Raw genomic sequence first — 144,179 nt, forward strand, 5'->3', positions numbered from 1 at the left:
CATTTCATACAACTCAATACCAGAAAAACGAACAAGCCAATCAAAAAGTGGGAAAAAGACCTAAACAGACATTTCTTTAAAGAAGACATACAGATGGCTAACAAACACATGAAAAGATGCTCAACATCGCTCATTATTAGAGAAATGCAAATCGAAACTACAATGATATATCACCATACACTGGTCAGAATGGCCATCATCAAAAAGTCTACAAAAAATAAATGCTGGAGAGGGTGTGAAGAAAAGGGAACACTTTTGCACTGTTGGTGGGAATGTAAATTGATACAGCCACTACGGAAGACAGTATGGTTATTCCTTATAAAATTAGGAATAAAACCACCATATGACCCAGCAATCCCACTCCTAGGCATATACCCTGAGGAAACCAAAATTGAAAAAGACACTTGTATCCAATTGATCATTTCAGCACTGTTTACAATGGCTAGAATATGGAAGCAACCTAGATGTCCATTGACAGATGAATGGATAAAGAATTTGTGTTACATATACAAGATGGTATATTACTCAGCCATAAAAAGGAACCCATTTGAGTCAGTTCTGATGAGGTGGATGAACCTACAACCTATATTATACAAAGTGAAGTAAATCAGAAAGAGAAAGATATATATTGTATATTATTGCATATATACAAAATCTAGAAAAATGGTAATAAAGAATCTTTACAGTGCAACAATAGAGAGAGAATAGACTTATGGACACAGGAAGAGGTGAGGAGAGGGTGAGATATATGGAAAGAGTAACATGGAAACTTACATTACCATATGTAAAATAGATAGCCAAAGGAATTTGCTGTATGGCTTAGGAAACTCAAACAGGGCTCTGTATGAACCCAGAGGAGTGGGATGGGGAGGGAGATGGGAGGGGATATACGTATACCTATGGCTGATTCATGTTGAGGTTTGACAGAAAGCAACAAAATTCTGTAAATCAGTTATCCTTCAATGAAAAATAAATTCAAAAAAATTTAAAAGACAATTTTATTTTTCCTATTTAAGTTGTTGTGCTCTAGATTAAGTACTTCTTATAGGAGTTGGAGAAACTAGAGGTATTTGAAATAGAGGACTGCAAGTTTGGAAAAAGATCATTTTGAAGTTATTCCAATAAATCAGAAGTGATGGAAGTGGAAAAGAAATTAAGGTCATTTGGATTTATGAGTTCAAAGAATTGAGGCTAGATGTGGATTATCCATTTGGATGTTGAAATTGACCAGAGTGAAATTAAGAGTCAGATAGAGAGGTCTATTTTGAGCAGATGGTTAGTACCTCAGCTAATGTGTTGGGGGGTGGTGTCCAGAGCCTAGAAGTTATTAAGAGGGATAACATGTAGCATAGCTAGAGGTATGAGCCTAAGTACTAAAAATATTAGTTTATATGTTTACGCTATTGTGCAACAGTAATTGTTGGATGAACACAAATATTTGGAAGCTTTTAATGGGGAGTTGGAAGAATATTGACTTAGTATGAGATCCAGAGAGAAAGTGGAATCACTTGAGAGGGTTACAGTGAAGACATATGTTAGAGACATCCAGACTGAAGTACGAGGATAAGGAAACATTCTGTGAAATGTTGAAGGTATAGGAAAATTTTTGATTAAAAAAAAAAGAAAGATTAAGCAGAATCAGCTGAGAAAAGGGGTAGTAATGAGGTGTTAAACCCATGAGGAAGACAAAGAACTGTATGAGAAGAAACCACAGGTCTTATGAGAAAGAAGCAATGTAGAGGGAAAGATAGGTGAGTATTAGGGGTCTTCCTTCATGAAGTACAAGAGGGTTCATGGAGTGAGGAAGGGGAGGATGCCATGCTTTATGACTCATGACTCTGACGTAAAATTTAGCTGATAGCAGACTAGCCTGATGTTCTGGGCAAGGTCCATGTGGTGTAAGGATCTATGTATCAACTCAAAGGTAGCCATTAAAAATGATGAGTATCCTAACATATGGTCATTGAAAAATATATAGTCTTAGATGGAGAAATAAATAATTTTAAAAATGCTACTTTGTCAATTTCATTAAATACATGTATGCATATATACAAAAATAGGAAAATAAAAATAGTTGTAAGTCGATATAATTTTGTGCCCTCATCCTCTCAAAAAGTATTAGTTATAATGTTCCTGTAGGTTTTCCTAAAGTGGAATAAATAAATCATTCATTTCCTGTAATGAAAAAAAAGAAAAGCTTTTATTCTGTGGCCTACTTTTTTTTTCTATGACAATTCTATAAAGTGGATTTCACTTAATGTATTTATCTTTCCAATGGTTTCCTTTTCACTTTCAGGTTCTATTTATTTCTCCTCTCCACTTTTAAATTCTTCTTTTCTTCATTGTGAATTTCAACCAAGCATTAATTTCCTAATCCTCTTTCCCTAAGGATTACTACTTATAGGACAAACACTAGAGGATTGTTAAAAATTTCCCAAGCATTTGCTAATCTCCACCTAGATCTAAGCAGGAAGGTATGCGTTTGAGGTTCATAAGAAGGCTCTTGTTTTGAATACAGATGAAGGGTAGCTGAAACCATTAGGAAAGTAATCCTATGTATTTCTGAAACTTGTCCTCCTGAAAATATTTAATAGGGGTATATCTGAACAACTTTTATGGAGAATACTGATGTTTGGGAATAGAAAGGGAAGAAAGATCTAACAATGCCCGCATCATCTCCAAAACTAAATTTTAAGTAAAAGTTGGGACATAGATTCTGACAATGGAACAAATGTATACAAATAGAACTTCGCAGGAAACCTTTAACATCTGGTTAGCATACTCACAATTACATAGCTCTGTGACTTAAGTTGAATCTTAAATGGTTCAGAATGCAGTACTAAGCAGAGTACTTGAAATATACTTTGTTAAATTATGACTTTGGAGTGATTTTGATATTTTCCACTGTCAGTTATAAGGTAGCTTTAACAATATTCCCAGTTGATTGATTATAGAGTTCTCCAATATGTTATGGTAAAATACGTTGTTTAGTTGCTAAGTCATGTCCAACTCTTTTGTGACCCTGTGGACTATAGCTCACCAGGCTTCTCTGTCCATGGGATTTCTCAGGCAAGAATACTGGAGTGGGTTGTCATTTCCTTCTCTGGGGGTTATTCCTGACCCAGGGATTAAACCTGTGTCTCCTGCATTAGCAGGCAGATTCTTTACTACTGAGCAACCAAGGAAGCCTAAAATATGCTGTAAATAAAATGAATTGGGACTGTATTCATTCTTAAAGCTATCAAGTGAACAACAATTTTATTTGCCTGGCACTTTTCAAGATAAATTAATATTACTCATACTAGCTGTGGAGTTAAAAGAGCCTCTTGATAAAGGTGAAAGAGAAGAGTGAAAAAGCTGGCTTAAAACTCAACATTCAAAATATGAAGACCATGGCATCTGGTCCCATCACTTCATGGCAAATAGTTCGGGAAACAATGGAACAGTGACAGTCTTGATTTTCTTGGAGTCCAAAATCACTGCGGATGGTGACTCTAGTCATGAAGTTAAAAGATGCTTACTCCTTGGAAGAAAAGCTATGACAAACCTAGACAGTGTATTAAAAAGCAGAGACATTACTTTGCTGACAAAGGACCATATAGTCAAAGCTATGGTTTTTCCAGTAGTCATGCACAGATGTGAGAGCTGGACAGTAAAAAAGAGCGATCCCCAGAGAACTGATGCCTTTGAACTGTGGTCTGGAAAAGACTCTTGAGAGTCCCTTGGATAGCAAGATCAAACCAGTCAATCCTAAAGGAAATCAAACCTGAATATTCATAAGAAGGACTGATGCTGAAGCTGAAGTTCTAATCCTTTGGCTATCTGATGGGAAGGGCCCACTCACTGGAAAATACCCTGATCTGGGAAAGATTGAGGGCAGGAGGAGAAGGGGATGACAGAGGATGAGATGGTTGGATGGCATCACAGACTCGATAGACATGAGTCTGAGCAAACTCCAGGAGATGGTGAAGGACAGGGAAGCTTGGCATGCTGCAGTCCACGGGGTCACAAAGAGTTGGACACAACTGAGTGACGGAACAACAAGTATGAGCTATATTATATATTATTTCTCTTCAAGAAAATAACTATAATTTCAACAAAACAGTGGTATTTGAAAAATACATAAAGCAATACTAATGATAAACACAAATGCTAAGACTGTATAAAAACTTAATGAAATCTTAGTGTGGGTGCAACATCAGCTGTGCTGTTACCAGTTTATAATAATATACCTGTCACTTTTCAAGCTGTTTGAAACATTCTCTGAATTTGGACTCTCTCATTCAAGAAGAAAATCTCACAACATTGTGAGGTAGATAGGTTAATATTCCATTTAAAAAGTTAAGGGCAGTTGGGAGCAAAGATATATTTCTCTTAATTGCCTGACATGATTACATTTCTCTCATTTCTTATTAGCCAGTTAAAACTTTCAGGCCAGAAAAATACTGAAACATGTAAAAGAATGTTCATTGTAAGCGTTCACAAAATCATCTTAATCAAAACTTCTAGTTTGCTGCATTTTAGTGCACTTCCTGTAGTTTTGTTTATAAAACAGATTTTCTAATGAGGCATTAAAAAGAGCAAAGTTCAAAGCAAACACTTTGTTTTAGCAAGATCTGAAATCTTTTGCTGCTCCTCTGCCGGGGTCCAGCCCCAGTGGATCCAGGGTGATTCGAAGGTGGGGACGGAGTCGGCGTCTTTGGAAAAATACATATTTAATCACAGATATAGAGAGATTAGAAATGGATAGTGTAGTACGAAGATTAGTGGAGAAAAAGAGGCTGAATAACTTGGATTACGTGGAATAGCATCCATGCTCCAGATGGGAATTCAGCCAGAAAAACGAGGGCAAGAAAGAAGCGACATGGGGGAATCAGTCTTTCTGGAAACTGATTCGATTTCTTTACTTTTGGGTTTGCTCATATACATTTTGTTACACATAGGGATGAATACAGAGGCACGTGGGAGTCAGCAGTCCTGACCTTTATCAAAATCAGGTGCTTCACATAAAAAGGTCTTAGGGATTTTATGATCCTTTCTTTCTGATAACCAAAAAACTTATTTTTTCCAAGGGTGTTTTTCCTTAAACCAGGCACAACCCTCCAAATAAAGTTACATTCCTATAGGGTGAGGGTGTAGTGAGTTACAATCAAGAAAGGAATTTATTTAACCCAAGGTTAACATGATTAGTCTTAAAGGTTAATACTTATTTCTCCTATATGCTTAAGGTTAATACTTATTTCTTCCTATACGCTGGTTATATTCATTATAAGGGTAGGGAACATGGAGATTTAGCAGTAAACATCAGCCCAACAAATGAAAATCCTTTCACCAATGCTCCCCTTAAGATCTATTTAGTCTTAAGATATGATAAAGTTACATTTTTACATAGCAAGGACACAGTGATTTATAACAAAGTACAGTGATCTATTACAAAAGAGAAAATCCATTAACTCAAAAAGTCTAGTATTGCTAACATCAAAAACTACCATATTTCCTTTTCTATAGTCCAAATATATTGATTAATATATTCCCAAATGCCTAAGGATATGGAGGCCTGGCGGCAATCATTGACTCAACAAGAAGAAAAAGCCCTATGCTAATTAAGACTCTCAAAATACTCCAAAACTCTCTGTGCTGTTTATGGTTAAGAGGTAGTAAACAATCATGTGGCAGGAGTATGGATAATCCTGTCACACAAGCTAGTCTGTCAGCAGAGAGGTTTGACCTGAGACACCCTTGTCCCACCCAGAGCAGGGAATTAGCAGCAATTATTGACACAACAAATGAAAAATCCTTCACCAATATAATTCCTAACCAACCCATTATACTAATAATTTCTAACTCCCCAAAATAATTTGCCTTTAGTAAGTCTAAAACATCTCGTGCCTCTCAGATTGGGAGGCTGTAAACAATCACATGTGGCCGGACGAACCTATACAGGCGGGCTAGATAACCTTCAGAGGAGTCTGTAAGCTGAAACACTCTTGTCACGCCCAAGAATTTTTATTGCCTTGGAGCTGCGCGTTTATTCCTTCTCCAAGAGAAACGGTTATGGGGGAGAGCCCCCCGTAAAGTCACAGGTGTAGGTGAGAGTATAAAACAGACTCTGGTTTTGGGGTAGATGCTCAGGAACAGGGGGTTTCCTGAGGCTTGATCACGCCTTTGCGTATGCCAAGCCTCCTTCCTCATGACCTTTGCCATGGGCGGAGTTCCTCACACTGGCTCCCGGCACTCATTTTAAAATATGGTATAGATTCTTAATTTACACCACATAAAGGCTTTAACTAGAAAGTTTAGTGTGGAGGGATGAGAAAGAGAAGGGATATTGTGTAGATTTGCAGGGGAAAGTTTCCATGGATTATTCTGACCTGCCAATTTAACTAGCTCTACAATTTCACCTACATTAAAATCATCCTTCATTTCCATAGTTATAGCTGGATATAATTTTAAGTGGTATTATTTATCTTAACCATAAAGCTGGTTTGATTAAATGGCATACTTTGCCAAACACAATGTGAGTTGAACTTTTTTCCTAGGAGAAACACTGGTCTAGCAATAATCATTTCATTCCAATGACTTCTAGAACCACAATATCCCTGTCTAGTGAACATGTGTAACTCATGACTGAACTGGATGAAAGAGTTCCTGCATTCTCCTCCTCTATTGATTATCACCTAATGTATTTCCTGGGGAAATTCTCTTGGCTTTGAATTCTTGAAAAAGAAGTTTCATATAGATAATCTCTTAGGTCCTGTCCAGCTCTAACAGCTATAACTCTAGCATTAATTTCAATAATTTGTAACAAGTTCATTTTTCACTTCCATGATGACATGAATGAATGCCTTGCACATATCCCATTTCTGTCAAATAAATACATGAGCAAAGCATCAAGTTCATTGTATGATTGCTATTAATGTGTTTTTGCTCTTAGTGTTATTGAATCATGAAGATTTTCCTGAGAGGTTGTTAGACATTGTAAAATTTTTGTTTCAATCTTGCTCTAGCATTAATAATTAACCTTTTTATCCACATGGCACCCCAAACTCTACCAAGATTCTATAGGAATTATGTGCTACATCATTTACTATCAACTGAAATGGCTTTGACCTGTCTTTTTAAAAACAATGAGTCAGACAAATTGTAGAGTTGTTGTTGTTATTTTTTTTTTCTATGAAAAGTTGTGTGTGTTATTATAGTATTCACAGCATACAAGACACAGCCCAAGCTTTTTTTTAACCACAAAATATCTGCAAAATTCACAAAGCAATACTATTGATAAATAAAAATAACACTGTAAAAAAAACCACTTCTGTATAATTTTAATGCATTTACAGCATCATCTGTACTAATATCAGTTTGCAGAAATATACTTTGCATTTTTTGAGCAAATTTTAAACATTCATTGATTTTTCAACTTTATTATTTTACAAGAAAGCTTTACAACAATGCCATGAGCTAGATCACCCAATGTCCCATATAGTAGGTGGAAAACATGAGGAAAAGCTATTGCATGATCCTCGTATCACCACACAACAGATCAGAATCAAACTAGAAACAGTATATATAAATCTATTTTTAAAATCTGCTTTTCCATTCCTTAGGTTTTCATAGTCTATTGCATTTATTCCTCTCATATGTGTCAAAATGTCATTGGGCTGAATTAAGTTAACCGTATTATAATTTAAATAAGTATATGTAGTTTCACAGATATTTATACGCAAAGAGAAGTCACAGTCTTCTGAAATAAAAATATAGGTACACAAAAGCACATATCCATCCAATCTAGACAGATTTGTTTTCTTTTGTCTACCAAAGGCTGTGTTAGGCTTTAATATAAAGAAGCTACATCATCAATCAAACAGATTTTGAACATGCTAAATATTTGCCAAAAAGTTTTGGCTGTATCTCTACATATAAAAGGAAGCATAAGGATTTAAATTTTTATTCTGCTTTTTCTGCTGATATTTAGTTGCTAGGAGTTATCAGATCAGAAATTTGGTGATTTTTTGTTTTCAAAAAGGAAGTATGTATGAATAACCATTTTGTGTCTATTATATCTTAACATTTATATTAAATGACTAGGAGTTGTTTAGTTACGTTTATCTTGTTTACATATACATTACATATAACACACATACATGCAAATTTAAAGTTTCGATCATTAAAGAAACTAAGAGGCTAGATTTTTCTTAGATAAATCAGAGCAACAAGTCTAGAATATGAGACCTCACGTTTGGAACCTGAGTGTGAATCCAGCTGCATCTCTGTGGCCATAGACCTGATGACAGATGACAAGCGTCTTATGATTACTTGTGTATAAACAGACTTGGTTAGACATACATTACTGAGGCATACAAAACTGATTTTGAAAACCTAGTAATTCACCTAATTTTTTACAATGTAATTTAAACTATTCTGAAATCAATTACATGATTTTAAAGAAGCAAGGTACAATTTTTAAAAAGTATATTGTTTTATTGAGTCCAAAGCACATTAATAATAATTCATAGCAGTTAATCTATATACGTGCTTCCCAGGTGGCTCAGTGGCAAAGAACCAACCTGTCAGTGCAGGAGACATGGGTTCGATCCCTGGGTCAGGAAGATCCCCCTGGAATAAGAAACAGCAACCCATTCCAGTATTCTTGCCTGGAAAATTCCATGGACAAAGGAGCCTGGCGGGCTTCAGTCCATGGGGTCACAGAGAAAGATACAACTGAGCATGCACACACAGCATGACACATAGTCCATATTGAGAGCCCGCTGTGTAAAGACACTGTTCCAAGTAATTTACCTGTATGAATGCATTTAATCCTCATAATGATATGAGGTAGGTACCATTTTTATTCTCACTGTAGAGATGAAAGTGCTAATGCAGAGATGTTAAGGACCCATAGTTTATACATGGCAGAGTCAACATTCAAGCTCAAGCAGTCTGATTCGAAGCCTGTGCTCTCTCCCACCAGACTGGTTTAAGCCCTATGTCATTCACTTATTAAACAAATTAAGTTAATTTACTTTAAAACTCATAAAGGCATTCCTTCCCATTATAATAAACCTTTATATAGTGTATAATATATGCCAGACACTGCGCCAAGTATTGCACAAATCAGATTTCCTAACCTGACATTCCAGTAGACATCTGACTTGTCAGAGAACTTAAGACTTATAAAAGCACTGTATATGATATAGATATATCTAAATGATAATTCTTGCCTGGAGAATCCCAGGGACGGGGGAGCTTGCTGGGGCTGCCTTCTATGGGGTCGCACAGAGTCAGACACGACTGAAGCGATTTAGCAGCAGCAGCAGCAAATGATAATTGGATGTCTCATTCCACCAAAAATCTAAAGAGTGCTTGTTTTGTTAGTAATTATTTGAAACATCTCTGATAGCCTAGGTTCCATTGGTTCTTTTTATCCTCCTTATACCCATGAAAAAGTGCTCCCAAGAGTTGTCTCCTTTTCAGTCTAGCTTCAAATGTGTGACTGGAAAGATGTTGTTAAAGAATAAACCAGAAATGCTTATTAACAATACAACGTGCATCCTGAAGCTAGCACTGATGTGAATAACCCAATGTTAATAGCAAGTTCAGATATATTTAAACACCTTTTAAATGGCAATTCTCATGGTTAATGATAATGCTCTGTATTATTATTTGTAAACACAGGTTAGAATTCAAGTTATATTGCAAATCTCACACACTCCATTCAAGCCATTGAAGGTCCAGTAATCAGTCCTAGAATGCTGGAGCCCTGAATCCTCAAGGATGGTTGCTGTTTGATATTTTGCTAGATGAATCCCAAGTGCTCCAGGTACTATATGAAGTAAGATTTTGAGAGCCCCGGAAGTTCTTCATATCCTCTGGAAAATGATGTTCCCATCTTCAATGGAAGGAAAGTTTATGTAAATATTCATCTGATTAGTAGGATCACAATTTCCCATGTGAGTGAGGAGTTGGTGCTACCTGTCATTTGCTGTATCTTTTTCTCCTGGGGTAGAGAAAGATTTCTGTCCCATATACACAAAGTTCACCTCATGATATTAGATTGCTCTGCCTCTGAAGGACTTCTTGAGATTCAGCAAAAGAACTGATCCAAATCACAAGAATATAAATAATACATTATATGCAGGAGTTTTAGCTCTATGTGCGATGTATAAAATTCAGGATCAGTTCACACTAGATACCAGTCTTGGAGGCAATCCAGTCTCGATACTGAGACACTCTTGTGTAGACCCCAGGTTTTTTGGGAAGAGCACATGATTGTCCCCAACTTACTATACCAACAAGGTACCAGATTTCATGATTTTCATAAACCAGAGGTCCACCAGAATCTCCCTAGAGAAAAAAAAAAAATTGAGATTGTTAACTCTAGTTCAGTAGGACAATCACTGCAATCATCTTTCTTCCAGAGGAAAAATGGAAACAGTTATGTAGAACATGCAACCAGATTAAAGACAGATTATATGATGGTTCTCTTGACTGAGTTAAAATTTTGTGCTAAATTATTAAGTAAATTATTTTCTAGGAAGACCAATACTAATTTATATGGAATGGCTACATTATTTAATGCTTCAGCATACATATATTTTTTGCTAGTTTTATTAGACACTGTAAGCATGATTTAGTAAGCATTTATCTAAAATATTTAATATGAGGTTGGTATTTGTACATTGAAGGAAATGGCAACCCACTCCAGTATTATTGCCAAGAGAATCCTGTGGACGGTGGAGCCTGGTGGGCTGCTGTCCATAGGGTTGCACAGGGTCAGACACGACTGAAACGACTTAGCATGCATGCATGCATTGGAGAAGGAAATGGCAACCCACTCCAGTATTCTTGCCTGGAGAATCCCAGGGACGGAGGAGCCTGGTGCCGTCTGTGTCGCACAGAGTCAGACCCAACTGAAGCAACTTAGCAGCAGCAGCAATTTTCTGTGATCTCTTCTGAGTATGTTAGCTCTTGATTGTATTTTATGAACCTACTCTGGCTTTCCTTTCTTTCACTTACCTATTTCTATCTTATGTTTGCTTTCTGAATTTTATATAAGCCTCCTTAAATCTCTTTTGGATCAGAGAAGATTATGCAAATAAATAGATGCAAGTATCGAGGTTAAAATCGTGGTCTCAGTAGTTGAACTGCCCATTTCAGGTCCAGCTCTATTAATTACTTGTTGTGCGATCTTAGGTAAGATACACAGGATAAATTCTCTGTGCCTCTCCCACTTGCTTCATTTGTTTTTTCTTTTATCAACTATTTATTGAGTTCCTACTATATGTCACAGGGCTTCCTTGGTAGCTCAGATGGTAAAGAATCTGCCTGTAATGCAGGAGACCCCTGGGTATTGAGGATGCCTGGGTCAGGAGTATCCCTTGGAGAAGGGAGTGGCTACCCAATCCAGTATTCTTGCCTGGAGAACTCCATGGACAGAGGAGCCTGGGGGCTACAGCACATGTGGTTGCAAAGAGTTGGACACAATTGAATGACCTAACAATTCGCTACATGTCTCAGGCATTTTGATGGGCATTGAGGATTAACAATGACCAAAAATGAACTGTCCCTATGCTCATAGAGCTTGACATTTATGCAAATGACAACTGTTATGAGTGCTATGGGAACATAAAATAGGGGGATTTGACTAGTCAGGGAGGTTAGGGCTATTTCCCTTGGTGAAATGTAATCAATCTAATAGCTGAAGGAAGAGGAGTAAATCGTGAAAAGCAAGGCATGAATGAAATGCGTTTTAGACAGAGGGAAGCATGACAAATTCTCTGTGGCATGAAGCAGCCTGGCATATGCAAAGGCTTGTAGAAATAGGAGACTGGAGAGAGGACAGCAAGTGGGCAAGTGGTACAGAATGAGGCCATAGCAGTAAAGAGAGACTATTCTATATAAAGTCCTATGGGTCTTTTTAAGAAGTTTTTATCATAAGAAAAAAATAAAGGTAAAACATTGAAGATTTAAGTGTTTTAAGGAGGGTGTTAACATGATCAGATTGCATCCTGTTAGAAACCATCCTGAAATTCATTCGACTAATGCACTACAGGATCATAAGAATGAATACAAAGAGATTAAACTAAATAGTTAATGTGTATGGGAGGGTGTCAAGGGACAGGAAGAGGAGGAGAGGTTGAGAGAGGATAGAAAGGCAAAAGATGGTGGAGAGAGATTTAAGGAAGTAAAATCCATGGGATTAGGTGGTTATTTGAATATGGGAAAAAGAGAAATTACAATGGTTTCTAGCCTTTGGCGTATCTAACAGAATGAAAGGGAATACCATTTGCAGAAATACAAAACACAGAAAGAAGATTAGTTGGGGAGAAGAATCAGAGCAGAATCGGGTACAACATTTGAATTTGAAGTGCCTTTGAAATATCCAACTGGAGCTGCCGAGTAGGAATAGAATAGATAAATCTGGAGATCAAAAGAGAGGATGGGGCTAAAAGTAAAATTTTATGTAGCATCTGCAAAAAAAATGATAATTGAAGCTATGAAAGAGAATTAGATTCTCTGGGGAGAAAGTATCGAGTGAAAAGATACACAGGCATAAATTAACATGTAATGAGTGGGATTAAGAGAAGGACACTGAAAAGGAGATAGTGAAGGAGCAGACAGAGATGCAAAATGAAAATTATTACAAGCCAAGAGAAGACAATATTTCAATAAACAGGGAGTGGTAAGCACTATTAAATACTGCTAAGAGGTAAAAAAGACCCCCTCAAGTTGTTGATGGTCGTTAGTGATTCATTGAAAACATTAGGAAGAGAGATTTTGATGAAACGATAAGGCAGGAACCATATTGAAACAGTCTGAGGAGTTAGTGAGAGATGAGAAAATTGCGACAATAAACATTTTCTCAAATATTTGATGGTAAAGAGATAAAATGAGAGGCTAGCTGAAGGCATTATGGGTCAAAAAAAAAATTGCTTTTCTTTTTTTTCCCCATGACTTGAGAGATCTGAATAGAGAATTTAGTTACAAGAGAAATGTTGACTCTGGAAGGAGAGAGACTGTAATTGCTAATATATGCATGCTAAGTCACCTCAGTTGTGTCCAACTGTTTGTGACCCTATGGATTGTAGCCCGCTAGGCTTCTCTGTCCATGGAATTCTCCAGGTAAGAATACTGGACTGGGTTGACATTTCCTTCTCCAGGGGGTCTTCCTGGGGATCAAACCCTCGTCTCTTATGTCTCCTGCATTGGCAGGTGGGTTCTTTACCACTAGTGCCACCTGGGAAGCCCAGTTGCTAGTGTAAACTTCCCCAAAAGGTCAACAAGAGGAGGCATCTGAACAGTGGGGAAGGGGCTATTCTTGGGGAAGGGGCTATTCTTAGTGAAGGAGTAACTTCTCTGCAGTGACCTAAGCTGAAGGTGGATGAAAAGGGTCCAGATAAAGGCAGATCTGCAATGTTTGATGCTAGGAAGGTGGGGAAATTCCCTACCATGGCTTTTATTTATTTATTTATTTATTTTTGAAAATTCAGAACAGAATCATCAGTCGAGAATAAATGAGCAGGAAAAACTGGAAGTTAAGAAAAGCAGAGAATGGTGGGAGAATTCAGAGAAAGGTAGATTTAGGAAAAAGCAACAAAAATAGTAAGGTTGTCAGCTTTGTTATGTGGAACACATACTGGAGCCATGTGTTCTGTTGTATTTTTTTCAGGAGCATATGATTTCCCAGATGCAGGCAGAGAGAGAATCTGAATAACTGAGTTCTTCCAGGTTTGGAACTTGTCAGACATAAACACTAGGAAGAGAGAACATCAAGTGGGTTTGGGGTATAAGCACAAATGTTTAAAAAATGATCACAGTGAAATCTAAATTGGACAAGTGAACAGTGGAAGAAAGGAAAGAATTAATGGACTGTGAAACAGCAGAGAAGCTACGCTCTACAAGACTCTGTGAAACTGAAGAAGGGTGGTATTCAGCCAACAAATATTTGTGCCAAGACTGATTGAGGTATTCATGAAACAGAGGTAAATAAAATAGATGCTCTAAAATAGGTGCCTTCACAGAATTCACTTTCTAGGCTAGTGAGACAGTTAAGTAAAATATATTGTGCATTGAATGGTGTAAGAGCTAGAAATGAGAAGAGACGCAAAGAATATGTGTGTAAGTTGTGTATATTGGGCAGTCAGGATTGGTAGGTTGGATTATAACAGTGTGACCAAAGAAATAGAAGTAGTTTAAAATCAGGCAGAAAGGACTGAGCATAGTTGTTAAATAGGAAGATTTGGGAATTTAGTGTCATTGGAGATGCAACAGGTTTTGATGACAAGGTTCAAGGTGTGGCCCTAGGAATAGGTGACTGAGGAGGAGTTAAGGTCCCTGGAAGTTGAGATCTATGAACTAAGGATCCAGTATTTAAATGAACTGATGACAATATTGCAGACGTTAGGATGAAGGTGGAATCTATTTTTGGCGTCAATGGCATGAAAGAATGAGTGGAAGAAAGTAGAGAGATTAGGAGGTTAGGGAGATAAAAACTAGATAAATGAGAGATGATACAGCTGAATAAAGTGCTTTTCAGAAGAGAGATTTCTCTGCCTTTTGACTACAAATTTGTTTAAGAAAATAACAATAGAGCAAAAGAGGTTGTCTGACCCAGAAACTGGAGCAATAGACTAATTTTCTAATTTATAAATAGTACTACGTCATGGTACTATGTCAATAGTACCACACAAAGATGGACACAATAAAGGACAGAAATGGTATGGACCTAACAGAAGCAGAAGATATTAAGAAGAGGTGGCAAGAATACACAAAAGAACTGTACAAAAATGATCTTCAGGACCTAGATAACCACGATGGTGTGATTACTCACCTAGAGTCAGACATCTTGGAATACAGAGTCAAGTGGACCTTCTTTAGGAAACATCACTACAAACAGAGCTAGTGGAGGTGATGGAATTCCAGTTGAGATATTTCAAATCCTAAGAGATGATGCTGTGAAAGTGCTGCACTCATTATGCCAGCAAATTTGGAAAACTCCACAATACTGAGAAAGGTCAATGTGCATTCCAGTCCCAAAGAAAGGCAATGCCAAAGAATGTTCAAACTACCACAAAGTTGCGCTCATCTTATATGCTAGTAACATAATGCTCAAAATTCTCCAAGCCAGGCTTCAACAGTATGTGAACTGTGAACTTCCAGATGTTCAAGATGGTTTTAGAAAAGGAAGAGGAACCAGAGATCAAATTGCCAACATCCATTGGATCATAGAAAAAGCAAGAGAGTTCCAGAAAAACATCTACTTCTGCTTTATTGACTATGCCAAACCTTTGACTATGGGGATCACAAGAAACTGAGAAAAATTCTGAAAGAGATGGGAATACCAAACCACTTGATCTGCCTCTTGAGAAATCTGTATGCAGGTCAGGAAGCAACAGTTAGAACTGGACATGGAACAACAGACTGGTTCCAAATAGGACAAGGAGTACATCAAGGCTGTATATTGTCACCCTGCTTATTTAATTTATATGCAGAGTACATTGTGAAAAACACTGGGCTGAATGAAGTACAAGCTGGAATCAAGATTGCCAAGAGATGTATCAATAATCTCAGATATGCAGATGATACCACTCTTATGGCAGAAAGCGAAGAACTAAAGAGCCTCTTGATGAAAGTGAAAAAGGAGAGTGAAAAAGTTGGCTTAAAACTCAACATTTAGAAAATTAAGATCATGGCATCTGGTCCTATCACTTCATGGCAAATAGATGGGGAAACAGTGGAAACATTGACAGACTTTATTTTGGGGGGCTCCAAAATCACTGCAGATGGTGACTTGCTCCTTGCAAGAAAAATTATGACTAACCTAGGTGAGATGAGGTGAAGTTGCTCAGTTGTGTCCGACTCTTTGTGACCCCGTGGACTGTAGCCTACCAGGCTCCTCTGTCCATGGGATTCTCCAGGCAAGAATACTGGAGTGGGTTGCCATTTCCTTCTCCAGAGGATCGTCCTGACCCAGGGATTGAACCCAGGTCTCCCGCATTGGAAGCAGACGCTTTAACCTCTGAGCCACCAGGGAAGCCCATGACTAACCTAGACTGCATATTAAAAAGCAGAGACATTGCTTTGCCAACAAATGTCAGTCTAGCCAAGGCTATGGTTTTTCCAGTAGTCATGTATGGTTGTGAGAGTTGGACTATAAAGAAAGCTGAGCATTGAAGAATTGATTCTTTTGAAATGTGGTGTTGGAGAAGACTCTTGAGAGTCCCTTGGACTGCAAGGAAATCCAACCCATCCATCCTAAAGGAAAACAGTCCTGAATATTCATTGGAAGGACTGATTGAAGCTGAAGCTCCAATACTTTGGCCACTTGATGTAAAGAAGTGACTCCCTGGAAAAGAGATACTGGGAAAGACTCAAGGCAGGAGGAGAAGGGGACGAGAAGATGAGATGGTTGGATGCTATCACCAATTCAATGGACATGAGTTTGAGCAAGCTCTGGGAGTTGGTGATGGACAGTGAGGCCTGGCGTGCTGCAGTCCATGGGGTTGTAAAGAGTTGGACATGACTGAGTGACTGAACTGAACTATGTCAATCTCATTATATTAAATGAAATAATGTATAGAAAGTGTTTAGCATTGTTTTTGCATGCTCAAAGCAACATAATAATTTTTATTATCATTGGTTATTTAGGTAAACTGATTCTTTGATAAAATTCATGTTATTTTTTTCTTTAAACATATAGGCCCAAATTAGAAATCATTAATGGAAACTTTCCTTTTAAAGTGTTGACCTTGTCTTTGAACTTACCTTACATGCATCTACTTTTCCTTCCATGAATCCGGCACACAACATTCCTGAAGTTATCATGCCATCATATACATCCTTTCTGTTACACACCTCAGGGCTTATGGTTTCTACCCTGGCTTGCCGTAGTTTATTTTGTGTTGGTCCTATTACACAAACAAATGAAAAAACAAAAAACATGTTCTTTGAACACAGCTATATCTAAGACTCAGAAGACACATGAATTGTATATTCTTAGGAGTAAAAGCATTAGATTTTTCATTATTAATGATTGCCTAATTTTGTTTTCTGTGGTATAAATGTCTACATGCAAGGAAACAGTACACATATATGTGGCATTGGTGGTTTAGTTGCTGTCGTGTCCAACTCTTGCGTTTGTGGACCTTCAAAAGTTCTTTGAACTCTCAAAACTACACACAATATTGTATGTATATGACTTTTTTCATGATTTTCCACAATAAGGAAGCTGAGGCTCAGAGAAGTTCATTGATTTTCCAAAATCTACTCAAGTATAAACCAGGATACAAACTGCACAGTTCTGTTTGCCCTGCTCTATGCTATACAGTGTTATTTCAGAATGTCTCAAAGCATGAGAAACAAAGCAAATGCTGAAGATATATCAACAATATGACACTAGCAGAGAAGAAGGCCAGTGGTTAGGAGGAAAAAATACTGCACAAGTTAGTCTCAAAGCATTCACAAACCACTTCTATATTTATGACCATAGTATATTCTCATTAAAATTAGGAAGAATTTTAACAACAACAAAAAAAGCATATGAAGTATACACTAGCCAGGAGTGTTTACATCTGGCGAATATACAACTCGTAGTGATTTACTTCCCTCCCATAGCATTTTGTTCCTTCTTAGTGTAACCAGAACAGTCTGTTCATCTTATCCATGTTATAGAATTCTCCTCTTCCCCACGACTGCTCCAAATAATTGTGAACTCCTCAAGGATGGGTATATGATTCCTTTTAGTTTTTTTACTTTAACATATAGCACCTTGTTCTTCTCAGAGCCATACTTTCCTTCTCCATGGAATCTTCCTGACCCAGGGATTGAATCTGGCAGGCAGATTCTTTACCATCTGAGCCACCAGGGAATCCCATACACATTAGAAGCACGAACATTTTAATGAAAAGTCTAAAGAGGTACCTCCTAGATGGCACATTAGATCCCAAGATAAATTTGTACTAAGTAAATTACATTGAACAACTCACCATCATCTACAATGGATCCAAATCCTGTGACAAATACACCTGTTTTAGGTCGCAACTTTAAGGATGAATCTGGGAGGCAAACTCTCTGAACTACATTTGAAAACTCAACTCGGGTAGCAAGCTGAGCCAAAGCAATGTCATTTTCATTTGTTTCTTTACGGTAATTTTCATGAATGATAATTTTCCTCAAACTTCGTTTCACTGTGGGTGGCGTTATAGTTATACCAAAAGTAACGATCCATCTATTTGGGTCTTTATTTCTGCATAAAAATAAAGAATAATATTAGTGATACTTAACTGTATCCTTTAAAAACAATTGAGACAGTATTCTCCACAACTATTGGAATTACGTCCCTGAAAAATTCCTATAGCGAGAGAATTTGCAATTGGTGGCCTTATGTAAAAAAAAAAAGAGGTTAAAATACTGATGATACAAGTGAGAGTAGGAAAGCTCTTAAAATATTTCACAAGCTCTAAAATTTAAAAGAATACAATAGTTAAGTGGAATTCCATGCTGCAGTTGGAATAATAATAATGGGTAGTATACAATTAGTTTATAACATTTTAATTCTACCATTTTAATTAAACATTTTAATGTTAAATTAAATTAACAGTTTTGTTCATTAGGAACTCTTCAAATTTGATTTTTTCTCTAATTTCAATGAAGTATATAGAAATTAATTTTGACCTGTTTTGGACATTATCACCCTAAGAGGTATTTCCTTCTGTATGAGACATTCTCTCCATTCTTATTTTATGATTTAACCTGTTGACTCTTGTTTTTGAGTCTTACCTTGATCTTTGAGACAAAGTGTAATTTGTCTTCTTCACAAACCCTCATGTGTATACAGGATTATTTCTCCACCCAGTGCCCATACCCTGCCCCAATACTCAAGGGCTAAAAGCAGCCTTAACTCATTGTTGTGCTGTTAGAGCTCCCACTACCCTTTCATCTGCCCTGGTCAGTCCCCCTTACTGTTAAGGCTTTCCCTTAACACAGATGCTTTTCTCTACTATGAGATTACACTACAAGCAAATTTTGCAACCTTCTATCATCTCTTTACTCCCTGTTCTACCCTAAACCTCAGTTTCCTCTTTGTCTAACCAGCATTTTCAAGAATGACAAAAATATATAGAAACTTGAATTCTCTGTGTACAGGAAAATTATGTAAAAGGAAATTACACATAAGAGAATTCAAAAGGGGAATTTCCCTGTTCATGCAGGATTACTGTGTTGGTGAATCATAAAGTTTTAACTGTAATGCAAAACCTGAAAGATCAGTGGTTTGCAAAGTACTCTGTACTGCCCCAGGGATGAGAAGGCAGAGCCTAGGGGCCAAGGAATTGGGGTATGCAGGGATCTCCTCTCTCAGCTGCTCTACTTATTTACACTTTAAAGGAAGGTTTAATTCAAAGCAGAAATCTTAAGGATGAAGCATTCGTCTGAAAACTAGAATTCTGAAAGCTACAAAGACTTATGTTACTTCAGTCCTTAAGGATCTTGTAAACCAACTGAGTAGACAAAACAGAAATACCTTCATGCATGCATGAAAAACCAGAAAGGGAGACTTAAGTAATAGGCACAGTTCAGCATGCTCTACAGATAAGAACACTGAGATTCAGAAATTAAATGACTCGGCCAGGTACATGATATATTCAGCTGGTTAGTGTCAGAGACAGATGGCCCAGGTCTCATGATATCCTGTCAAGAACTTTTCTCTATATACACTTGTTTCACAAAGACTGGGATCATTTTTCATGGGCATAAAGGTGCTAACATTTGTCTTAAATATGATTTTTAAAATATAGTATTTCTATAGGAAAAAACATAAAAGTTTTAAAAGTATTTGGATAATTGTGATATTGTCTTCAAAGTACCCTTATTTTTCCTTCACAATAGTGCACTTCATTATGCAATTATATGAAATTATATCACATGCAAAATTGATCCCTTTCTTTCCAGGATCATTATCATTTCAAACTCTTTATTATTCTTGGCATAAAATATACTATCACATTTCTCATATTAAAAAAAAATTCCTCCTTAGAATCCACAGCCACCCCAGAATATCAAATTTCTCTGCTCCCATTCATTTAAAAACTCCTTGAAAGTGGGGTCTAAACTCACTACATCCAATCCTTATCTTTCTTTTCTCTCTTGAATTCATTCTCACCCCTATCACATCTTTACAATTTATTTTATCAAGATCACCAGTTATCTCTATTTTATCAAACTCAATGGCCAGTCCCTTTATATTTCTGCCCACACAGAAATGGCAGTGGACCTGCTGGAACATGTGTCTCAGTCTATATACCTTATATTCTTCACTAAATAGTTAAAGACTTTACATTCTGAGCTTATTTCTTTTTAATTTATGTAAGTAAATATCAGTTATAAATTTTTTTAATGTATGAAGAATGGAGGATTATATGAGCATGAAAAAATCATAAAGCCTTGAAAAATTAGTGAGACTCAAGTTTACCTAAGCACGATGATATTACTGAGGTTGTAAATACGTATGTGTGCATCCTTTTTCTTTTTTCATGAGACAGTGACAATCACCTTAAATCCATTAAGTCATTCTCACTACACATCTACTCCACAAATAAAGGTGTAGGCATCTTAGAACAATTTGGGTGTTACCCTTAGAATGATGATCAAGCACCACCTAGACTCACCAAGGATAGTTTCTTCTGAAAGGGTGTGTGAACAGTGTCATTGGCCAGGACTTTTTTCAGAACTTTTGTTTTTTGAGGGTTTAAAAGGAAAAACTCTTTGTACCCTGATGTTGAAACCTCAGGGAAAGAAGATAGTGTGTCTCTGATCTTGGGCAATAGTGTGCCTGTGCCTGTCTGTGTATGTGAAGTGATGTAGCTGAGTGTTAAGGGTTACAACTGTGAAAGCCCAACAGAGAGCTATTTTCAGGTTTATATGACCCATCTTCCACACTGTGAGGGCAGTGATATAGGTTAGTAGAGCTCTCCCACCATCCGTACACCTCTCTAGTCCAGAAAAGCCCACATGAAATGAAGTGAAAGTGGCTAAGTCATGTCTGACTCTTTGTGACCCCACGGACTATACAGTCCATGGAATTTTCCAGGCCAGAATACTGGAGTGGGTAGCCTTTCCATTCTCCAGGGGATCTTCCCAACTCAGGGATTGAACGCAGGTCTCCTGCATTGCAGGTGGATTCTTTACCAGCCCACATGGTTCTTGGATAATTGGAAGCTGTTGCTTTTTAGTTGCTTCAGTCGTGTCCAACTCCGTGCAACCCCATAGATGGCAGGTTCCTCCGTCCCTGGGATTCTCCAGGCAAGAATACTGGAGTTGGCTGCATTTCCTTCTCCAAAATTGGAAGGGAGACCTTCAAAAATGATACCTTTGATTTTTTTTTTCCTATAAGTGGTGGTGGATGTTGATAGTTGGAGGATAGATGAAATAATTTTTAAAGTGAAAGTGGCTGAATTTTCCTTAAATATGCAGAAGAGTTTAAATTTGTACATGTATAATAGTCTTTAAAATAATTTATGATGTAGTAGATAAAGATCGCATAGTTTCATGATGCTACATACATGGAAACAGATGGTATGAGCCACAAGAATGGCTCATTGGTTTGTTTTTCACCAAACCAAACATGATATATATTGAGAGAAGGGTGAGGGGATGAGTTCAATTGGGGCATGGAGCAGCCATAATGCATTTAGGGGATGGTGTGCATCCAGAGTGGAGTAGAGGATAATTTGGTGAGATTAGACTCTTCCCAGGCACTAAATTGATGGTAATTAATAACTGAGTAAGCAAGACTCACAAGAGCTCTAATAAACTTACCTGCGGAAGCAGTGAGCTGCCGTGAGCAGCCATGTGTTACTGATGAGGCTGGCTCCACACTGATGGCCAGCCCCTATGAGCTGGAGGCTGGCCTGCCATGGCCACTCCCCTTCCAGAGCTGCTTCACTTCCTTGGACAATTCTTTCAGTAGATGCAAATGCTGGTAATGGCATGTATGAAGGTGTCATCCTTATTCCACAGCCTGTCACAGAAACAAGTGTTACCTTGCTTTCATGAAAATGAGGGGGAAAAAGCACATCTTGATTTGCATTGGGTGCAGATGCTTAGAGGGTCCATTGAACCTGTTGCTCTTTAACCCATTTCTAGCACTCAGTCTCTGGGGTTATTCTCTAGGGGTGCTACTATTCCCAGAGGGGTTCAAAAGAAATATTTACCCACATTTCAAGGCATCCAAACCAGAATGAACTTCTGCTTCTGTACAGAGCATATACAGATGAATAAATAGATAAGTAAATAGATAATTTAAGAGCATAGAAATGTGTAGATCCTCTGCTGAGAGTTTTCAATACATGTGTAGCAAAACACTTTTTAAATGAGAAAACTCAGCCCAGGAAGAAGAACATAAATTACTGAAGGTAACACAGCTGGCAAGAGACAGAGTTGGATATTGGAAGGATTCAGTTCAGTTCGGTTCAGTCGCTCAGTCATTTCCGACTCTTTGCGACCCCATGAATCGCAGCACACCAGGCCTCCCTGCCCATCACCATCTCCCGGAGTTCACTCAGACTCACGTCCATCGAGTCCATGATGCCATCCAGCTATCTCATCCTCGGTCATCCCCTTCTCCTCCTGCCCCCAATCCCTCCCAGCATCAGTCTTTTCCAATGAGTCAACTCTTCACATGAGGTGGCCAAAATACTGGAGTTTCAGCTTTAGCATCATTCCTTCCAAAGAAATCCCAGGGCTGATCTCCTTCAGAATGGACTGGTTGCATCTCCTTGCAGTCTAAGGGACTCTCAAGAGTCTTCTCCAACACCACAGTTCAAAAGCATCAATTCTTCGGCACTCAGCCTTCTTCACAGTCCAACTCTCACATCCATAAATGACCACAGGAAAAACCATAGCCTTGACTAGATGGACCTTAGTCGGCAAAGTAATGTCTCTGCTTTTCAATATACTATCTAGGTTGGTCACAACTTTTCTTCCAAGGAGTAAGCATCTTTTAATTTCATGGCTGCAGTCACCATCTGCAGTGATTTTGGAGCCCAAAAAAATAAAGTCTGACACTGTTTCCACTTTTTTCCCCATCTATTTCCCATGAAGTGATGAGACCAGATGCCATGATCTTCGTTTTCTGAATGTTGAGCTTTAAGCCAACTTTTTCACTCTCCTCTTTCACTTTCATCAAGAGGCTTTTTAGCTCTTCTTCACTTTCTGCCATAAGGGTGGTGTCATCTGCATATCTGAGGTTATTGATATTTCTCCCAGCAATCTTGATTCCAGCTTGTGTTTCTTTCAGCACAGCGTTTCTCATGATGTACTCTGCATATAAGTTAAATAAGCAGGGTGACAATATACAGCCTTGACATACTCCTTTTCCTATTTGGAACCAGTCTGTTGTCCCAAGTCCAGTTCTAACTGTTGCTTCTTGACCTGCACACAGATTTCTCAAGAGGCAGGTTAGGTGGTCTAGAAGGATCTATGTTGAAATTTATATCCTTACTACTAAGACTGAATGTCAGCCATGATTCTGCCTTGACATAAATCTGTACATTGTCTTTGAAAAGCTCTGAATTTTAACCATCTTAAATATTAATGACTATCTTTTCTAAAATTTAAAAAGACTGTTTTTTAAAACATATTCTGATTCCCTAATAACAAATTCTCAGTTGATTAGACTTCAACCCTAAATAATACCTGAAAGTGCATTAGTATACTTTATTAATGTGCCTTCTAATTATCAATGTTTATATTTTTATTAGCAATGTACTTTTTAAAAAAGAGGTTTTATTCAGAAACAGATTAAAAAAATAGTTGCAAAATCATATGTATAAATTTATCATACTTCTGTCATGTAGAGTTTCTCCATTAATATGGTGCCACATCAGTAGAGTCTAAAGCCTCCTCTCCCAATTTCCTCTAAAAATAAATGTGAAGGTAATAATAATAAAAATAATATCTACTAGTTATGATCTAGACCCTGTACATAGTGTTACATATACTTGCCCTAATTTTAATAACTCTGTTATTATCTCTCTGTTATTAGATGTTATTATCCCAAGACTGAAGATGAAAAATTTGAGCTTATGGTATTACTCAAAGGTAAAAGGAACAAAATCATCAAAAATTAAGGACAGATAAGAAAAAAATATATACATTTTGGAGGTAATTTTCAGTAACTGCAGTGTTCAGTGGGTTGGTTTAAAAAACAACTTCTTGGACTGCCCAACCTATTTCTTTGAACCAGAACTGTGTGGAGAACCCTAACAATTCTGACAAAGCCACTGATATTGTGATTTGCCACACCAGAAATAAAGGTATAGTTCACCAGTCCCTCGCCAAACAGAAGCTATAGTTCGAAACTTCCAGTCGTGACCCATCAATTCTTTTCTCTATGTATGCATTCAGAAGCCACTGTGCCTGCACACCATCTTATCTAGGAACACAGGAAAGATGAAAGGTTCTATGAAAATGTGGTTATTTCATGCAATGGTCTGAATGTGTACTCCCCGGATTTATAGTTGAAATCCCTAACCCTTAAAGGTGGTAGTATTAGTAGGCACAGCCTTCCAGAGGTGCTTAAGTCATGAGAGTGGAGCTCTCATGAATGGATCAGTACCTTGTAAAATAGTCTGCAGAGGAACCCCTAGCCCCTTCCACCACTTGACTGTGCAGCAAGAATCTATGAGTAGGAAGTGGCCCTCACCTCACAACAATCTCGGACTTCTAGCCTCCGGAACTATTAGCAATATATTTCTGCTGTTTATACACTACCCAGTCTACGGTAGACTCAACCATAGACTCAATAGACACGAATCTGAGCAAAGTCCCGGAGATAGTGAAGGACAAAGAAGCCTAGCATGTTTCTGTCCTTTGGGTCACAAAGAATCAGCCATGGTTTAGTGACTGAACAACGATCAAGCAAGAGACTTTAGTGATGGGTAAATGACTGTGACTGTTGGGATAAAATGGAACATATTGTTCTGAAAAAGATTAGTAATAGAGTATGTAAAGTTTGTGCTGGTGCTCAGTCATGTCTGACTCTTTGCAACCTCACGGACTGTAGCCTGCCAGCTCCTCTGTCCATGGGATTATCCAGGCAAGAATACTGGAATGGTTTGCCATTTCCTCCTCAAAGGGATCTTCCTGACCCAGGGATCGAGCCTGTATCTCCTGTGTCTCCTGCATTGGCACGTGGATTCTTTACCTCTGAGTCACCTGGGAAGTCCATGTAAAGATTAGTGATAAGTAAAATGTGAAATTAGTCCTCCCAGGTGGCTCTAGTGGTAAAGAATCCACCTGCCAATGCAGCAGACATAGAGATGCAGGTTTCATCCCTGGGTAGGGAAGATTTCCTGGGGAAGGGCATGGTAACCCACTCCAGTATTCTTGTCTGGAGAATCCCATGGACAGAGGAACCTGGCTGTCTATGGGCCATAGGGTCACAAAGAGTTGAACACGACCAATGGAACTTAGCACACATGCATGCAAGATGTTAGAAATGTAGCTACATATGTTATGTATGTAATATCAAGAATACTGTATAATTTTTTACCACATTCTGTAAGTCAAAACACTAAAAATTATATTTGGCATAAATGTATAAATTTAAATGTCTTAAAATGTCAACAGTAATAAAACATAATAAAAAGAATAAGTGGTTTACAACAGAAAAAAAACAGCTTGGTATTACTGTTATGATCATTTTCAAATACAGATAACAAATAATTATACATTGTATGTTCAAAACTAATACAATGTTATATCAATTATACCTCATAAAAGAATGTGGTAAATTCTACTTATAACTTTCTGGGCTTTTATTAATTATCTTTGCTATGAAATAGATCATAAATCATGGGCTTTGGAACTTACGGCTGTTGAGAAGATTCCTCATCTTTTTGTTGTCGATAGCTGGAATAAACAAAACATGAATTAGTCGGTGGAAGTGTATGTTCCTATTTTCATGTGATTTTGTTCAAATGGTTACTATAAAATGCTTATTGTCCAAAGAATCCATATAAGATATTTTTGTAATCAAGAAATATATAAATAACCCTCTACTCTGATTTGGTTCAAAATGTACAATTTTACCCTAAAAAGGTAGCATTTTGTTTTCTGATTTTTGCTAAGAAACCAAAAAAACGGAAGTTAGGAAATGAGGAAAGAATGATTAGGATAAATGTCCATGATTGATTTCTGTGGGAGTTCCGATAAAACTAAGGGAAACGACCTCTATTCCCATCACAACTGGTGTTCACTGTAGCAGCTGGACTGGCCTATGTGTGTTAGGCATATGGCTGGAAGCCAGGTTGACAGGCATCCCAGGTCCCTCACAGACCAACTCCCAGGCCTTTGACTACAAAGGGTGGGAACTTGGTCCTTGCAGGCTGATGGCTTCTCTCACTGAGGATGACTTTCACAGTGAATACGGTGGAAGTCAGCAGGTACTGGAGGCATGAAGGTCTCTTGTATACAGCCAGCCCCCTATTTCTCCCTCCACTTTATGTCTCCCTTCTGTGACACCTTTTTCCCTTCAAATTTATCTTAGTGTTCCTTTATAGTCAGTTTCATTTGATTGGGGTGGTTTGGTATTTGTTTTATTTGTTAGAAAGTAGGAAAGTATATCATATTTTCTGCAAGAATACTGACTTTCCCCTAAGAGGAATGTGAGCCCCAAATCCTATTAGAAGTCTCCTGGACATTTTACTTCTCTTTATTTAATGTGAGCTTTGTATGTAGCAGAAGAAAATGTATGTGGTAGAAGTTTGCTTATCAAGGATGGTCATAGAATATCATTTAATACAATCAATTAAAACAACCTTTATAATAAAAAGTCAGTATACATGACCAGGAAGGCTGAAAAATGATTTTTAAAATTGTAAAATAAGAAACTCTACAATTTTAATTTATGGTGGATATTTTACTTTAGCTTATATAATCATGTGTTAGGCACAATTATATTACCAGGAATTGAGATTTAGTTTGAGATTGCCATTTACAGAGTGCTGGAAAATGCCATGTTTTTCCTTGGAATATAATTGATTTTAAAATAAAGGTGGATACCATATTCTTCATCATTTCTAATTACTCTGTGAAGAAGCTATCACTATTGTGCATGGGGATTCTATCAAAAAGTATTTAAAGGATTTTCCTGGTTTTCTACCAACAGAGAAATTCAACAATCTGTGTTTTAAATTCATAGTTGTTGGGAGGGGAAACGATTCGAGATCTAAAGGACAAGCCTTATTTTTTGGTATTAAATCAGAAGCAACCACATTTGGAAATACTTAATTAGAAACAACGAACAGAGTTGGAATACCTAACTCCTGTGAGACATATGCTAGAGTTCAGGGGGAGGAATAAGAAAATAAAAAGACACAGTCCCTGATCTTGGCACTTATAATCTTATTTGAAATACATTATTTTACTTTCTCTAATTTTGTGTTGGTACAGAAAAACAGAAATGTCTCTCAGTTTGGATTCCCACTAGCTGCGAGGCAGTTTTAGTTTTACTTTCATAACCTTTCTGAGCTCCATTTTTTTCTGCTTTGGGGGGAAAATGAAACGACAGCTTTTCTGAGTTTGTATTGTGAAGAATCTATGAGGAGATGACTAAAATTGTTTTAAACTGGAAATAAGCTAGAGAGAATCTCTTTATGGTTCATGTTAATGTTTCTTCCAACAGGCTTCAACCTTCATAAAGATTCTGTTTCTTTGAGACTATGGAAGCTAACCCCCAGAACTGGCCTCCGGGAGTCCTGATACCTGTGCTTTATTACCGCCCCCGCCGCCCCCTGCCGCCAATGCTTGCAGGTCCTGTCTGATACCTTCCCTGAGTCTAGCTTCCTTAAAATGGTGCAATTAATGCTTACCCTTTCAGGCTTTTGAAAAGATCCAACATGAAAATTCTTACACAGGGGTGAATTAAAAACCCATAGTGATGCCAAAGTTAAATATGAAAAAAAAAATCATAAAACTAGACTTTACCTCATAGCGAATTTTTATTTTAGTTTTAATCTACACTGACATACATTCATCAAGGGTGAATTCTTGAAATGAGAGAGTACATTGACCTGAATTCTTACGAAAAGTAAAAAAAGGATTGTGAAGGGAAGAAACCACAAAGATGGTAAAAGGACTTACGTGTGAGTGTAAATGATGGTTTGTATATAGTTAAAGGCATCGGTTCTCTCTTCAGACTTTGATATAGAATCCTTTCAATTTTTTTCCTGACTTGCTCAGTACTATCAGTAGATGGGAATCGAAACACAAGCACCATAAGAATGTTCATACCATTTTGATCTGGACTAAAGAGGAAAAAGCAGATAGAGGTAATCATAATAAAGTCAGTTCTCTAACCAGGAACTAGTTTTACACACTAGATTCACACTAGATTTGAACTAGATTCACACTAGATTTAAAGAAACATAGTGAGTGGAATGTGTGCATATCAGATTTTTAAATGATCTCTAGGAATAACAGCTAAAATAAATAGCTGGAAAAAACATTCTTCTTGCCTCTAACTTAGCTCACCATCTAGCTATGAGATAATTTTAGTTTCATAACTTTTTTGAAAAAGAGGAGGTTGTGGGAGGAGGAGAGGTTCATGAAATCATGCTCTACACATGCACTTAAGTGATTTGCTTTTTAAGGGATTCTGAACCAAGTTGTAACCAAGGTCATTATTCCTCTGTTGTGGTGTGGAAAAGACAAAGCTTTGCATTCACCAAACGCTTCTGCTAAGCTTTGCCTTCTAAGCAAGAGCTAAATTTCATTTCCTAGCCTTCCTTGCAGTTTATTGAAACTCTCTAGTGAATCCTGGACAGTGAAATGTGGGAAGAAATGATGTACCCTGCTCCCAGACCTGGCCCTCCTGTACCATCCTCCATGCGTTCACTCTTCCCTTATTTGCCAACCAGAGATTCAGTGGGCAAGTCCATTCTATAATCCCAATCATTCCTGCATCCACTTATGCCACTTCTGTTTGGACTGTACTGTGGAAATTAAATAGATCTTTATTGTGTTAAGCCATTGGTGTTTAGGGGCTTAGTAGTCAGTTAATATGAGTTTGAAACATGGATGATTGAAAAAAGAAATTATAAAAGATCATTTGATAAGTTCAAATATAAAAATTTACAATAAAGTGTAGAGGTCTAGAAGCCCTCTAGTTATATTTTGAGAACAAATTTAATTGGAAATATATAAAAAATGAAGGAAGAAAGGAGAGTAGAAAGGGGAAAGGGGATAGAAGAGACATGGGCTCCTGACCATATGTATATTTACCATCAATAAGTGAAGTAAATAAGTATTACAAGTATATTTGTGTATTTACAAAGATATATGTATATGCATGTTATCACATGTGTATATATCAACATATATATATAGATATATATGTTGTTTAGCTACTAAGTTGTGTCTGACTCTTTGCAATCCCATGGTCTGTAGCCTACCAGGCTCCTCTGTTCATGGGATTTTCCAGGCAAGAATACTAGAGTAGGTTGCCATTTCCTTCTTCAGGGGATCTTCCCAACTCAGGGATCAAATCTGAGTGTCCTGCCTTGCAAGTGGATTCTTTATCACTGCACCACCTCTGAAGCTCGTGTGTATAAATATGTATGTGTGTAAACTGATTGATATCCACAATAAAATTTTAAAAATTTCATCAATTTTTATCAAAATTGATAGAAAACAAGATATATTATTTCACTAAATGCCAAGCCTTTTGGATATTCTATTAAAATATATTCAGGATAAATTTCAGTAACTTATTTTAGTCTCTGATAATGCATACCTTCAATTTATATATGTTGCCTTTTATCAGAACAAAGAGTGAAAAGGCATTAGAAATAAAATAATGCAGGAGCATCCAAGGAAAAACCTTATAGAAGAGAAAATCATAGTCTGATTTTGGGTAGGCTTAAAGTGAGGATAATCAAAAGGGGCTGGCCTTTATGTGCTAAGTCACTTCAGTGGTGTCCAACTCTTTGAGACCCTAGGACTATAGTCCACCAGGCTCCTCTGTCCATGGGATTCTCTAGGCAAGAATATCAGAGTTGAGTTGCCATGCCCTCTCCCAGGGGATCTTTCCAACCCAGGGATCGAAACCATGTCTCCTGCATCTCTTTCATTGGCAGGCAGATTCTTTACCACTGCTGCCACCTGGGAAGCCCCAAGCCAAGTTTACATACCTTAATTTGATAACATGAGATTTGATAAACCGACCCTCTCCAGAATGTTGAAATATCCTAGACATCTGAATAGAAAAAAATTTAAAGTGTTAATCCTAAGAAAATGTTACTCTTCATCTTATCTAGAGACATATGGAAAAGTTAAGGATGCGTTTGTTCCCAGACTTGTGAACTGGCTATATGCAGTGGTAAGACTTAAACCAAGGTCTAATCCTTGTAAAACTGAACAATCTTATCATTATAGTTTGATTCTGCTCTAACATGATGTAACAGAGTCATGTACGTTGTAGAATTGTTTTGAGGATAAAAAAAAAAAATGTATACCACATGTCACACATTGCTGATATACTAAACACTGTTCATAATGTTCATTTTGATTGTCAAATAATTTAAACTATTGGTGCTATTTTTCAAGGCAGCATTCACCTACCATGTATTTTCCTCATTCTCCAATATGGCATTCTAATCTCTATTGGTATCAATTTGCTTATTTCTCACATGAATATCCCTTATGAGAGCATTTGACATAATATGTATCAACATCTGTCATGTGACTCTGATACCCTCACTTGTTAATCTTCTCTTTGGCAGGTCTATATTTCATCACACTTCATACTGTCAGCATTTTATTACTTGGCTTTTTTAGTCTGAACCATTGAAGGATTTTGGATATTCTGTGAAATTATCTCCTAAAGTTACCTGATCCCCAAAAGAGTATTGAGGCACTGCCTGAAAAGATTAAAAAAAAAAAAAAACACCAGAGTGAAAGTCAAAATTCAGAAATTGCAGATCCGTGTAAGTTTATGTAGGGACCAGTTCCATGGTAATCTTGCCTTCTTTGGGAAGAGGGAATATTGGTTCCCTTGCCCAATAGATTCTTCCTTCTCCTTGATTCCTCTAAATTAATAACAGTGCTCAGTAGATTTTACCTCATTAAATACTGAATTTCCCTCTCTTCCTTCCATCTCACTGCTGTGGTCTAAAAATCAGCTCCTTCAAAACTTGTGTTCAGGCTTTTGCAGTGTTCCCCTCACTGGCACCTTTATGTGATTCAACTCTGTCTTTCCTCCCCTACTTGTTACCCAATATGCCAGCAGCCAGGACGAGATCCCTAAAGCACAAGTTTGAGTATATTACACTCCTGCTTGAAACCCAGTGTCTCTTAGCATGAGCTCCACAATCTTAACCCTTCATGGGCCTTGTTGTTGTTGCTATTTAGTCACTCAGTTGTATCTGACTCTTTGAGACCCCATGGACCGCAGCATGCCAGGCTTCTCTGTTCTTCATTATCTCCCAGAGTTTACTCAGACTCATGGCCATTGAATTGGTGATGCCATTCAACCATCTCATCCTCTGTCATCCCCTTCACCTTCTGCCTTCAATCTTTCCCAGCATCAGGGTCTTCTCTAATGAGTCAGTTCTTCACATCAGGTGGCCAAAGTATTGGAGCTTCAGCATCAGTCCTTCCAATTAATATTCAGGGTTAATTTTCTTTAGGATTGACTGGTTTGATCTCCTTGCCGTCCAAGGGACTCTCAAGAGTCTTCTCCAGCACTACAGTTCAAAAGTATCAATTCTTTGTCCCTCATCTATCTTTATGGTCCAACACTTACATCTGTATATAACTACTGGAAAAACCATAGCTTTGATTATATGGACTTTTGTGAGCAAAGTGATGTATCTGCTTTTTAATACAGTGTCTAGGTTTGTTCTGGCTTTTCTTCCAAGGAGCAAGCAAATTCTTGTTTTACGGATGCAGTCACCATCCACAGTGCTTTTGGGGGCCCAAGAAAATAAAGACTGTCACTGTTTCCATTTTTTCTCCATCTGATTGCCAGAAAGTTATGGGACTGCATGCCATGATCTTACTTTTTGAATGTTGAATTTTAATCCAGCTTTCTCATTACCCTCTTTTAGCCTCATCAAGAAATTCTTTAGTTCTTCTTTGCATTCTGCCATTAGAGTGGTATCATCTGCATATCATGGTCCTTTTTTAATCCTACTCCTATTATCTTCTTTATTACCTGTTCTTTCCTAATCTTACTGTCCTGGTTCACACCTTTACAATTTTGCACACTCATTTCCCTCTTCCTTCAGTATACTTTTTTTTCAGGTAAGTTTCTTCAATGACAATTATGGTATTCTTCAGTGACAACTAACTTGTCTTTGACTTGCCTTCCTCAAACAAAATTAAATTCTCCTTTTCATGGTAAATAGATGGAGAAACAGTGGAAACAGTGGCAGACTTTATTTATTTTTTATTTTTTGGCTCCCAAATCACTGCAGATGGTGACTGCAGCCATGAAATTAAAAGATTCTTACTCCTTGGAAGGAAAGTTATGGTTATGAGCAACCTAGACTGCATATTAAAAAGCAGAGATATTACTTTGCCAACAAAGGTCCATCTAGTCCAGGCTACAGTTTTTCCAGTAGTCATGTATGGATATGAGAATTGGACTACAAAGAAAGCTGAGCGCTGAAGACTTGATCCTTCTGAACTGTGGTGTTGGACAGACTCTTGAGAGTCCCTTGAACTGCAAGGAGATCCAACCAGTCCATCCTAAAAGAGATCAGTCCTGAATGTTCATTGGAAGGACTGATGTTGAAGCTGAAACTCCAATATTTTGGCCTGATGCGAAGAGCTGACTCAGTGGAAAAGACACTGATGCTGGGAAAGATTGAGGGCAGGAGAAGGGGATTACAGAAGATGAGATAGTTGGATGGCATCATCGACTCAATGGGCATGAGTTTGGGTAAACTCTTGAAGTTGGTGATGGACAGGGAGGTCTGTCATGCTGCAGTCCATGGGGTTGCAAAGAGTTGGAAGTGACTGAGTGACTGAACTGAACTGAACTGAAGCCACCCCAGCATCTTGCACATGATTCTATCGTAGCAATTATCACACTGGTTTACAATTGTCTTTCCCACTCTGGACTGTATGTTTATTGTTTGACACAATGCCTGGTCCACAGTAAATGCTCAGTGTATGTTAGATGGATTAAATAAATGAATGAATAAATGAGAAAATGAATGAAAGTTCAAGAATACCATAAAGGAGAGAAAATAATAACATGGTTGTTTTTGCTTTATCTGCAAATCATGTTGCCAAGGGTAAGTTAAACTCTGTGGGAATCTAAAGCAAGGCAGAAGCCAGGAGACCCCAGTAGTGACTCCCACCCCCTTCATAAGTGGTCATTCCAGGGGTTTGGAACAGTTCTGATTTATGTCACTTATGATTCACTAAGTTTTTCAGAACACATTTCATTTTCATTTCTCAAGGAACAAGGAGAAAATGTGATGTTAAGATCTCTGCATATGTGCAGGCATGCTCACATGTCTGACTCTTTTGTGATCTTATGGATCATAGCCTCTGCTCGTCTGTCCATGGATGTCCCCAGGCAAGAATACTGGAGTAAGTAACCAGTCCCTTCTTCAGAGGATCTTCTCAACCCAGGGATCAAACCCACATCTCCTGCATCCTGCTTTGGCAGGCAGATTCTTTACCACTGAGTCATCTGGGAAGCCCTTAAGATTTTTAGCACTTTAATATAAATGGCCTCTGAAATTCTGAACTGTGTACATAATGGCACTGTAAGAAAGGATCAGGATTCTGTCATATCAGAGTGTAAGAAATTACTAAGAATCTATTTGAACTAAAATGTGACATTAATAAGACCATGGTCCCTTGAGGAGTTGACCTCTATTTAAAAAATGAGTAGATTCTGGTATAGTACACTATTGGTGTAACCACTAATAATAGCTTACATGTATTAAGTCCATACTACATGGTAGGCATTGGACCAGCTCCTTAGTCAACTTCATACAGCCTTATGAGGAGAGCATTTTCTTTATTCTCATCAGTCCCATTTTATAGGTGAAAAAAACTGAAGCTCAAGACACTTAATTGTCTAAATTGGCATTGGAAGTGGTTGTTCTGCCATGTGAACCCAGGATATCTGGCTCGAGATCTTGTATTCTTAAGCATTAAGTGACATTGACAACCCCAAGTTACTTATATGCCTGATGACAGATTTTCAGGTTGGTGAAGGTAGAGGTTTGGGGGCAGGAAGCCCTTAAAGAAGTCCTCAAAGCATCTTTTATTTCCTGAATCTAAACCTAATAAAAGATAATCTCCTAGGAATTTGCTTTTTTTCTGCTTCTAGTTTAACAAGGCTAAGGGGACCACTTCTTTTTGGACACCTAATCATTGCTGTAACCAATTTCTGGAGAAGTTAAATCTATGTTTATATTTATCTACTGGAAGATCAGTATATATAAGTAAATGTTATATTTAGTCCAAATTACAAAAAATTAATTGTATCCTTCTTTTTTTAATGGTCTAAACTTAAGAATGGGTTGGCTTGGAAACTAACAGAGATCATTCTGTTGTTTTTGAGATTGCATCCAAGTACTGCATTTTGGCCTCTTTTGTTAACTATGATGGTTACTCCATTTCTTCTAAGGGATTCTTGCCCACAGTAGTATATATGATGGTCATCTGAGTTAAATTCACCCATTCCAGTCCATTTTAGTTCCCTGATTCCTAAAATGTTGACGTTCACTCTGGCCATCTCCTGTTTGACCACTTCCAATTCGCTTTGATTCATGGACCTGACATTCCAGGTTCCTATGCAAGATAGCTCTTTATAGCATTGCACCTTGTGTGCATCAAGAGCCACATCCACAACTGAATGATCTCTGTTCATTTCCAAGGCAAACCACTCAATATCAGGGTAATCTAAGTCTATACCCAGATCGAAAATGCTGCAGAAGCTGAAGTTGAAAGGTTCTATGAAGACCTACAAGACCTTTTAGAACTAATACCCAAAAAAGATATCATTTTCATTATAGGGGACTGGAATGCAAGAGTAGGAAGTCAAGAAACACCTGGAGAAACAGACAAATTTGTCCTTGGATTAGCAAACACCCTCTTCCAAGAACACAAGCGAAGACCTTACACATGGACATCACCAGATGTCAATACTGAAATCAAACTGATTACATTCTTTGCAGTCAAAGATGTAGAAGCTCTATACAGTCAGCAAAAACAAGACCAGAAGCTGACTTTGGCTCAGATTATAAACTCTATTTCCAAATTCAGGCTTAAATTGAAGAAAGTAGGGAAAACCACTAGGCCATTCAGGTATGACCTAAATCAAATACTTTACAATTATACAATGGAAATGGGAAATAGATTTAAGGGACTAGATCTGATTGACAGAGTACCTGATGAAGTATGGATGGAGGTTCGTGACATTGTACAGGAGACAGGGATTAAGACCATCCCCAAGAAAAAGAAATGCAAAAAAGCAAAATGGCTCTCTGAGGAGGCCTTACAAAAAGCTGTCGAAAGAAGAGAAGCAAAATACAAAGGAAAAAAGGAAAGATATACCCATTTAAATGCAGAGTTCCAAAGAATAGCAAGGAGAGATAAGAGAGCCTTCCTCAGAGGTCAGTGCAAAGAAATAGAGGAAAGCAATAGAATGGGAAAGACTAGAGACCGCTTTAAGAAAATTAGAGATACCAAGGGAACATTTCATGCAAAGATGGGCACAATAAAGGATAGAAATGACATGGACCTAACAGAAACAGAAGATATTAAGAAGAGGTGGCAAGAATACACAGAAGAACTGTGCAAAAAAGATCTTCATGACCCAGATAATCACGATGGTGTGTTCACTCACCTAGAGCCAGACATTGTGGGATGTGAAGTCAAGTGGGCCTTAGGAGACATCACTATGAAAAAAGCTAGTGGAGGCAATGGAATTTTCATTGAACTAGTTCAAATCCTAAAAGATGAAGCAGTGAAAGTGCTGCATTTAATATGCCAGCACATTTGGAAAACTCAGCAGTGGTCACAAGACTGGAAAATGTCAGTGTGCATTCCAATCCCAAAGAAAGGCAATGCCAAAGAACGTTCAAACTACTGCACAGTTGCACTCATCTCACACGCTAGTGAAGTAATGTTCAAAATTCTCCAAGCCAGACTTCAACAATATGTGAATCGTGAACTTCCAGATGTTCAAGCTGGTTTTAGAAAAGGCAGAGGAACCAGAGATCAAATTACCAATGTCCGCTGGATCATGGAGAAAGCAAGAGAGTTCCAGAAAAACATCTATCTCTGCTTTATTGACTATACCAAAGCCTTTGACTGTGTGGATCACAATAAACTGTGGAAAATTCTGAAAGAGATGGGAATACTAGACCACTTGACCTGCCTCTTGAAAAATCTGTATGCAAGTCAGGAAGCAACAGTTAGAACTGGACATGGAACAACAGACTGGTTGCAAATAAGAAAAGGAGTATGCCAAGGCTGTATATTGTCACCTTGCTTATTTAACTTATATGCAGAGTACATCATGAGAAACGCTGGGCTGGAGGAAGTACAAGCTGGAATCAAAATTGCTGGGAGAAATATCAATAATCTCAGATATGCAGATGACAACATCCTTAATGCAGAAGGTGAAGAACTAAAGAGCCTCTTGATGAAGGTGAAAGAGGAGAGTGAAAAAGTTGGCTTAACGCTCAACATTCAGAAAAGCAAGATCGTAGCATCTGGTCCCATCACTTCATGGCAGATAGATGGGGAAACAGTGGAAACAGTGTCAGACTTTATTTTGGGGGGCTGAAAAATCACTGTAGATGGTGATTGAAACCATGGAATTAAAAGATGCTTACTCCTTGGAAGGAAAGTTACAACCAACCTAGACTGCATATTAAAAAGCAGAGACATTACTTTGCCAACAAATGTCCACCTAGTCAAGGATACAATTTTTCCAGTAGTCATGTATGGATGTGAGAGTTGGACTATAAAGAAAGCTGAGCGCCAAAGAATTGATGCTTTTGAACTGTGGTGTTGGAGAAGACTCTTGAGCATCCCTTGGACTACAAGGAGATCCAACCAGTCCATCCTAAAAGAGATCAATTCTGAGTGTTCATTGGAAGGACTAATGTTGAAGCTGAAACTCCAATAATTTGGCCACCTGATGTGAAGACCTGACTCATTGGAAAAGACCCTGATGCTGGGAAAGATTGAAGACAGGAGAAGGGTGCGACAGAGGATGAGACGGTTGGATGGCATCATTGACTCAATGGGCGTGAGTTTGGGTAAACTCTGGGAGTTGGTGATGGACAGGGAGGCTTGTCAAGCTGCAGTCCATTTGGTCACAAAGACTGAACACTACTGAGGGACTGAACTGAACTGAACTGAACTGAAACCTAAGATTACTAGAGAGTACTCCATTTTAAACAAGATAATGACGAAGCCCGTTTGTTGTGGTTCAGTCACTAAGTCATATCCGACTCTTTGCTACCCCATGGAGTACAGTAGGCCAGGCTTCCCTTTCCTTTACTGAGCAGATAGCTCAAATTCATGTCCATTGCGTTGATGCTGTTATCCAACCATCTCATCCTCTGTTGCCCCCTTCTCCTCCTGCCCTTAATCTGGTAAAATGAAAATAAAACATTTTCCTTAAAATCAGACATAAACTGTAGTCCTTGATGTGACTCCAGGATCAAAATTAAAAGAGCATAATTGAAAAAATATGTGTGGCCCTGACTGAAAGTACATCCAGTAACCAAAGGTTACTGTCTTTGGCAAGCTTGAGCTTGTGCCTTCCCTCTGGCTGGGAACTGCATGCAGATTAGGTCTTTATGGAAGATTAGTAGTTACTGGTGAGAACTAGGAAATCCCTTTCTGGGCCTACCCATGAAAGTAATCAGACAAGTTCTGCAGATACCCTGCTTCTTTCAGGGGAAAAGCTACACACACACACACACACACACACACACACACACACACACCAACCAAACAAAAAAATACCCCCTTCCCAAACCACACTAGACTGCTTTCCTCTCCAAGGAAGCTTTTTGCTAGCTCAAAGAGATGTTTACTTCCTTTGAACCCCTAAAATACTGATTGTTTGAGTCATATATTAGACTATTATATTTTGCAATATAGCAGCTCTAGTATTATCATTCAGTCTTGTAAGCTCTTATATGTCATATCATTTGCTACATAAATTATCTTTTTCTAATATTGTCCATGTCTAAACTTCCACATATAAACAATATTATACACTCCAAATAAAGAAGGAGCTGTACTATGTAGACCTTGGCATTTTTCATTAGCTTGCACAAAAGAGGTACATAATAACATTTTCATAAATTCATTGATTCTCCAGCTATGGTTAATCTTACTCAATGTTATGAAGAAAAAAAAAATGCTGGCTTTTGCAGTGCTTCAAGACTCTTTCATTGTATTCATTGTTTCCTTTTTTTCTAACTTATCTGTTCATTCAGAACAATTGGCTAGAGTATTCCAGATTTGTTACTGTGACAATACTGGATAAAGAGTAGGAACAAAAAGCTGTGGTCCCTGGGCTCATAGAATAGAGAGAGAGCCAGTAATAAATAGTTAAATACAAAGGCTGGAATTTGCTGGTGGTCCAGAGTTTAGAACTCTACACTCGCACTGCTGAGAGCCTAGTTCAGTCCTTGTCAGAGAATTAAAATGCCACAAACTGTAGAATGGCCCCCCTAAAAGGTAACTAAAACAGTAAGGTAATTCAGGATAATGGCTGAGGGTCTATAATTACCTCCAGAGAGGTAACATGATACATGAAGGATACAGGAAGGATCAGAAGGATCAGAAGAAGTAAGCAACAGAAAAAGTGGGATCAGGGGGTGCAGTTCCAGACAGAAGGAAAAAAATGTGTAGGTAATCTCAAAAAATTGATGCTTTTGAACTGTGGTGTTGGAGAAGACTTTTGAGAGTCCCTTGGACAACAAGGAGATCCAACCAGTCTATCCTAGAGGAAATCAGTCCTGAATATTCATTGGAAGGACTGATGTTAAAGCTGAAACTCTAATGCTTTGGCCACCTGATACGAAGAACTGACTCATGTGAAAAGACCTTGATGCTGGGAATGACTGAAGGCAGGAGGAAAAGGGCATGACAGAGGATGAGATGGTTGGATGCATCACTGACTCAATGGACATGAGTTTGAGTAAGCCCTGGGAGTTGGTGATGAATAGGGAAGCCTGGTGTACCGCAGTCCATGGGGTCACAAGGAGTCAGACATGACTGAGTGACTGAACTGAACTGAATCTCAAAGAAGACCATTATGGTCAGAAAATAGTGAGCAAGGAGGAGAATGTAAAAGTTGGAAGAATAGTCAGAACCTCTGGGTACTAGACGCCAGCAGCTTTCCTCCTCCCAGTGTGACAATAACAACAAAAAAAGTCTCCAGGAATTGTAAAATATCTTTAGGGAAACAAAAGTGCCCATAATTGGAAATCACTGGACCAGACTGTGGATCAAGGCAACTCAACCACAAAGGGAGTCTCTCTGCTCTAAAAGCTCCAGGAGAGACTCAGCACTTGGAAACACCACATGAGAAAAAGGAGACAGAGTGAAAAGAGGTTATAAAAGCTCATCACATTTCTACACACTGGTAAAAACCATTTTTAAAGAATGCACTTGGAAAAGATATCCATTAACAATGACCAAAAACAAACAAACCCCATATACACATAAAACCAAACAACCACAAAACAATCATCTCAGTTCAGTTCAGTTCATTTCAGCTGCTCAGTCATGTCCAATTCTTTGCAACCCCATGAACTGCAGCACGCCAGGCCTCCCTGTCCATCACCAACTCCAGGAGTTCACTCAAACTCATGTCCATCGAGTCGGTGATGCCATCCAGCCATCTCATCCTCTGTCATCCCCTTCTCCTGCCCCCAATCCCTCCCAGGATCAGGGTCTTTCCAAATGAGTCAACTCTTTGCATGAGGTGACCAAAGTATTGGAGTTTCAGCTTCAGCGTCAGTCCTTCCAGTGAACACCCAGGACTGATCTCCTTTAGGATGGACTGGTTGGATCTCCTTACAGTCCAGGGGACTCTCAAGAGTCTTCTCCAACACCACAGTTCAAAAGCATCACTTCTTCGGCACTCTGCTTTCTTCACAGTCCAACTCCCACATCCATACATGACCACTGGAAAAACCATAGCCTTGACTAGATGGACCTTTGTTGGCAAAGTAATGTCTCTGCTTTTCAATATGTTATCTAGGTTCATCATAACTTTTCTTCCAAGGAGTAAGCGTCTTTTAATTTCATGGCTGCAGTCACCATCTGCAGTGATTTTGGAGCCCCAAAAATAAAGTCTGACACTGTTTCCCCATCTATCTGCCATGAAGTGATAGGACCATATGCCATGATCTTAGTTTTCTGAATGTTGAGCTTTAAGCCAACTTTTTCACTCTCCTCTTTCACTTTCATCAAGAGGCTTTTGAGTTCCTCTTCACTTTCTGCCATAGGGGTGGTGTCATCTGCATATCTGAGGTTATTGATATTTCTCCCAGCAATCTTGATTCCAGCTTGTGTTTCTTCCAGTCCAGCGTTTCTCATGATGTACTCTGCATAGAAGTTAAATAAGCAAGGTGACAATATACAGCCTTGACATACTCCTTTTCCTACTTGGAACCAGTCTGTTGTTCCATGTCCAGTTCTAACTGTTGCTTCCTGACTTGTATATAGGTTTCTCAAGAGGCAGGTCAGGTGGTCTGGTATTCCCATCTCTTTCAGAATTTTCCACAGTTTATTGTGATCCACACAGTCAAAGGCTTTGGTATAGTCAATAAAGCAGAAGTAGATGTTTTTCTGGAACTCTCTTGCTTTCTCCATGATCCAGCAGACATTGGCAATTTGATCTCTGGTTCCTTTGCCTTTTCTAAAACCAGCTTGAACATCTGGAAGTTCACAGTTCATGTACTGCTGAAGCCTGGCTTTCAGAATTTTGAGCATTACTTCACTAGGGTGTGAGATGGGTGCAATAGGTGGTAGTTTGAGCATTCTTTGGCATTGACTTTCTTTCGGATTGGAATGATACAATCATCTAGGATTAAATTTAACTAAGATATACGAGACATTTAAGAAAATAATTTTAAAGCTCTATTGAAATATAGCAAATAAATATAAATAAATGGTGTCAATTATTTCTCTAGATTTCTACATTTGAAGCACGCTAAATCAAAACCTCAGTATGAGGGTGTGTGTGTGTGTGTGTGTGTGTTGGCTTGGTATGGGAAATAAAAAGGACAAGAAAAACTACAGTATACCTGAAAGAGATGATGATAAATCCAGGTGTATGGGTTGAATGCTGGCCCCCTAAAGATACATTTGACTCTGGGAATGTGTAAATGTGTCCTTACTTGGCAAAGAGTCTTTGCAGGTGTAATTAAGGATATCAAGATGAGACCAGTGTAGACATCATCCAGGAACACTTTGAATCCAATGATAAGTATCCTTATCAGAGTAGAGAAACAAAGAAACCCGGAGAAGGCCAGGTGAAGATGGAGACAGAGATCAAGTTCATGTAGTCACATGACAAGGAATGCCTGAGGCTACCAGAAGTTGGAAGAGGCAAAGAAGAACTCTTCTCTAGAGACTTCCAAGGCTGCTGACATCTTGATTTTAAGATTTCTGGTCTCCATAACTGTGAGGGAATAAATTTCTGTTGTTTCAAGTCACTAGTTTTTTGTAATTTGCTACAGCAGTCCTAGGAAATTAATACAACAGGTATTGACACATTGTCAAACTGTAGAGGTTAAAGTATCATGGTACTGACCCAGTGAAAAACAAGCTGTTGGATAGAACAGATTAGAGATGCCAGCAGTATTCCACATCATATATGGAAACTTGAATTGTGGTGGAAATGACATGGCAGATCAACCAGGAAAGGACTGACTATTCAATCAGTGGTGCTAAAACAACTGTTTATTCACATAGGGGGAAAGAACAAACTTAAATCCCTAAATCAACCATACTACACCGCTATTAGTCATGCAATAGCCGAGACAGGGAAGCAAACTAGGTGTTCATTGATGAATAACTGGATAAAGAAGATGTGGCATAGACATGAAGTGAAGTCGCTCAGTCGTGTCCAGCTCTTTGCGACCCCATGGACTGTAGCCTATCAGGCTCCTCTGTCCATGGGATTTTCCAGGCAAGAGTGCTGGAGTGGATTGCCATTTCCTTCTCCAGGGGATCTTCTGGACCCAGGAATCGAACCTGGGTCTCCCGCATTGCAGGCAGATGCTTTACCACCTGAGCCAACTATTCCGACATAGACAAGAATGAAATCTTGCTATTTTTGACAATTTACTGATGGACTTTGAAGGCGTTATACTAAATGAAGTAGGTCAGACAGAGAAAGATAAATATCATATGATCTCAATGATATAGAATGTAAGCAAACAAGCAAAACCCACAAATTCATATCTAGAGAACAGATTGCTGGTTGCCAGGAGTGAGAGATGAGTGTTAGGAAAAATGGGCTAAGGTGGTCAAAGGTGCAAGCTTCCAGTTATAAAATAAATAAGTTCTTTGGGATATAATGTATAACATGGTGACTGTATCTACTAACACTTCATTGTATATTTGAAAGTTGCTAAGAGAGTAAATCTTAAAAGTTCTCATCATAAGAAAAAAAATTATTACTACCTATGGTGTTTCACGTTAACTACACTTATGGTGGTGTTCCTTCTCAATTTATACAAATATCAACCATTATGTTGTACATCTGAAACTAACAATGTTATATATCAATTATATTTCAATTACAAATACAAAATCTAAATAAAGCCACCTACAAATAAAGTTGAAAAAGAACTGTGGCAACAAAACTGTAAAAACATTGTCCTATTTAAATGCAAAATCCTATCTAAATAGGTATGAAAAATAAACCAGTGTTTGTTTTCAACCTTTAGAATGGAACTACATATAATCAAGCTATATAAGAATAAACAGCCAAATAAAATGCAAATACTTTCTTATGTTGTTAACAATTAAGAGAAAGAGTACAATTAAGAGTGGGAGTGCTAAAGTCCTCCTCCCTTAATTAAGGGATAGTCTGACATATGGTAATGTATATGTTTCAATGCTATTCTCTCAAATCATCCCACCCTGTCCTTCTCCCACTGTGTCCAAAAGTCTATTTTTTATGTCTGTGTCTCCTTTGCTGCCCTGCACGTAGGATCATTGGTACTATCTTTCTAGATTCCATATATATGAGTTAATATATGATATTTATCTTTCTATTTCTGACTTACTTCACTAAGTATAATAGGCTCTAGGTTCATCCACTATGTTAGAACTGACTCAATGTGTTCCTTTCTATAGCTGAGTAATATTCCATTGTGTATATGTACTACAACTTCCTTATCCATTCATCTGCCAGAGGGGTGGGGTAGATGGGGAGTTTCGAGGGGGATTCAGGATGGAGGGTCACATGTATGCCAATGACTGATTCATGTTGATGTATGGTAGAAGCCATCACAATATTGTAATGTAATTATCTTCTAATTTAAATAAGTAAGGAATTTAAAAAGAGAGATAGTGTCTATAGCTAATCATAAAAACCATACTAATTAAGTCCCCTTTCTATAGACCCCTTACTTCCTTGTTAGAATAACTCTCATGACTTAAATTATACTCTAGTCTAATGCTGTGGGTTTTGCTAAAGAAATCTATAGTCTCTAAGGACATATTTTTTATTAAACAAAAATTAACTCTTTTATTTGACTTTCTGCTATAACAGGCAAGGATTTTGCTTGCCTGATATACTTTAAAAAATTAGAAATGCCTTGATAATTGCCTAGGTTTTCAAGGAAAGCCAAAATAATTGAGGGACATAACTAAATTTGAGATTGATAAGAATCATAGACACACAGTCTTGTATGTGACCCTTTATGTGTTTCAAAATCAAAATCACAAAATGACGAGACAAAGCATCACAATCCTATTTTCTTATGTTGAAAGAAAAGTTTAAGGAAAATGAACCAAGAAAGGAAATCAAGAGTTTAAAAATTGATCTGTTTTTAACAGAGAAATTTAAATTTAAACATAACTTAAACTGAGAATACCTGTTTCAACCAACAATTTCCTCAGATGTTAATTAGTTGCCTACTCTAATCTACATATGTTTAATGCCATATGACATTACTCTAAATATTTTGCATGCATTATGCTAAAACCGTATGACCTACTATATTATCCTCATTTTATAGAAGAAGAAACTGAGCCATGGAGAAATTATGTTCCTATAACAATCACATTCAATGTCAGGCAGAGAAACATCCATAAGCTTTCAAAATTTCTATTGGGCTTACCATTCTCTCAATCTGATGACTCCTTTCTATAAACTGTTTTGAGGTTCTCATTCCATAACATTCTCTATATTTTATATTCGTAGCTTTAAAAGAGGCAAGATAGTAGAATGACTTATCATCTGAAAGGTAAAAATAAACAAAAGATCCATGCTTAGACATGATCAATTGCTTGTCCCCTTCCTCCAGGAAATCGATTTACAATAACACAGCTTATTTCTTTTTATCATTATATAATTAGTCATAGTCATTTTTTAAAATATTGTGTAATTTTTATCATTGCATCCAGCTAAAATAGATTATACTTTCAGAACATCCATTTATAGTGTCTATGCATATAAAATTTTTCACACAATCAGATTCAGAACATACAATAAAAATTCAAATGCTGAAAACAATTGCTGACAGTCATATAATAAAAATTATTATTTTCCTTAAAGAATTGTAATATAGGTATATTATAACTAAGCTGCATTATGAAGCTATATCGAACGGGTGATCACTTTTTTCTACACTAATGACAAACTTACTTAAATATAAACCAGTATTTTAAATCTGCATTTCCTTTTTGCCCATGCAAGCATCAATTTTCTGTAATGGACTCTTAACAAACCACTGTAGCTGCCATTGTTAAGGGCAAAACAGTTATTATATCTAAGGCCATATATATTTTGGTCTTTTTCAAAAATCATCTTGATTTCTTAGCGGACTTAATCATATTCCTTGAAAGCTTGTCTTTGGCTTTACGAAGCCATCTTCTGATTTTCTCTCTTGCTCTTGGCCTCTCACCGGTTACTTTGGAGAACTCTCTAGTTCTGTCCTTTGTTGTTGCTGAATAGTGGCCAAGTCATGTCCGACTCTTTTGCAACTCAGCAGACTGTAGCCCTACAGGCTCCTCTGTCCATGGGGTTATCCAGGCAAGAATACTGGAGTGGGTTACCATTTCCTTCTTCAAGGGATCTTCCTGACCCACGGATTGAACCCATGTCTCCTACATTGGCAGGCAGATTCTTTACCACTGAGCCACCAGGGAAGCCCACTTCTATCCTTAACCAGGATTATTTATCTCTTTTTAGATTCAAACCTTGCTTCATATCCTGTTTTCTATCTTCTGAACAACTTACTCATCTATACATTCACCCAAGTTCAGTTCAGTTCAGTCGCTCAGTCGTGTCTGACTCTTTGCGACCCCATGAATCGCAGCACGCCAGACTTCCCTGTCCAACACCATCTCCCGGAGTTCACTCAGACTCAATCCATTGAGTCCGTGATGCCATCCAGCCATCTCATCCTGGGTCGTCCCCTTCTCCTCCTGTCCCCAATGTCTCCCATATCAGAGTCTTTTCCAATGAGTCAACTCTTCACATGAGGTGTCCAAAGTACTAGAGCTTCAGCTTTAGCATCATTCCTTCCAAAGAAATCCCAGGGCTGATCTCCTTCAGAATGGACTGGTTGGATCTCTTGCAGTCCAAGGTACCCTCAAGAGTCTCTCCAACACCACAGTTCAAACGCATCAATTCTTCGGTGCTCAGCCTTCTTCACAGTCCAACTCTCACATCCATACATGACCGCTGGAAAAACCATAGCCTTGACTAGACGGACCTTAGTCGGCAAAGTAATGTCTCTGCTTTTCAATATACTATCTAGGTTGGTCATAACTTTTCTTCCAAGGAGTAAGCGTCTTTTAATTTCATGGCTGCAGTCACCATCTGCAGTGATTTTGGAGCCCCAAAAAATAAAGTCTGACACTGTTTCTACTGTTTCCCCATCTATTTCCCATGAAGTGATGGGACCGGATGCCATGATCTTCGTTTTCTGAATGTTGAACTTTAAGCCAACTTTTTCACTCTCCTCTTTCACTTTCATCAAGAGGCTTTTGAGTTCCTCTTCACTTTCTGCCATAAGGGTGGTGTCATCTGTATATCTGAGGTTATTGATATTTTTCCGGTCAATCTTGATTCCAGCTTGTGTTTCTTCCAGTCCAGTGTTTCTCATGATGTACTCTGCACATAAGTTAAATAAGCGCAGTGACAATATACAGCCTTGATGTACTCCTTTTCTTATTTGGAATCAGTCTATTGTTCCATGTCCAGTTCTAACTGTTGCTTCCTGATCTGCATACAGATTTCTCAAGAGGCAGGTCAGGTGGTCTGGTATTCCCACCTCTTTCAGAATTTTCCACAGTTTATTGTGAGCCACACAGTCAAAGGCTTTGGCATAGTCAACAAAGCAGAAATAGACATTTTTCTGGAACTCTTTTGCTTTTTCGATGATCCAGCGGATATTGGCAATTTGATCTCTGGTTCCTGTGCCTTTTCTAAAACCAGCTTGAACATCAGGGAGTCCACGGTTAGTGTATTGCTGAAGTCTGGCTTGGAGAATTTTGAGCATTACTTTTCTAGCATGTGAGATGAGTGCAATTGTGTGGTAGTTGGAGCATTCTTTGGCATTGCCTTTCTTTGGGATTGGAATGAAAACTGACCATTTCAAGTCCTGTGGCCACTGCTGAGTTTTCCAAACTTGCTGGCATATTGAGTGCAGCACTTTCACAGCATCATCTTTCAAGATTTGAAACAGCTCAACTGGAATGCCATCACCTCCACCTGCTTTGTTCATAGTGATGCTTTCTAAGGCCCACTTGACTTCACATTCAAAGATGTCTGGCTCTAGATTAGTGATCACATCATCATGATTATCTGGGTTGTGAAGATCTTTTTTGTACAGTTCTTCCATGTATTCTTGCCACCTCTTCTTAATATTTTCTGCTTCTGTTAGGTCCAGACCATTTCTGTCCTTTATCGAACCCATCTTTGCATGAAATGTTCTCTTGGTATCCCTAATTTTCTTGAAGAGATCTCTAGTCTTTCCCATTCTGTTGTTTTCCTCTATTTCTTTGCATTGATCACTAAGGAAGGCTTTCTTATCTCTCCGTGCTATTCTTTGGAACTCTGCATTCAGATGCTTATATCTTTCCTTTTCTCCTTTGCTTTTCACCTCTCTTCTTTTCACAGTCATTTGTAAGGCCTCCCCAGACAGCCATTTTGCTTTATTGCATTTCTTTTCCATGGGGATGCTCTTGATCCCTGTCTCCTGTAAATGTCACGAACCTCATTCCACAGTTCATCAGGCATACTATCTATCAGATCTAGACCCTTAAATCTATTACTCACTTCCATTGTATAATCATAAGGGATTTGATTTAGGTCATACCTGAATGGTCTAGCGATTTTCCCTACTTTCTTCAATTTAAGTCTGAATTTGGCAATTAGGAGTTCATGATCTGAGCCACAGTCAGCTCCCAGTCTTGTTTTTGTTGACTGTATAGAGCTTCTCCATCTTTGGCTGCAAAGAATATAATCAGTCTGATTTCGGTTTTGACCGTCTGGTGATGTCCATGTGTAGAGTCTTCTCTTGTGTTGTTGGAAGAGGGTGATTGCTATGACCAGTGCATTTTCTTGGCAAAACTCTATTAGTCTTTGCCCTGCTTCATTCCACATTCCAAGGCCAAGTTTGCCTGTTATTCCAGGTGTTTCTTGACTTCCTACTTTTGCATTCCAGTCCCCTAGAATGAAAAGGACATGTTTTTTGGGTGTTAGTTGTAAAAGATCTTGTAGGTCTTCATAAAACCGTTCAACTTCAGCTTCTTCAGCGTTACTCATTGGGGCATAGACTTGGATAACTGTGATATTGAATGGTTTGCCTTGGAGACGAACAGAGATCATTCTGTCATTTTTGAAATTGCATCCAAGTACTGCATTTTGTCCTCTTTTGTTGACCATGATGGCTACTCCATTTCTTCTGAGGGATTCCTGCCAGCAGTAGTAGATGTAATGGTCATCTGAGTTAAATTCACCCATTCCAGTCCATTTTAGTTTGCTGATTCCTAGAATGTTGACGTTCACCCTTGCCATCTCTTGGTTGACCACTTCCAATTTGCCTTGATTCATGGACCTGACAGTCCAGGTTCCTATGCAATATTGCTCTTTACAGCATCAGATCTTGCTTCTATCACCAGTCACATCCACAGCTGGGTATTGTTTTTGCTTTGGCTCCATCCCTTCATGTCTTCTGGAGTTATTTCTCCACTGATCTCCAGTAGCGTATTGGGCACCTAATGACCTGGGGAGTTCCTCTTTTGATATCATATCATTTTGCCTTTTCCTACTGTTCATAGGGTTCTCAAGGCAAGAATACTGAAGCGGCTTGCCATTCCCTTCTCCAGTGTATCACGTTCTGTCAGACCTCTCCACCATGACCTGCCCGTCTTGGGTTGCCCTGCAGGCATGGCTTGGTTTCATTGACTTAGACAAGGCTATGGTCCTAGTGTGATTAGATTGACTAGTTTTCTGTGAATATGGTTTCAGTGTGTCTGCCCTCTGATGCCCTTTTGCAACACTTACCATCTTACAAGGGTTTCTCTTACCTTGGCATGGGATATCTCTTCACGGCTGGCTTAATTCTCATTTGTAATATCCCATTTTTCAGTCTTAAGATCTATGAATTCAACTTATTAATATCTTCTGAATCCCTTATCCCACCCAGAAGAGTTATATCCTTAATTCAGATCCTCATCATCCCCATAGCTAATGTCTATCCAAAACAAAATGACCTTTCTATTAAAAAAGTACTCTGCCTAGATTCTCTATCTTAAATTCTGTCATTACAATCTCCTTCATGACCCAGACTGGAAATTTTAAAGTACACTTTGATCTCTTCCTATTAATCAACAGATCCTGAAAATTTTATCTCCTAAATTGTAAAACTTCATCATCTTTTCACAAATTCTATTGTCATTAATGCTCTCATCCATTTCCTCATCATTTGTTGTCTGGAAAGTGTAACAACTTTCTAACTGGTACCCTGCCTCCTGTCCTGATTTCCTCAGTTCTATTCCCCACATACCAGCAGAAAAATCTTTTTAAATTGCAAATTTGACAATATCACTTCTCCAATTAAAACGCTTTCCTTTCTCTCCATTGCCAGTGGAGAAGGAGTCACAACACTTTACTATGATCTATAAAGGTTTTCCTTGACCTAGGTCCTGCTTACCTCTTGAGCATATTTTTTGCCATGTTCCCTTAATAATTTCTGTTGAAACTATAGCAGACTGCTTATATTTGTCTGCATTCACCACACAGTCTTCTTAAAGTTTTTCTTACATTATCCTTTTCATCTTTTTATAGACCACTCCACTGAAGTGTAGGAGCTTCAGCTTCAGCATCAATTCTTCCAGTGAATAGTCAGGGTTGATTTCCTTGAGGATTGACTGGTTGGATGTCCTTACAGTCCAAGGACCTACCTCTGTATTAATTTCCTATTGCTGCTTTGACCAGTGACCACCAATTTAGGTCAAAAGTTTGAAATAAGTTTTACAGGGCTCAAATTAAGACCTGTTTGTATGTCTGTTTGTTTTTCTGGAAGATCTAAGGGGTGAATCTTTTTCCTTGCCTTTTTTGGCTGCTAGAGGGATCCTGGTTCCTTGGCCTGTGGTTATACATCACATTGTTTTCCTCTTCCCTACTTCTATTGTCACATAGCCTTTTTCCTTCTTTGGGCTTTTTGCCTGTCCTTTATAAAGATACTGGGATTACATTTAGGGCCCATCCAGAAAATCCAGACTAACAGCTCTTCAAAATCCTTGAAGCGATCACATCTGGAAAGTCCCTTTTGCAGTATGAGGTAACACTCATCAGTTACAAAGGTTAAGACACAGATGTATTGGGGTGTGGGGACATTATTCAACCTAACACAACTTCTATGATATTTTAAAAATACTTTTTCCCATCATTTGTATTATTCCTTTGCTTTTTTATTTCTTGAACACATGAAATATTGAAGATGAACTGCATTCTAAACACAAAAGATATTAACAAGAAAGACAGAGGTTAACGTAGTTTATTATTTTATTATATGAGTTTAAGAAATGAATATGATCAATCCCCCAATAAAGTAGGTAAGCTAGTAAGCTGAGCACATTGGACAATAATTCATCCCCATTTGGGAATTCTTTCAAATATGGTTTTATTGTTATGTGTCATAAAATTTTGTAAAATTTTTGGCAAAGTCTCAGTCATATGTGCTTATAAATACACACACCAAAGACAAAGGTAAATGACTTTGGTTGATTGTCATTTGGTTTAAATGTGGTACTGACTCTCTATTTTTTCACCTAAGGTAGAATAATTCTGAGTTTTTTCTTCTTCCTTCAGTCATAAAATAATCTTTTTTCTTTCAAAAATAATGTTTAACCTTTAGCCCTTTAAAGATACTTTTCATGTAATTTTCTTATATTATTAGTTTTTCTTAGAGCATCTCATTAACATATTGATTTAAAATATATATATATTACACTCAACACATGATGTGATTTTTTTTATTCTAAAGATAATGTTTTCGGAAAGAAACATGCCACCACAGTCAACGGCGGAGTACAGTGCTCAGCGCTTCATGTATTCAGAAGTCTGAGGACCATAACTGTTCAGTTTTTATTAATCCAACACCACGAATAAAGTATACACAAATATTTGACTTTCCGGCCAAATTTAGAGCACTGTGATGAACAGAAGCTTCTAGGGACATTGAGTTTTAAAAGAGTACAAGTTCAGGGGGGAGGGAAAGATGGCGGAGGAATAGGACGGGAAGACCACTTTCTCCCTCACGAATTCCTCAAAAGAACATTTCAACGCCAAGCAAACTTCACAAAACAACTTCTGTAGGCTGGCAGAGGACATCAGGCAACCAGAAAAGCAGATCATTGTCTTCAAAAACAGGTAGGAAAAAATATAAAAGACGAAAAAGGAGACAAAGGAGGTGGGGAGGGAGCTCCGTCCCGGGAAGGGAAGCCCGTCCCGGGAAGGGAATTTTAAGAAGAGAGGTTTCCAAACACCAGGAAACACTCTCCCTGCCGAGTCTGTGGCGAGCCTTGGAAACACAGAGGGCAACATAACAGGAAGGAAAAATAGATAAATAATTAAAACCAACAGATTACAAGCCCAATAGTAACTCCCCCAGCGGAAAAGCAGCACAGACGCCTGCATCCGCCACTGGGAAGTGGGGACAGGGCAGGGACGCGCGGGAGGCACGGGCTGCAGTGCTTTGTAAGAATTGGGCAGGAACGCCCCACGCACAACCAGAACGATCTAACTTGGGCTAGCAAACCAGACTGTGGGGTAGCTACCACGCGAAAAGCTCGAACATAAGACACCGCCAGGACCGAGCACAGAACAAAGGACGGAATGGGAAAAGCCGGCTGCAGACCATCCCCCGCCGGGGACAGGCAGCCAGAGTCGTAAGGACTGGAAAGGGGCAATTGCAAACTCGGAGAGACTTTACTTACCTAACTGCAAGCAAGCTCCTTTGCTAAGACTTCTGGGGGTGCTGGACAGTCACCATCTACCGCACGGGGTGCGCCAGCGGCCCGCCCAGAAAGCTGAGCAGCAGCGGCAGAAAAGGTGAAAAGCCGCGGCGATCACGCTCGCCAAACTCCTGAGATACTCGGACCTGGGAAGGGCACAAAGCGCAGTTCCAGCCGAATCTGTGCCTCTGAGGGCTGCCTGAGCGCCGAACCTGAGCGGCTTGGACCGGGGAAGTGCACGCAGCCTAGGGCCGGCCCCAGACGGTTCCCGGCTGAGCATCCTAGAGCCGGAGCGGTTTGTGCGCCGCGAAAAAGGACAGGTCAAGCCGGGCAGAGATACTGCGTGCACACGACAGTGCTATTTGTTAGCAGCAGCCCCCCTCCCCACAGCGCAACTGTGAGCCTAAAAGGCCAGCAAACAGAAGAAGTTAAACAGAGGGAACCACCTTGGAAGTGATCCCACACGGCCCATTACACCAGAAAGGGCCAGATATTTTTAATATTTATAAAATCATTCCTTTTTTTTTTTTTTTGCTTTTTTTTTCTAACTTTTTTTTAATTGTTAAGTCTTCTAGTTCTCCTCTAATTTTTATTTCTATAACCTATTATTACTATATTTTTTTTGTTTGTTTTTTAAAAAGACTTTTTTTTTTTTTTTTTTTTAAGGCAAACACCATATACAGTCTTTGGATGGTTGTTGATGGCTTTTTTTTTTTTTTGATTGTTTGTTTGTTTGTTTGTTTTTTAATAATTCTTTTTCTTTCTTTTTTTTTTTTTCTTTCTTTCTTCCTTTTTCCTTCTGCTTCTCTCTAATATTGTATCTTTGAAAATCCAACCTCTACTCTAGATTTTTAATCTTTGCTCTTAGGTTTTTGTGGTCAATTTTGTACATTTAAAAACCCAAACTTCACTATCCCAGTTTACCTGAGAGCGAGATTACTGGCTTGACCACTCTCTCCTCCTCTGGACTCTCCTTTTTCTCCACCAGGTGGCCTCTGTCTCTTTTCTCCCCCATCTCTCCTCTATCCAACTCTGTGAATCTCTGTGTGTTCCAGACGGTGGAGAACACCTAAGGAACAGGTTACTGGCAGGATTTGTCTCGCTCCTACTCATTCCTCTCTCTGATCCTCCTGGTCACCTCTGTCTACTTCCTCCCTCTCCTCTTCCCCGTATAACTCTGTAAATACCTCTGAGCGGTCCAGGCTATAGAGCGCACATAAGGAAGTGACTACTGGCTAGCTTGCTCTCTTCTCTTTTGATCTCACCGCATCTCATTCCAGTTACCTCTAACTACCCCCTCCATCTTCTCTTCTCCTTATAACTCAGTGAACCTCTCTGAGTGTCCCTCAATGTGGAGAAACTTTTCATCTTTAACCTAGATGTTTTATCATCGGTGCTGTATAGATGGAGAAGTCTAGAGGCTACTGTAAAAATAAAACTGAAAACCAGAAGCAGGAAGCTTAAATCCAAAGCCTGAAAACATTAGAGAACTCTTGAATTCAGGGAACATTAAGCAATAGGAGCCCATCTAATGCCTTCATACCTACACCGAAACCAAGTTCCACCCAAGGGCCAACAAATTCCAAAACAAGACATACCACGCAAATTCTCCAGCAACACAGGAACACTCCCCTGAGCTTCAATATACAGGCAGCTCAAAATTATCCCAAAACCTTTGATGTCTCGTAACCCATTACGGGTCACTCCATTGCACTCCAGAGAGAAGAAACCCAGCGCCACCCACCAAAACTCCAACACAAGCCTCCCTAACCAGGAAACCTTGACAAGCCACTGATAGAACCCCACCCAAAGTGAGGAAGCTCCATAATAAAGAGAACTCCACAAATTCCCAGAATATAAAAAGGCCACCCCAAACGCAGCAATATAACCAAGATGAAGAGACAGAGGAATACACAGCAGGTAAAGGAACAGGAGAGTTGCCCACAAAACCAAACAAAAGTGGAAGAAGTAGGGAATCTACCGGAGAAGGAATTCCAAATATTGATAGTGAAAATGATCCAAAATCTTGAAATCAAAATGGAATCACAGATAAATAGCCTAGAGACAAGGATTGAGAAGATGCAAGAAAGGTTTAACAAGGACCTAGAAGAAATAAAAAAGAGTCAAAATATAATGAATAATGCAATAAATGAGATCAGAAACACTCTGGAGGCAACAATTAGTAGAATAACGGAGGCAGAAGATAGGATTAGTGAAATAGAAGATAGAAAGGTAGAAATAAATGAATCAGAGAGGAAACAAGAACAACGAATTAAAAGAAATGAGGACAATCTCAGAGACCTCCAGGACAATATGAAACACTCCAACATTCGAATTATAGGAGTCCCAGAAGAAGAAGACAGAAAGAAAGATCATGAGAAAATCCTTGAGGAGATAATAGTTGAAAACTTCCCTAAAATGGGGAAGGAAATAATCACCCAAGTCCAAGAAACACAGAGAGTTCCAAATAGGATAAACCCAAGGCGAAACACCCCAAGACACATATTAATCAAATTAACAAAGATCAAATACAAAGAACAAATATTAAAAGCAGCAAGGGAAAAACAACAAATAACACACAAGGGGATTCCCATTAGGATAACAGCTGATCTTTCAATAGAAACTCTTCAGGCCAGGAGGGAATGGCAAGACATACTTAAAGTGATGAAAGACAATAACCTACAGCCCAGAATACTGTACCCAGCAAGGATCTCATTCAAATATGAAGGAGAAATCAAAAGCTTTACAGACAAGCAAAAGCTGAGAGAATTCAGCACCACCAAACCAGCTCTCCAACAAATTCTAAAGGATATTCTCTAGACAGGAAACACGAAAAGGGTGTATAAACTCGAACCCAAGACAATAAAGTAAATGGTAATGGGATCACACTTATCAATAATTACCTTAAACGTAAATGGGTTGAACGCCCCAACCAAAAGACAAAGACTGGCAGAATGGATACAAAAACAAGACCCCTCTATATGCTGCTTACAAGAGACCCACCTCAAAACAAGGGACACATATAGACTGAAAGTGAAGGGCTGGAAAAAGATATACCACGCAAATAGAGACCAAAAGAAAGCAGGAGTGGCAATACTCATATCCGATAAAATAGACTTTAAAACAAAGGCTGTGAAAAGAGACAAAGAAGGCCACTACATAATGATCAAAGGAACAATCCAAGAAGAAGATATAACAATTATAAATATATATGCCCCCAATATAGGAGCCCCGCAATATGTAAGACAAATGCTAACAAGTATGAAAGGGGAAATCAACAATAACACAATAATAGTGGGAGACTTTAATACCCCACTCACACCTATGGACAGATCAACTAAACAGAAAATTAACAAAGAAACGCAAACTTTAAATGATACATTAGATCAGTTAGACCTAATTGATACCTATAGGACATTTCACCCCAAAACAATGAATTTCACTTTTTTTTCAAGTGCTCATGGAACCTTCTCCAGGATAGATCACATCCTGGGCCATAAATCTAAACTTGATAAATTCAAAAAAATCGAAATCATTCCAAGCATCTTTTCTGACCATAATGCATTAAGATTAGATCTCAATTACAGGAGAAAAACTATTAAAAATTCCAACATATGGAGGTTGAACAACACACTTCTGAATAACCAACAAATCACAGAAGAAATCAAAAAAGAAATCAAAATATGCATAGAAACTAATGAAAATGAAAACACAACAACCCAAAACCTGTGGGACACTATAAAAGCAGTGCTAAGAGGAAAGTTCATAGCAATACAGGCATACCTCAAGAAACAAGAAAAAAGTCAAATAAATAACCTAACTCTGCAACTAAAGCAACTAGAAAAGGAAGAGTTGGAGAACCCCAGAGTTAGTAGGAGGAAAGAAATCTTAAAAATTAGGGCAGAAATAAATGCAAAAGAAACAAAAGAGACCATAGCAAAAATCAACAAAGCCAAAAGCTGGTTCTTTGAAAGGATAAATAAAATTGACAAACCATTAGCCAGACTCATCAAGAAGCAAAGAGAGAAAAATCAAATCAATAAAATTAGAAATGAAAATGGAGAGATCACAACAGACAACACAGAAATACAAAGGATCATAAGAGACTACTATCAGCAGTTGTATGCCAATAAAATGGACAACGTGGAAGAAATGGACAAATTCTTAGAAAAGTACAATTTTCCAAAACTGAACCAGGAAGAAATAGAAAATCTTAACAGACCCATCACAAGCACAGAAATTGAAATGGTAATCAGAAATCTTCCAGCAAACAAAAGCCCAGGTCCAGACGGCTTCACAGCTGAATTCTACCAAAAATTTCGAGAAGAGCTAACACCTATCCTCCTCAAACTCTTCCAGAAAATTGCAGAGGAAGGTAAACTTCCAAACTCATTCTATGAGGCCACCATCACCCTAATACCAAAACCTGACAAAGATGTCACAAAAAAGGAAAACTACAGGCCAATATCACTGATGAACATAGATGCAAAAATCCTCAACAAAATTCTAGCAATCAGAATCCAACAACACATTAAAAAGATCATACACCATGACCAAGTGGGCTTTATCCCAGGGATGCAAGGATTCTTCAATATCCGCAAATCAATCAATGTAATTCACCACATTAACAAATTGAAAAATAAAAACCATATGATTATCTCAATAGATGCAGAGAAGGCCTTTGACAAAATTCAACATCCATTTATGATAAAAACTCTCCAGAAAGCAGGAATAGAAGGAACATACCTCAACATAATAAAAGCTATATATGACAAACCCACAGCAAACATTATCCTCAATGGTGAAAAATTGAAAGCATTTCCCCTAAAGTCAGGAACAAGACAAGGGTGTCCACTTTCACCGCTACTATTCAACATAGTTCTGGAAGTTTTGGCCACAGCAATCAGAGCAGAAAAAGAAATCAAAGGAATCCAAATTGGAAAAGAAGAAGTAAAACTCTCACTGTTTGCAGATGACATGATCCTCTACATGGAAAACCCTAAAGACTCCACCAGAAAATTACTAGAGCTAATCAATGAATATAGTAAAGTTGCAGGATATAAAATCAACACACAGAAATCCCTTGCATTCCTATACACGAATAATGAGAAAGTAGAAAAAGAAATTAAGGAAACAATTCCATTCACCATTGCAACGAAAAGAATAAAATACTTAGGAATATATCTACCTAAAGAAACTAAAGACCTATATATAGAAAACTATAAAACACTGATGAAAGAAATCAAAGAGGACACTAATAGATGGAGAAATATACCATGTTCATGGATCGGAAGAATCAATATAGTGAAAATGAGTATACTACCCAAAGCAATTTACAAATTCAATGCAATCCCTATCAAGCTACCAGCAACATTTTTCACAGAACTAGAACAAATAATTTCAAGATTTGTATGGAAATACAAAAAACCTCGAATAGCCAAAGCAATCTTGAGAAAGAAGAATGGAACTGGAGGAATCAACTTGCCTGACTTCAGGCTCTACTACAAAGCCACAGTCATCAAGACAGTATGGTACTGGCACAAAGACAGACATATAGATCAATGGAACAAAATAGAAAGCCCAGAGATAAATCCACACACATATGGACACCTTATCTTTGACAAAGGAGGCAAGAATATACAATGGAGTAAAGACAATCTCTTTAACAAGTGGTGCTGGGAAAACTGGTCAACCACTTGTAAAAGAATGAAACTAGATCACTTTCTATCACCGTACACAAAAATAAACTCAAAATGGATTAAAGATCTAAATGTAAGATCAGAAACTATAAAACTCCTAGAGGAGAACATAGGCAAAACACTCTCAGACATAAATCACAGCAGGATCCTCTATGATCCACCTCCCAGAATTCTGGAAATAAAAGCAAAAATAAACAAATGGGATCTAATTAAAATTAAAAGCTTCTGTACAACAAAGGAAAATATAAGCAAGGTGAAAAGACAGCCTTCTGAATGGGAGAAAATAATAGCAACTGAAACAACTGACAAACAACTAATCTCAAAAATATACAAGCAACTTCTGCAGCTCAATTCCAGAAAAATAAACGACCCAATCAAAAAATGGGCCAAAGAACTAAGTAGACATTTCTCCAAAGAAGACATACGGATGGCTAAGAAACACATGAAAAGATGCTCAACATCACTCATTATTAGAGAAATGCAAATCAAAACCACAATGAGGTACCACTTCACACCAGTCAGAATGGCTGCGATCCAAAAATCTGCAAGCAATAAATGCTGGAGAGGGTGTGGAGAAAAGGGAACCCTCCTACACTGTTGGTCGGAATGCAAACTAGTACAGCCACTATGGAGAACAGTGTGGAGATTCCTTAAAAAATTGCAAATAGAACTACCTTATGACCCAGCAATCCCACTTCTGGGCATACACACAGAGGAAACCAGAATTGAAAGAGACACATGTACCCCAATGTTCATCGCAGCACTGTTTACAATAGCCAGGACATGGAAACAACCTAGATGTCCATCAGCAGATGAATGGATAAGAAAGCTGTGGTACATATACACAATGGAGTATTACTCAGCCGTTAAAAAGAATTCTTTTGAATCAGTTCTGATGAGATGGGTGAAACTGGAGCCAATTATACAGAGTGAAGTAAGCCAGAAAGAAAAACACCAATACAGTATACTAACACATATATATGGAATTTAGGAAGATGGCAATGACGACCCTGTATGCAAGACAGGAAAAAAGACACAGATGTGTATACCAGACTTTTGGACTCAGAGGGAGAGGGAGAGGGTGGGATGATTTGGGAGAATGGGAATTATAACATGTATACTGTCATGTAAGAATTGAATCGCCAGTCCATGTCTGACGTAGGGTGCAGCATGCTTGGAGCTGGTGCATGGGGATGACCCAGAGAGATGTTGTGGGGAGGGAGGTGGGAGGGGGGTTCATGTTTGGGAACGCATGTAAGAATTAAAGATTTTAAAATTAAAAAAAAAAAAAAAATTTTAAAAAAAATAAATAAATAAATAAAATGAAAAAAAAATAAAGATAATGTTTTCATTCTTTTTAAAAAAATATGTATTTGTTTTTGATTGTCTTCATAATAATGTAAATATATTGCAAGCATCATTGGCTGGAAATATGAAACATAGGACTCAATATTGGGGCAATCTATAATTTAACATCAGTAAAAGATTAATAATTAAAATGCTAATAGCATGCAAATGGAATTTTTATATGACTGAGAATTTCAAGATATTAAGTCATGGAGCACTGAGGCAATAGAAATGTGACCTGTATACTTACCCTCAACAACAAAATGAGTAACAATACCAATGGCAATTCCTATGATTGCTATGATTGCCAATGTGAAAAGAGATAGACTTATAGGGCCCCAGCATTGCTGTCTTCTTTGATATTCAACTTGTGGGTAATCAGCTTGTGAACATTCAAGTGGTCTGTGATAAACAGAAAGAAAAATAGTAAGGTTAAAAAAAAAATTGTAGTACAGTTCTATTCCAAGTCCATGTGTGATAGAATTCTGTGAAAATAGTTTCTACTGCTAATTCACAATAACATACTTAGATTTTGATAGGAACACAAGGTTTTGTTTACCCTCCCCCAGCACCTCAATCCCAGTATGTTTTAATTAAAGCTCTACTGATGTTGACATTGAAGGGAGGGCATCTCCCCTCTACATTTTGTCAAACACGTTGGCAGTTTGAAATTTGGGTGGTGAAGTACAGAGGCTCATGTAATAAAAAGGTAATTTATAGATAACATCTTAATATTTTAAAACAGAAACTTTTAGCAACAAAATTGCATAATAATCTCACTGGTATCTCTTGATTAAAAATAAAAGGTTTTAATGTGTATACTTTTCAATGACCTTAAACTTTTTATTAATTGCTTATTTTAAAAGTAACAACATAATGGAGAAAAGATAGTCTCTTCAATAATTGGATGCTGGGAAAACTGGACAACCATGTATAAAAGAATGAAATTAGAACACTTCCTAACACCACACACAAAGATAAACTTGAAATGGATTAAAGACCTAAAAGAAGACCAGAAACTAGAAGACTCTTAGAGGAAAATAGAGGCAGAACACCCTTTGACATAAATCAGGGCAAGATCTTCTATGACCCACCTCCTAGAGTAATGGAAATAAAAACAAAACATAAACAAACAAGACAAATTAAAACCTTTTGCACAGTAAAAGAAACCACACATAAGATGAAAATACAGCCCTCAGAATGGGAGAAAATAATTGCAAATGAAGCAGTTGACAAAACATACAAGCAGTAGATACAACTCAATATCAGGAAAAAAAAAAAAAAGGCAGCCCAATCAAAAAATTGAAGAAGACCTAAACAGACATTTCTCCAAAGAACTCATCTGGATAGCTAATAAACAGGTGAAAAGATGTATAACATCACTAATTATTAAAGAAATGCAAATCAAAACTACAATGAGGTACCACCTCACACTGGTAGGAATGGCCATCATCAAGTATCTACAAACAATAAATGCTGGAGAGAGTATGGATAAAAGGAAACCCTCTTGCACTGTTGGTGGGAATATAAAGTTACATAGCCACTATTGAGAATAGTATGGAGATCCCTTAACAGAAAACCAGGAATAAAACTACCATATGATCCAGCAATCCCACTACTAGGCATATACCCTGAGGAAACCTAAATTTGAAAAGATACATGTACCCCAATGTTCATTGCAGCACTATTTACAATAGTCAGGACATGGAAGAAGCCCGAGATGTTCATCAACAGATGAATGGATGAGAAAATGTGGTACATATATACAATGGAATATTACAAGGAAAGAAATTGAGTCAGTTTTAGTAAAGTGGGTGAATGTAGAGCCTGTTATACAGAGTGAAGCAAATCAGAAAGAGAAAAACAAATATCGTATATTAATGCACATATATGAAATCTAGAAAATAATACTGATGAGCTTATTTGTAGGGCAGCAACAGAGACACTGACATAAACAGACTTGTGGACACAGTGCAGGAAGGAATGGGTAGGATGAATTGAGAGAGTAGTGTTGAAACATATACATTACCATATGTAAAATAGCCAGTGGGAATTTGCTCTTTGGTTCAGGGAGTTCAATCCCATGCTCTGTGACAACCTAGAGGGATGTGATGGGGTGGGAGGTGGGAGGGAGGTGGAAGGGGGCAAGACATATGTATCCCTATGGTTGACTCATGTTAATATATGGCAGAAACCAACAAAACCTTGCAAAGCAGTCATCCTCCAATTAAAATAAAATTTTTTTTTAAAGAGTAACAACATTGCTCTTGAAGTTCTGACTACAGTTCTTCCCATTTTTATTAGTGAAACCACAAATTGCAAGTTATACTTGATAAGATTTCAGTCCCTATGGAAACTCATTTCCATTTTACACTTGTTGTTGTTGCTCAGTCACTAAGTTGTGTCTGACTCTTTGTAACCCCATGGACCACAGCATGCCAGGCCTTGCTTTCCTTCAATATCTCCCAGAGTTTGATCAGACTCATGACCCTTGAGATGGTGATGCCATCCACCAATCTCATCCTCTGTTGCTCCCCTCTTCTGCCCTCAATCTTTCCCAGCATCTGGATCTTTTCCAGTGAGTCAGCTCTTTACATCAGGTGGCCAAAGTATTGGAGTTTCAACATCCTTCAGTGTCAGACTTTATTTTTTTGGGCTCCAAAATCACTGCAGATGGTGACTGCAGCCATGAAATTAAAAGACGCTTACTCCTTGGAAGAAAAGTTATGACCAACCTAGACACTATATTCAAAAGCAGAGACATTACTTTGCCGACTAAGGTCTGTCTAGTCAAGGCTATGGTTTTTCCAGTGGTCATGTATGGATGTGAGAGTTGGACTGTGAAGAAAGCTGAGCACCGAAGAATTGATGAGTTTGAACTGTGGCGTTGGGGAAGACTCTTGAGAGTCCCTTGGACTGCAAGGAGATCCAACCTGTCCATTCTGAAGGAGATCAGCCCTGGGATTTCTTTGGAAGGAATGATGCTAAAGCTGAAACTCCAATACTTTGGCCACCTCATGCGAAAAGTTGACTCATTGGAAAAGACTCTGATGGTTGGAGGGATTGGGGGCAGGAGAAGAAGGGGATGAAAGAGGGTGAGATGGCTGGATAGCATCACGGACTCAATGGACATGAGTCTGAGTGAACTCCGGGAGTTGGTGATGAACAGGGAGGCCTGGCATGCTGTGATTCATGGGGTTGCAAAGAGTCAGACACGACTGAGCGACTGAACTAAACTGAATGAAAATTCCGGGTTGATTTTTCTTTAGAATTGACAGGTTTGATCTCCTTACTGTCCAAGGAACTCTTATGAGTCTTCAGCATCACAATTCAAAAGCATCAATTCTTTGGCACTCAGCCTTCTTTATGGTCCAACTCTCACATCTGTACATCACTATTGGAAAAACCATAACTTTGACTATATGGACTTTTGTCAGCAAAGTGATGTCTCTGCTTTTTAATATGGTGTCTAAGTTTGTCATAGATTTCCTTCCAAGGAGCAAGCGCCTTTTAATTTTGTGGCTGCTGTCAACCTCTGCAGTTATTTTGGAGCCCAAGAAAATAAAATCTGTCATTGCTTCCACATTTTCCCCTTCTATTTGTTGTGAAGTGATAGTACCAGATTCCATGAGCTTAGTATTTTGAATGTGGAGTTTTAAGCCAGATTTCACTCTCGTCTTTCACCCTCATCAAGAGTCTCTTTAGTTCCTCTTTGCTTTCTGCAAAGTGAAAGTTAGTCACACAGTTGTGTCTAACTCTTTGAAAACCCATGGACTGTAGCCTACCTGGCTCCTTTGTCCATGGAATTCTCCAGGAAAAACTACTGGAGTGGGTTGTCATTTCCTTCTCTGATTTCTGCCCTTAGAGTGGTATAATCTGCAAATGTGGTGTTGTTGATATTTCTCTCAGCATTTTTGATTCTGGGTTTCCCTAATGACACAGTTGGTAAAGAATCTGCCTGCAATGCAGGAGACTCAGGTTTGATCCTTGGGTTGGGAAGATCCCCTCAAGAAGGAAATGGTAACCTAAACTAATACTCTTGCCTGGAGCATTCCATGGACAGAGGAGACAGACAGGCTACAGTCCATGGGATGGCAAAGAGTCGGACATGACTGTGCGACTAACTTTCATTTTTCCACTTCCAACCTTGATGGCAGCTTGTGATTCATCCAGCCCAAAATTTCATATGATGTTCTCTGCATAGATGTTAAACAAGCAGGGTGAAAATATACAATCTTGATGTATGCCATTCTCAATTTTGAACTGGTCAGTTCCATGTCCAGTTTCAATTATTGCTACTTGACTGGCATACAGGTTTCTCAGGAGACAGACAAGGTGGTCTGGTATTCCCATCTAAGAATTTTCCAATTTGCTGTGATCCACACAGTCAAGGGCTTTCCCACAGTCAATAAAGCAGGAGTAAATGTTTTTCTGGAATTCTCTTGCTTTCTCTATGATCCAATGAATGTTGACAATTTGATCTCTTGTTCCTCTGCCTTTTCTAAATCCAGATTGCACATTTCGAAGTTCTCCGTTGATTAGACTGAAGGATTTTGAACATCATCTTGTTGACATCTGAAGTGAGCACAACTGTGTGCTAGCTTGAATACTCTTTGGCATTTCCCTTCTTTGGGATTGGAATGAACACTGACGTTTTTCTAGTCCTATGGCCACTGCTGTTTTCCAAATTTGCTGACACATTGAGTGCAACAGTTTAACTGCATTATATTTTAGGATTTGAAATAGCTCAGCTAGAATTCCATCACCTCCACTAGCTTTGTTCATAGTAATGTTTCTTAACATGTGTACACCCATGGCGGATTCATGTTGATGTATGGCAAAACCAATACAATATTGTAAAGTAATTAGCCTCCAATTAAATAAATTTATATTAAAAAGAAAAGACCCACTTGGCTTCACACTCCAGGATATCTGACTCTAGGTGAGTGACCACACCATCATGGCTATATGAGACATTAAGATCTTCTTTGTATAGTTCTTCTGTGTATTTTTGCCACATCTTCTTAATATCTCCTGCTTCTCTGAGGTCATTACCATTTCTAACCTTCTTCATGCCCATCCTTGCACGAAATGTTCTCTTTTTTATCTCAGATTTTCTTGAATATATCTCTAGTCTTTCCCATTCTGTTTTTTTCCATCTAATTCTTTGCACTGTTCACTAAGAAGGCTTTCTTATCTCTCCTTGCTATTCTCTGGTACTCTACATTCGGTTGGGTATATCTTTTCCTTTCTCCCTTGCCTTTCACATTTCCTCTTTTCTGGGTATTTGTAAAGCCTTCTCAAAAAATCTCTTTACCTCCTTACATTTCTTTTCCTTTGAGATGTTTTTGGACACCACTTACTGTACAGTGCTACAAACCTCCATCTATAGTTCTTCAGGGACTCTGTCTAGCAGACCTAATCCCTTGAATCTATTCCTCACCTCCACCGTATAATCATAAGGGATTTGATTTAGGTCATACCTGAAGGGCCTAGTGATTTCCCCTACTTTCTTCAATTTAAGTCTGAATTTTGCAATAAAAAGTTCATGATCTATGCCGCAGTTAGCTCCAGGCCTTGTTTTTTGCTGAGTGTATACAGCTTCAGTCTCTTTGGTTGCAAAGAACATAATCAGTCTGATTTCAGTATTGACCATCTGGAGATGTCCGTGTGTAGAGTTGTTTTGTGGGTTATTGGAAAATGCTGTTTGCTATGCCCAATGTATTCTTTTGACAAAACTCTTAGCTTTTGCCCTGTCTCATTTTGTCTCTTACCTATCCCAACTCATGTATTACCTGTCCACCCAAAATACCTTAAGTAATTTAAATTATCTTTCTCCAACTTGAGAACTGGCATTTATTTGCTTTATGTTCTGAATCCCCAAATAGGATTCAATATTTAATATTTTACAAGTGAGATATTTTGGAGCAGTTTTTATGTTTTTAATTTTATCTTAAAAATTCTATCTTAATTTATTTGAACTTAAATCCTTTAAATGAGATGATCTTGAGAACATTCTTGAAATTATTCTAGAGCCCAAGAAGTATAAAAATTTTAAAATATGTATTTAGGATGCTCATATTATAAATGAGGACATAGACATAGAAACAAGTAATCAATAGACAGTATGAACTATGCCAAAAGAAAATTTAGTACAAGAAGAGAAAGCAGCCTCTTAGAGTGCTGTGTCAGGGAGTTTTATCAAGAAAGAAACATGTTTAAAACTTTGATAAAAGTTGTCCAGGAATAAGAGAGAAGAAAGGAACAGAGGCAAAAAATAGTATGTGCAAAAAATAAAAACAAAAAACACTAGGGAGGTAAAACAGCATTTTGCAATAATAATTATACTGGGAAAATACATACATAAAATAAGAATTTTGCCCTTAAACAATTATGTCTTCCAAAGTATATCCATGATGGCAGGTCTTTCACAGCATTACTGTACTCAAAAGAGGACATGGTAAAGCTGGAGGGTTGAACCAGCTCATGAGGGGTCTTATAACCCAAAGTAAAGAGCTTGAAATTTACTCTGTTGAAGGTGAGGTGACAAACCAATAAAAGTTTTAGTTAGGCTGAGAATTTAGAATAATTTCAGAGGTATGAATGAAATTTACAGCAAGAGTGCAGATGGAAAGACCAGTTTAGATGTCATTTTGAAGGTCCAGGAGAAAGGGCAATGGCTTGTACTAAGGCTGAGGCAGTAAGTAGGGTGGAGAGGAGAAAATGGATTTTGCTCTAGTCCTTGAGCTTTGTTGATTTCTTAGCTGTCAGACAAAGAAAAGATTAATGGCTCCCTTGTTTCCATGATAGTGCCTCCAGGCAAGATGAGGAAAATTAAATGAAGAGAAAGTGTTTCCAATGTAGACATAAATATTGTTAATAATGAGCAGTGTGTGTTCCTCATATTTGGTCTCAAATGGGAAGTATCCAGTTTGCATCTTCTCTTTGACTCATTTTATTTTAATTTTGTCACAAACACCTGTTTGTACGACTCTAATAAAAGTAACTATTAAAGTTGATATCACACAGCCCGGAAACAAAAAAAATAAAGTTACTTTCTGTCTCCACATAAGTAATATATTCCTTCTCATTCATAACTGAAATCTCCAGCTCCAAAATCTATAACATTAAGTATTCTCAATTGTTTAGTTATAGATATTTTGTTTGCTGCAATTTAAAAAAATTCTCACTTCCTTTTCCTGTAAGTTTTGTCAGTTTGGTTTTAGTACTCTGGGCCCTTCAGAAAACAAGAAATGACAAAAGTCATATTTATGGGGATGTTATTAATCACGATAGTATATCATGATAACTCTATCTTATGAAGGAGATTTTTTTACCATGGCCATATTTAATTTTTTTTCTTTTTTTTCCAGTTTTTTTTTGTGCTCTTTATTATTTATTTATTATTATTATTTTTTTTTTACTTTACAATACTATATTGGTTTTGCCATACATTGACATGAATCCGCCACAGGTGTACATGAGTTCCCAATCCTGAACCCCCCTCCTGCCACCCTCCCCATATTTAATTTTAAAATGAATTTTGTTTGGTAATCAGCTATTCTCAGTCTGTTACAGCTGGAATATAAACTTTTTGTCTCATGTGGAAGCCTAAATTTTAACCAAATACTCATTTCCATGTTTTGAAGTAGAGCTGGAGGGAGCATTATGCAGACACCAGATAATTATAAAGGAAGTGCTTTATCCTAATAGAGAAAAATAAAGTGGTAAAAAACAAACAAAGCATTCAGGAAATTTAAATAGGTTTATTAGCTAGACTGTTGTGAAATGTTTGTATGAGCATAATATACAAAATGCATTCAAGGCAATTTTAAGTGTGAAATGAACTTTGAGAACTTGGCTATGATAAATCGGATTTTTTAAAAATGTATAACTGGTTCAAACTTTGAAAAAATATTGCTTTATTTTAGTTACTTATATTCCCTTTACATCATTCCCATATGTTTATTCTGATTTGTAGATTACAATTATTTACTCATCGAATGTGATTCAGACAATAATGGGAACTTTTTACTGCTTTTAATAGTGCCTAGTATTTGATCTGTTTAAAAGAGAATTAAGCCTAAGTTTGTCCTTTTAAAGAAATGCATTAAAATGAACAAAATACAGGAACTAAAGTCTTTTGGTAAATAGAAATAAATAGAAATAAAACTTGAGTGGTTACACAGATGAAGTATGTATGGAAATAGCACTAGAAAAAGTAGGACATTCAGCATCAGAAATCTAAGGTTCAAGTCTTTGGTCGTATATTGATCCTTTTATGTTGATGCTCTGATTCTAAGAATCCCTTGTCTATCAAATTAGAGTGATGATATCTTCCCCCCCCCCATTTTAATGTGGTTGTGTTTTAAGAAAGTATATATGAGACATTTCCTAATTCTGAAGAACTATATGAACAGAAATTGTCAGAAACCAGAAGCGTGAGAAAAGTGAAAGTGAAGTGGCTCAGTCGTGTCTGACTCTTTGAGACCCGTGGACTGTAGCCTACCACGCTACTCCGTCCATGGGCTTCTCCAGGCAAAAATACTGGAGTGGGTTGCAACGTCTCCAGGGGAGCTTACCGACCCAGGGATCCAACCCGCGTCTTCCACATTGCAGGCAGACGCTTTACCCTCTGAGCCGCAATAATCAGTTCAGTTCAGTCCAGTTGCTCAGTCGTGTCCGACTCTTTGCGACCCCAGGAATCACAGCACGCCAGGCCTCCCTGTCCATCACCAACCCCCAGAGATCGCTCAGACCCACGTCCATCTAGTCAGTGATGCCATCCAGCCATCTCATCCTTTGTCATCCCCTTCTCCTGCTGCCCCCAATCCCTCTCAGCATCAGAGTCTTTTCCAATGAGTCAACTCTTTGCATGAGGTGGCCAAAGTGCTGGAGTTTCAGCCTTAGCACCATTCCTTCCAAAGAAATCCCAGGGCTGATCTCCTTCAGAATGGACTGGTTGGATCTCCTTGCAGTCCAAGGGACTCTCAAGAGTCTTCTCCAACACCACAGTTCAAAAGCACCAATTCTTCAGCACTCAGCTTTCTTCACAGTCCAACTCTCACATCCATACATGACCACTGGAAAAACCATAGCCTTGACTAGACAGACCTTTGTTGGCAAAGTAATGTCTCTGCTTTTCAATATGCTATCTAGGTTGGTCATAACTTTTCTTCCAAGGAGTAAGCATCTTTTAATTTCATGGCTGCAGTAATAGATTACTCTAATACTCTGCATCTAATGCTAATAATACCTAGCATAATTCCTGACATAAATGTCACTGCTCTTGGATGAATGAATGAATGATGAATGAAAGAATTTCAGTCTAGGTCCTACATCCAGAAAAATTACTTACATATAAAAGCTAAACAATTCTAAAATGTGTTATTATCAATACTTACCAAACAATTATATCACAAACACTATGTTTTAGGCACTAATCATTATTGAATACACAGTAAATAAAATGAAAACACATTAACCTTGCTGTCATAGTGTTTGTAGTCTAGAAGAGAGGAAAGATAAAACTAGTAAGCATAGAGATCCTTAAAAGTTGGGATAAGAGCTTAGGAGAAGTTCAATAAGATATCTGTGGTTGAAAATAAGATTTTATAGATTAGGTTGGGAGAGAGGGTGTACTTGAAAAAAGTAATGGAGTCCTCTGTGTGAACGTCATCTTAATGCTGGGATGAAGTGTGAGGAGAATGTGTAGGATTGTTGCAAGTCTTTCAGGCAGATAGAACGTGTGTGAAGAGCTTGCATTAGAAAATAATTTGGGTGTTTGGAATTGGTAATTAAAAAATATTATGAATAAGAAATTATAAACCAATGAACATTTCTTGGCTTTAAATATTGCTAATATTAATTGAAACATTTTGGTTTCTTTAGCATAAGAAATTTATTCTTTATTACTGCAGAGATAGCTCCTATTTGTATTGCTTCTTTTTCTAAGCATATGCTGCTATTTCATTCCTATGACTTACTCACAGACTAAGAGAGGTATGTTAAAAAAAGTCAGTCTTAAAACACCTTCCTCTCTAAACAGTCTCACAAATGTTTTGATCAAGATAGCAAATATAAAACCTATGACTGCCTCCTCCAAAATGCAGCTGTGTAGATTAGAAATTAAGCCTAAGAGTTATATCCTTTTTTAGAGACAGTTTCTTTAATGATAAGTGCAATAATCATACTTAAATAAACAGGTGAGAGAATTTGCCCCTTCCCAATCACTACTTGCAATGAGCTCTGTAATTAGTATATCAAAAATAGCTGATAATTGGACATATGACAAATAATTATTGAGAGGCCTACAACTAGTTCAGTCTTGAAATTTTAAGTTTGTTTAAGCAATTGAAACAGATGCTTTCCCAGTTTCCTTTACAGAACTTTTCTTAAAATGGAGACTTTTAAGAAAAATTTGATTGGGGTTCTAACTAGTTTAAATAGCATTGTGCAGAAATGGGCACAGTGCTATTTATATATTTCATTATATATTACATTAAATAACATGGATCTCATGCCTTGCAGTTGATCCTCATTGCTTATCTATTTTACATATAGTAGTTTATATCTTTTAATAATAATATACTCCTAACCTGTCACTCCTTCCTTCTCCCCTTTGGTAGTATAAGTTTTTTTTCTTGTATGTCAAAACAACTAAGCAGATAGGACTTTTTTATGTTAGGCGCACAGGGGCAATTGTTGTATGAGTAAGACATATCCCCAGTTTCTCAAGCCTCAACATGCTATGCTGTGCTCAGTCACCAAGTCGTGTCTGACTCTTTGCGATTCCATTGACTATATAGCCTGCCAGGCTCCTCTGTCCATGGGATTTTCCAGGTAAGAATATTGGAGTGAGTTGTCATCTCCTTCTCCAGGGGATCTTCTGGACCCAGGGATCCAACCAACCCATGTCTCCTAAATTGGCAGGCAGATTCTTTACCACTGAGCTACCATAGAATAAGTTATTCAAAAGTCAGTGAGATATGCAACTATGTTTATGAGTCATAGTATTTTGCATCTAAAGAGCAATGAGTTACAAATAAGTCATGACAAAGAAGATGCGTAAAATAACCTATTAGTGGATTGTACAAATCACAGGAGAACACTCATGATAAGAGAGGTTGCTCCAAGCAAGAGTAAAATATCCTTAACCACAGAACATCACTATCAGATATTCTCTGGGTGACATAACTGAAGATTCAGATGACAAAGGATTACTTTAAAATTTATATTCAGGATTTATTTTCTGCCTTTTTTCCTTGATACAACTTCAGTCACTAATTTGAGACACTTCATAGCATGTGGTTTGGCACAGTACTATGTGCCCCTTTTTAAACTTAATCCCTTAGTGCTTTAGTTTATTCAGTTATAAAATTGAAATTTGAGCCAATTCATTATTTGAACCAGCTTGTTACTGACATATCATTATTGGCACTACTTTCCCCATTTCTAGACTTCACAATACAGTTGGTGTGTTGCGTGCTCAAGTGCACATGTATGTGTTTGATTTTCTAAGATTATTTCACCAGAGGCATTACTACATTGTTGAATAATTGTGTATTGGTTTAGCATTGATGGACTATTTCTCAGCTTCTCTGAACTCATTGTACATATTGCTTTCCAGGGTAATATATATGTGAGACATACACATATATATATATACTTATATTAAAAATAATATATATATGAGACATATTAAACATATAATATATATATATCACACATAAATCATGTTTAACTTTTTTATAATAGACATACTTCAGATCTATGTACTACAGTACTTTATGGATTCAGATGCAAAGCTTCTCGGAAGCTTTGTAAACTTGGGTATTATCAATATCTACTGTCTCTAAACTCCAATTAGATTAGAAGGTTTCCCAGTCCTTTTCTCTCTCACAGTCTTGCTATGAGTATTAAGTTCATGGTAAAGGTCCTAAAACTATTTGTTAATAATAAGACAATTGGCTTATTCATGTTAAACATGTCAGGTGTTCCTAGGCAAAACTTTGGTAGTACTGAACTTGGAACATACCCAGAGCCACGTGACACACGATCAGGTCAGTAGGGTTGTCACATGCCCTTTCATTATACTTAATTCAATTCTATTTAAGAACCTTTTATTACGTGCCTAATATATTCCAAGCACTGTGTGGGGATACACAAATGTAAAAACAAAACAAGGGCACAGACTTAGTATTCAAGGGGCTTATGGTAGAGTAGAAAGACATAATAAAATCAACAGAGTGTCATAGGAAAATAATAGATCTACCAAGTATTGTAATAAGGAACAGAGAATTGACTAATAAAAGTTGTTTGGGAAAAGTATAGAAATAGATACAGGTAAGACTTCTCAGATAATATGACAGTTGGGTCAACCCTTGAGGGCTACAGGAAGTTCTTCAGCATGTGATACAGGTTAAACATATCCTGCCCATTTTACTCCTTGCTTACAGGCAGAACAAATTCTCATGATCATATTCTCATTATTCTTTTAAAACAGAAATATGACCATAGAATTTATTTGGAAGTCAAAGAAAACTACGCACACACACACCAACTGTATTGTAAAGTCTAGAAATGGGGAAAGTAGTGCCAATAATGATATGTCAGTAACAAGCTGGTTCAAATAATGAATTGGCTCAAATTTCAATTTTATAACTGAATAAACTAAAGCACTAAGGGATTAAGTTTAAAAAGGGGCACATAGTACTGTACCAAACCACATGCTATGAAGTGTCTCAAATTAGTGACCACTACTACTGAAAAGAAAATTTGATGAAACTGACAAAAGAGAACAATTCACAGAAGGTGAGAAGTGGGAAGAGTTTAAGAAAATCTGGGGAAACATTTTGATAGTTTAAACAGTCTAATTTACTTCAGCTATGAAAGTGCAGTTCTCTTTGGAAGATTTCTTTCTATGGGAGGACTGTTAATAACACTGGAAAACATGTCAGAAACATTGGCAAAATGATGTGTAGTTAAAAACAGGAGCTGATTGGATTGCTGCACCACTTAAATGATCCAGATATCTAGGTAGTGATGACACTGGCATTTTCATGACAAGGCAAAATCTGTCTCAGACTTCATAAAAATTCCAAAGACAGAAGTCACAAATCAAAGGGTGATGGAAAGAAATGTCTTTGGTTTTGTCCAAAAGACACATGTCATATTCTGTAAATGTCATGGTAATAAGTGACTTCAGAAGCTCGAGGAGCTGGCAAAATGGGGAGAAACTGGGGGAATTTCAAGTATGAGTTAGTCATCAAAATTAACTTCCCCACCAGCCAGATATGACTGGCTTGACAAGCAATGGAGGAGGGCAAAGTTGCAGAGTGTGGGCAGAAATTGCATAGCATCGTAACCCTTTGCTGCAATGTGTGCTCTGTATATGGGGGGAAGGGAGGAGGAGGCAGGATGCTAGTCTTATTAAGTCCTATTTATATAGTACAAAACAGTATAAAAGCATGTGAGATATGTCAGGATATCACAAAAATGTCATATGTTTTACAAAAATTCCTTAAAATAAATGTTTAAGACCTATAAATTCTAGAGCCAGCCTAAGATCTATTCCCCTTTATATCTGACCTTCAAAATCATGATTGCCATCTTATCAGCACCCAGAAGCCACCTCCTCCCATGCTATAATATCAGCAAGTTCAGTCCTACCTCTGAAAGCAGCTACATAAACAATATTTACTAATTTAATTTAATTGCTTATGCTACAAATATGAGCGATATTTCTATGGTTTCCCTGTGTCCTTCAAAGATATGCCAGAGAATACATAAACTGAGGTGGGAATTCAGTCCTGCTCCTGCCAGGGATGACGGTGGGAGCCCAGAGTGCCTTTTTCTTGCCTGAAAATGGGCAGCAATGGGAGGCCAGGAGCTGAGCAGTCTGAAGGGGCAGAGATAATTCAGAGACGGTTGTTAGAAGTCTGAGAGTGTAACTGCAGGAGTGCATCTGTGTTCTTTGCCCCGTGCCAGGAGTCGGAAACAGTTACTACAAAAATTGCCTTAGAATGATCACATTTTTCACCTCAAGAAGACTTATGGCTGCTATAACTATCAAGCACACTGCACCCTTTGATTTTATTCATTAACTCACCACATTTTCATTGAGTATTGACTTATTTCAGACACTATTTTAGATAGTAGGGATATAGTAGAACTGAGGATATCTTCTCTGCCTTCATGTCTCCAGGTGGGAAGGACAGACAGTGAGCAATAAATAAATCTACTCATAAATGGAAAGTGCGCGGTAAGAGGATAGTGAATGAACAGGGATGCAGAGGGACTAAACAGGTTAGTGGAGACATCTCGGCAGAAGTAACATCTAAGTGGAGATATGAACAAGTGCAGGATGGAATCATTCAGATATCAGGGGAGAAAGTATTGCAAGCAAAGGAAATGGTAAGTTCAAGTGTTTTGAAGTGAGGGAGACTTGGGGTATTTGCAGAAGAGCCATAGTGTCAATAAGGCCACTGGGCAGTGAACATGGAGAAGCAGGGGGAAAGATGAGGTTGAAGAGGGTCTTGGTGCCAGTTTATACTCTCTCAGGCCATAAGGAACCCTTTATGTTATTCTGAATAAGAAAGAAAGACATTATAGAATATTGTCAGTGGAGTGTCATGATTGTTTCAAAGAATCACTGTGTGAAGAATACTCTGATGGGGGCTAGGGGTAACATGAGGGTAGAAACAGGGAAACTGGTTAGGGGACTACCATAGTGGTTCATGGGACACGTGATGGTGGCTAGGACTGAGATATTAGCAGTGAGGAGATCAGAATTTATAATTAGATTCAGAATGTATTTTGAAAGAAGAGCTGACAGAATGCTGACGACCTGGTCATAGAATGTGAAAGAAAGAGGTTAGGAATATTGCAACACATTTTTGCCTGGGGAACAAAACATTTTGCAGGCCATGAGACCTCTTTCTCAAAGTAATGCTTATCTAGAACTCTGATGTGTAACACCAATTTTAAACAGAGCTGTTTCTGGGATGCAGAGGGCATACAGAACTCTCAGTCAGTTCAGTCACTCAGTCGTGTCTGACTCTTTGTGACCCCATGAATTGCAGCACACGAGGCCTCCCTGTCCATCACCAACTCCTGGAGTTTACCCAAACTCATGTCCATCCAGTCGGTGACCAACCAGACATTTCATCCTCTGTCTTCCCCTTCTCCTCCTGCCCTCAGTCTTTCCCAGCATCAAGGTCTTTCCAATGAGTCAACTCTTTGCATGAGGTGGCCAAAGTATTAAAGTTTCAGCATCAGCATCAGCATCAGTCCTTCCAAGGAAATCCCAGGGCTGGTCTCCTTTAGAATGGACTGGTTGGATCTCCTTGCAGTTCAAGAGACTCTCAAGAGTATTCTCCAACATCACAGTTCAAACGTATCAATTCTTCGGTGCTCAGCCTTCTTCACAGTTCAACTCTCACATCTATACATGACCATTGGAAAAACCATAGCCTTAACTAGACGGACCTTTGTTGGTAAAGTAATGTCTCTGCTTTTGAATATACTATCTAGGTTGGTCATAACTTTCCTTCCAAGGAGTAAGCATCTTTTAATTTCATGGCTGCAATCACCATCTGCAGTGATTTTGGAGCCCCCCAAAATAAAGTCTGACACTGTTTCCACTGTTTCCCCATCTATTTCCCATGAAGTGATGGGACCAGATGCCATGATCTTAGTTTTCTGAATGTTGAGCTTTAAGCCAACATTTTCACTCTCCTCTTTCACTTTCATCAAGAGACTTTTTAGTTCCTCTTCATTTTCTGCCATAAGGGTGGAGTCATCTGCATATCTGAGGTTATTGATATTTCTCCCGGCAATCTTGATTCCAGCTTGTGCTTTATCCAGCCCAGCATTTCTCATGATGTACTCTGCACATAAGTTAAATAAGCAGGGTAACAATATACAGCCTTGATGTACTCCTTTTCCCATTTGGAACCAGTCTGTTGTTCCATATCCAGTTCTAAACGCTGCTCCCTGACCTGCATACAGATTTCTCAAGAGGCAGGTCAGGTGGTCTAGTATTCCCATCTCTTTCAGAATTTTCCACAGTTTATTGTGATCCACACAGTCAAAGGCTTTGGCATAGTCAATAAAGCAGAAATAGATATTTTTCTGGAACTCTCTTGCTTTTTTCCATGATCCAGCGGATGTTGGCAATTTGATCTCTGGTTCCTCTGCCTTTTCTAAAATCAGCTTGAACATCTGAAAGTTCATGGTTCATGTACTGCCGAAGCCTGGCTTGGAGAATTTTGAGCATTACTTTACTAGCGTGTGAGATGAGTGCATATATGGATGCGAGAGTTGGACTGTGAAGAAAGCTGAGTGCCGAAGAATTGATGCTTTTGAACTGTTGTGTCGGAGAAGACTCTTGAGAGTCCCTTGCACTGCAAGGAGATCCAACCAGTCCATTCTGAAGGAGATCAGCCCTGGGTGTTCTTTGGAAGGAATGATGCTAAAGCTGAAGCTCCAGTACTTTGGCCACCTCATGCAAAAAGTTGACTCGTTGGAAAAGACTCTGATGCTGGGAGGGATTGGGGGCTGGAGGAAAAGGGGATGACAGAGGTTGAGATGTCTGGATGGCATCACCGACTTGATGGACATGAGTTTGAGTGAACTCCGGGAGTTGGTGATGGACGGGAGGCCTGGCGTGCTGCGACTGATGGGGTCGCAAAGAGTCGGACACGACTGAGTGAATGAACTGAACTGAACTGAACTGAACTGAAATAAATGCAATTGTGCAGTAGCTTGAGCATTCTTTGGCATTGCCTTTCTTTGGGATTGGAATGAAAACTGACCTTTTGCCAGTCCTGTGACCGCTGCTGAGTTTTCCAGATTTGCTGGCATATTTAGTGCAGCACTTTCACAGCATCATCTTTCAGGATCTTAAAGAGCTCAACTGGAATTCCATCACCTCCACTAGCTTTGTTCATAGTGATGCTTCCTAAGGCCCACTTGACGTCACATTCCAGGATGTCTGGCTCTCAGTAAGTGATCATGCCATCGTGATTATCTGGGTCATGAAGATCTCTTTTGTACAGTTCTTCTGTGTATTCTTGCCACCTCTTCTTAATATCTTCTGCTTCTGTTGGGTCCATACCATTTCTGTTCTTTATCAAGACCATCTTTGCATGAAATATTCCCTTGGTATCTCCAATTTGTTGACGAGATCTCTGGTCTTTCCCATTCTGTTGTTTTCCTCTATTTCTTTGCATTGGTCACTGAGGAAGGCTTTCTTATCTCTCCTTGCTATTCTTTGGAACTCTGCATTCAAATGGGAATATCTTTCCTTTTCTCCTTTGCTTTTCACTTCTCTTCTTTTCACAGCTATTTGTAAGGCCTCCCCAGACAGCCATTTTACTTTTTTGCATTTCTTTTCCATGGAGATGGTCTTGATCCCTGTCTCCTGTACAGTGTCACAAACCTCATTCCACAGTTCATCAGGCACTCTATCTATCAGATCTAGGCCCTTAAATCTATTTCTCACTTCCATTGTATAATCAATTTAAGTCTGAATTTGACAATAAGGAGTTCATGATCTGAGCCACAGTCAGCTCCCAGTCTTGTTTTTGCTGACTATATAGAGCTTCTCCATCCTTGGCTGCAAAGAATAAAATGAATCTGATTTCGGTGTTGACTATCTGGTGATGTCCATGTGTAGAGTCTTCTCTTGTGTTGTTGGAAGAGTGTGTTTGCTATGACCAGTGCATTTTCTTGGCAAAACTCTTATTAGCCTTTGCCCTGCTTCATTCTGTATTCCAAGGCCAAATTTGCCTGTTACCCCAGGTGTTTCTTTACTTCCTACTTTTGCATTCCAGTCCCCTATAACGAAAAGGACATCTTTTTTGTGTGTGTTAGTTCTAAAAGTTCTTGTACGTCTTCATAGAACCATTCAACTTCAGCTTTTTCAGCATTACTGGTTGGGGCATAGGCTTGGATTACTGTGATATTGAATGGTTTGCCTTGGAAACAAACAGAGATCATTCTGTTGTTTTTGAGATTGCATCCAAGTACTGCATTTCAGACTCTTTTTTGACCATGATGGCTACTCCCCTTCTTGTAAGGGATTCCTGCCCACAGTAGTAGATATAATGGTACAGAACTCTACCAGTACCTAATTTCCCCACTGAGGCACAGGTGTAGGAGCTAACTTCTGACTTTCATCATGACACAGAATTTTTTTAATGTAACCCTAGAGGTCCCATACGATGGAGTCCTTGGCAGCCTGATCTGTCACACAGCCCCTTCTCATCTCTAACATCTAAGTCTACAGCCTTTGCCTGCCGTAAACCTAGAGGACACCTTATCACTTTTAAAGTGTCCCTCTCTACCATCTTTCCAATGTATGAAAATCCTGGGCAGGCTTTGACCTGTAAGAAAGGAACCAGCAAGGTGAGCAGTAGATATAAACATGAGCCATGTATTCCCTCCCTGTCCCAGGGCCTCAGAAGAGGAAGGAAAGTCTGGGATCTAGAGAAGTCATCTTTAGTAGAGGGACCTGCTTCCTGAGACTGGTTGCAGATACACATATATTTTTAAGTCTGGGAGCAGGGATATGAAGATGCCTTTCTTGATTTTCCCCAGGAATCCATATGAAAGCTTAGAATTCATAGTTGAGCATAACTTATAATGAATCTGCTCAGTCAACAATGCCACAGTGTCCTGTATTATATCACTACTATGCTGTACAGTCATCCAGCATATTCTTGAAACACTTCCTCCTTACTTTTCTGAGGAAATTTCTTTCACCTTTGAATAAACTGATGGTGATTTTTAGAAATGCATCCATAAACTTTATATCCATTATGCTGGTTATATTTCCTTAGGATCACGCAAAATGGATCTAACCCTTCTGTCACATGCGATTCATTCAACAAGTTCTCACTGAGCACCTACTGTGTGCCTAGCACAGTTACATACACTGGGGTATTTGCTGATGAATAAATCTAGGTACTTGTTGTGACATAAAATCAGGTGAACTTTTCCAGTTCTTTCTACCAGTGGGCCAAATCTTTTTACTGCTTTGGGAAAACAATGAGACATGTTAAGAAAGTATTTCTCATCATCTCTCAGTACCTGAGAAATGTTAATAGGAATTGTATAGCAGGTGAATAGAAATGATGAAAGCAGAGCTCCCAGAGAATTTTGTAAGCACACTTTTTTCATTCAGTATCTTTTTGTCTTTGTTTTAAAAATCAACCAAGTGATGCTTCTCAAAATTAAAAACAGAGAACCAAGAGTTTACGTTTGGATAAAGTCATATGTTAATTTGACTAGGTAACACAATGGAAAGGAGGATGAGTTAGCTAAGGGTCTTTTGAAATACAAAAGACAAGAAATTTTGTGAAGGCTCTATGATCAACTTTATTTATATAAAGTGTGACCAATATTTTTCAAACCTTTAAGATCACTCTTAGATGACTTTCTCTTTGGGCAATATTATTAAATATTTGGGCAATATTATTAAAATATTACCAGGAAACCCTGTTTGATTACTTTGAAATAGGTGAAGTGAATCCATCAGATAACTATTGATATTCACATGAGAATTTAAATATGACTATTCTTGGTACTAAAGACATGTAAATATCCAAGGTTAAGGTAAATAAGATACACTTCTCCATGGGCAGCATAAATATCTACGTGTTAATAAGGTGTTCTCCTGACAGCAGCCCTAAGGGGAATTCTTATTATATCTTACACATGTCTTAACATATTTGTATTCAACCTGAAGCATAGATACATATTAGATATTCTGTTCGGGCACAGTCCTCTCTGCTTCTTGCCAAATAGCATATATTTCTGGGAATTCCCATGGTTAGTAATACCTCTATAATGACATGGGTTAACTGAGGTTAACAACCTTCCTTAAAACACACACACACACACACACACACACAGAGTGACATATACACATAGTGACACACACAGGATAATGGAGAGAATCAGCAACAGAAAACTAACACAAAATGCATTTTAAATACAGTTTTGAATGCACAAAGGAAGCTTCACACCTCAGCAATATCTGCAGACTCAGAATCTTTTCCCCCAGTGTTTAGCCCTGGATATGACATAGTGGAAGTAAATCACTAACAGTGGACTTTTATTATGATCTACTGTATGGTCAGTTAAAAGGCATAAAGTTTGTTTTGAGTTGAGATGCAGTATATTATAGTAACTAAAAGCACCACCAGGAGTCCAGTTGTTTCCTTTAAATTCCCATTTTAATTTGCCTGCAATGCAGGAGACCTGAGTTTGATCCCTGGGTTGGGAAGAACCACTGGAGAAGGGAAAGGCTAATCACTCCAGTATTCTAGCCTGGAGAATTCCATGGACTGTATAGTCCATGGAGTTACAAAGAGTTGGATACAACTGAGAGACTTTCACTTAATGCTTAACTAACTGTGTGACTTCAGACAAGATGTTTAATCCCTCTGTGCTTCAGTATGTTTGTTTGTTTATTTTTAATCAGAAAATGTGTATAATACTTTGTTTTTTTCTTGTTTAGTCACTACTCTTTGTGACCCCATGGACTGCAGTCTTCCAGGCTTCTCTGTCCATGGGATTTTCCAGGCAAGAATACTGGAGTGGGTTTCCATTTCTTTCTCCAGGGGATCTGCCTGACCCAGGGATTGAACCCAGGTCTCCTACTTTGCAGGTGGATTCTTTACCACTGAGTCACTAAGGAAGTCCATAATACTATCTACTTCACAAATTTCTTGCAAAAATAAAATGAAACTTTCTATGTAAAGTGCTATAAGTGCATGAATTTTTTTCTGTTATTAAAATGCCACTAACTTGCTGAGCTTTATGAAAAAAAAAAATCCATTATTTTCCCAGGCAAAACAATGGTAACTGAATCCAAATAACTTTCTTCGTTTTCAATACTCCATTTTATTTTGATTTTCACTCAAATGGAATATATTTCTACATTCTTATCTGACTTTCTTTTCTTGAAAAATGGCTCTAGTAGGAGTCCAAGGATGGAAATGGAGAGTAACACCTCTTCAATCATTTGTCAGACATGGTACCAGGTAACCTCAAAATAATCAAGGCCATCATGCAGTTTAATCCCAGTTTTATTGTCTTTTTTAGGGGAAGCTCACCAATAATGGGTAGTTTGTAAATTCTGTATTGCATTAAGCATGATGCTGTAACATATTGACCTCAGCACTAAAACCCCAGAACGAGGTTGTTTTCCCTGCCTTTGCCTTGTTGCCTTAGTCTATATTTGAAGCTTATATGTCTACTAATACAATTTACACTCATATCTGTTTAGTATTTCTGAAATTATTCCTTCTCTTACACTGAATATCTTAATAAACACATTCTGTTTACAAAAATTTATGTCTACTGTTATGACAACTCATTTTTACCTGTTGTATTAAGATACCATGAAATAGACTGCCCAATACTTGCAGATGACAGTAGGTTCTACTACTTATTAATAACTTTATAACTTCTTGATAGATTTCAGTTCTCTGTTAAAAAGCAGCAACAATGGCTCACATTTTCTGTACTATATTAAGAAATAATGGAAATGGGATTCTGAGCACAGTGCCTGACAAATAATAGACAGCCAATGAAAGGAAAGTGTTATAATTACAGTTCATCAGCTTGAAACTATAATTCTTACACTGGTATTCCCCAAATGTTGGCAGAAATATCAACAACCTCACATATGCAGATGATACCACTCTAATAGCAGAAAGTTAAGAGGAACTAAAGAGCCTCTTGATGAGGGTGAAAGAGGAGAGCTAAAAAGCTGGATTAAAATTCAACATTCAAGAAACTAAGATCATGGCATCTGGTCCCATCATTTCATGGCAAATAGAAGGGGAAAAGTGGAAGCAGTGACAGATTTTATTTTCTCGGGTTTCAAAATCACTGCGGATGGTGACTGCAGCCCTGAAATTAAAAGTCGCTCCTTGGAAGAAAAGCTATGACAAACCTAGAAAGCATATTTAAAAGCAGAGACATCACTTTGCTGACAAAGGCCTGTATAGTAAAAGCTATGGTTTTTCCAGTAATCATGTATAGATGTGAAACATGGACTATAAATAACGCTGAGTGCGAAAGAATTGATGCTTTTGAATTGTGGTGCTGGAGAAGACTCTCGAGAGTCCTTTGGACAGCAAAGAGATCAAACCAGTCAGTCCTAAAGAAAATCAACCCTGAATATTCGTTGGAATGACTGACACTGAAGCTCCAGTATTTTGGCCACCTGATGCAAAGAGCCAACTCATTGGATAAGACCCTGATCTGGGAAATACTGAGGGAAGGAGGAGAAGGGGGCAATAGAGGATGAGATGGTTAGATAGCATAGCTGACTCAATGGACATGAATTTGAGCAAATTTTAGGAGATAGTGAAGGACAGGGAAGCCTGATGGGCTGTAGTCCATGGAGTTGCAAGGAATTGGACACGTCTTAGTGACTGAACAACAACAAATCTAAATGCCACCTTGGGGAAAGCAGACTTGTGTGACTTTCCCTTTGGAACATATCCCCTCTATCACATTGGTGCTGAGCATTGATACATTTTATCTCAAATTCATCCCAAAATTCTGGAATGCAATCATTAGTAGCCTCAGTTAATGATAAATTAACTAAGATTTAGATTAGTTTGGGCAAGGTGAGATTGGCAAGAATTGAGACAAGAATTTAAAATCAAGACTATGACTCTAAATCTCAAGGCACTTCTATGTTCTACATATTTTCCTTTGATAAGTAAACCCAAAGATCTGGGCAATTCCTGCCTCATTATGTCCTTACTGAACTATCATAATGGAATTTTAGCCACTGTTCCTCCCCATCAGTCTATTCAGCACCTTGTAAACAGATATATTTTGGACATCTCATTTTCTGTGGTGTTTCTTCTGCTTAAATGTCTCTTCAGCTACTTTCTCTTTCCTGAATCAAGCCTAGACATTCACTCATAGCTCTAAACCCATCTTTCCAGGCAGCTGGTTGCTATTTTCAGTAAAGTTCCCAGTAGCTTGCCTACTGCATGATCTTTGATCCTCTAGACCTTCTCACACTTGAATGATTCTGTCCAAGCCATCGCCTCCATCTGCATTGCTCTTTTCCACCTCTACCCCAGGCCAAATCCCACCCATCCTTCGAGATCCAACTCAATTACTCTGTTTCTGTGAAGGCTTTCAGAATCCCTGGCTAAAAATGATCTTTCTCTTCATAATCACAAACTTCTTCGGGGTTCATATTCTTATATGTTGTATTCTCATACTATTGCATGTATGCTCCCATAGTGCCCTCTACCTCTCCAAATTTAAATTTATAATATTATTTTTATTTATGTTAATGTCTCCCCCCCTCCCACTTCTAGGTGGCAAACAGCATAGATAGTACCAGTCTTGCTAATTGCTGTATCTTTTGTGTCTAGCAGAGTGCCTGGTATACAGTAGTTGTTCAATAAACACTTTTGAGTGAGTACATAGATACTATCTTCTACTTCATTTAAAAATCTGTTTTACTAATAATCTCCTATATCTTCTCCTGGGTTATAATTTCCTAAAGGATGGAATCTGTGACTGTCTTCTTTATATCACTCACTGAGTTCACAAATGTAGGTTAAATATATTAATAAATATTTCCCATACAAAACTTGTTCTATAAGGAATAAGATTTAAGAATATTTACATTTCTAATTTTGTGCACTATATTAAATATTATACAGCTATACTCTTATACTTCAAATAAAAATATCCTAAATGATTGCTTCTAGATAATAACCTGGGGTTTCACTAGTCAATATTTTATCAAATACTATTTGGAACTAACTCACCAGTGCCAGTAGGAATAATATATAATCCCAAGAATTTGACCATAGTGGAATAAAGGTTTGAAGTTGACTGAAGAAGTATGTTGATTCAGATAAAACCAACTCAATAGAAAGCCTCAGTCAAGAGTCTTCTGATCTTGTCAAAGTTTTACTTTGAATAAACAAATGGTGTGTTGTTATTTTTTAATTTAAGAAGTTTGTTTTCATAAACAGTTAAGAAATAACATTTAGTCCCATATTACCACTAAATTAAATTATAAGCATGGTAACTATTTCGGTGGCCCAGTTCTATACATAACATGTGTATCATTATGTTTTCAAATATTTCATAATTCAAGATGTCTTATCTCCCAGTTATTCTGGTAACATTTTACTCTGAATCATTAAAAAAATGTTGCCTGCATCTTTGCATTAGGGTTTTCCTTTTGCTTGAAATACTCCCTCCCCAGATATCTACATGTCTCACTTTATAAAGACACTTTGGTTACCCTAATAACCTGTTTTACACTGAGAGCCCAACTCACTCCCTATCTCTTTATTCTTTTTCATTTTTTTGTTGTACTTATCATTACCCAAATTATGATATATGTATTTACTTATTTTCAGCCTCAATTAAAATATGTTACCTTAATAACAGACACATGATAGATATCAAGTAGCTACTTGATGAGTAAATGAACTTAACATTTAACTCATCAGTCACCTTCAGAACTCATCAGAAGTATTCATTGCTTTTAGTATTTTATAGCATAAACCTCTTTATCAGGTTGAACTCCAAGTTTGTGTTAAAAATATACTCAGTTTTTTGTAATCATTTTTCAAATGTTTATACAGCTAAACAAGAGACACATAGCTGAACATATAAGCTTTTCAAGGGAAGAAGTTTTTTCTCATGTTCATTTTCCACTTTTTTTTTTTCCTATTCAACACAGTAAGTCAGCATCCAAGGGAAATAACTACCCTTCTAAGTTACCCATATATTTTTAACTCTAAAAACTTACTGGAAATAGTTTGTGAAGTACCCAAGTTGCAACCTTTAGTTGGTCCTAGAAAAATCTCAAGAGTGATGGTCATGTCACAAGAAAAGCTCCTCTTCACAGGGATACCGTTCCATTCTAGCTTTTGTCATCATTAATTTGCACTTAAATTTAAAAAATCTAGTGTAAAGTGCTTCCCAGGTGGTACAGTGATAAATAATCCATCTGCCAGTACAGGAGATGAAAGAAACACAGGTTCAACCCCTGGGGGGTGGCGGGGGCGGGGAAGATCCCTGGAGAAGGAAATGGCTATCCACTTCAGTACTCTTGCCTGGGAAATTCCATGGTCAGAGGACCCTGGCAGGTTACAGTCTATGGGATTGTGAATAATCAGACACACCTGAGCAAGTAAATGATGTCATTTTAGTCTTTTTTAGGAACACAATAACCTCAGATATGCAGATGACACCACCTTTATGGCAGAAAGTGAAGAGGAACTAAAAAGCCTCTTGATGAAAGTGAAAGAGGAGAGTGAAAAAGTTGGCTCAACATTCAGAAAACTAAGATCATGGCATCCGGTCCCATCACTTCATGGGAAATAGATGGGGAAACAGTGGAAACAGTGTCAGACTTTATTTTGGGGGGCTCCAAAATCACTGCAGATGGTTATTGCAGCCATGAAATTAAAAGATGCTTACTCCTTGGAAGAAAAGTTATGACCAACCTAGATAGTATATTGAAAAGCAGAGACATTACTTTGCCGACTAAGGTCCGTCTAGTCAAGGCTATGGTTTTTCCTGTGGTCATGTATGGATGTGAGAGTTGGATTGTGAAGAAGGCTGAGGGCTGAAGAATTGATGCATTTGAACTGTGGTGTTGGAGAAGACTCTTGAGTGTCCCTTAGACTGCAAGAGATCCAACCAGTCCATTCTGAAGGAGATCAGCCCTCGGATTTCTTTGGAAGGAATGATGCTAAAGCTGAAGCACCAGTACTTTGGCCACTTCATGAGAAGAGTTGACTCACTGGAAAAGACTCTGATGCTTGGAGGGATTGGGGGCAAGAGGAGAAGGGGATGACCGAGGATGAGATGGCTGGATGGCATCACGGACTCGATGGACGTGAGTCTGAGTGAGCTCCGGGAGATGGTAATGAAGAGGGAGGCCTGGTGTGCTGCGATTCAGGGGTTTGCAAAGAGTCGGACACGACTGAGCGACTTAACTGAACTGAACTTCCATTTCATTATTAAAAACAGAGTCATAGCAATGTGATAGTGATGTTTGACACTTAAAAGAAATCTGTGTGCTTGAAATATTAAGCAAAATGCACATGCACTTGAATATTGACCTGAATGCTTTCCTCTAAGACTGGGATCACAGCAGGGATCACTCCTATTCATACTAGAGGTCCTAAGCTGTTCAGGGAAGCAAGAAAAAGAAATTTAGAACCTACAGAATGAAAAGAATAAACTGGCTTTATTAGCATATTATATAGAAAATATCTAAGTATTGATCAGAAAGGGACTAGTATGTAAGCTTACAAAGGTTACAGGATAGCAAATTACATGTAAACATCAAACAATATTTTCATATATTATTACTGGATGAATGAATATTGAAATTATAAAAGCAGTACAGTTATGCCTCAGAGATACAGGTTCAGTTCCAGATAACTGCAATAAAATCAGATATCACAATAAAGCAAGTCACACAAGTTCTTTGTTTCTCAGTATGTATAAAAGTTATGTTGATACTATACTGTAGCCCATTAAGTATGCAATGATATTATGACTAAAAAGCAATGTCCATAGCTTAATTTAAAAATTCTTTATTACTAAAAAATTCTAATCATTATATTAGTCTTCAGTGAGTTGTAATCTTTTATCTGATGGAGGCTCTTGCCTTGATGTTAATGCCTTGCTGACAGAAGTAGTTGCTGATGGTTGGGATGGATGTGAATATTTCTTAAAATAAAATGACAATGTAATTTGCCACATTAATTGACTTTTACTATGACAAATGATTTCTCTGTGGCATGCAATGTGATTTGATAGTGTATACCCATGGACTGCAAGGAGATCCAACCAATCCATTCTAAAGGAGATCAGTCCTGGGTGTTCTTTGGATGGAATGATGCTAAAGCTGAAACTCCAGTACTTTGGGCACCTCATGCGAAGAGTTGACTCATTGGAAAAGACTCTGATGCTGGGAGGGATTGGGGGCAGGAGGAAAAGGGGATGACAGAGGATGAGATGGCTGAATGGCATCACCGACTCCATGGACATGGGTTTGAGTGAACTCTGGGAGTTGGAGATGGACAGGGAGGCCTGGCGTGCTGCAATTCATGGGGTCACAAAGAGTCAGACATGACTGAGTGACTGAACTGAACTGATCCATAGTAGAACTTGTTTCAAAATTGGAGTCAGTTCTCTAGAAACTTACCACTACTTTATCAACTAAATTTATGTAGTATTCTAAATCCTTGTTATTTCAACAATCTTCATAGCATCTTCACTAGGAATATATTCCATCTCCAGAAACCAATTTCTTTGCTCATCCATAAGGAGCAACTCCCCATCTGTTTTATCATGAGATTGTAGCAAATTAGTCACATCTTCAGGTTCCACTTCAAATTCTAGTTCTCTTGCTATTTCTGTCACATCTGCAGTTCCTTCCTCCACGGATGTCTTGAAACCCTCAAAGTTATCCAGGTGGGTTGAAATCTACTTCTTCAGAGCTGCTGTTAATGTTGACAACTTGACGTCTTCTTATGAATCACAAATATTCTTAATGATATCTAGACTGGTGAATCCTTTCCAGAAGGTTTTTAATTTAGTTTGCCTAGATCCATTAGAGGAATCATTATCCGTGGCAACTATGTGTGTATGTGTGCTCAGTCATGTCTGACTCTTTGCAGCCCTATGGACTGTAGCCCACTGGGCTCCTCTGTCCATGGGATCTCCCAGGCAAGAATACTGGAGTGGGCTACCATTTCATCCTCCAGGGGATCTTCCTAACCCAGGAATCCAATCCACGTCTCCTGCACTTTAGGTTGATTCTTTACCACTGAGCCACTGGAGAAGCCCATGACAACTATGGTTTTGCAAAATGTATTTCTTAAATAATAAGATTGAAAGTTAAAATTACTCCTTGATTCATGGTTTGAAGAATGGCTATGTTAAGAAATAATAATAATAATGATAATAAATTAAAATCTGATAATAATAAAAAATTTTATTTATCAGTGCTCTTTAGTGACCAGGTGCCTTGTCCATTAACAGTAATATTTTGAAAGGAATCATTTTTTCTGAACAGTAGATCTCAACAGTGGGCTTAAAATATTCAGGAAACAATATTATAAACAGATGTGCCATTATCCAGGTTTTGTTGTTCCATTTATAAATTACAGGCAGAGATATATAGCATAATCTTAAGGACACTAGGATTTTTTGGAATGATAAATTAGCATTGGCCTTAATTTAGAGTTACCAGCTGCATTAGCCCCTAACTAGAGAACCCACCTGTCTTTTGAAGCCAGGCATTGACTTCTCTTTTTCCAATATAAGGCTGTTTCATTTACATTGAAAATCTGTTGTTCAGTGTTGCCACCTTCATAAATTATCTTAACTAGATCTTCAAGATAATTTAATGAAGCTTGTATAATGCATCAGCACTTGTTGCTTAATTTTGTACCTTCATGTTCTGAAGATGGCTTCTTTCCTTAAACCTTGTGAACCCACCTCTGCTAGCTTCAAACTTTTCTTCTGTAGCTTCTTTACTTCTCTTAGACTTCACAGAATTAAAAAGAATTAGGACCTTGGCTTTGGCCTAAAGGAATGTTGCAACTGGTTTGATCTTCTATTCAGACACTAAAACTTTCTCCATATGATCAATAAGGCTGTTTCTTTTCATTCATATATTCACAGGAGTAGCAGTTTAAAGTGCCTTCAAGATTTTTTCCTTTGCATTCACAGCTTGGCTAACTGATGCAAGAGACCTAGCTTTTGGCCTGTACACAGGCTTTCAACATGCCTTCCTCACTAAGCTGAATCATTTCTAGCTTTGACTTAAAGTGAGAGATACATGACTGGTCCTTTTACTTGAACATTTTGAGACTATTGTAGGGTTAGAAAGTGGCCTAATTTCAATATTGTTTTATTTTAGGGAATAGGGAAGCCTGAGGAGAGAAAGAGAAAAGGGGAAACCGCTAGTGGATGGAACAATCAGAACACACACATTTATCAATTAAGTTCATTATCTTACATGGGCACAATTTGTGGTGTCCAAAACATTTACAATAGTAACATCAGAGATACTGACCACAGACCACCATAGCAAATATAATAATAAAATAAAAAAGTTTGAAATATTGTGAAAATTAACATAATGTGACACAGAGACACAAAGTGAGCAAATGCTATTGGAAGAATGGTGTCAGTAGACTTGCTAGATATTAGGTTGCCACAAAACTTCAATTTGTTAAAAAATACAGTATCTGTGAAGGGCAATAAAATTAAGTGAAATGAAATGAGGTATGCTTGTATTGCCTCCAATAGCATTAAAAGCCAAGGGAATTGTAGATATTATCTTATAATAACTTTCAATGGAATATAATTTGTAAAAATACTGAATCACTATGCTGTATTCCAGAAAATAATACAATATTATTAATCAACTTTACTTCAATGAAAAAAAATTAAATTAAAAAAATAAAGCAAGGGATCAGGGAAGATTTCCCTGAATACATTTGAACCAAAACCTAAAGGATTCTCTCATTAGGTGAAGCTTACAAAGAAGAGCTGCACAAGCAGAGGAAGCAGTGTGTGTTAGATGAGTAGGAGCTTGGTTAGTTCATGTTACTGATATGACAAGTGTGTATGAAACATACTGAGCATGAAAGAAAACAGCCTATAGTTATTGCAAAAAGAAATGCAAAATCATTCCACAAAAATTTTAGTATATGAGTGTTCAAAATTAGCTTCTTAAATCTGGCCAGTTTTATAGTATATGAAGTTAATGCATGCATGTGTGCGTACCAAGTCACGTGTTCAACTCTTTGTGACTCTATGGACTATAGCCCACCATGCTCCTCTGTCTATGGGATTCTCCAGGCGAGAATACTGAAGTGGATTGTCATTTCCTACTCCACTGAAGTTCATTAAGGAGTAATAATGTATATGTAGATTTATAAAGTGAAAGTGGAGAGCAAAAAAGTTGGCCTAAAGCTCAACATTCAGAAAATGAAGATCATGGCATCCGGTTCCATCACTTCATGGGAAATAGATGGGGAAACAGTGGAAACAGTGTCAGACTTTATTTTGGGGGGGGCTCCAAAATCACTGTAGATGGTGACTGCAGCCATGAAATTAAAAGATGCTTACTCCTCGAAAGAAAAGTTATGACCAACCTAGATAGCATATTCAAAAGCAGAGACATTACTTTGCCGACTAAGGTCCGTCTAGTCAAGGCTATGGTTTTTCCAGTGGTCATGTAGGGATGTGAGGGTTGGACTGTGAAGAAGGCTGAGCACCGAAGAATTGATGCGTTTGAACTGTGGTGTTGGAGAAGATTCTTGAGAGTCCTTTGGACTGCAAGGAGATGCAACCAGTCCATTCTGAAGGAGATCAGCCCTGGGATTTCTTTGGAAGGAATGATGCTAAGGCTGAAACTCCAGTACTTCGGCCACCTCATGCAAAGAGTTGACTCACTGGAAAAGACTGTGATGCTGGGAGGGATTGGGGGCAGGAGGAGAAGGGGCTGATAGAGGATGAGATGGCTGGATGGCATCACTGACTCGATGGACGTGAGTCTGAATGAACTCCGGGAGTTGGTGATGGACAGGGAGGCCTGACGTGCTGTGATTCATGGGGTCGCAAATAGTCAGATTGAGTGATTGAACTGAACTTAACTGATGCTGAATATTTTCTAAATGTAATAATTGTGACAATGTTGGAAAAACAGCAATAATAGGAATACTATATAGATAAAAGGTATACAAATTCTAGAAATGCTTCCTGCAATGATTATATATAAGCATCCTGGCATATTACTAATATTCTTCTGTCTTTTCCACCAGTATTTATTACAGTGTTCACTGCTTAATTGAATGCTAATTTAATTTATTATTCCCTGTGCAATTAAAATTTACTTCTCCCAGATTGTAAAATCCTAAAAGGTAGAGGCTTTCTGCTTCTTTTGTATTTCCAAAAGGCCCTTGCTTAGCATTAATCAGAAACTTATTCACTTGGAAATTTCAACTATGAATACGAATCACAATGAACCTTAGATTCACAACTTGCCAGCATTTCAGGAAGTCAAGGAGAGTATAAATCAACATCTGACACATAATTAAGATCAATTAATAGCAACCATAGTGTAACTTCCCAGAGTCAAATTAAGAATCCCTTGTCTGAGGGCAGCCAAGAAGACGCAGACATAAAAAACAGACTGGTGGACACAGTGGAGGAAGGAGAGGGTGGAACGATTTGAGAGAGTTGCACTGAAACATATACATTACTGTAGAGCCAGTGAGAATTTGCTGTATGAAGCAAGGAGCTCAAGTTCAGGGCTCTGTGACACTGGTGGGGTTGGGTGGGAGGTGGAAGGGAGGTTCAAGAGGGAGGGGACATATGTATACCTATGGCTGATTCATGCTGATATACAGCAGAAACCAACACAGTGTTGTAAAACAATTATCCTCCAGTTAAAAAAAAAAATAAAAAAGAATCCCTGCTGTGAGGTTCTACTTTGTCCCCTGAAACTGTGGGCAAATACATCACCTAACAAGGGCGAGACAAGACTTTTTTCCATTAGGTTCTTGAACTTCAGATTAGCTGACAGGCAAGGCATGTTTTGTCCTCAAAAATGGCCCAGGAGTTCTCTTTTCAAATATTGGCAAAAGAGAAATTGAAAAGAAAAATGCTAAATTACAAGAAATTACATACAAATTTTACCTTCCTTTATATGTAACACTCTCGCCTGACTGGATCCATAGCTCCCATGTTAGCTTTTTAAAAAAAATTATAAGATAGCTCAATAGACTCTCAATAAATTCTTAAAAACAAAAACAAAAACTCTAGTCCCATTTCTTTGAACTAAAGTAATTTTAACCACTCTTACCCAACACAGCATAAAATGCTTCTTGAGAAATCAAATTCTGTTACTTGAAACTGAGTTTATTAGAGCATCTTAGGGGACAAAAGCAGAGTTAAAACAGTTATAATGACTAAAAAAGATTTTGTAAACTGTTAAGCACGCACTCCTCTGACAAATATTTAGGATGTTTATTAATGCTCAGTATTTTTGGCATCCATCCTTAAAAAAATCTTCAGAATATTGTCTCTTAATCAGAAACCAAATAGTTTATATAAAGTACAGTCTTACAATAAATTGAACTTGCAATAAATATATATTTTATATACACACTTGTGTACACACATATTATGGGCTTCCCCAATAGCTCAATTGGTAAAGAATCTGCCTGCAATGCAGGAGACCCCTGTGCAGGAGACCCCGGTTTGATTCCTGGGTCGGGAAGATCTCCTGGAGAAGGGATAGGCTACCTACTTCGGTATTCTTGGGCTTCCCTTGTGGCACAGCTGGTAAAGAATCTGCTTGCAATGTGGGATCAATCCCTGGGTTCGATCCCTGGGTTGGGAAGATCTGTAGAAGGGAAAAGTGACCCACTCCAGTATTCCGGCCTGGAGAATTCCATGGACTGTAGAATCCATGGGGTTGCAGAGTCAGACATAACTGAGCGACTTTTGCTTTCCCATACACATATTGCCAAAAAGAATGTGGTATTGCTATTTTGTCTCTGGTAAAATAAATAATGAGATGCATAAATATGTATTTTAAAAACACAGTTGTTTTCAATAAGCAACCAGTTTTCTTTCCTCAGCTTCCTGTTTGGTTGACAGGCATAAAGGTTTGCATTTCAGTGGTATTTTGCAATCCAGTTCAAAAGGAGGAGCTATGATTAAGATTTAAATGTCCTAGATAAGAGAGATCAACAATTATTATAATCTACATATTAAATAAACAAAATTAACGTGCTCCAGAATCTTTCTGTCACATTTCTAAAGGGCCAGATGTGAAAGAGGTAATGAGTAGGTTAGAGTGCTGCATAAGAAGAAGAAATGTAAGAGTTTCTCATTCTTGGAATTTTCCCCTCAAAAGTTGAGCTGCCATATCATTGACCAACGAACTAAACTATTAAGATGGCCAAAAGATTTATTTGAGTTTTTCCATAAGCTCTTATGGAAAAACTTGAACAAGCTTTTTGGCTAACCCAATATCATGCAGCCCAAATCCTGTTTCATTAGATTTACAGTTTTTCTAAAAAGTCATTCTTTATTTTTTGAAGGTCTAAGTATACATTAAGTGGTTACTTGATAGCTATTTGCTATAGTAAAATTATCTAATTCCTAGAAATTTAAAAAGACATACCTAATAGCTATGAAATTGCATTGAATAATTAAACTGTATTTCCTGAGCTTTTAAAGAAAACTGACAAACTGTATGTATAGCTTAAAAAATGTAACTACTAAATTTTGTCTTTGTAAGAATGAAAGTGTGAAAGTGTTATTTGCTCAGCTGTGTGTCCTACTCTTTGAGATCCCATGGACTGTAGCCCTCCAGGCTCCTCTGTTCATGGAATTCCCCTGGCAAAAATACTGGAGTGGGTAGTCATTCCCTTCTCCAGGGGATCTTCCTGACCCAGGGATCCTGCAGTGCAGGCAGATTCTTTACCATCTGAGCCACTATCCATTCTCCCTTTCTAAGAATGACTAGGGTTCTATTATTGAATTTCATTTTCTGAGAGATCCTACATTTATTTCTATAAATAGGTCAACAGAAATTTCCTTCTATATTTGCATGAAAATCTATTAATCAATTTATTATAATATTACATTTCCCTATAGATAAAATTTTGAAAAGGAATTACATCCAAAAAAAAGCTTATTTCATGGCTGTATGTATAATAAATCATATTTTATTAAATATACTGAAGCATTTGGAATCTGGTTTTTAAATAATTTTCTTGATGAAATTAAGCTTTATGAATACAACATTAGCATTAGCAAATGTAATATAAATCATAGAAAATGCAATTCTAATAAATTTGATTCTAAATAATGTTTATTTCATTTTTTTAATGAATGGAAAACACATAATTAAAGTAGATAATCCAGGTCCAGGCATTTAGAACAAATCTTACCACACAGCCTGTTGAATGAAAGGCATCTTATTTAAAATTTATAAAACTACTTTCAGAAAGGCAATCATTAATAGTATCTCTTATCCTTATCAGTTTAAAGATATTCACATTCAGTTCAGTTCAGTCGCTCAGTCGTGTCTGACTCTTTGCAACCCCATGAATCGCAGCACACCAGGTCTCCCTGTCCATCACCAACTCCCAGAGTTCACTCAGACTCGTGTCCATCGAGTCAGTGATGCCATCCAGCCATCTCATCCTCTGTCATCCCCTTCTCTTCCTGCCCCCAATCCCTCCCAGCATCAGTATTTTCCAATGAGTCAACCCTTCGCATGAAGTGGCCAAAGTATTGGAGTTTCAGCTTTAGCATCATTCCTTCCAAAGAACACCCAGGGCTGATCTCCTTCAGAATGGACTGGTTGGATGTCCTTGCAGTCCAAGGGACTCTCAAGAGTCTTCTCCAACACCACAGTTCAAAAGCATCAATTCTTCAGTGCTCAGCCTTCTTCACAGTCCAACTCTCACATCCCTACATGACGACTGGAAAAACCATAGCCTTGACTAGACGGATCTTGGTCGGCAAAGTAATGTCTCTGCTTTTCAATATGCTATCTGGGTTGGTCATAACTTTTCTTCCAAGGAGTAAGCGTCTTTTAATTTCATGGCTGCAGTCACCATCTGCAGTGATTTTGGAGCCCCCCAAAAATAAAGTCTGACACTGTTTCCCCATCTATTTCCCATGAAGTGATGGGACCGGATGCCATGATCTTCATTTTCTGAATGTTGAGCTTTAAGGGTCCTTGAATTCTTGATCCACTTAAAAAAATTGGGAGCAATTAGAAAGATTTTTTTAAATTCAAAGAAATGTAAACTGATGCTTAAATATGAACTCTGGCTTTCAAATATCAGCAATCGTATCTAGTTCAGCTTATTTGAGTTGGTTAGTAAGGCAAGTATATAGCAATAATTGGCTTTACTATATTCTTTGATAATAAACTGCAACTTTGCTTCAGCCATGCACATGTCCAACCAGTGGAGGTTTCCGAGATAATCAACACAAATAGATCCCCATAATATAAATAAGGTATATAGTTCAGTTCAGTTCAGTTCAGTCACTCAGTCATGTCCAACTCTTTGAGACCCCGTGAACCGCCCAATCCCAGGCCTCCCTGTCTGTCACCAACTCCAGGAGTTCACCCAGACTCACATCCATCGAGTCGGTGATGCCATCCAGCCATCTTATTCTCCATCGTCCCCTTCTCCTCCTGCCCCCAATCCCTCCCAGAATCAGAGTCTTTTCCAATGAGTCAACTCTTTGCATGAGGTGGCCAAAGTACTGGTTTTTCAGCCTTAGCATCATTCCTTCCAAAGAAATCCCAGGGCTGACCTCCTTCAGAATGGGCTGGTTGGATCTTCTTGCAGTCCAAGGCACTCTCAAGAGTCCCTTGCAACACCACAGTTCAAAAGCATCAATTCTTCGATGCTCAGCTTTCTTCACAGTCCAACTCTCACATCTATACATGACCACTGGAAAAACCATCGCCTTGACTAGATGGACTTCTGTTGGCAAAGTAATGTTTCTGCTTTTCAATATGCTAAGGTATATATAACACTATCAAAAAATTTATTAAAAAACTATAAATTTGTAAATGAATAAATTATTGGCTAATAAGCCATATCTTCCACATTGTTACAGATCATTTATAAGTAATATTTAAGTAACCAACAGGGTATTAATTTCCAAAATTTACAAACAGTTCATGAGGCTTAATATTATCAAAAAAATAAACAAAAATTGGGCAGAAGACTTAAAGAGAAATTTTTCCAAAGAAGATATACAGATGGCCAAGATACACATAAAAAGAGGCTCAACACCACTAGTTATTAGAGAAATGCAAATCAAAGCTACAATGAGATATCACCTCACATTGGTCAGAATGACTATCATCAAAAAATCTACAAACAATAAGTGCTGGAGAGAGTGTGGAGTAAAGGGAACCTTCCTACACTGTTGGTGGGAAAATAATTTGGTACAGCCTCTATGGAGAATAGTATGGAGATTCTTTTAAAAACAAAAAATAGAGCTTCTGTATGATTCAGCAATCTCACTTCTGGGCATATATCCAGAGAAAACTTTGATTCAAAAGGATATAGGGACCCCAGTGTTCATTACACACTGTTTACAATAGCCAAGACATAGAAGCAACCTAAATATCCATCATACGTGATTTCAGCACGTATGTAGATGAGATGGCCAAAAAGTTCATTCTGATTTTTCTGGACAATGATATAAAACCCTGAGTGAATTTTATGGCCAACCCAATATGCTGGTGCATGGGGATGACCCAGAGAGATGTTATGGGGAGGGCAGTGGGAGGGGGGTTCATGTTTGGGAACGCATGTAAGAATTAAAGATTTTAAAATTTAAAAAATAAAAAACTAAAAAATAAAAAATAAAAAAAGATTAAAAAAAGAAAATATCAGTGATTTCAGTATGGAAGTGACGTAAGTGACCTGATTTTTAGTCTATTTTTTAAAACTTTTATAAAGACGAAACTATAAATTCTTACTGTGTATAGCTTCACTTATGATTTGACCCTGAAATATTGTCCAAAGGCTTTATTCATATTAGGTCTTTCTACCTATTCAAGTTTATTTGGCTGATTATGAAAAAGAAGCAGTGCAGAGCACATACAAGAATCTGTCACTAGGTGAGAGAGGGGAAATACAAAACGAAGCAGCCGTCTAGCACTTGTAAATCAAATGATTATCTAGACTATTTTCCTTTTGACTTGCGATACACACTTTACATTTTGGTTTGCACTGGATTCTATTTTTTCTGTTTTTAGCACTTAATTCTTGCCAATTTGCTCTATTTTATCTCACTAGATTGAGATGTGTGTTCAAGATTTTTTGACATTCTAGTATCTAAGCCTGTATTTTTTAGGTAGTATAAAGGGTTTTTCAAAGGATGTTTTGATAGGTTTTAAAATCATGTAAGTTTTAAGTTATATTGCTCATTCCATATATAATATTCCAGAATAAATAAAACAAGACATGGAAGAGACTTGATAAGTTTGAACCATGTGAAATTTCTGGTATTCATATGTTTTTACCCTACACAAAGGTCAATTTCATATGGTTCCCACTTATAGATCACACTACTGTATATTTTCTACAGTTATATTTTAGAGTAATTCATTTTTATTTTATATAAAAGACTTAAAATAGGGTCTGCTCTCTTCACCCAATGATAATGTTATATAAATTGTTGATGCCTCAGAGTAGCCTGATTTCAAATTCTGAGCCATAATAAGCAATTAATTATAAAATCTTAAGAACTGTGCAAAATAATTTAAAAGCCCTATGTCTGATGCAGGATACAGCATGCTTGGAGCTGGTGCATGGGGATGACCCAGAGAGATGTTATGGGGAGGGAGGCGGGAGGGGAGTTCATGTTTGGGAACGCATGTAAGAATTACAGATTTTAAAATTTAAAAATAAATAAATAAATAAATAATTTAAAAATAAATAAATAAAAGCAAGTCACTGGAAAGGACTCTGATGCTGGGAGGGATTGGGGGCAGGAGGAAAAGGGAACGACAGAGGATGAGATGGCTAGATGGCATCACCGACTCGATGGATGTGAGTTTGAGCGAACTCCAGGAGATAGTGATGGACAGGGAGGCCTAGCGTACTGCAGTTCATGGGGTTGCAAAGAGTCGGACACAACTGAGCGACTGAACTGAACTGATACATTTTAAATATAGGCAACTATAGGGAATCAGTTAAGACTCACAGTTTAGTCATATACACTATTAAAAGAAAATATATTGTACAGAATTGAAAACAACAAATGTAAACATCTCTGAGTGTCTTTGAATGGGCTTTTGAACCTGGATTTTGAGTATTAGACTTCCTGAAATGCTAAGGTTTCAAGTGCTTCATAATCATTATATGAAACTATATAATGGTTATATGATTCAAGAGTATGAAAACTTTCTTGTCTCTACATATTCATTATCCTAACACATCCAGCCTCACAGTATTCCAGAGACACAATATCTTTTTCAAAGACTACTGCAAATAACTGCTCGAACCAACATAGACTTATCTTCTTGGTCAAAATACTGGTTTCTATGCTGTCTTCCTACACCCATATATGCACAACATATATCATGTGTGTATATATATAATGTACAAAGATATGCACATACAGTATGTGTGTAGTGTGCTACATTACAAGCAAAAATAATAAACATTTGTTGAATTAACAAATAAAGAAAACTATAAAATCTAGTGTATAAGCATCTGATATTTTCACATCGTCCACAATAAATCCTTATCAGTACCACAAGTTTCAGTTCAGTTCAGTTCAGTTCAGTCGCTCAGTCATGTCCGACTCTTTGCGACCCCATGAATTGCAGCCCGCCAGGCCTCCCTGTCCATCACCAACTCCAACAAGAGAAGACCACAAGTTACTTGGAATGAATTCTTTCCACTGTTCAGTTCTTCACCTTCTGAATCACTATATTTCAAACATTCCATAGGTCTTCTTAAACAATTATGTAATGAAAAACAAATTTGAAATTTACATTTATTCCTGATCTGTTGTCTTTTCTTATTATCTATTCTTTGGCTTTTGGCATATGTTACCCTAAGTCAGCATACAAACCTTGAATGCTTACAATGGGCCAAGCAATGTTTTTAGCGCTGGAAATACAGACAGCTCTCTGTTTAACTAGAGAGACATAATTGTAAGCAAATAATTAATCATGCAGAGAAGTGCCAACAGAAGTATATACCATCTGTTATGCAAGTTTGATTAGGATGACTAAGCCTCAGGAATAATTAAGATTAAAGATATGAGGGTAGGAAGACAGTAGGTTCTCATCTAACATGAGAAGGAAATTCATTTTAGGCAGAAGAAACGTGCTCAAGGATGGTCTCCTGCTATTCCCTTCGTTTAGTTCTGCAACTGTACACAAAAGATAAGTAGAACCATGATACTGCTCTGGTAGTCTACCCTAGCATTTCTAAATTGCAAATTTCATCACTTCTTCCTCTTGTTTAATTTTTCACTCAACTCTCAAAGTTCAAAGACTTAAACTGGGTACAGAAGGTCCTTCTTAGTCTTACTGATCATTTCAGTTTCATTTGATAATTTCCAACATCTACTGGTGAGTGTATCTCAAGTCTTGACTTTTGCAGGGGCTATGTTCTTTCAGCTCAAGAATACCATCTTTCTCTTCCAGCTAATCTCTACCTGCCTTTTAAGACTAAATTCAATCATTATACTTTCAGAGAAGTTTTTATGAGATTGAGTAGGCACCTCTAGAGCACTGTGTTTACACTTTCTTTAAATATTGATCAGTTCATACAATCAGCATGTGGATTTTTGACTTGTGTCTTGCCTCTTATATTGGAGAAGGAAATGGCAACCCACTCCAGTATTCTTGCCTGGAAAATCCCATGGACAGAGGAGCCTGGTGGGCTGTCTCACTGGTAGACAGCATCAGATATAGGGACCAAGAAAAATCAATCTATAATATAGAGTAATTTAAGAGGTTCTCTAAGGCCTTAAACAAGATAATATTCTCCATATTAACTACATATTAGCACTTTAGAAATCATAGAATTTAAGTGTTTAAAAGGACTTTAAGGCTATCTAATTTAAAGTTTTAAAAAATATTTTTGACCGTGACCCACCATAAGAGATGTTCTACATCACAGTGTGGTGTACGCACACAATCATATATTTAAAGCAACAGTTCCACAACATAATACACTTACTACTTACAATACCGTAAAACTACAACAATATCAAATATTATTATTATTTTTTTTATTATCCTTATCTTATTTTATTTTATTTTTTTATTAATTTTTTATTTTTTTTTAAATTTTAAAATCTTTAATTCTTACATGCGTTCCCAAACATGAACCCCCCTCCCACCTCCCTCCCCACAACATCTCTCTGGGTCATCCCCATGCACCAGCCCCAAGCAAGCTGCACCCTACGTCAGACATGGACTGGCGATTCAATTCTTACATGACAGTATACATGTTAGAATTCCCATTCTCCCAAATCATCCCACCCTCTCCCTCTCCCTCTGAGTCCAAAAGTCTGGTATACACATCTGTGTCTTTTTTCCTGTCTTGCATACAGGGTCGTCATTGCCATCTTCCTAAATTCCATATATATGTGTTAGTATACTGTATTGGTGTTTTTCTTTCTGGCTTACTTCACTCTGTATAATTGGCTCCAGTTTCACCCATCTCATTAAATATTATTAATACAGCAAAGAAAAAACAAAATGAATAATGTAAAATATGCAAATTATAATCCAATAAACTAAAATTAGCTTATCCACAAAAAATATTTCAAATCCCCTTAATGCTTACAACACCCCCCAGCCCCCATTTATTTTACTGCAAACTCTCCCTATATTACCAATAAAAGTGAAGTCTTGAGAGGTAAGTGTCTTGCTGAAGACTGGATCTAGAACACATCTAAAGCTCAGGCTAGTATTCTTTCCACTACATCAGCGAGAAAAAACTTCTGCTAAGAAGCCATCACATATCTAACTCATTCACTTTGAGGGATTAGATCCTTTGGCCCAGATATCTTTACAAATTAAGTGAACCACTGTCTAATCGTCTTATTTTTATGGCATAATCTGTATTTTTAGACAAAATATCTGTATTAAAAATAGTACTGATCTGGAATCCAATTAGAAAGATACTTTAAAATCCTCAGAACTATAAGCTGTGAATCAATGCTGATGAAGCTTAAATTCAGAAATTTCATATACCTCTAACAATTCCTTCAAAGTGGAAAAGTGAATGAATAGAGATAATGCCATAAATTGGGAAGAGGAGAACCAGGCTGATAGAGAAGTCATACCAAAAAAAAATTCTGAAAAAAAAGAAAAAAGGAGAATGAGAGTACTTCAAATCCTTTGCTAATTTTTTTTAAAAATTGAGACTGTTGACATATGTTTACCTGAAGTTTGTTATAAAAGTAAGTTTTTTTCTAGTGCACATTTTGTCTTCCTCTAACCTTATCTTGGTAAACAAAAAATACATTTTCTTAAAATACATTTTAATAAAAAGTACAGATAATATTGCTATACAATGCTATCATGAAAGGGTCTATGGGGGAAGCTTCATGCATGAAATGGACATTCTTCTTCAGGATGTGCTGTTGTTTGAGAGTAAATTAAGGAGGGCAGGAACACTCATTATTTAAGTGTCATAGCCTAATGGCTTAAAGCATTACATTTAATTGAAGACAAAATCAAATGATTGTACAGTTACAATGATCACAAAATCGTGATTGCAAGTTTGAAAGAGTCAGAGCTGAACATGTGGGAAATTGGTGTCTCTATAGAGATTAAGAATCTTTGAGAAGCAAGGTTAGACTAAGCAGGTGTTTGAACAAAATTACTCGTCAAATATCAGTTATTAATTTCCGAGTCTGTAAAACAATAGCCTGAAGTTACCTAAATATAAATACAAATTTATCTACCTTAAATTCATCAATTAATCAATCACTTTGGAGTTCACTTACAACAAATGTCACATAGAGTCTAGATTTTGTTAAGTCTTTAGATTAGAATATTTTAATTCATTTCATTCATATGGTAGAAACAATCTTATTGCTACATACTTTCTATTATTTAGAGAGACTATGCTCTTACTTTTATATTTCAAATGTTCCCAGTATATACTTCAATTAGCAACATAGACAAAAATTTATACCAAGCTATTAATCATACTGAAGAAATTAAATGAACTATATTAAATACTTTATTCTTTAAGGCATAGATTTTTCTAAATGTTTAGGTATAATATAATTTACCACTGTGGATCATTTCTACTTCTACCATTTAGAAAGGACCATTATGTCTCATTTTGAGCACAGGGAGCTCTCTCTACTCAGTGCTCTGTAGTGACCTAAATGGGAAGGAAAGATAGATAAGGAGGGGATAAATGTATACATATAGCTGATTTGTATACAGCAGAAACTAACAACATTGGAAAGCAGCTATACTCCAATAAAAATTTTAAAAAAATAAAAGAAAAAACTTTAACACAAAATACAATAACACACATGAAAAACTCTTATTTTTAAAGCACTCTCCACCAGCCAACATCTGTCCTGACCATCTCAGGAGTAAGTCATAAACCTTTGTACCCATTGATAACCTGGACTGAGAAAAGCTGAGTACTTACTGGTACATCATGGAATCAGGGCTGCACCAGCTTCTATTCAGTCACTATCTGATCTTTATCAGCCAGGTCAGGGTTGGGAGGCTGGAAAACAATGAGAGTAATTGACAACAAGAAAGGAAACAAGTCTGACTAGTTTAGTGACTGAGTTCTGCAGCCTGAAAATAGTCTGATAAGAACATGATCAGATGTTATGGGGAGGGAGGTGGGAGGGGGGGTTCATGTTTGGGAACGCATGTAAGAATTAAAGATTTTAAAATTTAAAAAAATAAATAAATAAATAAATTTAAAAAAAAAAAAAAAAAAAAAAAGAACATGATCAGTTTGCACCAGCTGGTTCCACACAGTGAAGTAATTGTCAATACCTTCACAGAGAAGCTCCATGCAGTAGAGGAAGCAAAACATCAGCAGCTGATGATTCAGAGAACCACACTTTTCTGGTTGGAGAAGTATGATCAGCACGAGGTGTGGCCTTAATTTGTTTTTTAAAAAAATCAACACAAAAGACATTGATGGTGCTTCATACTTTTTCATTAGAGTCATTATTTCTTCTCCAGTTTTCAGGGAACCATGAGGTATTATGACGTGGAGAAGACCTGGGTTATGGACCAGGATGGTTGTCTTTGCTATCTATCTTGCTAGTATGATAGTATCTATCTTGTTGGGATTTATTTTTTTCATAAATAAATATTAGGAGTATAATAGCTTTTGATAATACTGTCCATTGTAACTCTAAAGATAATAAATTTATTCAAATAATTTATTAATCCCCAAAAGTCAAAAAAAAGAAAAGAAAATTTTCAAAACCTGAACTATTTTTCTCCTTTTTTATTAAGAATACTTTAGTCCATTTTAGTGTGTGTGAATTTCTCAGTATTTAGAGTCACTTTAGATGATTGCATTCATCCACAGAAATGTTAGTCTGACTACATGAACGGCTTAAGATCAGTGAAGTTTCAGGATGAATATTATAATTTTAAGTGCTGCTTTTAAAGGCTCAGAGCTAGGAAATATTAAAGGAAAAAAAGCTTTAAACGTGTATCTTCATTGTTCATACAGAATACTTTATCTAGGGAATTCCCTGGTAGTCTTGTGATTAAAACTCAGAGCTTTCTCTGCTGTACACCCTGGTTCTTTGCTATAATTATAATAAATAAAGGCATTGACGTATGAGGACCTAGTTAATATATCATATGAAGGTTTTTAAATGAGTGTTCCTTAGAATTGACAGTTCAATCCGTTAATTCTAAAAGTTAGCAGGTAGTAGTGAAATTCACTACATGTGAATTTGACTTCATTGATATCATCACATGCAACCACATATGGGCAGGCACCATGCTGGTTCTATCGCTGTGCTGCTGATTGATTTATTATCAGTCAAAGACAATGAGTGTATGATGAAAAGCCTCAATGGGAAAAAGTTTACAATAAGATGACTTTACATCTTACATTCTGATGACCGGACATTAAGGGGAAAGTTAAGATACTCCCGAATTGATCATGTTTCATCAGTGTCCAAAATTAAAGAAAGGAACAGAAAAATACACCTTTTAGAATAGATTCTAAAGGTACATTTTCCTGTAATTTCAGATTTTTATGGTAAATTAATTAAATTTATGAACATAGTAAGTAGTGTCATCACAAAGAAATAATTTAACCTCGTACTTTCTAGTAGCCTAAGGTTTGAGTGCTGACCTTAAGTCACCTTGCACTCATTAAGGCAATCAGTGTACTACTTTGCCGTTGAAAGAAAGTAAAGGAGGTTTAGTGGAGGATCACACCTTGCCTAAAAACCTTTTGGTGGTCGTAGTGATGGTTTAGTCCCTAGGTCATGTATGACTCTTTTGAGACCCCATGGACTATAGTCCACCAGGTTCCTCTGTCCATGGGATTTCTCAGGCAAGAATACTGAACTGGGTTGCCATTTCCTTCTCCAGGGGATCTTCCCAACCAAGGGATTGAACATTCATCTCCTGAATGTTCAATCTGCAGGCAGATTCTTTACTGCTAAGCCACGATGGAAGCCCTAGCTTCCTATCTTTCACCTCATCAAGAATTTGTTCATTAAGTTCAAAATCCTCTAAGAATCAAATTTACCCAACCTTTTCCCCCATAATACATCACATCATGACTTTGTGATTTCTCTTCTATTTTCACAACCTCCTTCCCATTGGAGTGTTCTCCTTATTATTTCATTCACTTAAGATAACATTTAGTAAAAGCCCAATACAATTACTACCTCAATCAAATCTCTAACTGTTTGAGACAGTTTAACATGCAGCTTATGGGCATCCATACTTAGATTCAAACTTTTGTTTTGTGACCTTGGTTATCTCTCTGTGCCTCAATTTCTTCATCATATAAAATAAAAATAACATATAACTTTTATATTATTTTATTTTTATTCTAGTATAGTTGTTACAAAAGTTATGTTAGTTTCAGGTATACAACAGAGTGATTCAATATTTTTATAGGTTATATTTTTTCTAAAGTTATAAAAGTGACTATATTCCCTGTACTAAAGAGTATCTCTTTGTAGCTTATTTATTTTATACAGAGTAGCTTGTACCTCTCAATCCCCTACCTCTATTTTGTCCCTCCCTCTTTCCCTCACCAACATTTGTTATTTGTGTGCTTTTTGATGATAGCCATTGTGACAGGTATGAGATGATAGCTCATTGGGCATTTCTCTGATGACAGTGATGTTGAACATTTTTTCATGTACCTGTTGGCCATCCACATGTCTTCTTTGAGAAAAGGTGTATTGAGATCTTCTGCCCATTTTTGAATTGGGTTGTTTGTTTTTTATATGGAGTTTTATGACCTGTTTATATGTTTTGGACATTAACCTTTAAAGACCAACAACTGGATCGTTTGCTTCTCTGATGTCTTCTAGTGTCTTAGGTAGACCAGTAGTAGGTGACCAATTAACACTTACTGGGTGATTTGTCATGTCACTTCCAAATCACAATTCATTTTTACCTTCTACATTGATTCTGGGCTTCCCTGGTGGCTCAGTGGTAAACAATCTGCCTGCCAAGCAGGAGAATCAGTACCTGTGGGTTGCAACCCTGGATCAGGAAGATTCCCTGGAAAAGGAAATGGCAACCCACTCCAGTATTCTTGCCTGAGAAATCTCATGGACAAAGGAACCTGGTGGGCTACAATCCATGGGGTCACAGAAGAGCCAGACATGACTGGTTGACTAAACAACAATTTTGCTTCTGGAAAGTTGGAATTTAGGTTTTTCAGTGGCTTATATCTTATTCATAAGTAGCTTATACTCCTTACTGATAACTGGATAAAACTCTGACTCTGGTACAGAATAACTTGGAAAAATTCTTTGCTGCTCTAAAATGGTGGTACACCAAGGTTGGAGTCAGGGCTTGTGGAAGCTGTCTATTCTGCATATAGAAAATAAAGGGGATGTGTTTTCTGTAAATAGTTCTATTAATTAAACAAAAGAAAACTGATTAAAGTCAGTGTTGTTACTATTGTCACCATGTACCAGAATTTCTAAACATAATTAATAAAATGTTCCTCCCTGCTGAAGGGTTGAAAACTCAAACTAATGCCCCTAGCCTAACTTATCTTTTGCATCATATTCCAAAGTTATCCTGTGGGCATTAAATTTCTCCTGGTCAGTAATGAGGATCCTGATACATCTTAGTGCAGCCTTCTCACCCATATTTTTACTATGTGTCATAGTAACAATACATTTCACATCACAGCAAAGTTTCCACACAGATACACATATATGTTCACTAAATGGACATCTTTACTAGTAACAGAGAATGGCACTGATTTTGAAAACTATCTTTTTAATTTGATCCATAGCCATCCAAATTAGAACTTCCAAGAAACTGTTCTAGAATTAATTAAGTAGTCTCCAGAGGTTCTGTGAACTAGATAGAGCACAAAATCGGAAATATAGTAGACTGCTGATATTTAGGGGTAAAAATAGAATTTAAGAAACTGATTTACTTTCTTTGGTGTCTACACTAGTAGGGTTACACTACAGAAAAAAATAGTATATCAAAGCAAGTATCAAGAAATAAAGAGGCAAATGGTTGTCTGAGGAAGCCTTACAAATAGCTGAGAAAAGAAGAGAAGCTAAAGGCAAAAGAGAAAAGCAGAAATATACCTATCTGAATGCAGAGTTCCAAAGAAGAGCAAGGAGAGATAAGAAAGCCTTCCTCAGTGGTCAGTGCAAAGAAGTAGAGGAAAACAATAGAATGGGAAATAATAGAGATCTCTTCAAGAAAATTAGAGATATCAAGGGAACATTTCACGAAAAGATGGGCACAATAAAGGACAGAAATGGTGTGGACCTAACAGAAGCAGAAGATATTAAGAAGAGGTGGCAAGAATACACAGAATTATACAAAAAAGATCTTAATGACCCAGATAACCATGATGGTATGATCACTCACCCAGAGCCAGACATCCTGGAATGCAAAGTCAAGTGTGCCTTAGGAAACATCACTAAGAACAAAGCTAGTGGAGGTGATGGAATTCCAATTGAACTATTTAAGATCCTGAAAGATGAGGCTGTTAAAGTGCTGCCCTCGATACACCAGCAAAGTTGGAAAACTCAGCAGTGGCCACAGGACTGGAAAAGATCAGTTTTCATTCCAATCCCAAAGAAAGGCAATGCTAAAGAATGTTCAAACTACTACACAATTGCACTCATCTCACACTAGCAAACTAATGCTCAAAATGCTCCAAGTGAGCCTTCAACAGTACATGAACCAAGAACTTCCAGATGTTCAAGCTGGATTTGGAAAAGGAAGAGGAACCAGAGATCAAATTGCCAACATCCTTTGGATTATAAAAAAAAAACAAGAGAACTCCAGAAAAAAATATCTACTTTTGCTTTATTGACTATGCCAAAGACTTTGACTGTGAGAATCACAATAAACCGTGGAGAATTCTTTTTTTTTTTTTTAATTTTTTTTTAGTGGAGAATTCTTAAAGAGATGGAAATACCAGACCACATAACCTGCCTGCTGCGAAATCTGCATGCAGGTCAAGAAGCAACAGTTAGAACTGGACACGGAACAACAAATTGTTCTAAATTGGGAAGAGAGTATGTCAAGGCTGTATATTGTCACCTTGTCTATTTAACTTATATCCAGAGTACATCATGTAAAATGCCAGGTTTGATGAAGCGCCAGCTGGAATCAAGGTTGTCAGGAGAATAACCTCAGATATGCAGATGACACCACCCTTATGGCAGAAAGCAAAGAGTAACTAAAGAATCTCCTTTTGAAAGTGAAAGAGGAGAGTGAAAAAGCTGGCTTAAAACTCAACTTTCAAAGACTAAGATCATGACATCTGGTCCCATCACTTCATGGGAAATAGATGGGAAAACAATGGAAACAGTGACAGATTTTATTTTGGGGGGCTCCAAAATCACTGCAAATGGTGACTGCAGCCATGAAAGTAAAAGACACTTGCTCCTTGAAAGAAAAGCTATGACCAACATAGACAGCATACTAAAAAGCAGAGACATTACTTTGCTAACAAAGTCCATTTAGTCAAAGATAATGTTTTTCCAGTAATCATGTATGGATGTGAGAGTTGGACTATAAAGAAAGCTGAGCACCAAAGAATTGATGCTTTTGAACTGTGGTGTTGGAGAAGACTCTTGAGAGTCTCTTGGACTGCAAGGAGATTCAAACAATCCATCCTAAAGGAAATCAGTTCTGAATATTTATTGGGAGGACTGATGCTAAAGCTGAAACTACAATACTTTGGTCACCTGATGCAAAGAACTGACTCATTGGAAAAGACCCTGGTGCTGGGAAAGATTGAAGGCAGGAGGAGAAGGGGACGAGAGAGGATGAGATGGTTGGATGGCATCATCAACTCAATGGACATGAGTTTGAGCAAGGTCTGGGAGCTGGTGATGGACAAGGAGGCTTGGCATGCTGCAGTCCATGGGGTTGCAAAGAGTCAGACACAACTGAGTGACTGAACTGAACTCAACAGAAATAATAGTATGTCAAAGCTAGTATCCAGGCTGAGGGGTGATTATCGCCCAAAAGCCCCTTGCCCTTCCTCTTTGAAGTCTCAAGTCCTGCGCTGATCTGAGTACCATCTCTCAATTTCTCCCCCAACTTTGAAAAAAAACCGTGTGAGCTAGTCACTCAGTCATGTCAGACTCTTTGTGACCCCATGGACTATAGCCCACCAGGCTCCTCTCTGTACATGAAATTCTCCAGGCAAGAATACTGGAGTGAACAGCTATTCCCTTCTCCAGAGGATCTTCTGACCCAGGGATCAAACCCTGGTCTCCTACATTACAGAAGAATTCTTTACCATCTGTGCCACCACTTACTCCTCATCTAATAATGTGTTAATTATTCAACTCTGGCCAGTTTCTTATTCCATTCCAAATTCACATAATACTGAAGTTCATTAATATCCATCTCTTTCTAAAACATTTGTTCATTCCTCTCTAATGAGTATACCAATCTCTTAGTCATCTTAGTCATCTCTCCATCTATGCATAATTTAAGTACTTCTTACTGGAGGAATTTCTTTATGCCTGCAATACATGAAGGCATCATTATGTAATGTTGACTGGTCAGGATGTCCTCATGAAAGCTATAGTTAGATGGCCCATTAACTGCAAGATTAGAAATTTATGCTTAATGACACATCTTAAATATTACAAATTATTCTCCCTTGTCCACTCTTTCGTTTAAGATAGAGACTGGTTGTAATCATTATAATTTTCAGAAGTTCGTTAAAAATAGCTAAAATTTTGTCAAATATATTGATAAAAGTTTAAAAAAGGATGATTTATTCTTAGTTATACATGAGTAAACCTTCAGCTGTTTTATTTAAAGTGAGAAGGTGACCTTAAGTCTATTTCAATAGAGACTGTAGGGACTGATTACAGGTTAACATGCATATATTTTTTTTTACAAAGTAGTATTCACATAGGTTATTATTTCCTCTGAGTTGTGATTTTTCTCACTGTTTAAATGAAGGCTATAAACATTAACAGTTTTCTGGTTGTTCATGATATAATGATATGGCATGAAACTGTAAAAGGACATGTAATTATTGAAAATTTGTTAGGTAAAAATAATATTTCTACACAAAAAAATGCAAGTTAAGTAAATGAAAAATTACTAAACTAATACAAGATTTCAAAGTTGCCTGAATCAAGACATAAATATACCAAACTTACTAACTTTAAAATATTAGCCAATTATAAATTATAATAAAGTCATTTCTTTCAGAAAACAAAAAAATTATACAATATAACTAGTAATATCCTTAAGAAATTATAAGACTCATGTAGAGAAAGCTATATACACATTTTAAAAAGAATAAAAAATACTGCAAAGATATGTGCAAAAATGTTACAAAAGATAGAGACATTTATGTAAGGATAAGATTATTTTTATATGTGAAAACTGGAAATATACAATTATTGAATAAATGTGACATTTAAAAATTGTTAATTCATTTTAGGTTTGAGGATGGGAAAAGGGAGCTTTAGAGAAGAGAAAAAATGGGCAGAAAACAATGAAAAGATGAAAGAAAATGAGAGAAGAAACATAGAAAATTGACAGAACCACTATGGAAGGCAATATGGAAATTCCTTAAAAAAAACTAGGAATAAAACCATCATATGACTCAGCAAGCCCACTCCTAGGTATACACCCTGAGGAAACCAAAATTGAAAAGACACAGGTATCCCATTGTTCATTGCAGTATTATTTGCAATAGCTAGAACATGGAAGCAACCTAGATGTCTATTGATAGATGAATGGATAAAGAAGTTGTGCTCAAATACACAATGGAATATTACTTAGCCATAAAAAGGAATGCATTTGAGTCAGTTCTAATGAGGTGGATGAACCTAGAACCTATTATACAGAGTGAAGTGAGTAAGAAAGAGAAAGGTAAATATTATATTCTAATGCATATATACAGAATCTAGAAAAATGTTACTGAAGAATTTATTTGCAAGGCAGCAATGGAGAAACAGACATAGAGAACAGACTTATGGACATGGGGAGAGGAGGGAGAGGGTGAGATGTATGGAAAGAGTGACATGGAAACTTACATTAGCATATGTAAAATAGATAGCCAACGGATATTTGCTGTATGGCTCAGGAAACTCAAACAGAGGTTCTGTATCAACCTAGAGGGGTGGAATGGAGAGAGAAGGAGGTTGAAAAGGGAGGGGATATATGTATATCTAAGTAAGAAACCTATGCAGGTCAGAAAACAACAATTAGAACTAGATATGGAACAACAGACTGGTTCCAAATAGGAAAAGGAGTACGTCAAGGCTGTATATTGTCACCCTGCTTATTTAACTTCTATGCAGACTACATCATGAGAAACGCTGGGCCGGAAGAAGCACAAGCTGGAATCAAGATTGCCGGGAGAAATATCAATCACCTCAGATATGCAGATGACACCACCCTTATGGCAGAAAGTGAAGAGGAGCTACAAAGCCTCTCAATGAAAGTGAAAGAGGAGAATGAAAAAGAAAAAGTTGGCTTAAAGCTCAACATTCAGAAAACGAAGATCATGGCATCCGATCCATCACTTCATGGGAAATAGATGGGGAAACAGTGGAAACAGTGTCAGACTTTATTTTGGGGGGCTCCAAAACCACTGCAGATGGTGACTGCAGCCATGAAATGAAAAGATGCTTACTCCTTGGAAGGAAAGTTATGACAAACTTAGATAGTATATTAAAAAACAGAGACATTTCTTTTCTAACTAAGGTCCATCTAGTCAAGGCTATGATTTTTCCAGTGGTCATGTATGGATGTGAGAGTTGGACTGTGAAGAAAGCTGAGCACCGAAGAATTGATTCGTTTGAACTGTGGTGTTGGAGAAGACTCTTGAGAGTCCCTTGGACTGCAAGGAGATCCAACCAGTCCATCCTAAAGGGGACCAGTCCTGGGTGTTCATTGGAAGGACTGATGCTAAAGCTGAAACTCCAAAACTTTGGCCACCTCATGGGAAGTGTTGAGTCATTGGAAAAGACCCTGATGCTGGGAGGGATTGAGGGCAGGAGGAGAGGCATCACCGACTCAATGCACATGAGTTTGGGTGAACTCTGGGAGTTGGTGGTGGACAGGGAAGCCTGGCGTGCTGTGATTCATGGGGTTGCAAAGAGTCGGACATGACTGAGTGACTGAACTGAACTGAAGGCTGATTCATGTTGAGGTTTGACAGAAAACAATAAAATTCTATAAAGCAATTATCCTTCAATTAAAAATAAATAAATATAAGCCCTCCTAGTGGACTGAAGTAGTGGGTGAAAGCTTCAAAGAGCACCAATTTAGGTCTGTGGAACTGATGTATCATTGTAATTAAATATTTTTCACTCAAGATCAAAGATCTCACACATCAGACGGTGGAGAACTGGAGAAAATAATTAGCAATATAGTTAAAAGAATATTTGACTAGGAATCCAGATTCCAGTTTTAAAATTAGTCACTTAATAACTTGTGCTTCCTTGGTGGCTCAGATGGTAAAAATCCACTTGCAATGAGGGATACCTGGGTTTGATCCCAGGTTTGGGAAGTTCCCCTGGAGGAGGGCATGGCAACCCACTCCAGTATTCTTGCCTGAAGAATCCCATGGACAGAGGAGCCTTGTGGGCTACAGTCTATGGGGTCTCAAAGAGTTGGACAGGGCTGAGCGACTGAGCACACACACCACCTTGTTTGTTATCTATCCCTCTCTATGCCTCTACTTCTATCTCTGCCAAAGGAAAGCTTGCACTACATAATCTCTGATGTCTTTTTCTGATCCAGAATAATTATACTTCCATGATTTTAATCATGTAATCTATGACAAACCTAATTGACTTGTAGTGGGGTCTCACAAAGTTCTGATCATCAAAATATATGTATATTTAGAGATTGTCAGTGTGGTTATGGCAACCCACTCCAGTACTCTTGCCTGGAAAATCCCATGGATGAAGGAGCCTGGTAGGCTGCAGTCCATGGGGTCGTGAAGAGTCGGATACGACTGAGTGACTTAATTTTCAGTTTTCGCTTTCATGCATTGGAGAAGGAAATGGCAACCTACTCCAGTGTTCTTGCCTGGAGAATCCCAGGGACGGTGGAGCCTGGAGGGCTGCCCTCTATGGGGTCACACAGAGTCGGACATGACTGAAGTGACTTAGCAGCAGCAGCAGCAGCAGCAGTGTGGTTATGGATGTGATTGTGTTAAATTGCTGGGACCAGGAGATAAACATTAAAACAAACAAAAAAATACTCCTGGAACAGTAGTGCTAAACATTTTAAAGTTTTTGACATGCAATCATTAAATGTATAATCACTGTGTTAAATATGTGATGGACTAAGTCACTAAATAAGAAAATAACAGATGACATTTTATGAGATTATACGTTTTAAAAATCTAGCTTCAAGGCTATTAAATTAACACCCTATCATAAAGGTATATTCTGATTGACTTCTCACTTGCAAAGAATTAAAAGAAAGGTACTTAGATATTTTATTCTCATGAAACAGACATATCCTTAAAAATTATTGAGAACACTAAACAACTATGGTTTATATAAGCTATCAATATTTACTGTATTAGAATTAAAACAAATAAATTCCAAACATTTATTAATTTAAAATTGAAGATAATCAGCCATTTAAAAATAACATTATTATTTTTAAAACTATTTTAAAAATTGTGAATCTCATTTTATATCTATCTTCTTTTGAACTCATTTCATTGCAATGGGTTGTTTTGATTGAAGTATTTTAGGCAAATTCTGTCTCCACAGAGATGTAGTTGAAAAGAAAGAATATCTTGATAGCCTTTTCAAATTATTATGGATATTCTTTGATTCTACACAAAATCTTGAAAAGCAGTAATTTCTTACAGGCTAGTTGTTGCAATATGAAGCCGTATCAATGAAACTGTTGTATTCAGTTCATGTCACTTTGTGAGGGAATCTTTTGATGTGCCTGATTTTGTAAAATATTATGCATTGGCTATTTATGAAGTATAGGTTTACTTAGTTCACACAGTCATACAGATCTCCCAAATGCTGACATATTCCATTATCCAATATCACCACCAACCTCATTATAAAACTCTCCATTTATAAGGATTCATTACCTTTTATAAAATTCTCATTTTCACATCAGAGTTTAAATTTTATCACAAGCAACACATTACTAATTATTTTTCCTGAAGTGATTGGCTCACTTGATTAGTTTTCAATAAACTGTCTATAAAAGAACTAAGTCTAAATTACCATGGTATTGTCTGTTAGTTTCTTTTTCAAGCGAAAATGGCACTATGTGATAAACAGCAGCTACTTGAGCTTTTGACTCAAATGTCCAAGAACTTTCCTCAAGACAACCACCGTCCTTCAGTATGCAGCAGAGGTGTTTATGCATGTTTTCATTTTGTAACCTAGCGTATTAAAGAAAATCTGTACTCAGTGGGCAAGATTTAATAAAATTAATTTTTATTGTTTCGTCAAGAACATTCTTAAATGAAACAAGAATGTTTTTTTTTTTTTTAAGAGCCCTTAAAAGGAAAAAGATTAGCTCTAAGGTGCTAACAATTTTAAACATCACTGCTTTGATTTTATCAGTACCAGTGTTAGCCCAGAGAAACCACAAATGATACTTTGTTTTGATGTTGCCAGCCCATGAGAGTCTCAGGGATATCTGAGAGTTGACGGTACCCACTTTAAGAAACACTGAATTAGACTTTTCAAACCAAACAAATACCATTTCAAACCTCCCAAAATATCTTTTGATTGACTAAAAATCTACTTCTAAGCAACATATTGAAAATGCCTTATCATTCATTTAAGGTTCAAGTGGAGAAAATAAAATTTGAACAAGGCAGATAGAAAATGTAAACATAGAAGTACATTTAGGAAAGATCATGCCATAGGAAACTATAATATGGTATAAGGAGAAAAATAGATTTTAAAATATGCATTAATCTCATAAATACTGCTTTCCATACCTTGTAATTTATGATCTTGAAGTGGTTCTGACATTAGATTGCATCTTCTCCTTTGCCTGGCAGCTGATGTAAACGGCCCTAGAATGAAACTTTTGAAACTTTCCTCTGAAATCCAAAATATATGAAAGACAATACCACCTCCTTCTCGACCAGGACTTGGGTCTTTAAACCTGAGTCAGGCATGCACCATGATTTCAAAATGATTCTTGACAATCTGAAGTCAGTCACATGCCATCTTTCTTTAGCCAATCATAGGGTGATGCTAAAAACAACAACAGGTCAATTGAGGCATTTTCTAACACACCTATAATCACCACTATCATTATTCCTGGCTCTCTTCCAGAGAACTCTGAGGACAGCACAGATCCCATCTGGTCCTACAGCTCCCAACACGTAGCAAGAAAACATCATGCTTACTCTCTTCTCTACAAGGACGATGCAGTTTGCCCAAAGTCTCATAGTAAATTTAGGAGTGAAAATGTTGATGAAAGAACTTGGGTATAGAATCCTTATTTCAAGAAATACCTTTTTTACTCATATTACTTTATGCTCTTGAAGAAAATGAATGGAATAAATAACCTACAGTAATAACTTTAGAGTATCCTTTGCTAGTACATTAAATTTCTGCTGATGAAACATTGCAGCATGAAACTAATATTTATTCAGCCCAGACTACCACAAAACACACTTTTAGTCACTTAACAATTGAAGGATTCGGCAGATATTATCATGACATAAATTATTCACAGTACTTTTTAGTTCAGTTCAGTCACTCAGTCGTGTCCGACTCTTTGCGACCCCATGAATCTCAGCATGCCAGGCCTCCCTGTCCATCACCAACTGCCAGAGTTCACTCAGACTCACTTCCATCGAGTCAGTGATGCCATCCAGCCATCTCATCCTCTGCCGTCCCCTTCTCCTCCTGCCCCCAATCCCTCCCAGCATCAGAGTCTTTTCCAATGAGTCAACTCTTCGAATGAGGTGGCCAAAGTACTGGAGTTTCAGCTTCAGCATCATTCCCTCCAAAGAAATCCCAGGGCTGATCTCCTTCAGAATGGACTGGTTGGATCTTCTTGCAGTCCAAAGGACTCTCAAGAGTCTTCTCCAACACCACAGTTCAAAAACATCAATTCTTTGGTGCTCAGCTTTCTTCACAGTTCAACTCTCATGTCCATACATGACCACAGGAAAAACCATAGCCTTGACTAGACGGACCTTTGTTGCCTAGTGTCTGATAAAAACATCTAATTTGAAAGGTAATGGAGTAAATACCCCAAGGAAATAGTTTTGCAGCTACATTTTGGCTTTAAATTATTGCTAAGTAACAGAGGAGATATGTTCAAACTACTATATACTACATTATTAGTGCACCCTTAGCAGTAGATTGAAACACAAGTCAACAAAGAGTTATATGAGGATGGTGATGGAGTCCAACTTTTGCAACCCCATGGACACTAGCCCTCCAGGCTCCTCTGTCCATGGGATTTCCCAGGCAAGAATACTGGAGCGGGTTGCCACTTCCTTCTCCAGGGGATCCTCCCAACCCAGGGGTTGAACCTGTGTCTCCTACATTGCAGGCAGGCTCCTACACTGCAAGTGGATTCTTCATCGCTGAGCCACCAGGGAAGCCTAAAAGGACTCCTTAACAAATGCTCATTCTTCAAAATTTTTGCTGAATCCTCTACCTCTTCTTAGCTACTAAATTTTGCAAATTCTCTTGGCTCAGCCTTCACATGTTTTCTATTCAGATAATTTCTATTCTTTCTCTATCACACTTGCCTGACTCATCTAATTCCTTTGTTTCAAATGCACTCTCTATGTCCAGGAGTCCTAAACTTACATTTCCAGTCGTTATCTCCTCTCTGAATTCCATACTTGTATATTTAAATCTCCACTCAGCATACTCACTTGTATTTTACATAAGCATCTTATGCTTAATATATACCAAATTTAACAATTAATTCTCCCTAGCCCTATAACTTCTTCTTTCAGCACTTTCAAATAGCAACAAACTGCACTGTTCTTCACCCAGTTGGTCATGACAAAAACCTTAAAGTCATGCTAGACTCTTCTCCACATCCAGTCCATTAGAAAATCCTAGCATCTCTACCTTCAAAATGTATATTCGAATCTGACCACTAGTCATTATCTTCACTAATACCACCATAATCCATGATCTAATGACCACCATAATCCATGATCTAATGACTAGTCATCTGAATTACTACATTGCTTCCTAACTGGCATCACCACTTCCATAATTAGCCCTACTCAGTCTATTCTGTATACAATGATCAGAGTAACATTATTGAAATGTCAGTCAAGTTATGTTGCTGTCTTGAATAAAACCCTCAAATGCCTTTTTGGCACAGTCAGAACAAAATTAAGTCTTATCTTAGCAGGCGAGATCATGTATAGTCTTGCTCTTCTTGTTCTCCGGCATTTCCAAAGTCATCTTCACTCAGTTCCAGACATGTTGCCTTTAGTCTTTGTAATTTCTATTCTCTCTCTTTGAAACTCTTGCTGCAAATACCTCCAAGTCTTGCTCTTTCACTTCTTTTACATCTCTGCTCTGATGTTACCTTATCAAAGGAACTTCTCTGACCATGTTGTCTAAAATAGTTACCTCATCACTTTCTATTCACAACCTCTGCTTACTTCTTTTTCTTAGCATTTATAGCTTGTTATCTCTACTCTCTTTTTGTATACACTATACATATGTATATTATATTCATGCATATATATTAATTTATCAATTTATTAACAGAATGAAAATATGAGTTATCTCTTGAATAATAGATTAATCAATTATTCATTCATATGGACTTGTACATAAACACTAATTATAATAAATAATTTTTGAGTCATTTGCTCTAGCTTTACCTAGTAGCCAATGCTTAAACAATTCTTTGATAATAAAGCACTGGAACTTACTGCTGGAACTATATATACTATATAATATTTTGTAAATTGAAAAAACTACACATATATATATATATATATAGCACTAGTATAGAAACAAAAACCAACTAAGTGAAAAAAAGTAATGACTGTTTATTCAGAGCATGCTATATACAGCCAGGGAGTCAGCCACCATCATTTGTGTTTGGCAGAGTCTCAAAAGTAGGCACAGTGAGGGAAGCTTTATAGTATTAAAAAGAAGATTTCAAATATGCCCTGATTGCGGGCCACTAGCATAGGAAAACTCTAGGAAGGTTAATTAGAAATGAAGCATTGTATTCTATTGGATAAAGCGTGCCTATTTAGCTTTCTCTGGTTGGTCCTGAGTTGGAAGTGGGGGAAAATATCAGGAAAGTTACCAGTTACTAATTAAGACCAAATCATTTGCGGCTGATTGCATGTTGTTTGGCCTTCTGGACTGGTTGTTGCAGATAGTGATTTGGCTTTGTGGGCTGGTTGCCAAAGCAAATGATAAGGGCGCATTTTTTTATATGATCTGGACATTGCCTGTTTGTATTTTGAACCTCTAACTAGGTGACTTTTAATAAGCTAAATATAATTTATTATATACTCTAAAATATTTTATAATGATAATATTTTAACATTATCTCATTTAGTATTTTTTTGTACTCAAAAAGGAAATACCTGGAGGTACTTCCAGGTATAGCTATTAATAAATATCTACAAGTAACAGACTCCGCATCTGAATCCACCCAATCTGCCCTCTTCCCCTTTCTGTTGATCTTGCATCAATTGTTCTTATCTGAGGCTCTTGTTCTTGGGTCCTAACACTGATCTCCACTAATATATCAAAAGATGTCACTATAGAAATTAATGGTCTTGCTCTCCTGCAAGCAATTTTTCTACTTTGTACTGGACTGTTGTTTTTAGCATACAACCATGTTGGATAAACCTATTTTTAAGAAAGAAAGAAAATCCTTGAAAGCCCCCCTACCCTGATTAAGACACTGTCTCATTTTTTAAAATTTTGCTTTAGATAAAAATTTCTATAAAGGATTGTTACTTTCTAGTACATTAAAAATACCCCCCAAAAAAGGAACAAAAGTAACAGATAAACATGGGAAAATTTGTAATCTCAGTAGAAATCAGGGAACTCTAGATTTAGAGACATATCATGGGCATCCATTAATGAGCATCTAAAAATCTCTTTAATATCAGATCTCAACACAGATATGGAGAGAAGGTCCTCTCATACGCTGTTGGGGGAAGTACGAATTCTTTCCTCAAGTCTTTCTAAATGTTAACATGATGTTTATTTAAAAATCTATCAAGCAAGTGCTTCTCCCTTCCTTTCTTACTTCTTTGTTTTCCTCTTTCTTTCCTTGGTTGTTTTCTCCATTCTTCTTTTAATAATTCACTCCCAAATCAATTAAATGGGTCTGGGGGATGTAGGTGTCTATGGTGGTGGTGGTTTAGTTGCTAAGTGGTATCGGACTCTTGAGACCCCTTGGACAGTAGCCCACCAGGCTCCTCTATCCATAGGCTTTCCCAGGCAAGAATAATGGAGTGGGTAGTCATTACTTTCTCCAGGGGATCTTCCAACCCAGGGATCAAATCTGCCTCTCCTGCATTGCAGGCAGTTTCCCATATTGCAGATGGATTATTAAATGCTGAGTCATCAGGGAAGCCTGTAGGTGTCTATATGCGGAGGTTTAAAAAAGCTCAACTGGGATGAAGGCATCCATACACAGAAATGCCAGTGGCAGCAGGCTGGCTTAAGTCTGGAGTCATGACAGTATGTTCACACAGGAGCTCAGGAGTGGGAAGTAGTAAATAGAAGTAGTAGAATGAGCAGGAGTCAGTAATTGCTTACTCAGTAATAGCTAGACTGACTTTATTTATCTGGGCTCCAAAATCATTGCAGATGGTGACTGCAGCCATGAAATTAAAAGACGCTTACTCCTTGGAAGGAAAGTTATGACCAACCTAGACAGCATATTGAAAAGAAGAGACATTACTTTGTCAACAAATTTCCGTCTGGTCAAAGCTATGGTTTTTCCAGTGGTCATGTATGGATGTGAGAGTTGGACTATAAAGAAAGCTGAGCACCAAAGAATTGATGTTTTTGAACTGTGGTGTTGGAGAAGACTCTTGTGAGTCCCTTGGACTGCAAGGAGATCCAACCAGTCCTTCCTAAAGGAAATCAGTCCTGAATATTCATTGGAAGGAATGATGCTGAAGTTGAAACTCCAATACTTTGGCCACTGATACGAAGAGCTGACTCATTTGAAAAGACCCTGATGCTGGGAAAGATTGAGGACAGAAGGAGAAGGGGATCAGAGAGGATGAAATGGTTGGGTGGCATCACCAACTCAATGGACATGGGTTTGGGTGAACTCCGGGAGTTGGTGATAGACAGGGAGGCCTGGGGTTGGGCGGTGCATGGGGTCTCAAAGAGTCGGACATGACTGAGTGACTGAACTGAACTGAAACAAGTAAATATACCAAGGACAGAAGGAGGAGCTAGGTTTCTCACAGTATGAGAAAGAAGTTACAATATTAAAAGAAAGAAAGCTTGAGTGAACTTTGTAACTTTGGATTGAAATTGGAGATATTGTGATTAATTTAGTTTTCCCTACAATGATAAAGATATATAGATGTAAATATGTATATACATATACATAGGTAGTTCAGTTCAGTTCAGTTCAGTTCAGTCACTCAGTCGTGTCTGACTCTTTGCGACCCCATGAATCGCAGCACGTCAGGCCTCCCTGTCCATCACCAACTGCCAGAGTTCACTCAGAGTCGCGTCCATCGAGTCAGTGATGCCATCCAGCCATCTCATCCTCTGTCGTCCCCTTCTCCTCCTGCCCCCAATACCTCCCAGCATCAAAGTCTTCTCCAATGAGTCAACTCTTTGCATGAGGTGGCCAAAGTACTGGAGTTTCAGCTTTAGTTACTGATACACATATCTTCTTTAGCTCTGTCCACTATGAAAGCTTGGTAGAAACAATAACCCAATAACAATGGTCGCATCTAGCATTCAGATCTTAGTTTCTAAATACCACTCTCCACTATGGTAACCAGAGATTTTAGAGGAACAACTGGATCACAAAAAGCACAGGATGAGCTTGGAACATTTTGTCCTGTCCTGACAGAAATTAGGGAAGTACTCAGTTATGGGAACTTGTCAAAAAGACACTAAAGGCAGAGAAAAGGGGACACCACTGTTCAAATCTATGATAACTATTGTATCCAAATAAATGATATAGTAAGAGATTATAATTCATTAAGTAAAATAGGAAGCTACAAAGCAACACTTACAAATAACTAAATGTTACATTCATGTTTCTTTATTAGAAATAGTTTTGACTTACAGTGGGATATCCACAATGAATGTGAAATGAATGATGGAATTTTATAAAAATCATCCCTTGGCAATCAAGTTAGTAATGACGGATTCAGGCAGAAAAAAACTGGATGAGAAATTCATTAAGTGAAAGTTGATGAAAAATAGATTATTTGCATAGACCTGGCATATTTCCCACAAATTACCTACAATTAAAAAAAACTATCACCATGAAAAGGCCTTAAATACACCTTCTTAGTTAAATGATGAAAAGTAATGGGACCAGCAATGGGAAATCAAAATTGTGGTCCATTTGACAGGATATAACAAAAACAGTCTGAATTTGACAATAAGGAGTTTATAATCTGAGCCACAATCACCTCCCGGGTCTTGTTTTTCCTGGCTGTATAGAATTTCTCCATCTTTGGCTGCAAAGAATATAATCAATCTGATTTCGGTGTCGATCATCTGGTGATGGCCATGTGTAGAATCTCCTCTTGTGTTGTTGGAAGAGGGTGTTTGCTATGACCAGTGCGTTCTTTGGCAGAACTCTATTAGCCTTTGCCCTGCTTCATTCTGTACTCCAAGACCAAATTTGCCTATTACTCCAGGTGTTTCTTGACTTCCTACTTTTGCATTCCAGTCCCTATAATGAAAAGGACATCTTTTTTGGGTGTTAGTTCTAAAATATCTTGTAGGTCTTCATAGAGCTGTTCAATTTCAGCTTCTTCGGCGTTTCTAGTAGGGGCATAGAATTGAATTACCGTGATATTGAATGGTTTGCCTTGGAAATGAACAGAGATCATTCTGTCGTTTTTGAGTTGCATCCAAGTACTGCATTTCAGACTCTTTTTTGTTGACTATAATGGCTACTCCATTTCTTCTAAGGGATTCCTGCACACAGTAGTAGATATAATGGTCATCTGAGTTAAATTCACCCATACCAGTCCATCTTAGTTCACTGATTCCTAGAATGCTGAAGTTCACTCTTGTCATCTCCTGTTTGACCACTGCTAATTTGCCTTGATTCATGGACCTAACTTTCCATGTTCCTATGCAATATTGCTCTTTACAACATCTAATCTTGTTTCTATCACCAGTCCCATTCACAATTGGGTATTGTTTTTGCTTTGGCTCCATCCCTGCATTCTTTCTGGAGTTATTTCTCCACTAATCTCCAGTAACATATTGGGCACCTACCGACCTGGGGAGTTCATCTTTCAGGGTCCTATCTTTTTGCCTTTTCATACTGTTCATGGGATTCTCAAGGCAAGAATACTGAAGTGGTTTGCCATTCCTTTCTCCAGTGGACCACATTCTGTCAGACCTCTCCACCATGACCTGCCTGTCTTGGGTGGCCCCATAGGGCATGGCTTTGTTTCATTGAGTTAGACAAGGCTGTGGTTCATGTGATCAGATTGGCTAGTTGTCTGTGACTGTAGTTTCAGTCTGTCTGCCCCCGATCTCCTCTCGCAGTGCCTACTGTCTTACCTGGGTTTCTCTTACCTTCAAAGCGGGGTCTCTCTTCATGGCTGCTCTTCAAATCCCTTATGACTATAAAGTGGAAGTGAGAAATAGATTTAAGGGACTAGATCTGATAGACAGAGTGCTTGATGAAATATGGATGGAGGTTCCTGACATTGTACAAGAGACAGGAATCAAGACTCCAAGCAAAAGAAATGCAAAAAAGCAAAATGGCGGTCTGAGGAGGCCTTACAAATAGCTGTGAAAAGACAGGAAGTGAAATGTAAAGGAGAAAAGGAAAGATATTCCCATTTAAATGTAGAGTTCCAAAAAATAGCAAAGAGATAAGAAAGCTTTCGTCAGCAATCAATGCAAAGAAATAAAGGAAAACAATAGAATGAGAAAGCCTAGAGATCTCTTCAAGAAAATTAGATATACCAAGGGAACATTTCATGCAAAGATAGGCTCAACAAAGGACAGAAAATGTGGGGAACCTAACAGAATGAGAAGATATTAAGAAGAGGTATCAAGAATACACAGAAGAACTGTACAAAAAAGATCTTCATGACCCAGACAATCACGATGGTGTGATCACTCACCTAGAGCCAGACATCCTGGAATGTGAAGTCAAATGGGCCTTAGGAAGCATCACTATGAACAAAGCTAGGGGAGGTGATGGAATTCCAGTTGAGCTCTTTCAAATCCTGAAAGATGACACTGTGAAAGTGCTGCACTCAGTATACCAGCAAATATGGAAAACTCAGCAGTGGCCACAGGACTGGCAAAGGTCAGTCATTCCAATCCCAAAGAAAGGCAATGTCAAAGAATGCTCAAACTACTGCACAATTGCACTCATCTCAACGCTAGCAAAGTAATGCTCAAAATGCTCCAAGTGAGGCTTCCAACAGTACATGAACCAAGAACTTCCAGATGTTCAAGGTGGATTTGGAAAAGGAAGAGGAACCAGAAATCAAATTGCCCACATCCTTTGGATCATAGAAAAAGCAAGAGAGCTCCAGAAAAAAAAAAACATCTACTTCTGCTTCACTGACTATGCTAAAGCCTTTGACTAAGTGGATCACAACAAACTGTGGAGAATTCTTAAGGAGATGGAAATACCAGACCACCTGTCCTGCCTGCTGAGAAATCTGGTAGGTCAAGAAGCAACAGTTAGAAGTGGACATAGAACAATGAATTGGTTCCAAATTGGGAAAGGAGTACAGCAAGTCTGTAGATTGTCACCCTGCTTATTTAACTTGTATGCAGAGTACATCATGCAAAATTCTGGGCTGGATGAAGCACAAGCTGGAATCAAGATTGCTGGGAGAAATATGAATAACTTCAGATATGCAGATGACAAAACCCTTTTGGCAGAAAGCAAAGAGGAACTAAAGAGCATCCTGATGATGGTGAAAGAGGAAAGTGTAAAAGCTGGCTTAAAACTCAATTTTCAAAAAACTAAGATCATGGCATCTGGACCCATCACTTCATGGTAAATAGATGGGGAAACAATGGAAACAGTGACAGATTTTATTTTGGGGGGCTCCAAAATCACTGTAGATGGTGACTGCAGCCATGAAATTAAAAGACACTTGTTTCTTGGAAGAAAGCTATGACCAACATAGACAGCAAATTGAAAAGCAGAGACATTACTTTGCCAACAAAGGTCCATCTAGTCAAAGATATGGTTTTTCCAGTAGTCATGTAGGGATGTGAGAGTTGGATTATAAAGAAAGCTGAGCACTGAAGAATTGATGCTTTCAAACTGTGGTGTTGGAGAAGACTCTTGAGAGTCCCTTGGACTATAAGGAGATCCAACCAGTCCACCCTAAGGGAGAAAAGTCCTGAATATTCATTGGAAGGACTGATACTGAAGCTGAAAATTCAATACTTTGGTCACCTGATGCAAAGAACTGACTCATTGGAAAAGACCTTGATGCTGGGAATGATTGAAGGTGGGAAGAGAAAGGGATGACAGAGAATGAGATGGTTGAATGGCATCACTGACATGAGTTTGAGTAAATTCCAGGAGTTGGTGATAGACAGGGAGACCTGGCATGCTGTAGTCCATGGGGTTGCAAAGAGTTGGACACAAGTGAGCAACTGAACTGAACTGATGTATGGATGTGAGAGTTTGAAAACTGAGTGCCAAAGAATTGATGCTTTTGAACTGTGGTGTTGTAAAATACTCTTGAGGGTCCTTGAACTGCAAGGAGATCAAACCAGTTAATCCTAAGGAAATCATTTCTGAATATTCACTGGAAGGACTGATGCTGAAGCTTCAAAACTTGGCCACCTGATGTGAAGAACTGACTCATTGGAAAAAACCCTGATGCTGGGAAAGATTGAAGGCAAGAGGAGAAGGTGATGACAGAGGATGAAATGATTGGATGGCATCACTGACTCAATGAACATGAGTTTGGGTAAGCTCCAGGAGTTGGTGATGGACACAGAGGCCTGGAGTGCTGCAGTTCATGGGGTCACAAACAGGCAGACACAACTCAGCAACTGAACTGAGCTGATAGTCTTCCAAAATATCAGAATAATGAAAATCAAAGAAAGACTGAAGAACTCTTCTAGATTGAATGGATCTAAACAACAAAATGTAGTGTGTATTTCTGGGTCCCTTGGCTATAAGAAGTATGGTTGGGATAATTAATGACACTTGAATAGAGTATTTGGATTGGGATGTAGTAATGTATTTATGTTAGCTTCTTGATTTTGATGACTTTGCTAAGTTACTTTGGTCATGTCCAACTCTTTGAGACAGTATGAACCATAGCCTGCCTGGCTCCTCTGTCCATGAGCTTCTCCAGGCATGAATACTAGAGTGGGTTACTCCAGTTGGTTACTCCTTTGGGTTACTCCAAGGATCTTCCTCACCCAGGAACTGAACCCATGTCTTCTACGACCCCTGCATTGGTAGGTGAGTTCTTTACCACTAACGCCACCTGGGAATATTTTACTGTACTAGAACGATGCCCTTGATTATAGGAAATACACACTGTAGCACCTATGTTGGAGTGATTAGACATGATGATTGCATGTTACAAATGGCACAGAGAAAATAAATTTCTTGTAATATTTTTGCCACTTTCTCTAATTTTGAAATAATTTTTTAAAAATAGAAAAGAAAAAGAAAATTCTCATGAAGATTACACCTGAAATAAAACCACAGCCTTCACATTATTTTCTATAACAGAAAAGAAGGAAAGATAATCATTTAAAGTTCAGGTAAAGAAATCCACCTGGCTGAGTTTGTTAAAATTGTATCTTTTTAAGTTAACTTTAAACAGCAGTTGGTACAATTTTGTGTCTATTAAATGCAATAAATATTCTTGGATAATTCTGGTTATTCCCATACCAACAGATAAACATATATTCCATATTTGAGTTATATAACTATATTAAATTCCTGGAACTTGTACCTGCAAGTTTGAAAATCTTGTTTCATTTTTGCTTACATTCTTAAATCTTAAATTTTCCATATTTTAGTAATTAGATTCTATAGCCTCTATAATAGATTCTAAAATGTTTGATAATTTGTCTAAGTCAGATTAATTTTGGCTTTTCTAAATATATAGATATCCTGTTTAAGAAATAGTCTTTTCGTAAAAATGGCTGTCTCAAGACTTTTGAGTTTATAAAGAAAACAATTGACAATCAAATGATATCATTATTATCATTATTTTATATTCATGTAAAATCAAAATAAATTAGAAGTCAGGAATTGGTTAAATATTTGCTGTTTCCTCTTTATTAATTCATATGTTCAGTACTTGCTTTATTAGATTTGATCTTTTCTGTTGTTTGTTTTTTCTGCATTCATGATTAAAAGATTTGGATGAATTTCTTATTGAGAAAAAGTGAAAGTCTCTCAGTCTTGTCTGACTCTTTGCAACCCCATGGACTATAAAGTCCATGGAATTCTCCAGGCTAGAATACTGGAGTGGATAGCTTTTCCCTTCTCCAGGGTATATTCCCAGTCAAGGGATCAAACTCAGGTCTAATGCATTGCAGGCAGATTTTTCACCAGCTGAGCCACCAGGGAAGCCCAAGAATACTGAAGTGGGTAGCCTATCCCTTCTCTAGCAGATCTTCCTGACCCAGGAATCGGACCGGGATCTCCTGAATTGCAGATGGATTCTTTACCAGCTGAGATACCAAGGAAGCCCTCTCTTTGAGAGATGATGCTTGTGAAATGTTAAGTTTATGTGGATCTGTTCATCATTGCCGTTGATTTCTTTTAATATGGAGCATGGTCTCCATAGCTGGGAGATATGTTATAAATATGATTGAACAGAGATGGCAGGTGTGAGGAAAGAATCAGCTCTAGATAATTTCTCCATTCTTCATTTATCTATTTTAGGAGATGTATTGAGATCAACATTTACCCACTACACTCAGATATGCCAAGAAATGTGGTTAATTTTCTTTTTCTGTCAAAGATGTCGTCTTTCCCCCTGGCACTTCTTTACCCTGGGCAGTGTGCAACAGGACTGAGATACCTATGTTTTGCTTTTAAATTCTTTCAACTTTTTACTCCCTAACTGGAATAGATTAGTTTCTTGAATTCAAAATTACACTTTCTATTAGGTTGGTTTAAAGATTGTTCTTCAGATAAATGTCCATTTGTACTATATTTTTCCCTTGGTTTCTTACTCCTCCCCTGATCCTCTCCAAGTATATTGATGTATGAATAAATAGTGCTTGTGACTAAGGCAGCTGAGCAGTGGAGATCTCGGATTCATGGGGTATTCTCTTGATCCTTGCTCTTTTCTGATCCGGTCCATAGTTAATACTGAGGTTTTCTTGCCCAGCTTATCTTCAGGATAGCATGATGGCACCCAGCAATGTAGTCTGATCCTGGCCGTTTGCTTCTAGTCTCCAACTCCCTTCTTTCTGTGGCTAGTTTGGGTCCAGGTCTCAGCACCTCCACACTTCATCACTGAAGTACATGGACACAGCCTTTTTCCTTGTATGCATAGTAGGCCTTGAAGAATAAGCCTCAGGTTTATCTATATACTTACATTTCTTTCTCAAATGTGCAACATCTTTCCTTTATCAAGCTCGGTAAGACCACATACAGGGCTTCTTCCAGAACTTCGTAGCTTTCCCTAGCTATCACAGTTCCAGCATTTCTGGACTTACCCATTTCTATTTTTATTTGCTACTCCACTCATCTTGGAGTTCTACCTCAAGAGGAGACAGGAGAACATGTGTATCTAACCACTCTTCCCAGCTCTGTTTCTCCACACACATCCCCACTCACCCCCACACACAATTTGCCCAGGTAGAAAGGATGGAGGGTCACTCCCTCTTTTTCACCAATGTAGACTCACCTTGCTTCATAACTTCCTTTCCTGAGGAAGTAATCCTCAAAGTTTGGCTTAAAGAAGAAAGAAATATTTTGTATATGCTATGAAAGGAATTTAATGATTTTATCCAGGACTGGATCTAAAAATAATTGGAGCTAAAAATTTTGAAAAATCTTTTTATTCCTTGATAAGGCTTGGCCTTCAAAATTATTGTTTTCTCTCAACTAAAAGCAAACCCTACTTTGGATTTTAAAAAGTGCATCTTTCTCTTACAAAATTTTCATTGTAAAAATTCCAACTCCAAAGATAGAGAGTTGGTCATGCACAAAAGTGTGCCAAAGAAAAAAGTACTGTAACATAATTTATTAAATATTTACTTATTATATGTTTTATTATCCTTCACATCCCTGTGAAACAATACTGTGTTTCTTATGGTAGCTGAATTGAATCTTCTAGAGAATAATACTATCTTCTACTTTTCATAAAGTATGGAAACCACTAGATTTTCTAGCTACTTGTTTTGTTTTCATTGTTTTTGCTGCCCACACCCCATCTAGACCCTCAACTGGACTTTTTTTTTTTTTTTAACCTCCTTGAGTCTAGGCTTCTGTGTTTAAGTGTAATTATTTACCCTTTGACACATCATTGTAGTCATAGGGAATTACAATCAAGAAATTTACTGGAAATAGAGTGTTCTTGTGTAAACAGCTTGCTTCTGAAACACTCAGGATTTTTTATTAAATCATAAATTTTCATTTGCTTTTATGTCTTAAAGGCACTAATGTACATTATTAGATTCATAAAATTACAAGTCTACACTCAAAAATTGTACACATAGAATGTCATTAAATAATTATGGTATGAGTCAGCTGTCACAATATGAATCTATTTAATTTACACCTTAGGCTACCACAAATATCTGATGAGAAAACAAAACAAGACTAACACTTTATAATACCTTTGGGTTTTTTTTTTTTCTTAATTATATTGTACGTAACACTGGAAGATTCTTCTTTTGCAATGAAACTATATATGGCCTATAGCCCTTTGGAATAATTAAAGGACACATCATTGTTTCTCTCATTTTCTCATGGACCAATTATACTGAACAAATTCAAATCACAAGAACAGTTAAAATTCATAGATGCAATGGTAGCTCCACTTACATAAAAAGATATTATCTTAATAGGGTTTAACCTTAAATTTCTGATTAGGAAACTATAACAATAAAGATAAAATCTATTTATTAAATTTCTATCATATGTCATGGGCTTTGTTATATCATTTTTAATCTATAAAGAGCACTTTGGGTTGTATTACTATCTTATTAGTAAAAGGTGAAGAAATCAATGCTCAGAGAGGCCAGTAAACTCAAAGTCGCACTGATAGTAAGTGGCAGAATCAAGATTTTAACATATACAGGTTTGCTTTTTCCATTGTGCTATGTCAGCTATTAATTTGAAGAGACATCTTGATAGACGGTGGTCTCATTTTCTACAGGCTCCCTTTCCAAAATTTAAGCAAGGACTGCGAAGAGGTGGTTTTCAAAAACTGCCAATCTCTCCCACCCCTGATTCTACTTCCACAGATTAAAGAACTGTCAAATCCCAGATAGTAATTAGGGTGAGTTACAAGTTCTATCTGGTGACTTCCTAATGGAAATGGTTGACTCATGCCAGATATCTTCTGAAGGACAGTTCTTGAAAATCCAAATGACTCTTTTGTCTAAGAAGAGGGAATACCACAAAAAGATGGGATTGAGAAGAAGAAAGTGTAGAAATCCAAATGGCAAAGATCCATTGACCAGTTTAAAAGGAAATACAATCAAGATAAACAATTTGGAGAGCTGGGGTAAGTCACAAATCACAATCTTAATTAACCAATTGGCTGAGCCTTCAGCTAAAGGCTGAAAATAAAAAAGGTGAAAATGACAAGTGAAGAAGAAGGCAGCAAAGGAATAGAGAATTCAGCTCAGAGCTCATTAAGCTCTGAAAGAAAAGTTTTCCTTTTTTTTTTTTTTTTTTTGGTCAGTGTAAAACAACTGATACCAGAGCATATATGCCCAAGGACTCTATGTGATTCAACAAAGCACGGGAAAGACCATGACTCACAACATAATGAAAAAGCACCTCACAGGTACAAGGGGACAAGAAAAACAGGCTCTGTTACTCTGATTCAAACTACTTTACTTCCTTAATGTGATGTTATCATGCTGTTTCCTTTACTCCCTTAAAAAAAATACTATAGACTACAAGAATGGAGATGGCAGGTCATTATAAGGAAGAGAGGAGGAGATGGTGAGGTGGTAGAGAAGGAAGGAAATGATCCTGAGTGTGTGGTTTTGTGTGTGTTTGTGTGTATGATAGAACAAAAACTCAGGGCTGGAAGGGGAGGAAAAATTATATGTTTGAATCATGAAGCATTTTGTTTTATTTTTGAGAGTAATATAAAGCTACCAACTCTGATCAAAAGATCTGAAAAAAAAAATCACTCCATATTTAGATCTGGTTAGATAAAGGTTGAGGGGAATCAGCATCAATCTATCAATGGGGCCTAAGAAGTTAAGTCGCCAGATAAAATACAGCGTGCCTGGTTAAATTTTAAATTCACATAAACAATAAATAACTTTTTAGTGTAAGTATACTTTATGCAATATTTAACATCTTCCCACATTTCACAACAGCTCAGGTCTGAAACCCAGCTGAAACATTTATTTGCAAGGATAAGCAATGTTTGAAAATATATTTACACTAAATATTTTTAGTTTACTGAAATTCAAATTGAACAGAGGGTGACTGATCTGTGAATATACTTCTCTGGGGGTGTATTGTCGTGTAATAAGACATTACCATATAGAAAGAGAGTGCTACTGCTTTAACAGAATAAGCCAACAGCAGTTTCTATGATCAACTAGAAGTTTAAGAAGGAGTGAGTTTTTCTATATGACACAACATTATAACTAAGAATTTAACTTTTGGATGAGATATATTTTGGTTTAATCTCTAGTTCTGTAGTTTTCTAGCTATATAAACTTGGGAAAGTGACTTTTTAAACCTTAGTTTTCTAATTTTTTAGTAAAGCTATTAAGAATCCCTATCCTACTAATTGCTTCATGAGAGCACAATTTTTATAGTCTTAAAGGACATATCCCACCAAAAGGGCTCCCACTTGGGTTAACGTTCTATTGAGCCATCTTAGAATTCTTAGTAATTTTATCTGTGAACATATCCGTGAGAGAGGCAACACACTGGGTAACAATGAGCACATATGATTATGATCAAACATAGTGCCCACAACTGTAGACTCAAGTCCCAAGGCACGAAGGGCAGTATAGGTGACAAGAAGTGGGTCATATTGTCTGGAACACACGTGCATACCTGAGCAGGCTGCCAGAATAGAACCTTGGTTCTGATTGCTAGTGGAAATTGTGGCAGCAGAGGTAGCTGTCAGCAGCGGCAGTGACCATGGTCCAGGAAAGTGCCCCACATGGACACCGGGATGAGACAGATGGTAGAAGACCCTTCTAGCTCATCTTTCTATTCTAAAGCTTTCCCTGCCAAGTCTGCACAAATATTAGCTCTCTATCCTGAGCTTTGTTAGAAGGAATGCAAGCATTCAACTGGTAAACTTTCATAATAAATTATCACAAAATAAGAATACCCCACTTCCCAGGTAGCACCAGTGGTAAAGAACACGCCTGCCAATGCAAGAAACATAGGAGATGCGGGTTCAATCCCTTGGTTAGAAGTTATATAGGTGCCTTCCCTGGTGGCTCAGAGGGTGAAGGATATGTCTGCAATGCAGGAGACCTGGGTTTGATACCTGGGTCAAGAAGATCCCCTGGGGAAGAAATGGCAACCCACTCTGGTCCTCTTGCCTGGAAAATCCCATGGACAGAGAAGCCTGGTAGGCTACAGTCCATGGGGTTGCAAAGAGTCAGACACGACTGAACGACTTCACTTTGAGTTATTAGAATTCTTAAAAATGTTTAAAATCTCCAGTTTTGAAAACTGCTCCACCATTGCACAACAAATACCTATGGGCTTAGAAATTAAAATTTCATGTAAAGATCATGGCAGTCAATGGAAAAGAAGACTATTTTCAAATGATAATTTGAATGAAGTAATTATTAATGCAAAAGATAATTTAAAAATTAAGTTTTCTTTGTATAGGCATTTTGAATTATGTACAAATAATGATGCCACTTTCAATTTTTTGTATGACCTCTGCACATGACAGGAAATGTCTGATGAAACATTAAAATTCCATTATGTAAATTTGAGTTTAAAATTAATTTCAGACTTATTCAGAACTGATTTCTATGAATAGTTAAATATTTTTAGAAAAAGAGTTATGTGAGAATCATCAGCTCTAGAAGTACTGAAACTTGTATTTTTTAATAATTTATTAGAAATTTATCCAAGTGTCCATTCCTATAGAATACTCTTAAGGAAATTCCCTGGTAGTTCAGTAATTAGGACTCTGTGCTTCTACTGCTGAGAGGCTGGTTTCAATCCCTGGTCAGGAAACTAGGATCCCACAAGCCACGTGGTGTGGCCAAAAACAATAAATAAAACAAAATAAAATACTTTTAAGAGGTCCAGTTGCAGTTGCATCAGTGAAAAGAACTTCCTCAAAATTAAAAATTCTCAAAATTTTAAAGACTTAAATGATCCATGAGGTAATGAATTAGATTTAGAGATATTTACTTTAAAATAGATACAAAATTTTACACAGGTAAATATCTATAGATATGTATATATTGTCACCCTGCATATTTAACTTATATGCAGAGTACATCATGAGAAACGCTGGGCTGGAAGAAGCACAAGCTGGAATCAAGATTGCTGGGAGAAATATCAATAACTTCAGATATGCAGATGACACCACCTTTATGGCAGAAAGTGAAGAGGAACTAAAAAGCCTCTTGAAGAAAGTGAAAGAGGAGAGTGAAAAAGTTGGCTTAAACCTCAACATTCAGAAAACGAAGATCACGGCATCCAGTCCCATCACTTCATGGCAAATGGATGGGGAAACAGTGGAAACAGTGTCAAACTTTATTTTGGGGGGCTCCAGAATTACTGCAGATGGTGACTGCAGCCATGAAATTAAAAGACACTCCTTGGAAGGAAAGTTATTACCAACCTAGATAGCATATTCAAAAGCAGAGACATTACTTTGTCAACAAAGGTCCATCTAGTCAAGGCTGTGGTTTTTCCAGTGGTCATGTATGGATGTGAGAGTTGGACTGTGAAGAAAGCTGAGCACTGAAGAATTGATGCTTTTGAACTGTGGTGTTGGAGAAGACTCTTGAGAGTCCCTTGGACGGCAGGGAGATCCAACCAGTCCATTCTGAAGGAGATCAGCCCTGGGATTTCTTTGGAAGGAATGATGCTAAAGCTGAAACTCCAGTACTTTGGCCACCTCATGCAAAGAGTTGACTCATTGGAAAAGACTCTGATGCTGGGAGGGATTGGGGGCAGGAGGAGAAGGGGACGGCAGAGGATAAGATGGCTGGTTGGCATCACTGACTCTATGGACATGAGTCTGAGTGAACTCTGGGAGATAGTGATGGACAGGGAGGCCTGGCGTGCTGCGATTCATGGGGTCGCAAACAGTCAGACATGACTGAGCAACTGAACGGAACATATACACTGGACATATATATATATATATGTATATACATATATTTACTGTGTATACACTATGCTTGTACATATGTATATGTTCATCAAGGTCATCAAAATAAGTTTGAGAAACTGTCACAGATAAAATGATCCTAAGAAGACATAACAACTAAATATTGATATAATATGGTAGCTGGGATGGGATCCAAGAACAGAAAAGGACATTAGGAAAAAAACTGAAGAAATATGAGTAAAGAATGGGTTTTATTTTAATAATAATGTATTAATATTGGCTCAATAATAACAAATGTACCATATATTAATGTTAGATATTAACAACAAAGAGAACTTTGTGGGCACATATGTACACTGCACTTTTCTGTAAACCTAAAACTGTCTAAAATTATGCTTATTTTAAATAAATTTTTAACTAAAATGTTCACATTTCAAAAAAAAAAATGTGGTCTTGCCAAGAGCTATTGATATAAATTTTTAGAATACCAATTGAAAGCAAGGTTGATAAAAGTATAAATTTTCATAAGTTAACAAATAAATTTCCATAAAAGCCCTAAATTTTTATGATAAACTAAGATATGATATACAGTGTTGCTATTTACTGTGACAGCAATAATTATATTTTTATAACTTATTAGTTTTTAATGTTACTCATGCACCATCAATAAATAATAAAACCTTTTTAGAGGAAAAAGCTTAAAGGACCTCAAATTTTCACATTTTACTAGGCCCTACAAATTATATAGCTGATTTACATAATTTCTATATCATAGGACTATTAGGATGTTAAATGAGATTATCTGTGTTAAGCACTTAGGTACCACCTGCTGCATAAGAAGTGCTCGATAAAGAGTTAAGTATTGTTATTGAGGTGTTATTGTCAGTGCCCAGATATTAATACACGAGAACAGTCATTCTTCAGAGAATGTTTGCAACACCTCAGTTGGATTTTTAACTAATCAAAGCAAAATCACTTTTAGATTCAACAAATTAATGTTACACAGATGGTGAGAGATACTGGTAAATATATTTGCACGTAAAATTAAATATTGGAGAAGAAAAAATGTGATGAAAGAAAGTTCAGGAACAGTTTCTGATTTAAACAAGATTTGCTGATTTCCTGTTGCTGTAATGAGAGTTTAAATACTTTGTTTTCTTTAACTGTCAACACTGCTGTGAAGTGTAAGCACAAAGCAGGAAACCAAACTGAGATCTGGGAAGCTGAGTAAGATGCTCACTTCACAATATGAGTAATAGAATTGGGACTGGAATCAGGTTTTTCTTATTTCCATGTAGTTTTCTTTTCATTACCTCACAATGCCTCACATTTCCCATGGTGCAGTTGCTATTTTCTCTTTTTTTTTTTCCTTGAGATATAGTTGATTTATAATGTTCTTTAAGTTTCAGGTTTACAACATAATGATTCACAACTTTTAAAGGTTATGCTTGATTTATAGTTATTATAAAATGTTAACTATATTCCCTGAGTTTTACAATATGTCTTTGTAGTTCATTTATTTCTTACACAGTGATATGTACCTCTCAGACTCCATCTTGTCCCTCCCCTCTCCCTTTTTCTCACTGGTAACCACTAGTTTGTTCTTTACGTCTGTGAGCCTGTTTCTTTCTTGATATATTCCCTAGTTTGTTTTATTTTTTAGGTTTCATGTATAAGTGATATGCTATTTGTCTTTCTCTGACTTACTTCATTAAGCATAACACCCTTCAGGTCCATCCATGTTTTACAAATGGCAAAATTTCATCCATTTTTATGGCTGAGTAGTATTCCTTTGTATGTGAGTGAGAACACACACACATATATACCACATCTACTTTGTCCATTCAGCTGTGACAGACACTTAAGTTGCTTCCATATCTTGGCCATCATAAATAACGCACTGAGATGCATACATCCTTCTGAATTAATGTTGTTGTTGTTTTTTTTTTCCCCGTGGGTATATATCTAAGAGTGGAATTGCTGGGTCATATGGTAGTTCTATTTTTAGTTTTCTGAGGAAGTTCCATACTGTTTACTACAGTAGCTACATCAGTTACATTCCCAACAGTGTATAAGGGTTCCCCTTTCTTCACATCCTTACCAACATTCATTATTTGTATTCTCTTTTTGATGATAGCTGTTCTGACAGGTGTGAGGTGATATCTCCTTGTGGGTTTGATTTGTATTTCTCTGTTGGTTAGTGATGCTGAGTATCTTTTCACATGCCTGTTGGCCATCTTTGGATGTACTTTGTAGTCTTTGGAGTACTACTGGCTCTGGTTAACATTTTCTAATTTTAGTGAATGGAATGATTGCATATCTTTAATGGACTTAGTTTGAACAGGTAAGAATTAAGAGTGGTTTATTCCCCTACTTCTTTTACAAGCTTAATTTCCATAAATAGTTTTGACTCATAATTTCCATAAATAGCTTTTTCCTTATAGTGGCTATAATACTCTGTCATGAATTCACTCCTTTCCATCTCTGTTGGGTTATGACTAGACTCAATTTTTATCCAATATTTGGTCAGGCAGTCCCATGGAAGTAACTGCTCCCAGCCCCTCATGGGATTCTCAAGCAAGACTGGCATGTTGTCTCATTCTTTATACCTTGTGCTTTCCACCCAGGCCCTTCTTTTACTTATGAGACACACAGGAGGTGCAGTGGCTTGCCCAGCTTGGTCTATGAGACTGAGTATGGACAGGTAGGCAGTATCACTGACCTGCTTCTACTCACTAGCTCCCCTTATGCATTGTGGTGGGTGCTATGAATGCCATCACTCCGGTCTTGCTATTTAGATTTCCCATGGCTCCTGGAAGGACCAAGTGGTACAACCTGAAAGTGTGCCACTATTGATTCACTATATGGTGAACTTTGTTCAGAGGTGGATAGGAGAAGGTAGATCAACTCTTCTTCCTGTTGCTCCCCGGTCAGACTATGCAGCAACACAGTAGCTCACGTAGACTTTCTTAAGATACTATATTTACTTGATATAAAGTTCTAGCCAGACTGGTAATCTACATTTGCTTTCCATGCCTTCCTGTTCATTGGCACCTTTCCTTCACTGTTTCTTTCCTAGAATTGCATGCCCAAAAGTAAAAGTAAGGGGATTTTTTTGCTTCAGGTTCTGTTTTCAAGAAAATCGGGACTAAGATCATTGGTGATTCTAAGATCCCCTATGATTAGGTTTTCTGCCTAGAGGTCAAGTCTTATTCCCCTTATTAAAAAAAAAATCAGCAATAGCTTTACATTGTAGATGCAGAATCTTTGTGTTCTTGCCTAAAACTAATTGATTGAGAGATAAAAGATAAATGGAAGAATCGTATCTATTTGGCTCCAAATATGTAGAGGAGGCTGTCCTAATAGGAAAACCATGATAAATTCATAGGTTAACAGATGATTTGGTGGGGGAAAGAGTTATTCATACAGCTATTCAAGTCATTAGCACTGTAACAATTCTTATTCTTGATTTGCAAGAGGTAGAGTTTAGGCTTTCGGGGGGATGGGCATATCAGAAATAACTCTGAGGGCGTAATAGGTGAGTATATAGATAAACAGGTTATTCCATGTGTAATTGTTTATTTGCTTACTGTTTTGATTTATAGGGCTTCTCCAGTGGATCATCAGTTAAGAATTCACCCGCAATGCAGGAGATGCAGGAGATACAGATTTGATCCCTGGGTTGGGAAGAGCCTTTGGTGGAGGAAATGGCAACCAACTCCAGTATTCTTGCCTGGAGAATCCCATGGACAGGAGTCTGATGGGCTACAGTGCATGGGGTCGCAAAGAGTTAGACATGGCTGAGTGACTGAGTACAACACAACACATTGTGATTTATATTAATGCATTCTATTCATTCGTGGCCAAACAACCAGAGTAAATTTGCTACTTAGTGTGTTTAAATAAAAACAACCAGACTGTAGAGAAGAACACAGGGTAACCACTATTTTCACACTCCTCTCACAGGAAGATAATGAAGTGAAGACAACAACCCGGTCAAATTCCTGGGAGAGGAAGCTCAATAACATAAAATGATAGAGTTACCAATTTTTGCCCTATAATTAGTGGTAATCTAATTGATATGTCAGAATAAAGGTCAGGGAATGAATAAACATGTCTAGGTAACAATCTAAGTTGGTCATAACTTTTCTTCCAAAGAGTAAATTAAAAGACGCTTACTCCTTGGAAGAAAAGTTATGACCAATCTAGACAGCATATTGAAAAGCAGAGACATTACTTTGCCGACTAAGGTCCGTTTAGTCAAGGCTATGGTTTTTCCAGTAGTCATGTATGAATGTGAGAGTTGGACTGTGAAGAAGGCTGAGCGCTGAAGAATTGATGCTTTTGTTTGTTTGTTTGTTTGTTTTTTAATTTTTATTTTTACTTTATTTTACTTTACAATACTGTATTGGTTTTGCCATACATTGACATGAATCCATTTTGAACTGTGGTGTTGGAGAAGACTCTTGAGAGTCCCTTGGACTGCAAGGAGATCCAACCAGTCCATTCTGAAGGAGATCAGCCCTGGGATTTCTTGGGAAGGAATGATGCTAAAGCTGAAACTCCAGTACTTTGGCCACCTCATGTGAAGAGTTGACTCATTGGAAAAGACTCTGATGCTGGGAGGGATTGGGGGCAGGAGGAGAAGGGGACGACAGAGGATGAGATGGCTGGATTGCATCACTGACTCGATGGATGTGAGTCTGGGTGAACTCCGGCAGTTGGTGATGGACAGGGAGGCCTGGCGTACATGGGGTTGCAAAGAGTCAGACGCGACTGAGCGATTGAACTGAACTGAACTGAGGTAAAAATAATGTGACATTAATATTAACAATTCAGATGTCTCCTGACATAATATTATTTACTGAGTACTTTGCATCGCATCAGATTTCTTGTTAAATGTTTAGTTCTCCCTTTGATGACTTGCTTGCTTAATGTATAATCACAGATCTTGTTTCTAACATGCCTTTAAGCAATATCGTGACGTGATCATTTTCCTATTGTAACTGGGGTTGCAGGAGTTCAAAATGTTTTGGGAATGAATGACTAGGCATCCAAGTGACAACATATATTACCTAATTTTAAATAATATGGTAGAGGCTTAATCTGTCTGAGTTTAGAGGAAGCTCTGATTAATGTCTCTATCATTTGAGCACTGAAATGAATGGTTATGTCATTTACTTATATCTCAAAAGCAATGTTCTTTCACATAATTAAGCTGCAGCCTTTTTAAAGACTCATTTCCCTCTTATGTGTTTCATGATTGGGCTAGTTCTTCCATGGCATCTCTTATTATTAATAAGAAATTCTCATTTTTATGCAAAGAGATGACTGTAAAGAGGAAGTGAAGAGTTTTCTGCTGCTATTTTAATTTACTCACTGTGAGGACAAAGATGACAGCCTATAACCTCATCAATTCACTTACCTTGTAGCATGCATTTGAATCTAGTATTTTACAGACTTGTTCATTTATTCAGCAAACATTTACTGGAGGCCAATCATGTAGAGGCACCATTATAGGTGTTGGTGTTTTGGTAGTGAATGCAATAAAATCCTTGCTTCGGGGTAGCTTACAGCCAAAAAGAGGAGACAGGGAGTAAGCAAATAGACATAATATACTTCCAGGTTGGTTTTTGTTTGCTAAAGAAACAAATTAAAGCAGAATGAGAGCTAGAGAATGGTGGGGTCCTGGGCACTATTTCATGGTGGAATGAGGAAAAAAATCTTTGAGGATATGAGATTTAAGTTGAGACCTGAAGAATGGCATTCTTTGAGAAACATTAAAACAGTTTTAATTCAGCAGCTCCTTAAAATAAATTTACATTTTATAAATTTCAATAGCGTCTATACATATTTGGAAGTGGGAAGTAATATATATTCACAAGGTATTGTTTGGAGCACTAATAGATTTAGGATTCTTTATGATAACTACACACCCCAGTCCTTCCTTTAGGGCTCCAAAGCTGAGAAGCACTTCTCTAGATTACCTCCATATGCCAGGTCTGATCCTTGTACTCCATAATGTACATTTCTTTTCTAGTGTGCTCAAATGTGCTATCTTCATTATTTTGTTCAGGTTCATTATTCTCCTCACTCAAAATGCCAGCCTTTCCCTACAGTTTCTTCCTGTCTAAATCCTCCCTTTCCATCAAGGCCTAAACTACCCTAAAGCTTCTCTAGCAATAGGTCTTATCGCTAGAAAAAAAATATGTACTTTTCCTAACTTGGTCTGGCCTCCCTTTGTCCACTAGTATTTTATATATTTAGTTTATGCTCTCCAGGTTTGTAGGCAACAAACATATTTTGTATTTCTTGACCAGATTCAATAACTATGTTTATGGTTCTGAATATATGTAAATTCAGAAAATACTTGACAGCCCTCCTGCAGTGGGGCCAGCAGACCCCTCCTGTGCACAGGCGTGGGGTTGGACCCTACCAGCAGCTGCTCCCTGTCTGGCCAGGCCAACCAGCACAACTGGGCATTGTCTGGTGCCAGGTAGAAATGGCTGAAGGAGTGTTGCACTTTCTGCATTCTCTTGGGCAGGTGCAACAGAGGAGAGCAAAGCCCCTGCCCCCGGAAATTTGCAGCAATCATTACTGTCGCTATAGTCACAAGTCCCTCAAGGAGGAGGTCTAGAGCTACCTCCTCGAAGGTTGCTGTCCACTGAACATGAAGCTCAAGAGTAAACCCATACCGCTGTGCTCTGACTTCTCCCTCAGGGGCCTCTGGGGTGCCTAGAAATAAGAAATGGAGTTTAGAGGTTATAAAACAGGCAGTTATTATGTTAAATGCCATCTTGCAAATGAGTTCGCTGCATATTTATACTTTCTCCTCACTAGATAATGTGGTTTCTTTTAAAGTAGAATCCATTACTTAATAGATGCATTTTTATTATCCTGAAACTTAATACTGTTCTCTGCAGGAGTAGATTTTAAAAATAGAACTTAGTCTGTGCTTCTTCCCAGAACCATTTTTAACCTTCCCTAGATGTGAAACCACCCACATTAAAAGCTGTTTGCCCTCTGAGCTGTTACCGATCTCCATACAACTGATGCTTGGCATAGGTTAATAAGAATATGCACAAATCATCTCAGTTGATATTCCTTGTATTCCGTATTTATATTCCTGAAATAAGGATTGAAAGGGAATTTTTTCCTTTGTCTATTCTCTTATCTCCTAGTGGGACTATACTTTGCCCATGCATAAGAATTGCCAAGTGATAACTATGCAATTTTGACTTTCATGAAAAATTGTGAAGCATGATGCTTGGACTGTATTGCCCTCTGCTGGGAGAAATGATAGAACATAGGTATTCTCTCCTGCTTGCAAAAACCAAAAAGCCCAGGTAAAAATTAAATGTTTATTATCTCATAAGCATATATATGTGTCACACACACACACACACACACACACACATATATATATATATATATGGAGAAGGAAATGGCAACCCACTCCAGTACTCTTGCCTAGAAAATCCCAGGGGCAGAGGAACCTGGTAGGCTGCAGTCCATGGGGTCGCGAAGAGTCAGACACGACTGAGCGACTTCACTTTGACTTTTCACTTTCATGCATTCGAGAAGGAAATGGCAACCCACTCCAGTGTTCTTGCCTGAAGAATCCCAGGGACAGAGGAGCCTGATGGGCTGCCATCTATGGGGTCACACAGAGTTGGATACAACTGAAGCAACTTAGCAGCATATATATATATATATACACACACACACACGCACACATCTTTCCACGTTCAAGGTCAGGAGGGGTGGCAGTGAGGAGATACCCTTCCTCCAAGGTAAGGAGCAGTGGCTGCGCTTTGCTGGAGCAGCCGTGAATAGATACCCCATGTCAAAGGTAAGAGAAACCCAAGTAAGATGGTAAGTGTTGCAAGAGGGCATCAGAGGGCAGACACGCTGAAACCATAATCACAGAAAACTAGTCAGTCTAATCACACTAGGACCACAACCTTGTCTAACTCAATGAAACTAAGCCATGCCTGTGAGGCAACCCAAGACGGGTGGGTCATGGTGAAGAGGCTTGACAGAATGTGGTCCACTGGAGAAGAGAACGACAAACCACTTCAGTATTCGTGCCTTGAGAACCCCATGAACAGTATGAAAAAGCAAAATGATAGGATACTGAAACAGGAACACCCCAGGTCAGTAGGTGCCCAATATACTACTGGAGATCAGTGGAGAAATAACTCTAGAAAGAATGAAGGGATGGAGCCAAAGCAAAAACAATACTCAGTTGTGGATATGACTGGTGATAGAAGCAAGGTCCGATGTTATAAAGAGCAATATTGCTAGGAACCTGGAATGTCAGGTCTATTGCCGGGGTCCAGCCCCGGTGGATCCAGGGTGATTCGAAGGCGGGGACGGAGTCGGCGTCCTGGAAAAAACTTATTTAATTGCAGATATAGAGGGAGATTAGAAACAGATAGTGTAGTAGGAGAATTAGTGGAGAAAAGAGGCTGAATAACTGGTTTACATGGAATCCCAATCACCACCTACATAGGCCACAGGCGTCTTTCCATTCTCCCAAAGGAGAGGAGGCACTGAGGCCTCCCCAGTCTGATCTCAGAAGCCCAGGCAGAATTAGCAGGCTTGGTGAGTACCCACATTTCAGATGGGAATTCAGCCAGGAAAATGGGGAGCAAGAAAGAAACAACACGGGGGAATCAGTCTTTCCAGAAACTGATCCGATTTCTTTATTTTTCAGGTTTGTTTATATACCTTTTTGTTATACATAGGGATGAATACAGAGTCACGCGGGGGTCAGCAGACCTGACCCTTGTCACAGTCAGGTGCTTCATATAAAATTACACAAAGGTCTTATGAGTTTCATCATCTTCTAGCCATGAGGTCTGCTGACATTTTATGGCCCTTTCTGATACCGGTCAGTTAACCAGAAAACTTATTTTTTCAGGGGTGATTTTTTCTTAAATCAGGCGCCACCCTCCAAATAAAGTTGCATTCCTATAGGGTGAGGGTGTTGTGAGTTACAATCAAGAAAGGAATTTACTTAACCTAAGGTTTAACATGATTAATCTTAAAGGTTAATACTTATTTCTCCTATATGTTAGTTATATTCATTATAAGGGCAGGAATATGAAGTTTTAGCAGCAAATATTGGCTCAACAAATGTGAACCCTTTACCAATGTTCCCCTTAAGATCTATTTTGTCTTAAGATAGTGATAAAGTTACATAGCATAGTGATTTATAGTGATTTATAACAAAGTACAGTGATCTATAACAAAAGAGAAGATTCATTAACTCAAAAGTCTAGTATTGCTAACATCAAATAACTACTATATTTCCTTTTCTATATTCCAAATACATTGATTAATATATTCCCAGGTGCCTAAGGATATGGAGGCCTGATGGCAATCATTGACTCATCAATGAAAAAAGGCCTATGCTAATACTCCAAACTCTCTGTGCTGTTTATGGCTGAGAGGCTGTCACACAAGCTAGTCTGTCAGCAGAGAGGTTTGACTTGAGACATCCTTGTCACACCCAGGGCAGGGAATTAGCAGTAATTATTGGCAGGACAAATGAAAAAACCCTTCACCAATATAATTCCTAATCATCCTACTAATACTATACTAATGATCTTCTAACTTCTCAAAAGAGTCTGTATTTAGAAAGTTTTAAAACATCCCATGCCTCTCACAGTTGGGAGGCTGTAAACAATCACATGTGGCCAGACGAGCCTGATCAGGCAGGCCAGAGAATCTTCAGAGTTCGTAAGTTGAAGCACTCTTATCACGCCCAGGAATTTTTATTAACTGGAGCTGCAAGTTAACTCCTTCTCTGAGAAAAATGGTTATGGGGGAGAGCTCCCCGTAAAGTACTCTGGTTTTGGGGGTAGATGCTTGGGAACAGGGGGTTTCCTGAGGCTTGATCACGCCTTTGCGTATGCCAAGCTTCCTTCCTCATGACCTTTGCCATGGGCGGATTTCCTCATGCTGGCTCCCAACAGTCCTTGAATCAAAGCAAATTGGAAGTGGTCAAACAAGAGATGGCAAGAGTGAGCGTCGGCATTCTAGGAATCAGTGAACTAAAATGGACTGGAATGGGTGAATTTAACTCAGATGACCATTGTATCTACTACTGCAGGCAGGAATCCCTTAGAAGAAGTGGACTAGCCATCATGGTCAACAAAACGGTCTGAAATGCAGTACGTGGATGCAATCTCAAAAACGACAGAATGATCTCTGTTCGTTTCCAAGGCAAACCATTCAATATCAGAGTAATCCAAGTCTATGCCCCTACCAGTAACACTGAAGAAGCTGAAGTTGAACAGTTCTATGAAGATCTACAGGACCTTTTAGAACTAACACCCCAAAAAGATGTCCTTTTCATTATAGGGGACTGGAATGCAAAAGTAGGAAGTCAAGAAACACTTGGAGTAACAGGCAAATTTGTCCTTGGAATACGGAATGAAGCAGGGCAAAGGCTAATAGAGTTTTGCCAAGAAAATGCACTGGCCGTAGCAAACACCCTCTTCCAACAACAAAAGAGAAGACTCTACACGTGGACATCACCAGATGGTCAACACTAAAATCAGATTGATTATATTCTTTGCAGCCAAAGATGGAGAAGTTCTATACAGTCAGCAAAAACAAGACCAGGAGCTGACTGTGGCTCAGATCATTTGGCATCATCCTTATTGCCAAATTCAGACTTAAATAAAAGAAAGTAGGGAAAACCACTAGACCATTCAGGTATGACCTAAATCAAATCCCTTATGATTAAACAGTGGAAGTGAGAAATAGATTTAAGTGACTAGATCTGATAGATAGAGTGCCTGATGAACTATGGATGGAGGTTCCTGACATTGTACAGGAGACAGGGATCAAGACCATCCCCATGGAAAAGAAATGCAATAAAGCAAAATGGCTATCTGGGGAGGCCTTACAAATGGCTGTGAAAAGAAGAGAAGTGAAAAGCAAAGGAGAAAAGGAAAGATATAAGCATCTGAATGCAGAGTTCCAAAGAATAGCAAAAAGAGATAAGAAAGCCTTCCTCAGTGACCAATGCAAAGAAATAGAGAAAAACAAAGGAATGGGAAAGACTAGAGATCTCTTCAAGAAAATTAGGCATACCAAGGGAACATTTCATGCAAAGATGGGCTCGATAAATGACAGAAATGATATGGGCCTAACAGAAGTAGAAGATATTAAGAAGAAGTGGCAAGAATACACAGAAGAACTGTACAAAAAAGATTTTCAAGACCCAGATCATCACGATGGTGTGATCACTCACCTAGAGCCAGACATCCTGGAAAGTGAAGTCAAGTGGGCCTTAGAAAGCATCACTACGAACAAAGCTAGTGGAGGTGATGGAATTCCAGTTGAGCTGTTTCAAATCCTGAAAGATGATGCTGTGAAAGTGCAGCACCCAATATGCCAGCAAGTTTGGAAAACTCAGCAGTGGCCACAGGACTGGCAAAGGCCAGTTTTCATTCCAATCTCAAAGAAAGGCAATGTCAAAGAATGCTCAAACTAGCGCACAATTGCACTCATCTCACACGCTAGTAAAGTAATTCTCAAAATTCTCCAAGCCAGGATTCAGCAATATGTGAACCATGAACCTCCAGATGTTCAAGCTGGATTTAGAAAAGGCAGAGAAACCAGAGATCAAATTGCCAACATCTGCTGGATCATGGAAAAAGCAAAAAAGTTCCAGAAAAACATCAATTTCTGCTTTATTGACAATGCCAAGACCTTTGACTGTGTGGACCACAGCAAACTGTGGAAAATTCTGAAAGAGATGGGAATACCAGACTACCTGACCTGCCTCTTGAGACACCTATATGCAGTTCAGAAAGCAACAGTTAAAACTGGACATAGAACAACAGACTAGTTCCAAATAGGAAAAGGAGTACGTCAAGGCTGTATATTGTCACCCTGCTTATTTAACTTATATGCAGAGTACATCATGAGAAACGCTGGGCTGGAAGAAGCACAAGCTGGAATCAAGATTGCTGGGAGAAATATCAATAACCTCAGATACACAGATGACACCACCCTTATGGCAGGAAGTGAAGAAGAACTAAAGAGCCTCTTGATGAAAGTGAAAGAGGAGAGTGAAAAAGTTGGCTTAAAGCTCAACATTCAGAAAAGTAAGAGCATGGCATATGGTCCCATTACTTACTTCATGGCAGATAGATGGGGAAACAGTGGAAACAGTGTCAGACTTTATTTTGGGGGGCTCCAAAATCATTGCAGATGGTGACTGCAGCTTTGAAATTAAAAGACGCTTACTCCTTGGAAGGAAAGTTATGACCAACCTAGACAGCATATTCAAAAGCAGAGACATTACCTTGCCGACTAAAGTCCGTCTAGTCAAGGCTATAGTTTTTCCAGTGGTCATGTATGGATGTGAGAGTTGGACTGTGAGGAAGGCTGAGCGCCGAAGAATTGATGTGTTTGAACTGTGGTGTTGGAGAAGACTCTTGAGAGTCCCTTGGACGGCAGGGAG

At 37.8% G+C, this 144,179-nt stretch overlaps 1 protein-coding gene across 1 annotated transcript; it reads right to left on the reverse strand.

The window, feature by feature from the left end:
• Positions 8,660-113,143, reverse strand: LOC102185449 (transmembrane protease serine 11F). Its single transcript, XM_018049513.1, has 11 exons — positions 113,000-113,143; positions 101,006-101,086; positions 59,008-59,159; positions 44,361-44,479; positions 30,186-30,250; positions 28,138-28,301; positions 25,867-25,905; positions 21,811-22,012; positions 17,982-18,241; positions 16,762-16,904; positions 8,660-10,341 (listed from the first exon to the last, which is right to left on the reverse strand). The coding sequence occupies exons 2-11, from the start codon at positions 101,014-101,016 to the stop codon at positions 10,183-10,185; spliced, it is 1,314 nt and encodes a 437-aa protein (XP_017905002.1). The 5' UTR covers positions 101,017-101,086; positions 113,000-113,143; the 3' UTR covers positions 8,660-10,182.

The sequence above is a fragment of the Capra hircus genome, chromosome 6 (genome assembly GCF_001704415.2).
Source record: "Capra hircus breed San Clemente chromosome 6, ASM170441v1, whole genome shotgun sequence".
In the NCBI taxonomy this organism is placed as follows: Eukaryota; Metazoa; Chordata; class Mammalia; order Artiodactyla; family Bovidae; genus Capra; species Capra hircus.

Excerpts from the sequence above, each read along its gene's own strand:
- LOC102185449 (XM_018049513.1), bottom strand. Across the intron at positions 25,906-28,137 it reads ACCATCATTTACACTCACAC|CTATCGACAACAAAAAGATG; the intron begins GTAAGTCCTTTT and ends TGTTTATTCCAG. Across the intron at positions 22,013-25,866 it reads GAGGAATCTTCTCAACAGCC|GCTGTGGAATAAGGATGACA; the intron begins GTAAGTTCCAAA and ends TTTCTGTGACAG.